Raw genomic sequence first — 109227 nt, forward strand, 5'->3', positions numbered from 1 at the left:
CTTTGTGTGAAGATTTTCTTTCTGATATCTATTTTAAACTTAGTTTACATTAATTTAAACTCATGTCTTCTTGTCCTAATAGCCTGACCTACTTTGAAGTAATATTCTGGGTTTATGTAAATCATTTAATATTTTATATGTCACCACGAGGCACCCCTCAATCATTATTTCTCTAAACTACAGAAATTAATTACTAATCTTTCCTCATAGCTCATCCTCTTGCACTTGGGATCATTTTTTGCTCTTCCCTGCGCCTTTTTAATGCATGCATATCCTTTTTGTAGCTGTATGAGCAGAATTGTACTCCACGTCTGATCTGACCAGTGCTTTATACAGCCTCAGCAGACTTGCGTTCCAGTGTTCTGGCTATACCAGTATTTATTAGTTTTTTTTAATTGCCTTGTAGCATTGTCTAGATATTGAAAATAATGAGCCTATAATTACTCACAAGTCTCTTTTTTAATTGTCTGTGCTAAATCTATTCCACTCATTTTGGGGTTTTTTCATTAGTGCAGACTACACATTCTAAGGCCCTGGGAGCTGCCTGCAGCAATTAAGAGTCTTGGCTCTAGGCCATAGACTTTCAAACTGGAGGGATGCGACGAGGTTATCGGGGACACAAGGACACATGGATTTTGTCCCTCAAATCCCAATATTACCAGTGTACAGTATCAAAGTTTCATTGGCCAATGGGCTCACACCACGTCAGCGCCCCCTAGTGCCTGCGCGCTATATAACTGACGTGAGTGTTAGATTTTGTTCAGTAGTGTAATAGTGATACTATGCTACTGAATAAATTTGAACATAAAAGAACATTTGGAGACTCACGTTTGCCCCAGTGGGTAGAATGGGCCTGTTTGCTAGTACTGTGCTATTTATGTTTTCTGTCTTAAGCAACATGTTATGTTAGCCAAGAAAATAAAATCCTCCATGCAAAAATACCATTTCTTATAAAGAGGGTGTGGTGCATATGGGACATGAATCTCTTAAGGGGGCACAGCAAAAACAGTTTGGGAAACTCTGCCCTAGGCAAAAGTATCAAGTCCATGGCCAGGCTTTTGAGAGAGACTGAGGCACATATTTTGATTATTATGACTTAGGGGTTTACCTAGTGGTTTGTGTTTTTTATTCGTTCATGGGATGTGGGCGTCTCTGGCAAGGCCAGCATTTATTGCCCATCCCTTGTTGCCCTTGAGAAAGTGGTGGTCCCTCTTCTTGAACTGCCGCAGTCCGTGTGGTGAAGGTACTCCCACAGCGCTGTTAGGGAGGGAGCTCCAGGATTTTGACCCAGCGACGATGAAGGAACGGCAATGTACTTCCAAGTCTTCAGGAGTAGAGGATGTAGTGATCGCAAATCACAATTGTGTTCATTAAACTCAGAGGGCAGTGCATGCTGGGGGTTTTCCCCATAAACTGCTTGCACACGGTCACATTGGTCATGTTGGAACTGCAATCTGCTGCCTTGTTGAGGTTTGCTTTGAGCTGACAGAGTGATAGCTCTGGGAAGTGCTTTGAACTCACGTTTCTGTATAGAACATGTTGTCAGAGACATTTCAAATACAGAACATGTGATTCCAGCGACATGGTTAATCCTTTACTTGATTTAAAAAAAATCTTTATTATGCAAACCTGATTTCCAATAGTAAATCCTCAGGGAAACAATAATGGCCACTGCAAGGATTTTCATCAAATATTTGGATAGATTTTGTTGCCCCCTCCTTTGTTTTATTGGTAGAGCTTGTTGATGTTTGATTCTTTGCATTCATATGTCAACAGTAGTTCCTCATTGGTAGTTTTTCTAGCCTTTTTCCTGCTATTAGATCTGTATGTTCCCTCCTTTTGAGTTCTAGTGTGTTGCTGTTTTATAACTATGAAATTTGAGACAATCAGCTGGAAGAAATTTGCATAATGCCGAAAGTATGACATGGGAAGTGTGATGTGACAAACAAAACACATGCTAGATGCTATACATATATATATATAATATGAGAGAAACCAAAATTTCAGCTGGACTGAACGAAAGTACTCCTCCTACACTTTCTTTCCCTTTAAAGGTTTAAGGAACCATTGGCAAGGTAGCTAGTTGAGGTAGCAACAAGATTGGCAATAAAATTCAGAAATCATTAAGGGGGAATGGCTTTGGGTGCGACAGTGATCAGTCTCTGTTCTGGGCCACTCTGTTGTTTATACCGTCCATTAGCCGAATGGAAAAGAGCATTCTTGTGATATAAACTATGCTGTTGACGCAATGCTACGTGAGCAGGTGATGAATATAGAAGGGTTGCTGGGGTTCAAAATGACACACACCAATTAGTCGATGGGTTTAGGAATGGCAGATGGTTTTTAATGTGGATAAATTTACAATTATGTACATTAAACATTGGTAGATGAAAGGGGCTGTCCATTAGCAAAGGTAGGATTTTAGTGCTCAACAATCCATGAGATAAACTCACTGAGCCATCAAGGGAGTTGAAGTTCACTTTTCTGTAAACCGAAATCAAATACGGAAATAGTCACATGACGTTACATGCAGTTTACTTGTCACTCTTTAACTAGAGGTAAATTACAAGTCATAACATAGGAATAGGAGTAGGCCATTTAGCCCCTCGAGTCTGATCTGCCATTCAATTAGATCATGATTCATTTGTACCTAATTCAGCACAGAGCAGTGATTGAAACTTGGACTTTGTGTTTTGTATTGTTTGGTAGCATACTGGACTGTGCATGCACCAGCTGAGCACCATTGCAGTGCAGTCCTTACCGTGTGCTGCGTTATCAGAGTTGTTCTTCGAAAGAGATGTTAAACCGAGGCTTTGTCTGCCTGTTCTGATGCTTCGGACTAAACATTTCATGGCACTATTTGAAGAATAGAAGGTAGTTTTTCTAGTGTCCTGGACAACATTCATCTTTGAATCAACGGCACCAAAAACAGATCAACTGGTCATCCACCACCCAGATGTTTGTGGGATCTTGCTGTGCACAAAATGGCTCCTTGAGTTTGTTTACATAACAACAGTCGCTGCACTTCAAAGTAGATCATTATATATGAAAAGTTTTGAAAGTTCTGATAAACTGCTAGATAAATGCAAGTCTCTTTATTTCTTTGGTTTTTCTTTCTGTAATGATATCAGCAAATAGAGATGGTATTTGCCTGTTCGATTATGATGCCTTAATAGCATGTTTGCATGTATTGATTGCTTGTGCCTGACCAGCAGAGGGCATGTGACCGAGAGAAGCAAGGCAGTTAGTTTAGTTTCAGTTTCGTTCTAGATGCATCACAAGCATCGTGTCTCCTGTAAAAGCTGTATAAAAGAGTTGAACAAGCTTTAGATTAAAAGTCATTCTTTTTCATAAATGTCTCGTCATTGAACCCACAAAGAAATCAATACACTTTCCCAGGTAGTTTCTTGGCTGGGGAAATGCCTGAGGCTGATCTTTACATTCTAACCCAACTCATTCATGACTGGATAGAAGTGTCCACAGCAGCTTCTATGCAAACCAGGTTTATAGATTTTACCTCATCTTTCAAATTAGGCACTTTACAGCTTTCCAGACTCAACATTGAGTTCAACAATGTCAGATCCTAACCTCGGCTCCATTTTTTTGGATGGCAGCTGTTGGTAAAGATTCTGCTATTCCCAGTTATGCCTCCCCTAGACTCGTCTTTTGTTTCTTTACTTGTCCCATTACTATCTCCTTTTGCCTTGCACTATCATCCCTATTGTCATTTAATTTCTACTACCTTCCACCCTATCACAGACCTTCCCTTTTGTTCTTCCCCCCCCCCCCCCTTTCCCTGCCCCTGCACTTGCTTAAAATCTGTTACATCTCTAACTTTTTCCAGTTCTGATGAAAGGTCATCAATCTGAAACGTTAACTCTGTTTCTCTCTCCACAGATGCTGCCTGACCTGCTGAGTATTTCCTGTTTTTATTATAGATTTTATTGTTCACTGTTACACTGCCATGTAGCCTGATGGGAGATCCCATGGAGTTATTGCCAAGTGGAGGATATGGTCAGGAGAGTCTGAGTATTGATGAGACGGAATGGAAATTCAAATCAGAGAAAGTAGGTATTTATAGGAACAATATTCTTTAGCCTGAACATAAGTATATTAATAATTATAAAAGACCATTAGGCCCAAGCCCAACAATTTTTTTTCAAAAGAGGACCTCTGCTAACTTGCATTCTCATCTTATCCCTCAATCTCTCTGTCCAGAAACACATCTTGTTGCCTTTTGAACCAGCTAGACTTAAGTTAAATGCACAATTTCTTCTTTCTTTTCAATTGTCTTCCTTTAAACATTACAATGTCAACCATATTTTGATCCTTTTAAATTATGTATATTATCATTGGGTAAATGATGAACCTGATTGAACTAGAAAGGTCAACATTAAGTTGCAAGGGCTACTGATGAACCACCATGGGATGCAGTTAAGAAAGGCTTGATAGTATATAGCAAGGAAGAGGATCTAATAGTATTGTGAAGAGGAATGGGGCTCATTAAAGGAGGAATCTGAAAGGAAGAATTTTCAGTGAAGACTGTTGAGAAAACAAAAACTAACAGGGCTTCCTGAGGATGCTGTGTGTTAATCTATTAAGGAGCTGAGTCATTAGATGAGAAGGGTCTGATTTCCAGTCTTTGCTGAGTTAATTAATGTTAGCTGGTTCACCTCCTGACTCCCCAAAACCTCCCCACTGACAAGGCACAAGTCTGGAGTGTGATGGAATACTCTCCACTTGCCTGGATGAGTGCAGCTCCAACAACACTCAAGAAGTTCGGCACCATCCAGCAAAAAGCAGTCCACTCAATTGGCATCCCATCCAGCACCTTATACATCCACTCCCTCCACCACCACCGGCGCACCGTGGCTGCAGTGTGTACAATCTACAAGATGCACTGCAGAAACTCGTCAAGGCTTCTTCAACAGCACTTCCCAAACCCGCAACCTCCACCATCTGGAAGGACAAGAACAGCAGGTCCGTGGGAGCACCATTATCTTCAAGTTCCCCTCCAAGTCACACACCATCCCGACTTGGACATATAATGCCATTCGCTGCTGGAACTCCCTACCTAACAGCACTGTGGGAGTACTTTCACCACACAGACTGCAGCGGTTCAAGAAGGTGGCTCACCGCCACCTTCTCCAGGGCAACTAAGGATGGGCAATAAATGCTGGCCTTGTAATTTAAAATACAAAATACAGCAAGATTTCAACACAATCTATAATATATTAAAAATCTGCATGTATTGCCTGTCTACAAAACCTTCCTTCCTTGTTGTCAAGTTTTTTGTCACACCTTTGTGTCATATTTCCCGTTCTAAATTCTTATGCCCACATTTATAATGGAAATTGCCTTTGTAAATGTGTCCCTCTGTAATGACACCCTCCTCCCAATAGTTGTGCTTCAGCACCTCAACCCACTCTACTTCACTTCTTCCCCAATTGACCTAAGGTTTACTATTTAATGGTAAATAATATTATAAAATCAAAATACACAATATAAGGAAAGACTTTAAAGTGGGGATTGAAATAATTCAGCCTGCTATTGTTCTGAATCCTCTAACTCTCTGCTTCACCTGAAGACTACACTTGGGCTGTACTTACTCTGTGCAATGCCATGGGAAATTGACTAATACTTAAAAAGAAGAAAAAGAATCAGTCTACAAGGCGTTAATATTACACGCCAACGAAAATATTTATGATAAGCAGCGGGTCTTTTGGATAAAACTGTCGGGTTTATTAGGAGATCTTCCAGATGAGATGTTGTACGTGGACGATGCAAATCCCACATCCACAGAGTTCAGATCTATTGCCAAATCTGAAGCTGAGCAACCAGAGCTGTGATTTATACTATGAAACATTTTTCACGGTAGAGCCTTTCCTTCATGACAGACAGAGAGTTTTCCAGATCTCACATCTTGTGCGGCCAGTTGTTAATATCTGAATCCTCTCTGCTCTATTGATATATTTCCCTTAAAGCTCAGCAGTGAGAGAGATTAGAATAGTCTATTCCACTATCTGTCAATCCATATATGTTAGTAATTTGAAACAAGCTGTTCCAGCCATCAAGTAATTTTTGACTTTATTGGTTTTATCACAACACTTGCACACCCACTTTTCAGTGGAGGCTCTTCCTGGATGCCACCACATGTCACTTGTGAGGACTGGAACTGTGCTTGTTGCTCCTTCATTTTATTACTGTCAAGGACCCGTACCTTGTATGGCAGGGGATGCGGGCATTGCTTGGTTGGCATTGCATCACATATGCCTGTCCTTTGGACAAACCGCCTCACACATTCAGGTCTCCCCAGGACAGTGCTAAAGGTTTTGCAGCGACTCTGTAGCCTTCAGTTTCTGTCGATCGCTCTTTAACTAGAACAATTCCCCCCCCCCCCAACCAAAGAACTGTCAGCCACCGCACCATTTGTGTGACTGCCCTGTACCCTCACCTTGAGCCAGAAAACACATAAAGCTACCTTGTCACCGATGAGCTGTGGTTTTGACCCATTATTAGCCCATCATATGAAACTGCCCTGCTGAACTGATAACATGGTCTTAGGATAAAATGGCCTTGCAGTCTGTGCTGTTTGCCTACTTCCATGTGATCAACTACAAGAAATTTGCATGTAAAGAAGTGTGAATGGCAAAACTATGCTGATCTATTTCTCATAATTAATAAATAACATCTCGCAATGCTTCAAGTCCAGATTGCATTTAGTGTACTGTGATAGTGTTGTGCATTTTAAAATGATTCTCAAATTGATTTGTGAATAGATCATTGCTTTTTGAAAGTATGATGGGCCGTATTTTGCGACCCCTATGGGTGCGTACGAGGTGTGAACGGCCCGTAGGGGGCGCGCAAGTGCCGGGTTTAGACATGCGAAGCGCATGCGCTGAAACCCGGTACTTGCGATCTGTCAAGAATTCCCAAGAAAAGGGCCTCTGCGGGTGGAGAGTTGCGCTTTTTGCACAACTTCCGCCTGCTGACAGCCTGTCAAATAGTAGGCGTAAGGCCTGCTTTTACCAGCATAAGAGTTTTAAAGAATAGAAAAATAAAATGTTATCACTCATTTATAAATTTAAAATATTCTTCAAAAAGGTATGTTTATTTTTAGCCCCGTAACATTTATACATTTTTGTTAAAAATATTTAATTAAATGGCATTTTAATTCATTTTAAATACGTAATTTAAAAAAATAATTTCATGTGTTGGTGTATTTTTTAAGTGATCCCCATTCATACTTTTAACAGTTCTGTACGTAATTCTTTTATTGGTTGGGCCGGCCCACGTGATCCCAGGGGACACCTACGAACTGCCTGCGCCCCTGGGATACGTGGGGCTCTGCCCGCGCGGACCCAGAGGGGCCCAGGAGCGCAAGCCATCATTCTTTCACCAGGTACTTTCATAGAAATTTTGCAGGTCGAAGGCGTCCACCCGCGGGAAGCCTCCGTTCGCAAATGTTGGCCCATTGTTTCCGTAAATAGTAGCAGTTGTAACACACGCTGTAGTTTAGACTTTACAAATCATGTATGAGGCAGATTTTAAAATATTGTTCTCACCAATTATTCTCCCCTTTCCCTTCTCTCCTGAAGGTGTTGCTTTCTTGCTGGGGTGCTGTTTCTACAGGCAGTAGGCAGCCTTCCAATACACCCCATGGCGATTATTCATTGACAGTCAGCAGACTATTTGACTACAGGGGTATCACAGTTGACTCCAGTTCTGTTCATTCACATGCACGCAGTTCATGTAGGGGGTGTCTGAAATAAAAACAGAAAATACTGAATACACTCAGCAGGTAAGGCAGCATCTGTGGAGAGTGAAACAGAGTTAACGTTTCAGGTCAATGACCTTTCATCAGAACTGGAAGATGTTAGAGATGAGCTGGTACAGAGCCTGGGAAAGGGGGCAGGGGGAGAGAGAACAAAAGGGAAGGTCTGTGATAGGGCGGAGGGCAGGAGCGATTAAATGACAAAAGGGATGGTGGGGCAAGGCAAAAGGAGGTAATAATGAGATGAGTATAGAAACGAAAAATGGGTCCAGATGAGGTGTGAATGGTTACAGCAGAATAGCAGAAGGGGTGGGCGGGGAGTCCAGTAGGGGGGTAACATAGAATCATAGAAATTTACGGCACAGAAGGAGGCCATTCGGCCCATCGTGTCTGTGCTGGCCGAAAAAGAGCTATCCAGCCTGATCTCACTTTCCAGCTCTTGGTCCGTAGCCTTGTAAATTACGACACTTCAAGTGCATATCCAAGTACTTTTTAAATGTAATGAGGGTTTCTGCCTCTACCACCCTTTCAGGCAGTGAGTTCCAGACCCCCACTACACCCTGAGAGAAAAAGTTCTCCTCAACTCCCCTCTAATCCTTCTACCAATTACTTTAAATCTATGCCCCCTGGTTATTGACCTCTCTGCTAAGGGAAATATGTCCTTTCTATCCGCTCTATCTAGGTCCCTCATAATTTTATACACCTCAATTAAGTCTTCACCTCAGTCTCATCTGTTCCTAAGAAAACAAACCCAGCCAATCCAATCTTTCCTCATAGCTAAAATTCTCCAGTCCTGGCAACATCCTCGTAAATCTCCTCTGAACCCTCTCTAGTGCAATCACATCCTTCCTGTAATGTGATGACCAGAACTGCACACAGTACTCTAGCTGTGGCCTAACTAGTGTTTTATACAGTTCAAGCATAACCTCCCTGCTCTTATATTCTATGCCTCAGCTAATAAAGGAAAGTACCCCGTACGCCTTCTTAACCACCTTATCTACCTGTCCCGCTACCTTCAGGGATCTGTGGACATGCACTCCAAGGTTTCTCTGTTTATCTACACTTCTCAGTATCCTAACATTTATTGTGTATTCCCTTACCTTGTTAGCTCCACCAATATGCATTACCTCACACTTCTCCGGATTGAATGCCAGTTGCCACTTTTCTGCCCACCTGACCAGTCTATTGATGTCTTCCTGCAGTCTACAGCTTTCTTCCTCACTATCAACCACACGGCCAATTTTTGTATCATCTGCAAACTTTTTAATCATGCCCCCCACATTGAAGTCTAAATCATTGATATATACCATAAAAAAGTAACATTAGAGTTTGATTTTCTCCTCCAAAGTCCAGAGGCACTGAGACAAATTGTACCACCCATATCACTGCCCTGGAGATCGAACTGTGGACCTTCCATTTCTGTTTGGCTCGGATACCAACTGGATAAACTCGATGAACGTCAGAGGAGTTTCATGTAAATGAGATTTACAGGACAAACTTCATTAGGAAAAAGTTACCCTGAAGGCAATCTTTTACAGGCATATATTTGGAAATCTGTTGGTACCTTTCTAAGTCTCTGTTTCTTTACCTCCCTTAACAGCAAGGCCAATATTGGGAACTCCGTAAGGGGGTGCAAACCCACATTCCTCTGTTTCACGGACCAGGACTTTGAAGCACCAACGTAATGCTGTGTCGGTGGCCTGCCAATTTTAAGTTAAATTATTATATAGCGACAGTGGCTCAGGTGCCCCATTAATGCTGGCCTTCCAACTCCATAATGGCACACTGCCAACTGCTAATGCAGAATTCAGTGCATCATCACAATTGTACGCTGTTTCAAGGACAGCAGAATCTAGTCCACTGAGTCATAGATATTTGTATGCTCTGTTCTTCTGGTCATATATACACTGCAGCACAAATGATTTACTTGCTTTCCTTTTAAATGACAAATCTTGTTCTTTTTAAACATATTTTTCATCTTGTACTTCTGGTGCAATTCCAAAAGCTCACAGTGACAGAGATATATCGACAAACATGCTATTTCTTTACTTATTATATATCATACACATCTGACATATGTATCTGACAAGCACAGATCACCGACAACAAAATACATTGTACAGGAACTTCAAAAATCAAGAATTTGTAAAAGAAAATCTGTTCTATTTCCACAGTCTAACCACAATGTCGCTAAACAACACCACCATCTAGGGGTGAGGAATGAGACATTCAGATGTTTGTTAATGTGCTGGTTTCTGTTATTGTTCGAGAAGAGATTTTGCTTTAACAATGGAAACATTTACATACACCAGAGTAGGTAAACGGTACCACACCAAAGACCAAAGACTTCAATTATAGTTTAGAAACTCCTTCAGAGGGACAGGAACGACGACATTTGTTCTGTGGCGGTCTATTATGAGTAGTTTGCTTGCTATTTGCCCTTGGGCCAAAATTCCACAACCCCAACATACCAATGTAAATATTGGGATGCACCCAGTAAGTGATCTCCAGTGCCGACTCCGTCAACCTTTGGAGGGTCAGGGAGGGGTCCCTTAATAATTTAAATAAAGTAGGTGTATGCCCACACCATTAGGGATGCATCTCAGGCACCCGCCTGCCCGAGGAGGCCGCAAACTGCTGGTTTCGGAGCTCCATACCCCCATCCCACAGAAACACATCCGCCTTTGCCCCATTGTTCTCCTTTATAAGGGAGCTGAAAATTTTGCTTAATATTTTTTTATTTCTTTGGAGGCCCAGGCCTTTATCCGGGCCTGGACCTCTAGGTCGGCCCCATATCCACCATTCAGCAGCCTAGTAGGCTTGCTTCAATTCGGCATACTGGCCCATTGATCTTCGGCCAGTGCCGGGGACGTAGGAACTGCTTGCTTGGGCGTTCCCGTCCTCTGGACATGCCCTCTCCTACACTGCTGACCTTGTTTGAAGCTGGCAGAGGCTCCACCCCTAACAAGGCTCCGTGTAAACTGACAGGCAAAGCTGAGACCTGATGTAGCTAGGCCCTGGCCTCATTTGTGGCTCTGCCACTGGACTCCTGCGAAGTTAGGCAGGAATGCATTGGAAGGGCTGCGGATTTTTGGCCCCACTGCTTCTAAGCAACATTAGGAGGGTACTTATAGTGTAATATATAGTATAAAATTTGCCAATGACCATAAGGAATATGGTTGGTGGACAACTGTAAGGAATTGAAAGCATTTACAGCAACCCAGACAAATTAAAACAATACATTACAACAATGACCACACTTCAAAAAGTAATTAATTGGCTGTGAAGTGCTTTGGGCCGTCCTGAGGTCATGAAAGATGCTGTATAAATGCAAGTTAATTTGTTCGTTCTTTCCTTTTTTTCTCACAAGATAAAATGAGCATCTGTAAATTTGATAGGTCCTGTTTTAAAATGGGCCATTAATCACAGAAACAGAAATCACAGAAACCCCACAGTGCAGATAGAGGCCATTTCGGCCCATCGAGCCTGCACCGACACATATCCCACCCGATCCCCTAACACTAAGGGTCAATTTATCATAGCCAATCATCCTAACCCGCACATCTTTGGACTGTGGGAGGAAACCGGAGCACCCGGAGGAAACCCACGCAAACACGGGGAGAATGTGCAAACTCCACACAGACAGTCACCCGAGGCAAAAACAAAATTGGATTTGGGTGTGATTAACGACCATTCACCTAAAGTTTCCAATCAAGTGAAGCTGTTGCATATAATAATCACATGCTGGGATAGATCTTGAGGGTGTTTGAGTATGTCACCTGGGTTATTTTAAATAGTCTCATTCATTGGTAATGCCATGTTCAGAATGTTGGGCATGCTATCTTCAAACGAGCATTAGAGAAGAGCAGCAAGGATGAGGCGATGATTTAAATCATTAAATTCTAAAGAAAGACTCTTAAATTAAACTAGTTTTCACTGCAGGAAAGAAACTCAAGCGAGGACATGGTCCAGGTATGTAAAACAATTAAAGGCACCTGTAAACAGGTTGTTTAATTTGAACTGTGATCACAGGGTTAGAGAACATGGGCTAGATTTTCAGTTGGTTGCGCCAGCAGTTAGCGCCTTAAGAGAAGTGATTTTCGGGCGCTATGCGTGTAGCGCCTGGGCGCAGCGCAGTTTGCGCCCCGCCCCAAATTAAGTTGCCCGTTAGCGCCGGCGCAAAGTTTAGCGGCCGCCCGGATGCGCGCGCAGAAAATGACGTCACATCCTCGTGCAACGCCCTTTGGCCGCCCCGAATCCAAACTTCAGTCGGACCGCCCCATTGTGCGCCTGGCGTCCAGAGCGTTTGTAAAATGGAACGCAACACACCCTGGGGAGCGCAAATTAAAGGGCACTCGTACAAAAGGCACTCTGCATGTGTTGTGTGGAAGTAAGCTGTGTGTTGTTGTGAACGGACTATTTATGTTTCCGGGCACCAATCATTATTATTATTATTATTATTATTCCTCCTCCTCCTCCTCCTCCTCCTCCTCCTCCTCCTCCTCCTTTCTCCCCAGACTTTGCATTTGAAAAAAATACATGCACCCTTCCCCTTTAAGAGCTCACTGGCACCAGAGTGTCTGCCGTGCGCTGCGCCCGAGCTCGGGTGTTGCGCTCTCCACCGCCAGCTTAGCGCCTAAAGATACTAGTGGAACGCCTCTTTTAGCGCTCCACCAACCTCTTAGGGCGAAGCCACTGAATTTCCGGCAACGGGGCGCTACTTTGGGGCGGGCGATAAGCTTAGCGCCCCAAAACTGTCTATACTGAAAATCTAGCCCTATGAGTATAAAACTAATGATCTCAAATGGGATTAGAATAAATTTTCCCTGCACTGGGTAGTAGATATATGGAATATATGCTGAACAATAACATTATGCTGGGTTGATTATCCTCTTTATAAAAAGGATAAATATGTGTTTCAGAGTGTGTTTGAAGCTTACAAGTATAGCAAGAGATGATCAAATGTCATGTGGAATATAGTGGTTCTTTGCTGCTGAAAATGTCATCTGTGCAAAAGAACTGAGTGAGTGTTGAATAACGTAGGTTGTAATATAGCTTCATTGAAATCCTAGAGTTGCGGGAGATAACCTTAGGGAACATTTTCTTCCTCAGATCATCAAGTAAGTTGGGTGGAGCCCATGTAGCCCTCAGGGCTCCTGTCAATGAGCCAGCAGCCTTCATCAGCCATAGATGCTTCCACACCCTTAATATTTAGCTTGTGAGTGATCACCACCAGTGCATCATGCAGCTTTCCAGATAGCTGTCATGCCACCTTCATACTGTGTCAGTCCTCCAACACCACCCCCCCCTCCCCCCCCCCCCACTCTTTGACCCATCACAGCAAGTAGCTGCTCGGGACAAGAGCTATCCTTTTTACGATAGCAAAATACTGCGGATGCTGGAAATCCGAAATAACAACAGAAAATGCTGAAAAAACTCAGCAGGCCAGGCAACATCCGTGGAGAGAGAAATAGAGTCAACGTTTCGGGTCGAAATCCTTCTACAGAACTGAGAGAAAAGGCAGGAAATGAAACAAAAGGCAGTTTGGGGGCTGGGAAATGGGGGAGGGGATGAAAGAAGAGACATTAAGAGATATTCAAGGTGAGACGAGATGGTAATAGGACAGGTAAAGAAACAGACTGGCTCTAGATGAAGTGTGAAATGCGCTGGCAGAGTGAGAGACAGCTGCCATGTGGGAGAGAGGGAAAAACAAAAGGCACAAACCAAAAGTGTGGATAAAAAATATAAAAATATAATAGGGGCCGAGGTTATGATCTGAAATTGTTGAACTCGATGTTGAGCCCAGAGGGCTGTAAAGTGCCTAATCGGAAGATGAGGTGCTGTTCCTCGAGCTTACGGTGAGCTTCCGTGGAACAATGCAAGAGGCCGAGGACGGTGAGGTCTGAGTGGGAATGGAACGGTGAATTGAAATTACAGGCGACCGGAAGCTCGGGGTCACCCTTATGGACTGAACGGAGGTGTTCCGCAAAGCGGTCACCCAATCTGCGTTTGGTCTCCCCAATGTAGAGGAGACCGCATCGTGAGCAGCGAATACAGTATACTAAATTGCAAGAAGTACTTTTTACACCTGGCTCAAGATACCGCTCCAAAACCCATGCTTGTGGCTGATCTGAGATGCAACCTGAACCGTGGGTCCACTAGCGCCATCATCGAGCAGACCATTGGATTGCTCAAACAAGCTTCCGCTGCCTGGACAGGTCTGGTGGCTCTCTGCAATACGACTCAAAGAGCGTGTCCCAGATTGTTGCCATCTGCTGCATTCTGCACAACTTTGCTCTGCAATGGCGATAACAAATAGAGCCAGGACTGGAAGATGATCTTCTGCCACCTGATGACAGAGAGAACGATGCAGAAACGGGAGTGCACCAGCACAGTCTGCAGCCAGAGTTCTTTGGCAGCAGCTAATTGACCACCCCCTCAGCTAAACTAGTCCTAACCCCGCACCACCGCTCCCAGCAGATGGCCAGACCAACATCGATCCCAGTCCTTTCACCCTGCAATAAAGTACTTCCGACCACAGACCAGCATTGATATGCATGACATCTGACATTGCAAGGTTAGTCACTATGACAGAAACACTTTGCAGGCCAATTAATAATCTCAAACTCTATTACATTTTAATGGCTTACACAAATACCGCAAAACAAAATTATCGCCCAGGCATTAGCTCATAGACCCTTTCTTAAGTGATCTCTTTGCTAATCTACATCTCCGACATGGTGCTCATCCAATGGCTTCAGCTTGGGAGGTAAACAATGCTGGTGCTCAAATGAGGGCCTTTGAGATGCTTGTGGTTGGCGACTTCTGGGACCTTGACCTGGGAGGGCCTAGTTGCAGACTGCAACAACTTGACTGCTGCTGGGGTAGTCTTGCCTGGGGTAGGCTTTCTGGTACCAGGGCAGGCATTAGTTGAGGGGGTGGCGAGGGAGCTGACATGCTGTCAGCCTGAGAGAGGGCAACACGTGCCACTCCCACTGTTCGTGAGCTCTGATTCAGCACTCCCACTAATCTGCATGAGAGCAGACTGCAGGAGATCTGTGACATGGGTTTTGCCCCTTTCTATTCCGTCTCCCAGCCTGTTCCAGGGGGAGATGATGGAGCCGAAGACTGCATGGTGCCAGTATGAGCATCCCTGAGTGTTGCTACTACTGGTTACACAGTCTCCTAGAAAGAGAACCCAGCTGCAGCATCTATAGAGGTGACCACATGCTCCATTGGTAGACTGCAGGGTGTTGATGCTTTGCACCAGAACAAACTGATCTTTCTTTTAAAGGCTGCACCCCTGAAATCTGCATTTGTGACCTCTTGAGCAGAACTCAGGCCTGAGCTCACCCTCTTGCTGCCCTTTCCACTAGCACCTACTTCTGTTCACTTGTGCACTGTGAATTGCCCAGTGCAAACCCCTCTAACTCACTATCTAGCCCGACTTTCTGTGCTGGTGCTTGGCAAGGTAATCACAATTGCCGGTGCATCATCTGGAGGGTTGTACCCTTTCATTTGTGTGGCTGCAGATGCTGAGTCATTGGATGGACCTAGAAAAGGGGACAGGGCCAAGGGTCAGCGTGTCATGCGAAGGGTAAGCAGCAGCAGATGTGCGGCAGCACAATGCAGCACCAGGTTGCTACTTTGTCTGTATGTGTGATTATTTGAGGAAAGAGAAAGGGTAATGGAAATAGTGAAACACCTTGCTGCACTTGGCCTCCAACCTCACCATCCCCAATGCCTTGCGTCTTCCCTGTGCCAACAATGGCCCAGGACTGGCTGCAATACAGGTTCAATGACCTAACCAGAACAGCTAAGGTGAGAATTTTATCTTTATCTGTCATTTTCTCTGAATGAAGCCTTAGCAATTTTTCATTTTTATTTGTCAGATAATGCTCCTGTGAAGTGCCTTGGGATGTTTTGCTACGTTAAAGACACTATAATAGTGCAAATTGTTGTCATTATTATTATTGGCGCCATTGGAGCAAGGGCTTGGATGTTTGCTGGATCTGCCCCTGGTTCTGGTCCTCTCCTTTCTTTTGCCCACCAGCTTGTCCTGCGAGAAGAGTGGGAGTGGGTTAGTGCTTGGCCCTGGAAAGGGTTGCACAGATTGGTGGTGCAGTTTCACACACTGTGCATGCTGAGAAGGAGAAGCAGCAAGTTGTGAGCAGCAGGGCGAGGTGGCTGCGTGCAAGAAAGTGGCTCCGCTGTGGAAGCAGTTCACAGAACAGTGAAATGCATTCCATTTGTAACCGGATAGCTGCAGTGTTACTTGTGCCAGTTCTGAGGGCAGTAGCAGGTGCTGAGTGTGTGAGAGTAAGCAGAAAGAAATGCGGTGCAGTGTCACGTTGTGATTGGAAGAGAAGCACGTGCAGTGGGAGAAGGAAAGATTAGGAGTGCTGAGAGGAAAGTGTGGCATTGCAACAGAAACAACAATAACAACAACCTGCACTTATATAGCATCTTTAACATCCCAAGGTGCTTCACAGGAACGTAATCAGACAGAAAAAATGACAAATGTCAGAGAGACAGACAGATGAAGATAAAATTCTCACCTCGATCCTGGTCAAATCGTTGAACCTTTTCCTACATTGCAGCCAGGCCTGGGCGTGGTGCTGCAGGCATTGTCCAGCTCTGCAGCCTCTCTCCATACTGGATGACTGGGTTGCCTGGGCACCTGCCTGCCATCAGAAAGTAAGAAGACACCCGTGTGGCCCTCACCTGGACCAGCAACACCTCCACGGAACCCTCAGAAATACGGGGAGCCCTGGAAGGCGATGTTCTTCTGAGCGAGTGTTTAAAAATTGCAACTGCCACAAACCACCAGCGCAAATGCAGCTTCCCCTTTAAGGGGCGCAAGCTTTCTCTAAATGAGTGTCAGGCAGGCCCGGGTGTCACGCCCTCCCAAACGGCGAGCTGCCCATCAGCGCGCAAAATGCTCGCCAAGCGAATGCCAAATTAGGCCCAACCACCAGAGAGTATCGAGCCTCTTGCCAACGTCATGGGCAGGTGTCCCAATTGGTCCATCCTGTTCGATATCTGGCGAAAACAAATGATCAACCCCGACAAAAGCTGTAGTTTGAATTTTTGTCTACTGCTTACAATTAATGCCGATCTAGGCACAAAAGCAGTTTTCAGAGACTTTACCAAAACAGGAAAAACATAACATCGTGCCTACAAACTCCTGCCAGAAATTATTTGGGTTTGTAAAAAACGGCGAAAGCCTAATTTGGCAATTATCTGATCGGTATTGGCCAAGGCATCGATTATACGATCCTGTAGTTAAACTGCATGTTCTGTGTTGCTGCAAAAGCAGTTTCTGATCTGCAGAAATGCAGGAAACAGATTGTAACTGTGGCTGAACTGGCAGCGGTCCAGCATTTGAGTTGAGTGTGCGATCACCAGGAGGAGGTAAGCTGGGCTTCAAATCAGCTACAATATCTCTGCAACTGGCGCAAAGTGAATTTTCTAAACCTTAAAATTAAGATTTCAAAAAGTCCTGCAATCAGCTGGGCCCCATTTAAGTTGCTAACATTAAAAATGTTGACATTAGATATTCCAGTGGCAGTCACACATTGGTGAGTAGAATTCTGCGGATGCATTTAAGTGCAGGCGCACAAGACTCTGCTTTCTGTGACTAGACAGCAGTGTGACTCAAACGCCAAGGCAAGATCACCAACGGGGAAGCCTTGTCATGAGCCAGTACAGAATGAAGCAACGCTCAACGTGACACAGCTTCATTGGTCGGCCATACAGTTCAGATGCCAGACAGTAAAGTTCTGAAGCAAATACCGATAAAATGGGAAGCGCTCTTTTCGTGAGCAGTGGAAGCAGTAAAAGACACTGTGACAACGAACCCCAAGACATGTAACATCCCCATTGATGACTGGAGGACATGGCATCAGGTGGAGTTCTACGTGCTGGAGTCTCTTACTTTGAAAACAAATGCCTGTCTAATGTGAGCAAATAGCAAGAATATCACAAAACCAAGCAGTGGCTGTAGAACTCACTGGGGCCTAAAGCCGATAGCGCCCGATAATGAGCGCAAAATGATTGCTGGGTTCACGCACCAGAAGAGAGAGGCCAGTCCTAAATTTGTACTCGGGCCACATTGGGATAAAGCTTGTGGGTGCCAATCTGAGCCGTCCCACAGATAATTCGGGGCGTTGGGGGGGGATAGCAAATGATCGAGGAGCAAGCACCTCCCGCTGCAGTTTTAATGTGGAGGCAGGAGGAGTACACCGAATGATGTCATCAAACCTTGACTTTTGATATTAATGAGGCCCTCGCCTGCCTGCCTGGGATGAGCGGCTCCGGCGCCTCCTGAAAGCCAGGTGTTAAAGTGGCACTGGACAGGTGTGCGGCGTGAATGGGGAGGTAAGTACTCGGGCCTATCTTAACCCCCCGCACGTTCTCACCGGGCACAGTGGGTTAAAATCGGAATTTCCAGTTCAAAGATCATTTATTGGCTGTGGAGTCCTTTGGGATGTCCTGAGGATTTGAAATACGCTATAAAGGTGCAAGGTCTTCTTTCTTAAAACTTAAGACAAAACTGCTTCAGTCATGACTTGTTAGATCCCAATGGCTGATGATATCACTATAATTGCAGATCTTTAGGCAGTGGTAAGAACAGGAAGATTCTGTGCCAGAATGATTTGCATTGTTCTTTGATCCCAGCAGTTTTAACATGTTGAGATTTCACTCATCATTGCTTCCTTTTAGTGTCTATGTCTTAGAAAGAAGCGCATAATGATGTGATTGCAGTTGTGCAGAGTGGATTGGACATATACTGCAGCATGTTACATCAAGGAGACTGTAGTGTTGCAGTGAGATAAAGTGACGGGGGATGAACCTTGGAGTTATCATGCAGTGCAGTGGATTTAAAAGTGCAGTTTCCAGGAGGAAACTCCCAATTCTAAACAAAAAAAAAGCAAACGTCAGTGTCCCTGATGGTGCAGGCTGTGCATCTGCCACAATCTTTATGTAAAGCTAGATTTTTAAGAACTTTAAACTGCATGATTTTCAAAACAGAACAGACGACACTGATATAGTTATCATTGGCAAGGGAGAAAACCTGCAGCGAGGTAGCTGACTTTGTTGACATAGCGACCAATGTCCCGATATTTACTCGAGGACATGGAGAGATGGTGGTGGATGGGGGTGGGGGGTGGAGAGGAGGATTTCCGGACAGGAAACCCGGAAGTAAGGGCTTCCCGGACGTCGTGTAGAATTTAACTGCAGGACGTCTTTTACATTTTTTCAGCAGCTTTCCCACCCGACAGCCAGCCTGATCGACGGGCGAGCTGGCAGTCGGGCGGGAAAGCAACCGAGGAGCGGATGCGAGGTAAGTAGGAGATCACGGGGGTGGGGGAGGGGGAGATCATTGGGGGGTGCGTGTGGTCAGAGATCACGGTGGATGTTGGGGAAGTAGGAGATCGCGGGGTGGGGGGGGGAGATCATTGGAGGGTGCGTGTGGTCGGAGATCACGGTGGATGTTGGGGAAGTAGGAGATCGCGGGGTGGGGGGGGAGATCATTGGAGGGTGCGTGTGGTCGGAGATCACGGTGGATGTTGGGGAAGTAGGAGATCGCGGGGTGGGGGGGGAGATCATTGGAGGGTGCGTGTGGTCGGAGATCACGGTGGATGTTGGGGAAGTAGGAGATTGTGGGGTGGGGGGGGAGATCATTGGAGGGTGCGTGTGGTCAGAGATCACGGTGGATGTTGGGGAAGTAGGAGATTGTGGGGGATGTCAGAAAACACGGGGGAGTGGGGGGAGTTGGAGTTTGCGGGGGTTGGGGGGAGTCGGAGATTGGGGTAGTGGGATTTGGAGATCGGGGTGGGAAAGTCGGCGATCGGGATTGGGGAGTCGGAGATCAGGATTGGGGAGTCAAAGATTGGGATTGGGGAGTTGGAGATCGGGATTGGGGAGTCGGAGATCGGGATTGGGGAGTCGGAGATCGGGATTGGGGAGTCGGAGATCGGGATGGGGAGTCGGAGATCGGGATTGGGGAGTCGGAGATCAGGATTGGGGAGTTGGAGATCGGGATTGGGGAGTCGGAGATCGGGATGGGGGAGTCGGCGATCGGGATTGGGGAGTCAGAGATCAGGATTGGGGTGTCGGAGATCGGGATGGGGGAGTCGGAGATCGCGGGGTGGAGTCGGAGATCGGGATGGGGGAGTCGGCGATCGGGATTGGGGAGTTGGAGATCGGGATTGGGGAGTCGGAGATCGCGGGGTGGAGTCAGAGATCGCGGGGTGGAGTTGGAGACCGGGATGGGGGAGTCGGCGATCGGGATTGGGGAGTCGGAGATCGGGATTGGGGTGTCGGAGATCAGGATTGGGGTGTCGGAGATCGGGATTGGGGAGTCGGAGATCAGGATGGGGGAGTCGGAGATCACGGGGGGGGAGTTGAAGATCGCGGGGTGGAGTCGGTTATTGGGATTGGAGAGTCGGAGATCGCGAGGGTGGCGTCGAAGATCGGGATTGGAGAATCGGAGATAGTGGGGGGGGAGTCAGAGATCGGGATGGGGGAGTTGACGATCGGGGTGGTGGAAGGAGGTCGGCCGATCGCCGGGTGCGTAAAGAGGTAAGCTTGTTGGGCCTGGAGGAAACACTCCTGCTCCTCCCGGCCCACAAGCAGTGCTGTAAATGCACCTTCATCATGGATCCTCCCCTTCTCGCTTCTTTTTAACCTGCCGGTATTCCAGAGCCCCGGGAATCCTGGCCTCCATGGGTTAAAATAAAGATCCTGTTAAAACGGAGGCCGCAATCTCTTTAAAAGCTTTTACTGACCAATCCGCCTTTTGAGAGTGGATTGGTCGCCCACCCCTCGTCCCGCCTCCGTTCACACCAGATGTGGGCGGGGTAGAGTCGGGTTGGGGTCGGGTTTGAGATTTAAAATTTTTTTAATCGGCCACCTGCCCCCAACCCACCCGTCCTTGGGGATCAAAAGTCCCCCCACCCCCCTGATGTGTGCCAACTAGTCAGCAATGAGTATTATCTGTTCAAGATCCCTGAGTGACCAACGGAAGGAGCTCTGCATTTAAAGCATAAAAACTGTCAGTGAAGGTCATGCTGAGTTGATGCTGTGGCTGATTTAATATCTTGCAGCCATATTTAATAAGTATCAAGCTTGCTGGCAGAAGATGTGAGATCCAACATAAAAGCTGCTGCAACATTATTATTTAGGGAGCTTGCGTTTATGTGCATACTTTGTGTTTCGTGGAAATACCATGTTTTCGAGATTAGAAACTCGATAAAATAATTATATGCAGACAGGTGCAAAAGAAAATTAAAAGGCAATTATAATGGAGCAGTTAATAACTACAACTTGGCAACATCAGCCTGGCATTCTAATGCTTGCCAGAAGGAATGCAGTCCTCACTCCATAACAGAAGCTAAAAATAACCAAATATGGAAAACTATTCAGGAATTCAGCTTTCATTCCAAGACGTTGCCTTATCAGAGTCGTGGTATTTGCTCTGTCCTTATTCCTATATAAATGTCCGATATTAATGCTGCTGTTTAAGATGTAAAATCGTTGTGACTAATCAGGTACAATTTCTTCATCTTGCTGTGGGCAGTAATCAGTTATGGAGCGGCAGCGAGTGTCGTATTCATTTCAAAATAGGCTACTGTGGCGGAGCCACTGAATGACTCTGGGCAACGGTATATAATTCCCTTTAACGATGTTCTAACACCAGCCTAAGCCTGTACCATTGTGTTAGACATTACTGTGTTTTGTATATACAGGAAACTTTCGTTTAACCGGAGGTTAAATGTCCGGAAAGCTCTATCTACCGGCAAAATTCAGGAGCCGTTTCCTATAAGTTTTTTTACTTCTCGTTGCTTTTTTTTCCCAGTCAGGCTCTGCAAGGTCTAGCTGAAGCTGTTGCTTAGCTACAGAGACACTTTTAAGCTGCGGCCGACTGTTTTGAAGCTGTTGCTAAGCAACAGGGTTTGTTGATTCACACGGAGCTCAAAAGCTCCGTATGTTTTAACATTAGCGCTGGTTTCTACGGCAGTTTTGATGGTACGGCACCAGCTCGGTCCCGTCAGTGCCGGATACCAGAAAGTTTCCTGTAGTGTTTGTATGTACGGGGCGTGCTCCCTTTAAGAGCGCGGGAAAGCGCGGGCAGACGCGATGACGTCATGTCGCAAGTCATGTGACCGCCCAAGCGCGGGAAAACATGATGACGTCACGACGCAACCCACGGGACTGCCCAGGCAGTCCTCGTGGAACCTCCGTTGAGTAAAGACCTGTTTGATTGCTCTCCTGTATTGATCTCAGCAAGCTGTTTGAATTTGTTTAGTCTTACATTAAAGACCTGTTTGATTGATCTCCTGAGTCGACCTCAGTTATTAGTTAGGAATTCGTCAATTCCTACATTGGTGACCCTGTTTTTTTTGTGAACGTTTTCACAAACGAAGAACACAGCATGGAGGCAAACGCCGTTTCGCTTAAGCTACCGCAGTTCTGGGAGCAGCAAGCGACCTCATGGTTCATTCAGGTTGAGGCCCAGTTCACCCTGAGGAACATCGATGCGGATCAGACCAAATATCTTTATGTGGTCTCCACACTCGACAGCTCTGCCGCCTCACGGATCGTCAGCCTCCTCGAAAACCCTCCAACGGAGCGCAAGTATGAAACCCTCAAAGCGCGGTTGCTGCAAGTTTTCGGACTCACAAAATCAGAGCGCGCCCGACGATTACTCGCTATGACCGGGCTCGGGGACTCCAAGCCTTTGGAGTTGATGAGCCAAATGCTCACACTCCTGGGCTCAGAGCCGGAATACTTCCTATTCAGTGAAATATTCCTCAGCCAACTGCCTGAACAGGTGCAAGCTGCCCTGGCCAGATCCGAAGTTGACGACTGCGCAGCACTCGCTGCAGAGGCGGACAAAATTTTCGCGGTAACTCAACAGTACTGCGCCGCCACGAGGTGCCCATGCCCCACAGACGCTGCCCCAGCTCATCAGCCTGCTGGGCTGTGTTTCTACCACGCGCAGTTCGGCGCGAAGGCGAGACGTTGCCGCCCTCCCTGCAGCTTTCCCCCCCAAAAAACAACAACAACTGCGACCACTGAGGACCGGGTCTAACGGGAGCCCCGCGGCTGTGATGGCAATCGGCAACATGGGCAAGTTGCATTTCATCACCGATACTCTCTCCGGTCGTTGTTTTTTGTGCGACACCGGAGCGCAGTGCAGCATTTTACCCGCGTCTGCCCTCGATGTGCAGACAGGGAATCACGGCCTCACCCTTGAAGCGGCCAATGGTGGAGCGATTTGGACCTTCGGCAGACGGCGAGTGCAGGTGTGCTTCGGGGGCCAACGTTTTCACTGGGAGTTTGTTACGGCCAAGGTTTCTCAACCCATTCTCGGCGCGGATTTCCTGTGCGCCAACAGCCTCCTGGTCGACGTGAAGAACCGGCGGCTGATCAACGCGGCAACTTTTAACTCTATTCCTTGTTACTGCAGTAACACTACGTCGCGCACCGTCGCCTGTGCTTTCCCGACTCCGGATGAGTTCGCTCACCTGTTCAGCGAATTTCCCGACCTGACAAGACCCACGTTCTCCTCCACAGCTACGAAACATGGTGTGGAACACCACATCACCACCAACGGCCCCTGGTCTACGCGTGGGCCCGGCGCCTGGAACCTGGCAAGATGGCAGTCGCAAAGGCGGAGTTCGCGACCATGGAATGGTTAAGGATTATTCGCCGGTCGAATAGTCCCTGGTCTTCACCCCTCCATCTCATCCCGAAGCCTGGTGGCGGATGGCGGCCATGCGGCAACTATCGACGCCTAAACGATGCCACCACTCCTGATCGGTACCCGATTCCCCACATCCAGGATTTCTCTGCCCATTTGGCAGGGAACACTGTCTTCTCAAAAGTCGACCTCGTCCGGGGCTACCACCAGGTCCCGGTTCACCCGCAAGACATCCAGAAGACCGCAGTCATCACCCCATTCGGCCTCTTTGAGTTTTTACGAATGCCGTTTGGGTTAAAGAACGCCGCCCAGGCTTTCCAACGCCTGATGGACTCCGTGCTGCGGGACCTCAAGTTCCTCTTCGTCTACCTGGATGATATTCTAATTGCCAGTCCTACTAAAGAAGAACATATCTGTCACCTACGCACCCTTTTTCGACGCCTCAGCCAACACGGCCTGATTATCAACCCGGCCAAGTGTCAGTTTGGCATGCACCAAATTGATTTCCTGGGGCATCGCATCACCTCAGAGGGAGTGGTTCCTTTGCAAGCGAAGGTAGAGGCGGTGACATCCTTTCCACGCCCGCAAAACATAAAGGCCCTGCAGGAATTCCTAGGCATGGTAAACTTTTACCACCGTTTCGTGCCTAAGGCGGCACTACTCATCCAGCCCCTGTACGAGGCCCTCAAGGGCAAGACTGGCAAGAACCCGGTAGACTGGACGGATGACATGGCCCGAGCATTCGCCGACACCAAAAGCGCCTTAGCCAACACTACCATGCTGGCGCACCCGCTGCCAGGAGCCACCATCGCCCTCACCACCGACGCGTCAGACTACGCAATCGGCGCCGTGCAGGAGCAGTGGGTGAACGGGTCATGGCAGCCGTTGGCATTCTTCAGCCGTCAACTACGGTGGAACGAGAGAGCATATAGCACGTTCGACCGGGAGTTGCTCGCCCTTTTTCTGGCCATCCGCCAGTTTCACTTCCTTCTGGAAGGACGTCCTTTCACCGCCTTTGTGGACCATAAGCCGCTAACCTTTGCCATGACCAAGACCGCCGAACCGTGGTCATCCCGACAGCAACGTCAACTGACCTACATATCCGAATTCACCATGGATATACAGCACGTGGCTGGTGAGGACAACCTGGTGGCAGACTGCCTCTCCCGCGCGACCGTCAATACGGTTCATTTGGGCATCGATTACGCCCTCATGGCAGCGGACCAAGCCTCGGACCCAGAGGTCCAAGCCTACAGAACGACCGTCACTGGCCTCCAGTTGGCCGACGTCAAGTTCCATTCGGCAGGTACCACGCTGTTGTGTGACGTCTCCGTACGGGACCCTCGCCCTCTCGTTCCGGTTGTCTGGCGCCGCAAAGTGTTCAACGCCATACATGGGTTGTCACACCCAGGAATGAAGGCCTCTCAGAAGCTGATGTCAGCGAAATTCGTATGGCATGGCATGCACAAGGATGTCCGTGACTGGGCCAACACCTGCATGGTCTGCCAAAAGGCCAAAGTACAGCGCCACATCAAAGCTCTGCTGGCCACCTTCACAGTTCCGGAGCGACGTTTTGACCATGGCAATGTGGACCTGGTAGGACCACTCCCACCCTCCCATGGTTTTTCACACCTCCTGACCATGGTTGACCGCACCACCAGATGGCCGGAGGCGGTTCTCCTGTCGTCCACTACTTCGGCGGACGTGGCCAGGGCATTCATTTCCACCTGGGTCGCCCGTTTCGGAGTGCCCGCAAATATTTCTTCAGACAGGGGACCGCAGTTTTCCTCCGAACTCTGGAATGCAGTGGCCCAAGGACTCGGTGTCAAATTACACCGCACCACAGCCTACCACCCACAGGCGAATGGTCTCTGTGAACGCTTCCACTGATCACTGAAAGCCGCCCTGAGGGCCAGCCTCCAGGACGCTGGATGGGCAGACAAGCTACCGTGGGTCCTGTTGGGCCTTTGCACGGCCCCCAAAGAAGACCTTCACTCTTCATCAGTGGAGCTGGTGTACGGTCAGCCGCTGCGAGTCCCAGGGGATTTCCTACCAGCATCGACGAAGCCATGGTCCGCGTCTGCCCAGCTTACTAGTCACCAGGAGGCGGCCAGATGTTTCGCCCCGGTGCCCACTTCGCATCACGGGCTGCAGAGTTCGCACGTTCCCACGGAGCTTCACAAGGCTGAATACGTTTTTATTCGCCATGACGCACATAGGGATCCACTCAAGGCCCCTATATTGGTCCCTTCCGTGTGTTGGAGGCAGGGGACAAAACCTTCATGGTAGATGTCGGTGGTAAACTGGAACACATTTCGGTCGACCGCTTAAAGCCAGCACATTTGGACCTCGACCACCCCGTCGAGACAGCACAACTGCCGAGACGAAGTCGGCCACCCATCGTCGTTACGGCAGACCAAGTGCAGCCGCCCACCAGGCTGCCAGCCGCCCTGCAGCCTCCGCCTCGAGAGTACAGGAGTCATTCTGACAGGCTCGTCAGACCCCCTCACTGTTTGACTTTGTCCGTTAAAGCGAATTCTGGGGGGGCGCATGTGGCGGAGCCATTGAATGACTCTGGGCAACTGTATATAATTCCCTTTAACGATGTTCTAACACCAGCCTAAGCCTGTACCATTGTGTTAGACATTACTGTGTTTTGCATATAGTGTTTGTATGTACGGGGCGTGGCCCCTTTAAGAGTGCGGGAAAACGCGGGCAGACGCGATGACGTCACGTCGCAAGTCACGTGACCGCCCAAGCGCGGGAAAATGTGATGACGTCACGACGCAACCCACGGGACTGCCCAGGCAGTCCTCGTGGAACCTCCGTTGAGTAAAGACCTGTTTGATTGCTCTCCTGTATTGATCTCAGCAAGCAGTTTGAATTCGTTTAGTCTTACATTAAAGACCTGTTTGATTGATCTCCTGAGTCGACCTCAGTTAGTAGTTAGGAATTCGTCAATTCCTACACTACGTTACTTTGTATGGTTTTGAGGTTTGGGGAAAATAATGATTATAATTCTTTTAAATTGTGGCAATTGTCAAAAGGTGTTTGTTTCTGTAATACATATTTGTACTATTGAGCTGTAAGATGGCACAGAAGCATGAAAGTTGAAGTCTCCATATTGTAAGATGCCCCGATCTTTTACAGGCTGTCACTGGGAGATACTAAGCAAGATTGCTGAGGTGCTTTTCTGCAGGATGGAATGCAAGTTGTAAGGGGAAGTTAACCTAAACCTCTGTCATGCCATATACTTCCTTGTATCAGCTTAGCATGTTTGGTAGTTGCTCTCATCTCTGAGCCAGAAGATCAAAGATTCAAGCCCACTGTTAAACGTCAGCGCATAATCTTGGCTGACACCTCAGTGCGGTATTGAGGGAGTGCTACATTGTCAGTGCTGCATCTGAGCGACACTTTAAATTAAGGACACATCCGCCTGTTCTGATGGTTCAAGTGGACAATAAAGATCCTGACGTAATAAAACTCACTACGCACTTGGTTCGAGTATAAAGCAAGGCTTTAATCAACTTGTTTCAGAACATGGAGGTCTAGTTGTACTTCACTAGTTCCTGTCTTACAAAATATCCCTGGGCAAGCTGGGCCACGCCCGAGTATTTATACTCCTTGGACAGCGCCACCAGCTGGTCGTCCAGTGTTATTTCATGAGTCGTTTCTTCATGATGATGAGATTTATAACAGATCCCATGACACTATTTAAAAAAGGAGTAGGCAGATCTGCCAGCATCTTGGCCCAACATTATTCTCTCATTCAACACCGCCAAAAACAGGTTGGCTGCTCATTCACTTCATTTTTTATGACATTAAAGGTGCTATATCAATGCGAGTCGTTGTTATTTCTGTTTGTGAGATCTTGCTGCATACAAAGGTGTGACTGTGTTTGCCTGCATAATGACACTCATTGCACTCCAAAGCAATTCGCTTTATTGAGAAATGCTTTTGAGACATTTCTAAGAGACATGAAAAGGTAATATAAAAATGCAAGTCTTTATTTTCTCTTTCTGGTGGCTAATTACGGAGCAGCACTGGCAGAGGCCCGAGAGCTGGTCAGCCAGGATAGGCTGAAGGAAAGAAAAAAATCTGCCGTTATTTAGCATGTCTCGGAGTTCTGACCCCACCACTTTCTGACCTACAGGCAAGAGGTGCTACCAACTGAGCCACGTTGACATTAAAATGCAAAGGGTAAAATGAAGAAGGACAATAATATTAAGAAAATAAACAAGATATACTTTGGAATCATTTCTTTGTTCGGAGCCTTGGCTTAAACTGTCCTCACTCTCTCAGGTTTTCCTTCATAGTATCAAACTATTTTAGCTTGAGATAACTCTCATAATGAGTCAATTGTTCAGATGGATTAACCCCATCAGTTGCCCTTTATCTCACCCAAACTAATACACTGGTGTAAATTTTAACAAAACCGTCTTCCAGTGACAAACATAGAAACATAGAAGATAGGAGCAGGAGTAGGCCATTCGGCCCTTCGAGCCTGCTCCGCCATTCAATGAGATCATGGCTGATCATCCAAATTCAGTACCCTGTCCCTGCCTTTTCCCCATATCCCTTGATCCCTTTAGCCTCAAGAAATATATCCAACTCTTTCTTGAATATATTTAATGAACTGGCCTCCACCGCCCTCTGTGGTAGAGAATTCCACAGGTTCACCACTCTCTGGGTGAAGAAATTCCTCCTCATTTCAGTCCTAAATGGCTTACCCCTTATCCTTAGACTATGACCCCTGGTTCTGGACTCCCCAGCCATCAGAAACATCCTTCCTGCATCTAGTCTGTCCAGGCCTGACAGAATTTTATAGGTTTCGATGAGATCCCCTCTCAATCTTCTAAACTCCAGTGAGTATAAGCCCAATCGACACAATCTCTCCTCATACGTCATTCCTGCCATCCCAGGTATCAGCCTGGTGAATCTTCGCTGCACTCCCTCCATGGCAAGAACGTCCTTCCTCAGGTAAGGCGACCAAAACTGCACACAATACTCAAGGTGCGGCCTCACCAAGGCCCTGTACAGATTGATATAATGGACAGCCCCCAGATTTGAGCCTACACCATCTGGTTGACTAGGCCTCTTGGGAGTCTACTGACCGTATCACTCACTACTGCTGCACCTTAATGGTGTTATTACCAACCCCTCTACCAACAGGATTTCATTTCGTTAAACATAAGAGCATAAGAAATAGGAGCAGGAGTAGGCCATTTGACCCTTCGAGCCTGCTTCGCCATTCAATTAGATCATGGCTGATCTTCTACCTCAACTCCATTCACCGGCCCTATCGCCATATCCCTTGATGCCCTTACTGGTCAGAAATCTATCGACTTCTGTTTTGAATATACCCAACGACTGAGCCTCCACAGCCCTCTGGAGCAGTGAATTCCAAAGATTCACCACCCTCTGTGTGAAGAAATTTCTTCTCATCTCAGTCCTGAATGGCCTACCCTTTATCCTGAGGCTGTGGCCCCTGGTTCTAGACTCCCCAGCCAAGGGAAACATTCTCCCAGCATCCATCCTATCAAGCCCTGTAATAATTTTGTATGCTTCAATGAGATCCCCTCTCATTCTTCTGAATTCAAGCCTAGTTTACTCAACCTGGCATTGTAATAAACTTCAGAAGTTTCACAAGCAGCTACTCCGCAATCCACACAGTCCATAAAACGTGGTGAAGCAGCCATTGCAATACTGTTGCGATGTAGATCAGTTATGTTGGCATTCCTGATTCATTTCAATTAAAAGTAAGAGATGGCATTGAGGCAACAACAACAACTTGTATTTGTTTAGCACCTTTAACGTAGTAAAACGTCCCAAAGGAGTTTCACAGGAGTGTTGTAAGACAAAAAAGTTGATGCCGAGCCACATGAGGAGAAATTAGGGCAGGTGACCAAAAGCTTGGTCAATGAGGTAGGTTTTAAGGAGCGTCTTAAAGGAGGAAAGACAGGTAGCGAGGCGGAGAGGTTTAGGGAGGGAATTCCAGAGCTTCGGGCCTAGGCAACAGAAGGCACAGCAACAGTTTTTCATCTTTTATCATTTTTATTATAAAACTTAACATGGGTTCAGTTTGAGTAAATCAATCGCTGTTGGTAACAGAGTATTTTGAGAGTAGCATGTTTTACCCCTGTAATGTAAACTCCAGATGTGTTACCTATAGGTAAGTCACTGGACATATACCTCTGTAAATGAGTGTTTGTACTGCCTGCAAGGGAAAGTTTACTATATTTGTTGGAGTGGATCTTGTTTGCAGGACAATTGTAAGCTTTTCTACCCATTGGTTGAAATTTCTGACAAACCCGATGTTAGGAACATAGGAACAGGAGGAGGCCATGTAACCCCTCCAGCCTGTTCCACCAATCAATGAGATCACGGCTGATCTGCGCCCTAACTCCATATACCCGGCTTATCTCTTAATACCTTTGGTTAACAAAAATCTATCAATCTCAGATTTAAAATTAACAAATGATTAGAAAGGCTGAAGTGAACTGTTGATGAACTGCAGCTAATGTGTTTTTCAATTTTCTCAATAACAAGAACTTGCATTTATATATAGCACCTTTAACATAGTAAAGCATCCCAAGGCACTTCACAGGAGCATTATCAGACAAAATTTGACACTGAGCCATGTACAGAGATATTAGGACAGGTGAGGTTGGTTTTAAGGAGCGTCTTAAAGGAAGAAAGAGATGCAGAGAGGCAGAGAGGTTTAGGGAGGGTCCTAGTGAAGATACGGGCAAGGTGACTCACAGAGCACCTGTCCCATCTCTTTTTTAAGTAGCGACTGCTCCACTGGACTTGCCATCCTTCCAATAGCGAGCTGCCTATAGGCTGCGTGCTTCATGCTGGCAGCTCATCGCTTTAATTCGAAATTAGTCCAGACCACAAAAAAGGAACGGTCTCCGTGCCGATTCCTTTAGGCGAGTACTGCTCATGCCCCGCCCGTTCGATTTACACTGGAGATACAGATACCCCCCGCTCCCTCATCCTGAGGGAGAACTGGTATCACTTTATTTATTTTACAAGCTCTGATGACAACTTTAGCTATTGGAAGCATCCCAGTGAATAAATGGGCTGTTAGAATGGGCTGAGGAAGTAGTGTGTGTTACTATAAAAACCACTGGAAGTAGAAAATGGTAATATTATTATTTTTGGTTTAAAGCACGTAAAACACTTGATTAACATTTTCATTAACAGATTAATTATTCAGTTCAAAAATGATATAGTTGGTATGGATCATCCTTATTATAATTCATCTTTTATTGACAATTTGTTTTTCACCCCTCCTATTATGAAGAAGAAAAATAAAAGGTATTTCGATGAAGCACCGTTACAGTCTTTTAGCACCAACACACACGGAGAGTGTTGATGACCTGCCAGATTGGACCTAAATAAGGACTGGCTCTCATGATTAATAACAGTTTGACACTCACATTATGTCCTAGCTTGCTGTGCTTCTGCTAAAAGTGGTGGTGGAACGTCCTCACGTACTGTGCTTGTACTAGCTTTAAAACAGCAGGCTCGCTCAAGCATCTTTTCACTGCAGCAAATGGAATATCAGCAGCGTCAGCTTTTCTCGTACATTCCAAAGGATTCAGGTGACAACATGGCAGATACACACTGAACCTCGCCAGCCCTTAGCCAAGAGCGCAAGGTTGGTTGTGTTTCTGTGATAGGGGGGAAACCTCATCAGTTATTCTGTCCTCACTGTTGCCCTGCTCCTTCCCTCCCCAAAATAGAGCATCCTGTCGTAAAGAGGTGTTCAAACTAGCAGGCTGCCCAAGAACTGATTAAGCTGGCTCTTAGCAGCAGCAGACAGCTCAGGGATTCTAGCCCATGACAATCCTGTAGGGAGGCAGTTATAAAAGCCTGGCCTTTTTTTTCTTCTTATTTAAAGCAGCAGACTTGATTTTCAACCAGATCACTTCAGTGTAAACACTCCTGTATCAGAGATACTCACTTGCAGATTGAATATGGAGGAACAAGGAGATATAAATTACAAAATCTCATGGGGGTAATTTTCTAACTTTGTGCTCCTGGTAGAGAGCCTTACTGACCAGGAGCATATATCAGGGATTTAGGCATGTACTGCACTCAATTTTTCAACTGTAAAGTTGGAAAAATTACCCCTATGGTATTGGCTCCCCTGATGGTTTAGTTAGTAAATTCATCATACAAACCAGGAGGGCTATAATTGACCTGAATGCCCCAGTGATAGGGAGGGGAAAAATCAGTAGATTTCCCATTGCTGATCACGATCCAGTGACTCCTGCTGGAGAGTTAGCGGGCAGGATTTTCATTGGGCCGTGGAGGCGAGATTGGAGACGTGTGGGGGGTTAAAATCCCGAAATCGGGGGTCCCGACACCATCCCGCCCCCAACCCGCATCCATGCCAGTTTCAAAGGAGGCGGGTACCTGCCCCGCACTGGGACCCGCCTCCCCAAGGCGGGAAGGGATTAGTGCCAATTAACTGCCTGTTAACGGGTAGTTAACAGGCAGTTTTTAGCCTAATCCCTATTTTTAAGGTTGAAGTGTGGGATTCCCGATGGCTCCAAACCACGCCAAGTTAGAGGAGGCGGACCGTCGGGTTGAAGGGCTTGGAGGGGTCGATATGTCCGGTGTTCAGGTGAGTGATGGGTGCATGAGTGCAAAGGTAAGTGTGTTTGGTGTGTGTAAAGTGTTTAAAGAAGTTTTACATACCTTTACTTACCTTTACAGCCATCCATCCTTCAGGTCTCGGGAGTCCCTTATCTCACCGGCACAGAAAGCAGAATGGCTGCGAGCTGTCAAAAATTGCAGCATTCAGCTTTCTGTTCCAGGGAGATCTCTAAATCATCCTGACAGGAAAGAATTAACTTGGAGTACAGATTGTCAGTGTTTGACAGCTTCAAACAGTTGTGAAACACTGATATTTAATCTGTCAAAAGGTCTTGACAAATGAAATTTCAATCTGTGACGTCATCTGTTGCCGGGTGGCCCTTAATTGGCCTGCTGAGCCCGCTGGGCAAGGTCAATCAAGTCAAAATCGCGTGGGTTGGCTAGAACTCGATGGAGGCGGGACTACAACCCAGAAAGTTGTATTCCCGCCTCCAACCCGACTCCTCAATGAAAATCCAGCCCAGCATGTTTGTACATCAGGCAAGGAGAGGAAGAGTTGAAAAAAGAAAGATTTGCATTTATATAGCACCATTCACGACATCCCAAAGCACTTTACATCCAATGAAGTAATTTTTATTTGAAGTGTAGTCACTGTTGTAATGTGGGAAACGCGGCAGCCAATTTGTCCACAGCAAGCTCCCACAAACAGCAATGTGCTAATGATCAGATAATCTGTTTTAGTGATGTTGGTTGAGGGATAAATATTGGCCTGGACATCAAGGATAACTCCCCTGCGCTTCTTCAAAATAGTGCCCTGGGGTCTTTTACATCCACCTGAGGGAGCAGACAAGACCTCAGTTTAACGTCTCATCTGAAAGATGGCACTAGTTTCAGTGGTGCACTGGCGTGTCAGACTAGAATTTTGTGTTCAAGTGTATGGAGTGGGACTAGAACCCACAACCTTCTGACACAGAGGCACGAGTGCTACCCACTGAGCCACATCTGACGCAGTTGAGGCTACGATGGCCCTCGTGGTTGAATAGTCTGCTAACACTCACCTATGAACAATGGTCACTTAAGCAAGAGCTGTTGGCACTTGTGAAACTGTAACCTCAGGGTCAGTCAGCATCTTCAGAAGCGGGCAGATTTGAGTTTAAACTTATACTAGGATAAACGCACAGCATCAACACTGAGGTACATTGTGACAGCAGTGCAGTGGAACTGATGCCACAGAAGGTTTTTGCAGCAGCCACAAAGTGTGATTTGTTATTGGTGCAGCTGCTGTTTGACTGTTTCTTTCAACTGCCAACGATTTGTGAGAAAACACTTCAGCCTGTATCTGGAATGGGTTCCAAATCCCATACCTATGATAATGTGGTAAAACCACCAATGAACTCCTGTACAAATGCATAACTGTCTTTAAAGCAATGTTACATTTGCTGAGTGTAAACAAGCTTTCTGTAAAAACCCTGAAACAACGCGATGACATCATCACGTTGGTCACGTGGTGCCCCGAGTGGCGGGAAACGTGATGACATCATGACGTCAGAGGTGGGAGGTTCTGAGTTCAGACCTCGTGGAACAAGCTACTGTATAGACCTGTTTGCTGTTGCTCCTGCATGTTTTTGTTTTGTTCACCAGTTTAATTAAATTCGGTTAATTCACTGAACTGACTCGACCTCAGTGATTTAGATAGGAATCCGTTGATTCCTACATTGGTGACCCCGAAGCTTCGCAGACGATTTTCGCGGAGGCAAGCTCGAGAACAAGATGGATGTAAATGCAGCGAGTTTGAAGCTCCCTCAATTTTGGGAACAACAGGCAGCCTCCTGGTTCGTTCAAGCGGAGGCTCAGTTCCAACTGCGAAACATAGTGCTGGATCAGGCCCGTTACCTGTATGTGGTCTCCGCACTGGACAGCTCGACGGCTTCCTGCATTATCAGCCTGCTGGAGACGCCGCCCGTGGAGAACAAGTACGAAACGCTCAAGGCGCGCCTCATGCAAGTATTCGGTCACACTCCCCGGGTTAGGCGATGCTAAGCCTTCCGAGTTGATGAGCCACATGCTCACCCTCCTCGGGTCTGAGCCGCAGTGTTTTATATTTCGTGAACTGTTCCTGAACCAGCTCCCTGAGCAGGTACAAGCAGCCCTGGCCAGGTCGACGGCTATGGACGGTGTGGCGCTCGCGGCCGAAGCCGACACCATTTACGCGGTGATGCAACAGTATTGCGCCACCTCGACGCGCCCCGCCTCCAAGAACCCCGCCTCGGCACCTCCACAGACCGGCCTTTGCTACTACCACGCCCGTTTCGGTCAGAAAGCCAGATGCTGCCGACCCCCGTGTAAATTCGTGCCGCCGGCACCGAGAAAGCAGCAACACCGATTGCGCGACCGGAAGGGAAGCCCCGAGGTCGGTTTCACCTCCACAATGACAGTTGGTGATTCCGGGAATATCAAAGTCGCTCCGACAGGATTGTCCGACCTCCTCTGCGATTGACTTTGATGATTAAAGACACTTCTGGGGGGGTGCATGTGGTAAAACCACCAATGAACTCCTGTACAAATGAATAACTGTCTTTAAAGCAATGTTACAGCACCTATGTCCGTTTGCTGAGTGTAAACAAGCTTTCTGTAAAAACCCTGAAACAACGCGATGACGTCATCACGTTGGCCACGTGGTGCCCCGAGTGGCGGGAAACGTGATGACGTCATGACGTCAGAGGTGGGAGGTTCTGAGTTCAGGCCTCGCGGAACAAGTTACTGTGTAGACCTGTTTGCTGTTGCTCCTGCATGTTTTTGTTTTGTTCACCAGTTTAATTAAATTCGGTTAATTCACTGAACTGACTCGACCTCAGTGATTTAGATAGGAATCCGTTGATTCCTACAATAAAATCATTGTCAAATGAAGTTTCTTCAGAGGAACAGAAAATTAAGATTACATTTTGTACCTGGCCTTTCTACATTAGTCGCTATTTTGCATACTTACTCCAAATAGATCTTTGGACCTTGATAATGCCTTACAGATCAATTAGTTGATCTAATGCAATGTGTCCTTTTACCTTTAACATCCAGTAAAAGAAAATATTCAATATCATTGCAGTTCATATTATTATTTCAGTTGGTAGCACTCTCATCTCTGAGTCAGGAAGTTGTGGGTTCAAGGCCCACTCTTGGATTTTTAATCTAGCCTGATCCTTCCTTGTCAGAGGTGCTGTGCTTTGGACAAGGCCCTGTGACTGGAGATAAGAGATCCTCTCACACTGTTGGAAGAAGAACAGCGAATTGCCCTGGTTATCAGTCCACATTCAAGCAACAACACAATAAAAACATATTAACTGGCCATTCATCTCAATTGTTGCTTGTGGGATCTTGCTGTGCGCAATTGACTGCCACATTTGCCTACCTAACAAGAAATGCCTATATGTCAAAGAAATTCATTGAATAGGAAGTGCTTTGGGATATCCGGCAGACGTGACAGTGCAAGCTCTTTCAAACCAATGCCCTCTTTATTGTAAAAGGTGGATCAATGTTATTCTTGGTCACTAACAGTAGGCCTGTCACAATCATTATATAAAAGGTGCATACTGTAAGAACACGATTTGATTTATTTTCAAAAATTGGGTGCTTTATAAAAAAAATGATTTTGAATGATATGTTGGAAAACCATAACACACTGAGCATCAGCTGAACCAGTTTTATAACACAGCTAATGCAATGTGTGCTATTACCTGTAACACCCAGTAAAATAAATCCTCAATATCATTACAGTTCAAATTAACTGTATAATAGCTCTTCAACTCAAACCATGTGATTTCATTGCAGGAGCCTGCTATCTGTCACACACTCTATGTTGGAAAAATAACCATTTAAAAAATGGAATAAAAGTGCCCTCATAAACTACTGTACACCCATATATTTTAGTATAGAGTTTCTTACATCCATTGATCTGAATGTTTTTTATTTTCTTGTATGTTATAAAAAAGAAAAGAAAGACTTGCATTTATATAGCACCTTTCACGACCACTGGACGTCCCAAAGCGCTTTACAGCCAATGAAGTACTTTTGGAGTGTAGTCACTGTTGTAATGTGGGAAACGCGGCAGCCAATTTGCACACAGCAAGCTCCCACAAACAGCAATGTGATAATGACCAGATAATCTGTTTTTGTTATGTTGATTGAGGGTTGAATATTGGCCAGGACACCGGGGATAACTCCCCTACTCTTCTTCAAAATAGTACCATAGGATCTTTTACGTCCACCTGAGAGAGCAGACGAGGCCTCGGTTTAACATCTCATCCGAAAGACGGCACCTCCGACAGTGCAGCACTCCCTCAGCACTGCACTGGAGTGTCAGCCTAGATCTGTGTGCTCAAGTCCCTGGAGTAGGACTTGAACCCACAACCTTCTGACTCAGAGGTGAGTGTGCTACCCCTTTTTCAAAATATATTATTTATTGAACATTAAAAACATTTACAACATCATGATCATTCCATTGTATCATACAAATCCATTCCGCCATTCTGCACAGCCATTCCTCCATCACATATTAACGTCAAAACCTGAAGTTTAATTTCTCTCCCATAACATATACTAATCTATTGTTGTAACTTCCGTGTGTAATTGAGACACGGACTGCAGAAGTTGGTTATAACAGGTATTTACTGAATGGAGACAAAACTGGAACTACTATACAAAGTTACTACACAGGCTTATATACAGGGGTGGTCACTACTGGTACTGCAGTATACAGGGGCTGCAGAATATAGTTCCTTCTTCAAGGTACATACACTACAATTCCTCCCCTTTTAGCTAAACAGTACATAACATTCGATTAATAATTAAATAACATATTTACAATTACAGTTGCTATATACATTAGCTGAAGTTAATCAATTATAAATTCAGTCTTTGAGGAGGCTTCCTGATTCTGTCCGGATAACACCTCTTTGGGGTATCAGGTTCTTCTGGCAAAGTTGATTCGGGATCAACGTCGTTGTTTGGTTCGTCTGCTTCCAATATCACCGATTCTGAGGTAGATGCAATTGGTACTTCGGTTTCATCACCAGGTGTATCAGATCGTGGTGTGGAGTTGACGTTTTCCAGTGACTCTAGAATCTGGTCAGCATGGTGTCTTACAATGCTCTCTCCAACGTCCACGGTATACATTAGAGGTCCTTGCCGTGTGCAGATCGTTCCTGGCTGCCATTTCTCTGTGCGGTAGTCCCGGGCCAAAACTGGTTGACCTATCTTAAAACTCCTGGTTGGCCTTTCATTCATATTCTGAAACTGCCTGTTCGCCACATCTCTTCTGATGTTTGGCTTAACCAAATTCAAGCGGCATCTTAGTCTTCGATTGAAGAACATCATGGCTGGAGTTTGGTTGGTAACCGCATGTGTCGCATTCCGGTAGGCAAACAAGAAGTTATCCACCTTGTGTTGTAGGGGTATGTCTTCATTACACATTGCCTTGATAGCCTTCTTGAATGTTTGAACGAACCTCTCAGCCAATCCATTGGTGGCTGGATGATATGGGGCGGATGTGTAATGCTTAACACCATTGTTCTTTAAGAACCTCCGGAACTCTTCAGACACAAACTGTGGTCCATTGTCGGAGCAAATCTGTTCAGGCAGCCCATTTCTGGCGAATATGGTTTGTTGGACTGTGATAATTTTTTCTGTGGTGGTTGAGGACATTTTTATTACCTCTGGCCACTTTGAATGTGCATCCACCGCAATTAAAAACATCGAGTCCATAAATGGACCAGCAAAATCAATGTGCACCCTTTGCCATGGAGATGAGGGCCACTCCCATGGATGTAGAGGGGCTTGTGGTGGGGTGTTTTGGACTTTCTGGCATCCTGTACAGCTCTTGGTCATCTCTTCGATTTCTCTATCGATTCCCGGCCACCACACAAACACTCTGGCTAAGTTCTTCATTTTTACCGCTCCCAGATGACCCTCATGAAGCTCATTGAGCACTCTATCCTTCAATTTGGGTGGAATTACTACTCTGGATCCACACATCAAGGTTCCTCGGCACACTGACAGCTGTTCTCTTCTCAGCGAGAATGCTGGCAACAGTGGTTCGCCATGTGCTGGCCATCCCTTCACCGTTAAATCATAGACCCTGGAGAGTGTCGGGTCATTTCGTGTTTCCTTTTCTATGTTTGCATTTGTCACAGGTAGACATTCGACTATGGTCGAGTGGAATATCTCCACAGGATCCACTGCAGGTGCTTCTTCCACCGTCGGCAACGGTAGGCACGACAATCCATCAGCATTCCCATGCTGTTTAGTTCCTTTGTACTCGATGTCATATTGGTGTGCCCCTAGGAAAAGGGACCACCTCTGTAGCCGTTGTGCTGTCATTATTGGGACGCCCTTCTTAGGGTTGAAAATGGAGACAAGAGGTTGATGATCAGTTAGTAGAGTAAATTTCTGCCCGTGCAGGTAGTGATTGAACTTCTTCACCCCCCACACCAGGCTGAGGGCCTCTCTGTCAATCTGGGCGTAGTTACGCTCGGCTGCAGTTAACGAGCGTGACGCAAAAGCTATCGGCCTCTCTGAACCATCAAGGGATTTATGTGACAGTACCGCTCCAACACTGTAGGGAGACGCATCACACGCCAGTCTTATCGGTAGTGATGGGTTGTAGTGAGCCAATACTTCTCTTGAAGTGCTCAGGCCTTTACACTTCTGAAAGGCCCGCTTACATTCATCGCTCCATTTCCATGCTACTCCAGTTTGTAGCAGGGCGTTCAGTGGGTGCAGAATTGTGGACAAATTCATCAAAAACTTATGGTAGTAATTCACCAATCCGAGGAATGACCTCAGTTGCGACACATTTTCAGGCGCTGGAGCCTTAACTACTGCTTCAATTTTGTCAGGGGACTTATGTAACCCCTCTTCATCAATCACGTGGCCACAATACGATATTTGTTGCTTAAAAAACTCGCACTTGGGGCGATTGGCTCGTAGCCCATGTTCTCTTAGTCTAGTGAGCACCTGCTCTAGGTTGGCAAGGTGTTCACTGTCACTTTCACCCGTCACTAGGATGTCGTCCAAGTAACACTGAGTCCCCGGAATCCCTTGCAGGACTTGTTCCATCGCTCTTTGCCATATAGCCGGAGCTGATGCAACTCCGAATACCAGTCGATTATACTGGAAAAGACCTTTGTGAGTGTTTATTGTGAGATATTTCCTAGAGGATTCTTCAACCTCCATCTGCAAATATGCTTGCGCTAGGTCAATTTTTGTAAAACGTTTCCCTCCAGATAGTGAGGCGAAAATATCTTCTATCCTCGGAAGAGGATACTGTACTGTGTGAAGGACTGGGTTCACAGTCACCTTGAAGTCCCCACAGATGCGAACCTTCCTTGGCTCCTCAGACTTATTGTTTAACGTTTTCTTCATGACAGGAACGATGGGTGTCGCCCACTCGTTCCAGTCTACCTTAGTTAACATGCCTGCATTCTCCAGATTCTCCGGCTCTGCCTCGACGGCTGGGCGAATTGCATACGGTACCGGTCTTGCTTTGTAAAACTTGGGAATTGCATTCTCTTCTATTTTTATCGAGGCGGTTACGCCTTTAAGAGTTCCCAGTTCTTGTTGAAATACCTCTTTAGCGTTAGCCAAGATTTTTGACAATCGTCCAGGTGTGACGTCGTCATCCTTTTTACCAGCCACCGTCAGTGCCTGAATGGAGTGCCAGTCTAAACTTACCTTTCTGCTCCATTCACGTCCCAATAACGGTGGTCCACCATCTTGCAGTATGTACAGATACAATTTCTGTATTTCCTTGCCGTTGTATTCGACAGGCACCCTTATTTTCCCTCTGGGGTATACTTTCTGCCCCGTATATGTCTTCAAGACAATGGATGTGTCTTTCAAGGGTATGTGTGAGAATAGCCGCTCGTAGTCTCGTCGATTCATGACGGTCAGGGCTGATCCTGTATCCAATTCCATTTTGACTTGGGACCCTGCTATCGTGAGGGTGACCCAAATGGTTCGGTGATCCTCTTTTGCGATTATGTTGTGTAGTTTGAGACAGCTTAGTCTCTTGTTCGTGCAATGTGTCCCATCTTTCCGCATTGCCTGCATGTTTTGTCCTTGGACCAGCAGTCCTTCTGGTCATGGGTTGTTCTGCCGCAGCGATAACATTTTTCAAATCCCCGTGTCATTTCATGGGTGCCGTATTCCTGTGGCTTTTGCTGTATTTCCGCAGCTCCCCTTGCTGCTGCTTCGTACGATACTGCCACGCTGAAAGCCTTATCTAGCGTCAGCTCTTTCTCTGAGAGTAACCTCTTCTGGGTTCCTTCACTCAGGAGTCCACAGACAAATTTGTCCCGTAGGGTATCTGCCAGTCCTGCTCCGAACTGGCAGTGCTTTGATAGCTTGCGTAGTTCCGTAAGGTAATCAGCATTGCTCTCATCTTTATGCTGATTTCCCTTGTGGAATTTAAATCTTTCTGCTATCAGCAGCGGTGTAGGATTTAGGTGTTCCTGTAGGATATCAACAATTTCGTTAAAACTCTTCGCCATCGGTTTGACTGGAGTAATCAGGTTCCGCAGTAGGCCGTACGTTCTTGCGCCCATTAAGTTTAGTAGTACCGATGCCTTTTTCTCATCGGCTACTTCATTTGCCTTGCAATATACTTCGACTCTTTCCACATACGTGGTCCAGTCTTCTATTGCATTATCGAAGGCAGTGATATTGCCAGTCTTCGGCATCTTGGAAATCTAAGATGGTGCTTCCCACGCTTTGCCTTCTTCCCCGATTGAACAAAATGGCACCTCCCGCGCTTTGCCTTCCCCGCTGGATTAAGATGGCGCCTCCCACGCTTTCTGTCTTTTCCGCTGCTGCTAGCGCTGTTGCTGGCGTTTTTATGCCTTGATGGCGACGCCCTATGGTCTTCGCGCACTTCCCCCTGCGCTGCTGCCAACGCCGCTCTCCGCGGTCCCCGTGGCAAACTGCAGCTCCTCGCGGCTTTCTGCGCTTCTAATTTCTTTTATTTTAATTACTGTTCCCGTCGTCAGAGCAGACCCTATGGGACACTTTCCTCCCTCTTCTCGGGTCTGTACGCTGCCCGGCTTCGTAGCACCGGCCGCGCCCTGTGTGCTCCACCCTCTCTCTCTCTCTCCTCTTCCCGACAACGCTGCTCGGCCCCGTTGAAAAGCCACCCGATCGAGCACTAGCCCGCCGCAGCCCAGGAAGGATCAGTGTACTACCTGCCACCAGCCCGATTAGCTGGAACACCATAGACTGGATAACCAAGCCCAGCACTCGACAGCCTCTCCTGCAAATTTTCAAATTCGATGAATCAGAGGGTGGTTGCCCACGGTCGACGCCCGTTTTTTTGGGGTTTTTTTTGGATTTCTTCCTTCTGGCCTCGACCTCTAACAACTTCACTTCAGGGATGGATCCCCGTGAGGTGGTGCAGAACTGTAGGTAAGTTCGGATCTGTTCGTCGCCAGTGTCACGTCCGTGTGTAATTGAGACACGGACTGCAGAAGTTGGTTATAGCAGGTGTTTACTGAATGGAGACAAAACTGGAACTACTATACAAAGTTACTACACAGGCTTATATACAGGGGTGGTCACTACTGGTACTGCAGTATACAGGGGCTGCAGAATATAGTTCCTTCTTCAAGGTACATACACTACAATTGTACTTTAAAATTGATCAGTAATCATGGCTCCGCATAAGGGAAGTGTGCCTGATAATTACCCCATCATTTAATCTCCGGCAGTTCCCTCCTCTCATGCTCCTTTCCAACTTTTCGGGCAGCTGTTGCTTTCTCCTGCAGCCTCCGGCTCTTTTTCATCTCCTGTTTGAACTTTTCCTGCAGTTTCAACCTCTTCCTTACATTAGGTTTGGGCCGAGGAGCTGCCTCTTCTCTCTCCTTCTGCCCCTCACTAACCTTTCCCTTTCCACACAATGCCACCCCACTTCCATGTCTCTGTCCTCCTCTGACTCCTCACTCTCAAACTCTTCTGTAACCTCCCGTCCCTGCTCCCCATCAGATACATAATCTCCTTTAGAAAGTCTTCCTGCTATCACGCTTTCTCCAACACTGCCACTCCCTTCGGCCTCATCTCCACCGCTGACCCTTGCTCCCCATTTCTTCTCTCTCTGGGACAATGGCGCATCTGCACCTATCTCGCTCCCTTCTGGCGTCTTTGCCTCCTCGCTCCTGTCCTTCTGCCCCTTTAATGCTCCTGCCTCTTGCACCCTCTCCTTGTCTTGACCCTTCCTGCTCCCCGAGATGTCCTGCTCCCCGAGATGTCCGACTCCCCGTCTTTCTTTGGAGTACTTACACTTACCTCACACCCCACTCCCGCCTCCTCCCCCCCCGCGGACACCAGATTAGCTGAGCCGTATTATGGCTCGATTCTGCCCTCGACCCGTGCTGCCCGCCGCTGTCTTTGTCCTTTTTCACCATACTTGGTGTGTTTTCCACCATCTCCATCCGGTTCTCTGCTCCGCAATTTTCTGCCTCTTCCTACGCTCTTTTCTCCTTCCATTCACCAGCTGTGTACTCCGCTTGCTCCACTCCTCCAGCCGCCCCACTCACACCTCCTGCTCCTTCTCCCACCTCCTCATCACTCAAGGGGCTTCCTTCTGCCTAACACTCACAGTGGGTGGGACCTTTGTGACACACCCCACAGCTCTCCACCTTGCAGCTCCGAGCGATGTGTCTAGACTTGCTGCAGTTATAACAGTACAAGTCTGGATAGCTTCTTACAAGATGGTCGTGTCCAAGACAATAATAACAAACCTTCACCTGGTTATCATGCAGTACCCGGAAGTACTGCACTCCTTCCATTGTCTCAAATTTCATGCTATACGGCAATGACTTCACCCACTCTGGGAGCCATACCTTTACATAACGGCTTCCATCTGCTACCTGCATTCCTGAACAGTATCTCCTCTTTATTGCCGAGCAAATTTTAATGTCCCACGACTTCAACTTTCTTATTAGCACATCGTCCTCAATATAAACCGGCATGTTTAAGAATGACACCACCACCTCTTCAGAATATAGCAGAGATACCTCCAAGAACTTATCTCTAACCTTCAAACTCATTGAAAGTCTTTCCACCTTCTCGTGGCTACTGGCCGTCACCTCGTACCCAACATTTGGCTTTGGTCGGCAGGTAAAGCAGCTTCCCTCGCTGCAGTCCTCATGTGCCGCCTGGATAATATCCCAAGCTCATATCTTCTTATCCTCGCACTGAACCACCACCGTGTTTTCTTTTCCAAACCTCCTGGGGTCCCGGCCCAAATCTTTGGGCCTTTTTTTCTCCCTTCCCCCAACATTTTCTCCCTGATTAAATTCATCCTGGGGCCATCTGGCTGCTGTTTAAGGACCAAAAAGGCCCTAAAACCTGAAAAAAAACACCACCAACAACTTTTTACAAACTCACTCCAACTCCCTGCAGTAATCAGTCACCAAGCAGCGCCTGCTCACTCCTAGCCCCTCCCACCTAGAGAGTGCTACCCAGCTGACACTGTTATTGTGAATACTAGTGCAATGCGCAGCTTGGTGTCACCTGGCAGCGAAACCATAGTTACATTTAGTTGTGCAAAATGCTGTTTCATACCCCTGAATTAAGAAGTACAGTGCTGTATACATGGTTTCAGGTTGAGGTGAGGGAATTTTCCCCATGATACCAGGGAACAAATGGCTTCACACACTGTAAGAAGTTTAAAGGAAAATGAAACTGTAGAGTGTAGCATTTTCAGTCTGTGCAGCTATTTTGTGAAAAAAAGTTTAAAAATCCCCTGCTTAAATGCAGTGTTGTGGCTGCCGTGAGCTGCCACTTTGCTGATCTCAGGTGTGCTGTTTTTGGGGAGACTTTCTTCTTAGGCAGTCCCTCGGAACCGAGGATGACTTGCTTCCACACTAAAAATGAGTTCTCAGGTGACCGATGAGTCCAATGCGGGACCTACAGTCTCTGTCACAGGTGGGGCAACGGTGGTTGAAGGGGTGGATGGGTGGGGTGCTTGGGTTGACGTGCACTCCTTGCGTTGCTTGCGCTTGGCTTCTGCTTGCTCCCGGCGAAGAGACTCGAGGTGTTCGACGCCTTCCCGGATGCTTCTCCTCCACTTTGTGCGGTCTTGGGCCAGGGATTCCCAGGTGTCGGTGGGGATGTTGCACTTTTTCAAGGAGGCTTTGAGGGTTGTGGTAAACCACTGCTAACTCTGTACATGTCTGTGTGGTAAACCACTGTTAACTCTGTACAGGTCCGGGCATGTCTCCGCCCCTGGCTCCACCCCTAAGCCCGGGTATAAAGGTGACTCACCACCCTTCCCCCGGGAGCTCTTAGGATGGATCCACTAGCAGAGGCATGCTCCAGTTCTTAGTCAATAAAAGCCTACTTTGTATAAGTTCAACTCGTAGTCTTTGGTGTTGTTGATAGTGCATCAATTTTATTGACTAAATTTTCGACATGGAGCAAATCTTGAAGCCGGAATGTTTAGACCTGGATCCTCAAGCAGCAGATGCAGCCAATAACTTTGAACACTGGCTGAGCTGTTTCGAAGCCTTCCTGGAGGCCTCCAGCACTACCGTCACTACAGATGACGCGAAACGGCTTGTCTTGAACTCACGGGTGAGCCACCGAGTCTACTCGATCATCCGAGACGCCACAACTTACGCGGCCGCCATCGCGACGCTATAGGAACAATACGTGAGGCCTGTTAACGAGGTCTACGCCAGACACCTCCTGGCTACCCGAAAACAGCGCCCCGGGGAATCAGGCGCCGAATATTTACTGGCACTGAGAGTCCTCGGCCGGGCCTGTAATTGCAAAGCGGTGACGGCCAAGGAATGCACGGAAGACCTGATCCGAGACGCCTACGTAGCCGGCATCAGGTCCAACTATACACGGCAGAGGCTGCTGGAACAGAGGGGGCTCGACTTGCAGAAGACGGTGGCCCTCGCTAACTCGTTAGACGTGGCCCTCCAGAACATGGACGCCTACCCCCCTGACCGGATGGCCACGTGGATGTCACGGGAGCAGCCATCTTGGGACCTGGTAAGGCCACAAGCCGCCAGCAGCCCAACTACAGCTGCAATGACCAGAGGCCAGAAATGCTACTTCTGCGGCCAGGCCAAGCACCCCAGACAGCAATGCCCAGCAAAGGACGCGACCTGCTCCAAATGCGGCAAGAAAGGCCACTACGCGAGAGTGTGCAAGGCGAAATCGACCCCCAATTCCAGCAGCGCCGCGTGTGAACCGTGCAGGCCGCCATTTTGGACCCCACCAACCACGTGTGAGCCGTGCGGGCCGCCATTTTGGGCACCACCAGCCGCGGGGGAGCCGCCATCTTGGACACCATTTCGGGACCAGGCCCCCGGCGCGGGCGAATACTACAACGACCCACCGACCTCGACGATGGCCTCCATCACCCTGGACCAATCTAGGCCCCATCAACTAGCCAGGTCCATGATGAACGTAAAGGTAAATGGCCATGCCACAAATTGCCTTTTCGACTGCGGAAGCACGGAGAGCTTCATCCACCCTGACACGGTGCGACGCTACTCCCTATCGGTTATGCCCACACGCCACCAGGTCTTTATGGCCTCAAAGTCCCATACGGCGGACGTCGGCGGCTACTGTGTAGCGACTCTGACAGTGAATGGCGTGGAGTACAGAGATTTTAAATTCCTCGTCCTGCCACAGCTCTGCGCTCCCGTACTGCTAGGATTAGACTTCCGGTGCCATCTGGAGAGCGTCACGATGGCATATGGCGGGCCCCTGCCCCCACTTACAGTCTGCAGCCGGCAGAATTTAAACACGGCGCCGCGCAAAGTATGCAGCCTGTCCACCCTGAAGGTCAAACCCCCGCCGTTGTTCGCTAACCTCGCCAAAGACTGCAAGCCAATTGCTACTAAAAGCAGGTGGTACAGTGCCGGGGATAGGAGCTTTATTAAATCAGAAGTAGAAAGACTCCTGAGGGAAGGGATTATTGAGGGCAGCACCAGCCCATGGCGAGCCCAAGTGGTGGTAGTGAAGACCGGCGAAAAACAGCGCCTGGTTATTGATTACAGCCAGACGATCAATCGATACACGCAATTAGACGCATACCCACTTCCCCGCATATCTGACATGGTCAACCAGATAGCACAATACCGGGTATTCTCAACGATTGATCTGAAGTCGGCATACCACCAGCTCCCCATCAGGCCTGAGGACCGCCAGTACACGGCCTTCAAGGCTGACGGTCGCCTCTACCACTTCCTCCGAGTCCCCTTCAGCGTCAACAACGGGGTCTCGGTCTTCCAAAGGGAGATGGACCGGATGGTTGACCAGAACGCGCTGCAGGCCACCTTCCCCTATCTAGACAACGTCACCATCTGCGGCCATGACTGGCATGACCACGACGCCAACCTAGAAAAATTCCTCCGTACGGCCCAACGGCTGAATCTGACATACAACAGAGAAAAATGTATGTTCCGCACCACACGCCTCGCTATTCTTGGCTGCGTGGTGGAAAACGGAGCCATCGGCCCCGACCCCGACCGAATGCGCCCCCTCCTGGAACTACCCCTCCCCCACTGCCTAAAAGCCCTGAAGAGATGCCTAGGGTTCTTCTCTTACTACGCCCAGTAGGTGCCCAACTATGCGGACAAAGCCCGGCCCCTCATCAAGTCAACCTCCTTCCCCCTGACGGCAGAGGCCCGTGCGGCCTTCACCCTCATAAAAGAGGACATTGCAAAGGCCACAATGCACGCAGTGGATGAGTCCATCCCTTTCCAAGTGGAGAGCGATGCATCCGACTTCGCCCTAGCCGCAACCCTTAACCAGGCGGGGAGACCCGTGGCTTTCTTTTCACGGACCCTCCAGGGCCCCGAAATTCGACACTCCTCAGTCGAGAAGGAGGCCCAGGCGATAGTGGAGGCTGTACGGCACTGGAGGCATTACCTGGCCGGTAAACGTTTCACCCTGCTCACTGACCAACGGTCAGTAGCATTTATGTTTAACAACAGACAAAGGGGGAAAATCAAAAATGATAAGATATTGCGGTGGAGGATCGAGTTATCCACCTACAACTACGATATCTTATACCGGCCCGGGAAACTTAATGAGCCCCCAGACGCCCTATCCCATGGGACATGTGCCAACGCACAAGTCGATAGGCTACGGACCCTCCACAATGATCTCTGCCACCCGGGGGTCACCAGGTTCTTCCATTTTATTAAAGCTCGCAACCTGCCTTACTCCATCGAGGAGGTCAGGACCATGACCAGGAACTGCCAGGTCTGCGCCGAATGCAAACCGCATTTTTATAGGCCAGACAGGGCACACCTGATTAAAGCCACCCGCCCCTTCGAACGTCTCAGCGTCGATTTCAAGGGGCCTCTTCCCTCCTCTGACCGCAACACGTACTTCCTCAATATTATTGACGAGTACTCCCATTTCCCCTTCGCCATCCCCTGCCCGGACATGACCAGCGCCACAGTCATCAGGTGCCTCAACGACCTGTTCGCCATATTTGGCTTCCCCAATTACATCCACAGCGACAGGGGCTCGTCGTTTATGAGCGATGAGCTGCGCCAGTACCTGCTCGAGAAGGGCATAGCCACGAGCAGGACTACCAGCTACAACCCCCGGGGTAACGGACAGGTAGAGAGGGAGAACGCAACGGTGTGGAAGACCGCCATGCTCGCCCTAAAATCCAAGGGCCTCCCAATCTCCCGCTGGCAAGATGTCCTCCCCGATGCGCTCCACTCCATACGATCACTGCTCTGTACTGCCACAAATGCCACCCCTCACGAGAAGATGTTCGTCTTCCCCAGGAAATCCACCTCGGGGACATCACTACCGCCATGGCTGACGTCTCCGGGACCCGTCCTGCTCAGGAAACACGTGAGGAGCCATAAGACGGACCCCCTGGTCGAAAAGGTTCACCTCCACGCCAACCCACAGTACGCCTACGTGGCGTATCCTGACGGGCGGGAGGACACAGTCTCAATTCGAGACCTCGCACCCTCAGGTACCACCTGAAACACCATCGATCACCATCCACTACCTCCACCCACCACCACTGCCCACGACGCACCACCGGGGTGTCTACCATGAACTGACGACATGCCGGTGCCATCCCTACCCCGAGAGAACGACACGCCAGTGCTCCGTCCCACGCGAGAAGCGGCCGCGGGCAAAGAACCGCAGCAACCGGCACCACGAAGATCATTACGGCAGACAAGACCCCCGGAGAGACTTTTGTATACGAACTTTTGAAACACTTCACCCCGCCGGACTCTTTTTTAAACGAGGGGTGAATGTGGTAAACCACTGCTAACTCTGTACATGTCTGTGTGGTAAACCACTGTTAACTCTGTACAGGTCCGGGCATGTCTCCGCCCCTGGCTCCACCCCTAAGCCCGGGTATAAAGGTGACTCACCACCCTTCCCCCGGGAGCTCTTAGGATGGATCCACTAGCAGAGGCATGCTCCAGTTCTTAGTCAATAAAAGCCTACTTCGTATAAGTTCAACTCGTAGTCTTTGGTGTTGTTGATAGTGCATCAAGGGTGTCCTTGAAGCATTTCCTCTGCCCACCTGGGGCTCTCTTGCCGCGTCGGAGCTCCGAGTAGAGCGCTTGTTTTGGGAGCCACGTATCGGACATGCGCACGATGTGACTCGTCCATCGGAGCTGATCGAGCGTGGTCAAAGCTTCGATGCTGGGGATGTTGGCCTGAGCGAGAACACTGACTTTAGTGCGCGACACTGAGTTGAAGTCAGGCACTTCTCTACAGAGGGGAGGGACAGTAAGGTGTTGCTTGGCTGCTCTCTCAGACCTCCTAGGTGTTAGTGCAAGGGCAACATTGGCTTAAGCCCCGGATCATCCACTAGTTCTCTCAACAGTATTAGATGTGCTCCAAGGGAATCCTAAACAAGTTTAACAAAAAGAGGGATACATACTCGCACAGAAGGAAAACATTTAAGATATGCCTAATTAATTACTGTCATTTCAGCACCTTTCAATCAACATAATAAGCCAGCCTGGATTCGAACATCAGGGACTCCCGATTATCTCGGGCTAGCACTAATGGGAAAGGGGAGGAACGAAACACAATGTTTTCTTCTTCACAACTTTCTCTTCTCCTCCTCTCTTTAAGTTGCTGGCATCTAGCTGTGCTCCTTTGGTCACCCTCCATTAGCATAGCCAAGTAGTTTTTACTTTTCTCTGATCTTCAACAATGAGCGTCAGCGACCTATTCAACTGCTTAAAACACCATGGCTGAGCCTGCTCCTGTCCTTGCTCCGATATCCACAAATGCGAACTTCCAGCGGGGATGGTCGGATATTGATCAGGAGCGGAAACCCTATCTGATTTTCCTTCCACAGTCCAGGCATGCGGAGGTCAATTGTAGTGTTTGAACAATTGAGGTAAGCTGAGATAAGCCATCAGCATCGATTGGGGATAACATCTGGAACCCTCCCTGTTCCCTACGGCTCAGCTGTTCAATTCAATTCAATTTTTATTCGCCATATGTAACCAGTACAAGTACAATTACAATGGAATGCTTACTCCCCGTAGGGACGCGTCAGCTATTCATACAGCGCCGCGTTCAGAAAGTCAATACAATGGCTTCCAGTGGCAGTGGGAGCACGATGTCCCTCAGCCGCTCCGTCCTCCTCGTCACCGCGGCCTCCTCCTCACTGTTGCTGGCTCCAAGTGGTGGCTCCCGCTCACGATCCGACCTCTGGCCGCCATGCCCGGCTCCCCTCCTCCCAGTCGGACTGCGAGCTTCCCGCCATGGAGCTGCCAGCCGACGTGCTGCAGCGGGTCGTCGTGGCTGCTGCTGCTGCTCGTTGCGCTGCGCTGCCTCCGCCCGACTCGCCGAACACATCGTCGGGATGTGAATGCTCCGGTCGCCGCGGCCTCCTCCTCACCATCGCCGGCTCCCTGGCCAGCTGAGCCATGGGGGACAAACAAGGCCCGATTTAAGTGCTACACAGTTGTGTAGGTGTTGCTTGGTTGTGCCCACAGCAAAAGTAATAGGGGGTAATTTTGACTTTGTGTGATAGTGTAAAACCTGCGATATCGTTATACATCTCTCCTGATTTTCATTTCCACTGAAGTTAAAATTACCAGCATAGAATCTAACCCAAGGTGTATTGAAGCTTATGGGTTCTGTTCCTCATGTCATACTTGTGCTGTGCTGCAAATAATTCGTTTTCTTTAATCTTTTGAAACTTTCTTTTTTACCCCTATTTGACCACTCCCTCTTGCCGTTTTGTCCCCCATGTTTTCCCGTAGCATTCTGTTGCCAGCGTACAGCCTTTTCCGGCTGTGATGGTGGGATACAGTCCGTACAGTTGACAGCCCTGCAATTACTCTTAATGCCACTCAGTGACTTTGACTGGGGTTAAACCAATTAGGCCAGTTACTTCCTTTCTTTCCTTTCAATTTGGAGTGCTCAGCCGCAGTGAGGTGCTCAATCGTGGCAGATGAGCAAGAAGGACAGGTAGCCCCAGGACTCAGATACAGGACCATCTGGTTAGGAGGTGGGAGTTCTATTATCTGTGACACCATGTCACCTGGGGAATGATTTCTGAAATCTGCTCCATCAATACAGTTTTTAACATGATTATGTTTTCAGGGGAAAAAACCTTTTGGTTTTATTATGTTCTTTTTGTAAGGTAGCCTTCATTTCAATCATTTTCTTTTAATCCTTTGAGAATTGCATGGGATTTTTGCATCAAAATTTCACGAATGCTAATTATGAAATTTTAAATATTTATTACAGATCCTTCAATGGCTGATTAGTAAATGCACCACCTGGTTTCAAACTCAGCCTTACAGGCTAGGAGGGTCCCAGGTTTGATCTTTGGCTTTTGCTGAGCTAGGTGACCTCAGGGGTTGGGAGGCCTGGGGCCCAGACGAACCCGGCAAGGGTTTTATTTAAATAAAATTGTGCAGAGTCCCGCCAGATTACCCAGATTGACTCCAGATTTTTTTTCTCTCTCCCACATGGCAGCCGCCTTTCACTCTGCCAGCGCATTTCACACTTCATCTAGAGCCATTGTCTGTTTCTTTACCTGTCCTATTACCATCTCGTCTCACCTTGAATATCTCTTAATGTCTCTTCTTTCATCCCCTCCCCCATTTCCCAGCCTCCAAACTGCCCTTTAATCTGTTTCATTTCCTGCCTTTTTTTCTCAGTTCTGACGAAGGGTTTCGACCCGAAACGTTGACTCTATTTCTCTCTCCACGGATGTTGCCTGGCCTGCTGAGTTTTTCCAGCGTCTTCTGTTGTTGCCCAGAATGACTACCTGGCCGGCGGGCGGGAGTGAGCTATTGGCGGCAGGAGGCCGCAGCCGGGGACCCATGTGAACGGCAGCTAGTGGGAGAGATAAAGCTTGTGGAACGATTGGGACACAGAGGGTAAGGCTGTCAGCGGGGATTGTGGGGAGGTGGGGGGGAGAGGGGTGAAGAAGACGCTGGGCAGATCAGGAGGGTGGGAAAAGCCTCTGGACACGATCGGGAGGGGGGTAAAGCATGTGGGAGGGATCGGGAGGTGGGAGGAGCCTGTGGGAAAGATCGGGAGGGATAGGGGGAAGGATCTGGCCATGAGCAGGAGGGGTGCACCAAGGGAGGCCCAAGGCTTCCTTGTGAGGCCCAGAGAAGCACAAGGAAACAAAACAAAAAAAACTTTTAAACATACCTTTTGGGCCTATTCTGACAGATTTTGCCTGACAGGAGATCCAGCACTGCCCACCTGCTTAGGCCTCGGCTTTAAATTGCAGAATTAGTGCTGATGACATCATCAGACCCGATCTGCATATTTAAAGTAGGACCCCGCCACCTTCCTGCGGGTGTCACACTCGCCTGCTCAAAAGAGCAGGTTAATAGCGAGACATGGCGGGAAGGCAGCGGGATCAGAGCAGGTAAGTGACTCGCCTTATTTTAACTGCCAGGCGGGGGCAGTTAAAATCGGGGCAATGTTTCAGATCAGAGGCAAACCTTCACAGAGGAGAGCCAGAGGTCTGGGATAAGTGTATTTTTTTGTCTTTTTGAACCCAAAGCAATAAAAGTGCACAGTGGGGCGCGGAACTGCCTTTAGTTGACTAGGTTGAATTGATCTTGAGAACACAAAGGGGTGCTACAAGTGCTGGCCATCCTGACCACAGTACCCACATAAAGAAGTTTCTTCTGAATTCCCTATTTGATTTCTTGGTGACTATCTTATATTGATGGCCTCTAGTTATGCTCCTCCCCACAAGTGGAAACATTCTCTCTCTATCCACTCTATCAAAACCTTTCATAATTTTAAAGACCTCTATTAGGTCACCCCTCAGCCTTTTTTCAAGAGAAAAGAGACCCAGCCTGTTCCTCCTTTTCTGATAGGTATACCCTCGCATTTCTGGTGTCATTCTTGTAAATCTTGAGCACACAATTTAGGCTGACACTTCAGTGCAGTACTGAGGGAGTGTTGCACTATTCAAAGGTGCTGTCTTTCATGTGAGATGTGAAACCTGTCCTCTCAGCTGGATGTAAAAGTTCCCATGGCACTATTTTGAAGAAGAGCAGGGGAGTTATCCCCAATATTTATTCCTCACCCAACATCACTAAAACAGATTATTAGGTCATTATCACATGGCTGTTTGTGGGAGTTTGCTGTGCGCAAATTGGCTGCCGCATTTCCTACATTACAACAGTTATTATATTTCAAAAGTACTCAATTGGCTGTAAAGCGCTTTGGGACACCCTGAGCTCTAAAAAGGTGCTATATAAGTGCAAGTCGTTCTTATGTTTCTTTCTAAGCAGCCACCAGAGTCAAATTCATGAGACATATGACCTCATTACAGTATTCTTTGGCTGCACCCAGTGCTATCATGTATCTAATAGTTTAAAAAAAAAATAAAGCACACACAAACATGCCATATTAACAATTTGAACCATCCTGCTATGGTCATTAGTTACAACATTAGAATGATTAAGTCCTTACACGGAAAGCTGAGTCTGAATCTCCATTCTCAACTAACAATCATACTTGGGCTTCCCTCTAGGTGGCGAGTCGCACCAGATTTGATCAGATTAAAACTGAATTTCACTTTAACATCTGTTTTTCCCACTCTTACCTTCAGGAGACGTTGTTTTACACAATTCAGATATCAAAATATACAATCATGGGATGTAACATCACTAGAGGATTTCCGTACAATAACTGAGCCAAGGTGTAAATTGATCGCCATGCTATGTAGCATTCCTTCTGTGTACCTGGCAACCAATGCATGGCAACCAATGCACTACACCCACAAACATTAAGGGACACAGATATAGGCAAGCCTGGATGTGGCCAAGACATCCATCTGCAACAAGGCTAAGAAGAGTCAACTCGGAAATATAGAGCAGAGCTATTACAGAGAACAGATTGATTAGAATGGATATGTGACAGTCAACAACAACAACTTGTATTTATATAGCGCCATTAACGTAGTAAAATGTCCCAAGGTGCTTCACAGGAGCGTTATAAAACAAAATTTGACACCAAGCCACATAAGGAGGTATTAGGGCAGATGGCCAAAAGCTTGGTCAAAGAGGTAGGTTTTAAGGAGTGTCTCAAAGAAGGAAAGAGAGGTAGAGAGGCGGAGAGATTGAGGGAGGGAATTCCAGAGTTTAGGGCCTTGGCAGCTGAAGGTATGGCCACCAATGTTTAAGTGGTTAAAATCGGGGATGTTCAAGAGGCCAGAATTAGAGAAGCACAGATATCTCGGAGGGTTTTGGGGCTGGAGGAGATTACAGAGATAGGGACGGGCAAGGCCATGGAGGGATATGAAAACAAGGATGTGAATTTTAAAATTGAGGCATTGCTTAACCGGGAGCCAATGTAGATCAGCGAGCACAGGGGTGATGGGTGAATGGGACTTGGTGCGAGTTAGGACACGGGCAGCAGAGTTTTGGATGACCTCAAGTTTACGAAGGCTAGAACGTGGGAGGCAGACCAGGAGTGAGTTGGAATAGTCAAGCCTAGAGGTAACAAAGGCATGGATGAGGGTTTCAGCAGCAGATGAGCTGAGGCAGTGGCAGGAGTCGAGTGATGTCAAACACTTAATTATGCACGAGTACAATAAGTGTGATACATTATTATATATCTTCTAACAATGTATTGTTATCTAGAGTTTCTGGACACAAATCCTTTTGATAGCCCATCAAGTATGATTTCCAGACTGAACTTGCCTATTGTGTCTCGGCTGTCCCAGTGGAGGGTATCACAAATCAAAACATATTGAAAAATCAGTTGTTGATAGCCAAAAAGTTCATTTGCAATAGCCTGGTTTAACTACCTATAGTCCTTATGTAACTCTAGCTTCCACTAGATGACATTACTGCAAAAAACAAGGCTATATTCATTACAGCTTTCTCAGGATCTCGACTTTAAGATCCGCTGATCCCAACCCCTATACATATGGCCAGGGAAATAATAAAACTTGATAATCCACGTGATTATGGGCTTGCAGTTTTCATGTTCTGTTATGATATAAAGTAAACATTGATAGCTTGTGCTTCCAATCCCTTATCTGACCTGCCTACTCACTGTGTCCTCCCTACTCCAGTCTCATAAACTATGAGACTCTTGTCTTTGATCAGAATCTCTCCTACAAGCTAACTTCCTGTCACTCTCAGAGAAAGAAAGAGGGCTAGGTGATATTCGCCCGGAATTTACGGTTGTAATGATGGCAAAACTGTCAGCGTTCGCCATCATTACTCTGTAAAACTGACAGCAACTTCTGGAGTCTGCACATGCGCAGTTAAATGTAGAAATTCAGAAGTTGCTGTCAGTGATACCCTGCTCCTCCATGATTGAGCTGTTGCAGTCCTCACAGATGCAATCAGCACAGAATCAGTGAATTGATGTGAACTTCATCTTTTTACACTCTATTCTCACTGTAAAAACCCTTAAAAAAGTTAAACCTTGTTTAATGAGGTATAACTGATTTTTTAATGGTGTAGTAAGTTATAATTATTGCTGAACAACCTCTCTGGCCCTGAAAAACTAATTTTATATGTGGAGTCTAATTTCCGACATTACATGATAAAAATTCCATGATAAAAGTTCCATGATTTTTGAAATAATTGTTTTTTTTAAAGTTTGTTTATGATATTTCAGCTTCTAACTTAATCCCATGTGTATGTCCCAATCTTTATTGCATTTTCTGTAAAATTATTAAAAAGTGAATGATAAACCTGCTTTTTACTTCCTGGTTTGTTGTCTGTGAGAATTCTTCAATCTGATTGGCTGCTTAGCCTACTTGATGACATCACTGTTGCTGGATGACGGAGATCCCTTATAAGTGACTAAATCTTTGTGGGCAACTTTCTTTGAGGTCAGCGGCGAGCGCCGTCACTTCGCCGCTGACCGCAGAATCAGGGCCATTAGGTCATGCAAGTTTGGACTATCTCAGTCTCCATAAGAATTGTCTTTTAATCCCCGATATATGGAAAGGATAATGCAATATTTGGGAAGTACATTGCGATTTTCGGTACAATGGTGCAGCTGCAGATTGTGCAACAGCGCGCTACATTATGGGTAACTGAAGCCTACTCAGTGCCTAGTGCTCATGGTGTGCCATAATGGAACCTGGAATTGTCCATGGCATTGAGAGCCTGGACATCTGCCTCAAAAACATGCAAATTAGGGCTGGCCTACTATGTGATCTGAGCATTTGAAGACCACTCCAGATGCATAGCATCCATATAAAATTCCTCATGTTGGGTCTTTGTTCTTAAAGTGGACTCATTCTTTTGGACTTGTTGAGCATGGCTGTTGCAAATTTATCCCACCGATTCACTGCGTTTTAGCTCTGATTACTTGTTTTTCCAGAACCAAACTTACTGATAACTTCTTAAAGCTGCACCCCCATTTGCTATCTGTGCTTGTTTCCATGGGGAACTGTCGTCATGTACTGCCTATTTGGAGCAATGGCTATGGCTCTGGGTGCCCTTGTTTATTTGCAGGTTTTGGAGGAGGAGGAGGAGGATCACAGGAACCATGCAAGACAGTTACATTTGCACCTTAGGCGATCAACAAAGAACTTTCTTGATGCCTCCACTTACAGGGCCAGGCAATCATACCTCGAGATTTCTAAAGAACCTGCCTGTGGATATTATGATCCCCAAGGAGGCTGTGACAAACTCTTGGAAACCATTTCTAGAACAGGGATGGCTCTGTCAAGGCAACCACTGCCTCAAATTACTTCACTACTGGGTCCTTAAAAGCAACAGCGGAAAATAACGGTCAAGTCTCCCAACCTGCAGTGCCTGGTTGCAACATACTGATATCATGTTTGGCCTGGCCAATAAATTCATCCATTACCCCATGGAAAAAAGGCAACAAACCCAAAAGAGCCCTACAGTTTAATCATCTGGTTGGAATCTTTAAAGTGTAGAGCATTATCGATGGCATGTGTGTGGCCATAGTGACTCCTATTCCCTTTGCTGCTGCCTTCATGAACAGAAAGGGGTTCCAGAATAATACACATTAATGCCTGATAAACTGGCTTTTGCCAACATTCCTTTATTTTATGCCAACCTGCAATGCCACCATTATTTCAAGGGCCAGGAAAACTGGAATTGATTGACTTTCTGAGTCTATCCACAGCCATGGCTGCATATTCCATTGAAGTACCAAAGGTCAAAGTGAAAAGCAATATAATGAGGTGCACGCTGATCCCAAGGTCTTGGTGGAACAGACCATTGGCATCTAAAAGCAAAGAATTGGGTTCCTGGATTGATAGGAGGAGTGCTGGAGTACAACCTGGCCAAGGTGTCTAAAATTACTGTTGCCTGCTGCCTCATAAAATGCTCAAGAGTTTGCTTGGCAGTCGCATCAAGTAGCTGAATGTTCACCCAACAACCTCATTGTTATTTCATGGTCTTCTTGTGTCTCACTGCTGCAGGTGTTCAAACCTTTCTTAAAGCTGCATCCGAGCTGCCATCTGTGGGTGTTAGTTCAGAGAACTGGAATTACACTCTGCCTAACTAGGACCTATGAGTATCCTGTTGACCATCTTTATCTGCTGGATTTGGAGGAGGAAGAGCAGAATCAGAGTATGCAAGCACTATGGGCCAGCCTAGATATCCAAGATGATTGCAAAACCCTTGAACTGCAAAGGGCCATTGCTATGGTACAGAGAAGATGAGAAACCGCCTCAGTTAGGGACAAAAGATAAACCTGGCCATCAGACACCAGATGCGAGTCTGTAAAAATGTAACATGCAGGTACCTATTGTTTGCACCTTGCCACAGAGCATATGCATTGAGGAGACAACAATACAGAGTGCAATGCAAAAACATGCACTCACCTATACATTTGGAAAGTAGATGAGAAGTTGTTGGAATGCTTTGCATTCTCTCTCTGAAGTTCCAGCATGTTTGCAGCGAAGTGATGTCGTCTCTCAAGATTTTTTGACCACTTTTTTTTCCCCACAGACAGTTGTTGTTTTTAAGGTAGGATGTTAGCAGCAATGTGTAGTCTCACCAGTTTTAAAAAGGGCACCCAGACAAAAGGTGGTTAATATGCTAAATGGAAGTTGGTTTCTCCAGAGATTAAACAATAAGCAATTGGATAACAACAACGACTTGTATTTATATAGCGCCTTTAACATAGTAAAATGTCCCAAGGCGCTACACAGGAGTGTTATAAGACAAAAAATTTGACACCGAGCCACATAAGAAGAAATTAGGGCAGGAAGAGGTAAGTTTTACGGAGTGTCTTAAAGGAGGAAAGAGAGGTAGCGAGGCGGAGAGGTTTAGGCAGGAAATTCCAGAGCTTAGGGCCTAGGCAACAGAAGGCACGGCCACCAATGGTTGAATGATTATAATCAGGGATGCTCAAGAGGGCAGAATTAGAGGAGCGCAAATATCTCAGGGGGGTGTTCTGGGGCTGGAGGAGATTACAGAGATAGGGAAGGGCCATGGAGGGATTTGAAAACAAGGATGAGAATTTTGAAATCGAGGAGTTGCTTAACCAGGAGCCAAAGTAGGCCAGCAAGCACGGGATGATGGGTGATCAGGACTTGGTGTGAGTTAGGACAAGGGCAGCCAAGTTTTGGATGACCTCAAGTTTACGTAGGGTAGAATGTGGGAGGCCAGCCAGGACTGCGTTGGAATAATCAAGTCTAGAGGTAACAAAGGCATGGATGAGGGTTTCAGCAGTGGATGAGCTGAGACAAAGGCGGAGACACGCGATGTTACGGAGGTGGAAATAGGCGGTCTTAGTTATGCTGCGAATATGTGGTCGGAAGCTCATTTCGGGATCAAATATGACACCAAGATTGCGAACAGCGTGTTTCAGCCTCAGACAGATATTAGGGAGAGGGATGGAGTCAGTGCCTAGGGAATGGAATTTGTGGTGGGAACCGAAAACAATGGCTTCGGTCTTCCCCATATTTAATTGGAGAAAATTTTGGCTCATCCAGAACTGGATGTCGGACAAGCAGTCTGACAATTTAGAGACCGTGGAGGGGTCGAGAGAAGTGGTAGTGAGGTAGAGCTGGGTGTCGTCAGCGTATATGTGGAAACTGATGCTGTGTTTTCGGATGATGTCGCCAAGGGGCAACATGTAGATGAGGAATAGGAGGCGGCCAAGGATAGATCCTCGGGGGACACCAGAGGTAACGATGCGGGAGCGGGAAGAGAAGCTGCTTTATTCTATTGTAATGTGAATGTGCAGGGTAATAGTTATAATCAGATTCCTTTAGTTCCCTTGGTAAAACTTATCTTCATGTAACAATATAAAAATAATGCACCTGCTATGCTTAGTGGGTTGCCTTACTTAAATTAAGCAGAATAACTCCTCGGGGGCATTCTGCCTCAGCTGCAGCTTCTGTTGCCAAAGCCAGACTCTTTTTAGGTGTCTGACATTCTGCTTTATTTCCTAACTCTTCGCGGTCAGAAAGAGATCAAAAACCTTCCAACACAATGGCTGTGAAGTGGTTAACAATTGTGGAGACAAAACACCAAATTGCTTATTATTTACAGTTTACAAGGAAACAACATCAAAGCTAGCTCATTTGTGGCTTAACCACCTAAAGTCTTTTAGACTCTTTTAACTTGCAGTAATCCATTATGCTTTTAAAACATAAAAAATAACTTTCTTTTCCAAGTCATTTCTGTGGAACATGGTCAAAAATCCTGAAATTCGCCAAGCAGCTGCATGTTAAATAACTACTTCTTGAAGGGTATCTTAAAGGATGGGCATCGACGATATGTTATCCAACACTGAGCACATGTCATGTGTGTCTTTGTTAATTTGACGTTAATGAAACAGAAGTTCGAGCTCGGTTTAAGGGGCTAAATAATCCATTAAATCACCTTGGATGAATTATACCTCAAAGTGCTTAGAGCGACAAGGGAGGAGATTTGTGAAACATTAGTTATTTTGTGGTTAATCAATGAATACCAGGGAGGTTCCAACAAATGGGAAACAGGCAAATATAGTTTTAAAAAGATGACAGAATCATACCTGGCAACCACAGACCCATTAGCCAGACGTCAATCATCAGAAACAAATTAGAAGAGTGCCTGTATGAAAATAGCTTCTTAAGTGACAAACGTAAGAAGTCACACAACACCAGGTTATAGTCCAACAGTTTTCTTTGAAATCACAAGCTTTCGGAGCGCTGCTCCTTCATCAGGTGAAGTGGAGAGATGCATAGAGACACAACTTATATAGTCAGAGAATAATGCCAGATGATTACAGGTAATCTTTCTAATCTGGCATTATTCTCTGACTATATAAGCTGTGTCTTTATGCATCTCTCCACCTCACCTGACGAAGGAGCAGCGCTCCGAAAGCTTGTGATTTCAAAGAAAACTGTTGGACTATAACCTGGTGTTGTGTGACTTCTTACATTTGTCCACCCCAGTCCAACACCGGCATCTCCACACCAAGTGACAAACAACATGGCTTTAGAAGCGTAGATGTTGCCAGACCAACATTGTAAACTCTTTTGAGGAGGTGACATCCAGGATTAATGGGTATGATGCCATATGATGTGATGCACCTAGACTTCCTAAAGATTAAACACCATATGAGAGACTCCTTCACAAAATAAGGTCAGTGGGTATCCTGGGTAAAATATGAATATGGATTCTCAACTGCCTGCAAGGAAGGAAGCAAAGGGTAGTCATAAAGGGTCCTGGATCACAATGAGGGGAGGTATGGAGCCCATGATAGTCCTTGTGCTGTTCCTAGCATACATAAATGATCTGGAATTGCATCCTCAATTAAAAGTAAATGCACTGGTGGCACCAACCTGATGGGAACTGTGAACTTAGAGAAGGCAGCTGAGATCTTACAAAGAGAGCTCAATAGGATTTGCACCTGGGCAGATTAGTAGCAAATGAAGTTCCGTGGCAAATGGAAGTAAACTTGGGAGGCACTTGTTATTCTGTAGTGTCAATTATATGAAGGTGTGCTATGGGTGGTGGAGCCTCTTATGTGGGAGTGTATATTAGAGATAACTACGATCTGGCACTCCCAGTGAGGATTAGCACTCACAAGAAGCACTTCTTGGGAAACTGTTGGTGCTCAACCTGTAATTTTCCATCCATTAACCTTGGAATAAAAAAACTGGATTATGTGACCGCAATTTCCCAAGAATCACTTCCTGTAAGCACCACTACCTGCTGGGAGTGCTGGATTGCAAAATAGTCTTTATTGGGAAATCACAGACATACTCTCTATGATTTTCTGTTCATTCCATTTAGAAAAGAAGGCTATGGAATGTGCCAAGGATTAGGTGGAGCTTTGCCGTGGAGTTCTAATGCAGCCTCTGAGCTGCCAGTGAAACTGAGAGGTGCTTTGTTTAAATTTAAAACCTATGATCAATAGCCTGAACAATCCATCTCTCTGCTCGCCATTGCACAGGCTTGATAAAAATTGAAGTGCCCCCTCTGCCAACATTTTGCAATCCAGGACACCAGGGACTAATAGGTGCTCCTTGCAACCATCAAATGATGGGAAATATATCAAAGGAAGGAGCGGAAAATAGATGGAGATGTGGCAGAACCTGACCCCAAGCAATTTTTCACCCCCACCTACCCTAGTTCCACTGAAAAATTGGCAGAGCAAGGGTGGGAAATACAAGTCAAAATGTTCTGGTACCTGCTAAGATTCCTGAGAGCGTGTGAATAATTCACGGAGGGAAGAAAACACAGGAATGATGGGTACTAACATGGAGATGTGGGTTGGCCACCTACATTACCTTCTCCAATAGGTTGCATTGACTGGCAGTCCATGATCAACAGGATCATTTGCTCCAGGCGGATTGGAATCTTCAGGTTAGAGTGTGGCAACCCATTGGCGTCTTTCTTGGCCTTAATTTTTCTGATATCTTTGCATCATCACTGAAAGGTATGCTTGGAATTTGTAAGGTGTGTCATGCATGAATATGGGCTGCTTTGTAATTGTTTGAAAAAGGCTAAAGGGCTCCCAATGATTAACATGCACCTAATGTAAGGATGCAGCAGGTTGAGATGCAAGTGTGTGTTGCCATACCATAGCACTGGAAACTTATGCATTCAGCACTTAACTTGACAAATTTCTTCAATGTATTAAATTTCTGTGTCTGAGCTGAGGACCTCCTCACTTCAAAAAGTGCATAGACCTGCTCCACCGCCTCTTTCCCTGCAGCCCGGACACCTGTTTTCTGAGGAAGGTGCCTCTCCAAGCCAAAGATGGCAATCTTCCTTTGCTTCACCTCTTGATACATTACCTCCAGGCCCATCTAAATAAAGACTTACATAGAAACATAGAAGATAGGAGCAGGAGTAGGCCATTTGGCCCTTCGAGCCTGCTCCGCCATTCAATGAGATCATGGCTGATCATTGAAATTCAGTACCCTGTCCCTGCCTTCTCCCCATATCCCTTGATCCCTTTAGCCTTAAGAAATATATCCAACTCTTTCTTGAATATATTTAATGAACTGGCCTCCACCGCCCTCTGTGGCAGAGAATTCCACAGGTTCACCACTCTCTGGGTGAAGAAATTCCTCCTCATTTCAGTCCTAAATGGCTTACCCCTTATCCTTAGACTATGACCCCTGGTTCTGGACTCCCCGGCCATCGGGAACATCCTTCCTGCATCTAGTCTGTCCAGGCCTGACAGAATTTTATAGGTTTCGATGAGATCCCCTCTCAATCTTCTAAACTCCAGTGAGTATAAGCCCAATCGACCCAATCTCTCCTCATACGTCATTCCTGCCATCCCAGGTATCAGCCTGGTGAATCTTCGCTGCACTCCTTCCATGGCAAGAACGTCCTTGCATTTATATAGCGCCTTTCACAACCTCAGGATGTCCCAAAGCCCTTTACAACCAATGAAGTGCTTTTGAAGTGTAGTCACTGTTGTAATGTAGGAAATGCAGCTGCTAATTTGTGCACAGCAAGATCCCACAAACAGCAATGAGATAAATGACCAAATTATCTGCTTTAGGTGTTGATGACGGGATAAATGTTGGTCAGGATACCAGGAAAACTCCCCTGCTCTTCTCCAAATAGAGCTGTGGGATCTTTAACCTCCAACTGAGCAAGCAGATGGGGCCTCGGTTTAACGTCTCATCCGAAAGATGGCTCCTCTGACAGTGCAGCACTCCCTCAGTACTGCACTGAAATGCCAGCCTGGATTATGTGCCCAAGTCTCTGGAGTGAGACTTGAACCCACAATCTGCTGACTTAGTGTGCTACCACTGAGCAATGGCTGACGTTTGTAAAGGAAACAGTCATCCCTCCTCCTTGGGTCTTTGCACTCTTCCCTGCTATCTTTAATATAGCCAGCAAAAAACAATTTGAAATCATTGCACTTATAAAGTAATAGAAGTACAGCTGTCCCTTTAAGGCACAACAGCACAACTTTTCTCTGCTGCTTCACAAAATAAACAAATGTCACGTTCAACAACTTCTTTTGTAGTATCCATTATTTAAATTATATGTACATTTGTCCATTGGCAGACTTGTCAGCAGTTGTTTATTCCCAGTAGCTTCTTTTCTGCTTCCTCTGTTTTTCTCCCAGTTCGAGCCTCTAATTGTGATGATGTATACATCTTTGTGTATTTTCCTCTCTCAATCCATTCTTTCTATTCAATACCCTCCTCAAACCCTCCCCATTTTTCTGCTCTAGGTTCCTGCCTCATCATGTCGTCATTGTCATGCCTCGACTTATTGCTCATTAACCTGTCTGTCATTTTGGCTATTCTTGTGTTTTTCTGCCTCCTGTACTACCTTGCACTCTGTCTCTAACCTTTACTTCTCACTTCTCTCTTGTGACTTCTTCTTCTTTCATTTGCTGTAAAGCTCTCCCCATCTGTGCATCGTAGGATTACCAAATTTAAACAATCAAGTCCCAGTTCTATTTCGTTGAGCGTCAGGGTCATTCCCTGCATTCTCATGCAGCTGCACAGACCTAGAGAGTGCCAAGTATTGTAACCATAACAAGTACAGTGCACCACAGAATGGCATTTGATATTAAGCCACCAACCAACTGCACAAATATAATATAATCCAGTATGAAAAGTGAACCTTTATTTAAATTTGTATTGTAAAGTGTTGCAGACTTGTACGGAATGGTTCAGAATGATTGACTCCTGTTTCAGTTACAGTTCCCTGTACCTGGGACAATCCTTTGGTGCCTTTCCTTTGGCTGACATGTTATCCTATCCTCCCAAATCTTATGACAATAGGCTTTAACTTTTTGCTCTTTCTTTATTTACCTATTACCATAGATACATTTAAGGGGAAGCTAGATAAACACATGAGGGAGAAGGGAATAGAGGGATATGTTGATGGGGTGAGATGAAGAAGAGTGGGAGGGGGCTCGTGTGGAGCATAAACACCGGCATGGACCCGTTGGGCCAAATGGTCTGTTTCTTTGCTGTAAGTACTATGTTATACAATTTGGTAATGATGCTCTTGGTCAGACGGCAAGATAAATAATCATCATTTCATCATTTGAAGCAGTTTTTAATTACAGTACCACAGAACCATAAAAAACTCTGAGTGGGTACAATATAATTTTATTATTTCATCTCAAACTGACTGTACACAGTCACATTAAATACTCATTTAATACCATAAACAAAAATGTCTATATGTAAACACATTGATATGTATAAGGCAACACATTGCACAGGTTATAAATTAAACTAAGTACAAGTTTTTCCTTCATAACCTTTACTCATCCATCAAAACAGGACCTTGAGAAGATTTAACTGTATTGCCATCAACTGCCAGACAACATGATCTTGGGGCCACAGGTGACATGCCACCTTGTTACTCTGGACCTGCTGACATTCTGCTTTATGCTGCTGGACATTTTGACATGTGGCCTCATCAGCCTGAATCTGTAGACATACCTCCTGTCTTCCTGGACCGGTCACCTTGCATTTTCATCATCCTGGATTTGTTGACATGCGCTCTGTCATCTTGGACCTGCAAGAATGCTGCCTCATTATCCATGACCTTTCAACATGCAGCCTTATCATCCTGGGCTTGCCCATGAGCAATCTAATCATCCAGGACCTGTTGACATGTGACCTTATTATTCTGGACCTGCTGACATGTGGTCTAATTATCCAGGATCTGTCAACATTTGGCCTTGTAACCTTGCAGCTGGACATGCCGACATGCTTTCTAATCATCCTGACCCTCCCAACATGCGGCTTCATTATCTTGCAACTGTTGACACGCAGCCATGTCATCCTGTTGACGTAGGACCTCATCATCCTGGACCTGTCAACATGTTGTCTTATCACTGTTAACATGCTGGTTCCTCATCTTGGATCTATCAAGTCTGAGCTGATCATGCTGGACCCATTGACTTTCTTCCTCATCATCCTGCATCTATTGACGTGGCCTTATTATTCAAGATCTGTCAACATGCTGACTCAACATCTTGGACATGCAATATGCTGCCTCATCATCCAAGATCTGCGAACATGCGGCTTCCTCATCCTGGACCTGTCAATACGCTGCTTCCTCACCCTGGACCTGTTGACATTCTGCTTCCTCATCCTGGACCTGTCAATATGCTGATTCCTCATCCTGGATCTGTTGACATAGGACCTCATTGTCCTAGACCTTTGACATGCTCCATCCTGAACCTGAACCTGGACCTGTTAACATTCTGCTTCATTATTCTGGACCTGTCGACTCCTGTCTGATTCTACTCGATCTGTCAACGTACTGCCTTATCATTCTGGACTTGTGGCTAGTGCATAGAAACATAGAAACATAGAAGGTAGGAGCAGGAGTAGGCCATTCGGCCCTTCGAGCCTGCTCCACCATTCAATGAGATCATGGCTGATCATCCAAATTCAGTACCCTGTCCCTGCCTTCTCCCCATATCCCTTGATCCCTTTAGCCTCAAGAAATATATCCAACTCTTTCTTGAATATATTTAATGAATTGACCTCCACCGCCCTCTGTGGCAGAGAATGCCACAGGTTCACCACTCTCTGGTGAAGAAATTCCTCCTCATTTCAGTCCTAAATGGCTTACCCCTTATCCTTAGGCTATGACCCCTGGTTCTGGACTCCCCGGCCATCAGAAACATCCTTTCTGCATCTAGTCTGTCCAGACCTGACAGAATTTTATAGGTTTTGATGAGATCCCCTCTCAATCTTCTAAACTCCAGTGAGTATAAGCCCAATTGACACAATCTCTCCTCGTACATCATTCCTGCCATCCCAGGTATCAGCCTGGTGAATCTTCGCTGCACTCCCTCCATGGCAAGAACATCCTTCCTCAGGTAAGGTGACCAAAACTGCACACAATACTCAAGGTGCGGTCTCACCAAGGCCCTGTACAACTGCAGCAAGACATCCTTGTTCTTGTACTCAAACCCTCTTGCTACGAAGGCCAACATACCATTTGCCTTCTTAACCACCTGCTGCACCTGCATGCTTACCTTCAGCGACTGGTGCACAAGAACACCCAGGTCTCTTTGCACTTCCCCTTCTCCCAATCTATTGCCATTCAAATAATAATCTGCCTTCCTGTTTTTGCCACCAAAGTGGATAACCTCACATTTATCCACATTATAGTGCATTTGCCATGTTTCTGCCCAATCACCCAACCTGTCCAAATCGTACTGGAGTTTCATGACATCCTCCTCACAGCATACCCTCCCACCCAGCTTTGTGTCGTCTGCAAATTTGGAGATATTACATCCAATTCCCTCGTCCAGATCATTAATATATATTGTGAACAGCTGGGGTCCTAGGACCGATCCTTGCGGTACCCCACTAGTCACTGCCTGCCACTCGGAAAACGACCCGTTTATTCCAACTCTTTGCTTTCTGTCCACCAACCAGTTCTCTATCCAATCAATACCTTGCCCCCAATCCCATGTGCCTTAACTTTGTACGCTAATCTCTTATGCGGGACCTTATCGAAAGCCTTCTGAAAGTCCAAATACACCACATCCACTGGTTCTCCCTTATCTATTTTACCAGTTACATCTTCAAAAAATTCCAGTAGATTAGTCAAGCATGATTTACCTTTTGTAAATCCATGTTGACTTTGTCCGATCCTGTCACTGCTTTCCAAGTGCTCTGCTATTACATCTTTTATAATTGACTCTAGCATTTTCCCCACTACCGATGTCAGGCTTACCGGTCTATAATTCCCCGCTTTTTCTCTGCCACCTTTTTGAATAGTGGGGTAACATTAGCTACCCTCCAATCCATGGGTATTGTTCCAGAGCCTATCGAGTTCTGGAAGATGACCAGCAATGCATCTACTATTTCTAGGGCCACTTCCTTAAGTACCCTGGGATGTAGATTATCAGGCCCTGGGGATTTATCGGCCTTCAGTCCCATCAATTTTCCTAACACCATTTCCCTACAAATACTGATTTCTTTCAGTTCCACCCTTTCATCAGCTCCTATGTTCCGCGGTATGTCTGGGAGGTTATTTGTGTCCTCCTTTGTGAAGACAGAACCAAAATATGTATTTAGTTGGTCTGCCATTTCTTTGCTCCCCATTATAAATTCCCCCGATTCTGACTGCAAGGGACCTACGCTTGACTTCACCAATCTTTTTCTCTTTACATATCTATAAAAGCTTTTACAGTCAGTTTTTATGTCGGGGGTCGCGTAACTATTTACGCGTGCCTCATTATCCTGGACCTCCTGACATGCTGCCTCGTCATCCTGGGCCTGGACTTGTTGGCTATCGCCTGGACTTGTCAATATTATTGATAGTGGAACTCTAGGCTTTCCCTTCCAGAACCTAGGCATCAGGAGACTCTACTGGTCTCTGACTGGCAACACCCTTGAACAGCACTGAGAAGGGTGATTACTTGCAGACTACAGTAGCCTTTCCTAGTTATATTGTGCATCCTCATAGACGCTTGTTTTTATATAGGGACAGATCCTTTCTCTGAATCTTTTGGTTTGCTTACATTCTGCTCCTTAGACAAGATGAAATAGCAATTTGTTAGGATGTAGGTGAAGCTATAATGTGACTTCGGACTTTGTACTGTGTATTACCAGAGGAAGATATTTCTGAAATAAAAACAAAAAATGCTGGAGAAACTCAGCAGGTCAGGGCCGATGACCTTTTGTCAGACCTGGAAAAAAGCAGGAAATGGAACAGATTTTTAAGCAAGTGTAGGGGCTGGGAAATGGGGGAGGGGATGAAAGAACAAAAGGGATGGTCTGTGATAGGATAGAAGACAGGAGAGATTAAGAGACACTGAGAGACATTAAGAGATATTCAAGGCAAAAGGAGATGGTAATGGGACAGGTTAAGAAACAAAGGATGGCTCTAGATGAAGTGTAAATTGCGCTGGCAGAATGGAAGACAGCTGCCATGTGGGAGGGAAGAACAGAACAAAAGTGTGGATAAAAAATATATATATGTGATAGGGGCCGAGGTTATGATCTGAAATTGTTGAACTCTATGTTGAGTCCAGAAGGCTGTAAAGTGCCTAATCGAAAGATGAGGTGCTGTTCATCGAGCTTACACTGAGCTTCCGTGGAACAATGCAAGAGGCCGAGGATGGTGAGGTCTGAGTGGGAATGGGGCGGTGAATTAAAGTGACAGGCGACCGGAAGCTCGGGGTCCCCCTTACGGACTGAACGGAGGTGTTCCGCAAAGCGGTCACCCAATCTGCGTTTGTTCTCCCCAGTGTAGAGGAGACCACATCGTGAGCAGCGAATACAGTATACTAAATTGCAAGTAGTACAAGTAAATCGCTGTTTCACCTGGAAGGGGTGTTTGGGGCCCTGGACAGCGGGAAGTGGGGAGGTATAAGGGCATGTGTTGCATCTCCTGCGCTTGCATGGGAAGGTGCCGGGCGAATGGGAAGGGGTTTGGGGGCAATAGAGGAGTGGACTAGGGTGTCGCGGAGGGAGTGGTCCCTATGGAATGCTGAAAGGGGAGGTGAGGGGAAGAAGCGTTTGGTGGTGGGATCACGCTGGAGGTGGCGGAAATGGCGGAGGATGATCCATTGAATGTGGAGGCTGGTGGGGTGAAAGGTGAGGACAAGGGAAACTCTATCGTGGTTCCGGGAGGGAGGGGCGCGGATGAGGGCAGAAGTGTGGGAGATAGAACGGACACAGTTAAGGGCTGTGTCAACCACTGTAGAGGGGAATCCTCGGCTGAGGAAAAAGGAAGACATGTTGGAAGCACTGGTATGGAAGGTGGCATCGTCAGAGCAGATGCGGCGGAGACGGAGAAACTGGGAGAATGGAATAGAGTCCTTACAGGAGGCGGGGTGGGAGGAAGTGTAGTCCAGGTAGCTGTGGGAGTCAGTGGGCTTGTAGTGAATGTTTGTCAATAACTGGTTATTTCTGAACCCTAGTTGCTTTATTATAAACTAATGGGAATGCAGAAAAATCAGGCAGTGAACAGTTACAATATATAATATAAAAATGCTATTGTATTACTGACATCCATATTACAGAATATAATCAGTGAATGACATCATAAATTAACATAATCCCTAAAATCAGTGGATGTGATGTCCAGCTCTCTAATGAGGTAAAAATTACTCTTTTCAATCACTGCCAATTTTTCCACTGAGTGTCACATCTCCACTCTTGATTGTTCATTTCAGGTCTTTAAAATTCCTTGGCATCCCTGGTAATATGCAACATTCTTTATTATTGGGGCCTAGTGGTTGTTGGTATTTTGTTTCAGGATCCAGTTCTTTCTCGATAAGGAACAAAGCAGTCATTATTTGGGGTTTGGTAACAAATTTCCTCACGTCGACTAGATGCAGTAAACACGACTCGTTAATAAAAGTCAAGTGGCTCGTTTCTGATTGCTAAAGTGGTAAATCAGTAGGAGAGCATGTAAAACACCAGCAGATGGCTTAAAGTTACCAATGCAGGTATGTTCCTGTGTGGGAATGTAGACAATTCCATATTTTTGGTAGTTCATATATTCTTTCCCACAGGATGAATCCCTATTTCTAGCTATGGCATTTTTGTTTCTTTCTGAAAAGAATCAGTAACATATATTATTAGAAGAAAGAAAGAACTTGCACATCCTCAGGACATGCCAAAGCACTTCACAGCTAATGAATTACTTTTTGAAGTTCGGTCACTGTTGTTATGTTGACATATATGGCAGCCCAATTGCACGTAGCAAAGTTCCACAAACAACAATGAGATAAATGACCGGTTAATCTGTTTTTGATGTTGTTGGTTGTGGGATAAACATTGGCTATGGCACCAGGAGTACCCCGCTCCCCTCCTACTCATCTTCGAATAGTGCCATGGGATCTTTTACATCCATCTGAGAGGGCAGTTGGAGTCTCAGTTGAACATTTCACCTGTAAGACAACACCTCCAACACTGCAACACTCCCTCAGTACTACACTAAAGTGTCAGCCTAGATGTGGTGCCAAGGTCCTAGAGGGAGGGGTGGGCTTGAACTCACAAACTTCATACTCAGAGGCAAGAGTGTTACCACTAAGTCAAGATGACAAGCAGCACGCTACCAAAAATTATCAAGTATAAAAAAAATTGAATGCTTCGTATTTCCTATATTGTTAAGTCTGTATTTTTCCACATTGTGTCATGTTGAATAACAATTGTGTCTTTACCTGTCTTCTTCTTAGGCAGTCCCTCGGAACCAAGGATGACTTGCCTTCCACATTAAAAATGAGTTCTCAGGTGACTGATGAGTCCAATGCGGGACCTACAGTCTCGGTCACAGGTGGGGCAGACAGTGGTTGAAGGGGCAGGTGGGTGGGGTGCTTGGGTTGACGTGCGCTCCTTGCGCTGCTTGCGCTTGGCTTCCGCTTGCTCCCGGCGAAGAGACTCGAGGTGTTCGGCGCCTTCCTGGATGCTTCTCCTCCACTTTGTGCGGTCTTGGGCCAGGGATTCCCAGGTGTCGGTGGGGATGTTACACTTTTTCAAGGAGGCTTTGAGGGTGTCCTTGAAGCGTTTCCTCTGCCCACCTGGAGCTCTCTTGCCGTGTGTCATCAAAGCTTCGATGCTGGGGATGTTGGCCTGAGCGAGAACACTGACGTTGGTGCGCCTATCCTGCCAATGGATTTGCAGGGTCTATCATCCCTGTACAGACCCGACACCAAGTGGCGGTTCAGCCAATTTAGATTGTTAAAAGCTTATTAAAAGGTAGTTAAAAAACATTTTCCCATGTACTTGCCATTTTACCAGGTTTTCAACGAGGTTCCCGGAGAGCGGCAATCACATTAGGTAAGTATGTCGGGTTCTCAATGACTGTGGATTGCTGTGAACAGGTGAAAGCTGCAAAAGTGGTCTAAAACCTACCATTTCACAGCTGTTCACTTCCCAATCTTAGAAGCTGGAGCATTAAAGATTTGGAACCCAATTTTGAGCTTTATGCACTTTTGAAGTGTTTGGAGTAATCTCTCTATCCACTGTCACCTCCTTGGAACAACCTATCTCAACATTGACAGATTACGTCTGTCATCTTAACCTCATCTGCCATCTATTCCATCAGCATTGGTGTCCTTGAAAAAATCTCACCGTGGTCCACCCATTGGAAAGGAAGAGAACCTCCTTGCATGCATATGGAGGGAGTCATGGGAGAACCTGGGTACAGCCGTGCACCTTTGTGCAGTGCTTGTTAATGTTTGCAGCACCTCAATGCAGAACTGTCAAAATCATTTTGGATATGGCCCCTTTAAGGAAACCGGCTGATGACGCGTCATCAAATGATGTCATCAGACCTGCTTCCTATTAATTGGCCGAGAACCTCGCAGGGCGGGCTTAACAAGCCCTATTTACGTAAAATCTTGTTGGAGGCTGGGATCGAGACAAATGCGGGGTCCCCACACGCCACGGGCGTCGCCCACCACGGACCTGCCGAGGTTGGAAAAACCCAGCCCTGAGTGTCTGTTTACCAGCATTAACATTTTTTAATCTCATCAACCTTACGGGTTTTTATTATAACTTTTTTTCTATGGCAGCTACCGGTGAATGCATACTTGGTGCAATAGTAGCTGCTATAAATACAGCAAAATCGAAGCAAAATTTAGAGATTTTTTTTAAAGTACTATGCCTGTGGGAAAATGTTTGCAGAATGTTATAAAAGAACGCACTTTGATAGCATGCATCTTAAATTTTATGATGAGACACCAACAGGGAGTGCTTTGTGGACTGGGCTGATCTTGCAGGTTTATGACTTTCTGAAATGTTGTGAGCCAAATGAAATGTCCAGGTTGTATTAGGCACAGATACTAGCCTCATTGATTTAGATGATCTTAAATGTGTCTACGTACAAGGTATAATACATGCTATATTACAACAGCGACTGCACTTCAAAAGTACTTAACTGGCTGTAAAGCACTTTGGGACATCCTGAGGTCGTGAAAGGCACTCTCTAAATGCAAGCTTTTCTTTTTTCTTTTTGTAAATATACCGAGAGATTCCATGGGCCCTAAAAATGGACTTTGATAAAAGATTTTGAATCACTAAGTTAATAATTGTGACAGGTAGTATTGTGAGAATTCTTAAAGAAAGAAAGACTGGCATTTATATAGCGCCTTTCACGACCACCGGACATCTCAAAGCACTTTACAGCCAATGAAGTACTTTTGGAGTGTAGTCACTGTTGTAATGTGGGAAACGCGGCAGCCAATTTGCACTCGGCAAGCTCCCACAAACAGCAATGTGATAATGACCAGATAATCTGTTGATTGAGGGATAAATATTGGCCAGGACACCGGAGATGACTCCCCTGCTCTTCTTCAAAATAGTGCCATGGGATCTTTTACGTCCATCTGAGAGAGCAGACAAGGCCTCGGTTTAACGTCTCATCCAAAAGACGGCACCTCCGACAGTGCAGCACTCCCTCAGCACTGCACTGGATTTATGTGCTCAAATCCCTGGAGTGGGACTTTGAACCCACAACCTTCTGACTCAGAGGCAAGTGTGCTACCCACTGAGCCACAGCTGACACTTCCTTCTAGGCACATGTTCATTTTTTTTTTAGAAGTACAGCTTCTGATAGTGTTGCTCATTTGCCTAAATATAAATGCACATTCATGAAACTGGAAATGCTGTTCCTGTGCAGCATAGTGACACCAGCGCTAAAGTTTTTCAGAAAGGACATGGCTCGAATCACATCTTTTACAATGCAGTATATTAAATTATGTCCCCTGGGAGTTGATGGAGAGGATTATCTTAATAAAATTTCAAAATTAAAAAAAATGAAAATGACATAGTATTAACCTGCTTATGATGTCAAATGTACGCACTTACAGTAAAAAATTAATATCGTGTGATCTCTAAAATTGAATATTAATAGAATTGTTTATGATACTGACCTTGCCAACCTATTTTAGCTCAATTGAGAATTCTGCTGATTATTAATCAAGTCCCATTTTAGACCTTGGATGAATTTCAAAATGCATGTTATTTGTGGTGCTGTGTAAACTCATTCGCTGTGTCTATGCTTCAGCAGAATGAGCCATCGTGTTTTGGAACCTGCAGAGCTCATCAGGGAAAGAAGCAAGAACTTGCATTTATATAGTGCCTTAGCACATCCGCGAAAGATCCCAAACCATTTTGCAATGTTTGAAGTGCAGTCAGCAGTATGTCAGCAGCACATTTGTAAAATGTTCCATTAATCGCAAATGGGCAGCACGGTGGCGCCAGGGACCCGGGTTCGAATCCGGCCTCGGGTGACTGTCTGTGTGGAGTTTGCACATTCTCCCCGTGTTTGCGTGGGTTTTCTCCGGGTGCTCCGGTTTCCTCCCACAGTCCAAAGATGTGCTGGTTAGGTTGATTGGCTATGATAAAAAAAAAAAAAATTGACCCTTAGTGTTAGGGGGATTAAATACGTGGGGTTACAGGGATAGGGTGGGATATGTGTTGGTGTAGGGGTTACGGGGATCGGGTGGGATATGTGTCGGTGCAGGCTCGATGGGCCGAAATGGCCTCTATCTGTACTGTGAGGTTTCTGTGATTCTGTGATTCTGTGAATGAAGGAACAGATAATCTAAGAGAAAGTAGTTTATTTTACTTTTTTTGAAAATATTAGAATTTTATGAATAGAATATTTAATTTCTAGTAAAACATGAGACTTATAAATATTGAAAAGTAAAAAAAAAATGCATTTAGTATCAATATCCCTAAATTGTACACGACCAGATAGAAAAAAGTACAGACTTGCAAATGGAAATAGCAAGGATTCCTGTACTGGAAGGAATTTATGTCAAAGGCTACAGGCACCAACTTAGTTCTTAGTAAGACAACCTTACACAAACCTTTGATAAGTTAAATCATCCTGTCAACATTGCTATTGCATTTAAACACCATCTATACTTCCTTCTATTCTATAACAACAGAAAATGCTGGAAAAACTCAGCAGGCCAGGCAACATCCGTGGAGAGAGAAATAGAGTCAACGTTTCGGGCCGAAACCCTTCTACAGAACTGAGAGAAAAGGCAGGAAATGAAACAAAAGGCAGTTTGGGGGCTGGGAAATGGGGGAGGGGATGAAAGAAGAGACATTAAGAGATATTCAGGGTGAGACGAGATTAGGCACTTTACAGCCTTCCGGACTCAATATCGAGTTCAACAACTTCAGATCATAACCTCGGCCCCTATTATATTTTTATATTTTTTATCCACACTTTTGGTTTGTGACTTTTCCTTTTTTTCCTCTCTCTCCCACATGGCAGCTGTCTTTCACTCTGCCAACGCATTTCACACTTCATTTAGAGCCATTGTCTGTTTCTTCACCTGTTCTATTACCATCTCGTCTCACCCTGAATATCTCTTAATGTCTCTTCTTTCATCCCCTCCCCCATTTCCCAGCCCCCAAACTGCCTTTTGTTTCATTTCCTGCCTTTTCTCTCAGTTCTGTAGAAGGGTTTCGACCTGAAACGTTGACACTATTTCTCTCTCCACGGATGTTGCCTGGCCTGCTGAGTTTTTCCAGCATTTTCTGTTGTTATTTCGGATTTCCAGCATCCGCATTATTTTGCTATCATCCTTCTATTATATGTACATCTACCGTAAATGAGGTGTTATTTATCCACAGCTTGTTTTGTCTGTCCCTTATTTACTTTTACTAACAGATGCAGATTGCTTCAAATGACTTGCAATCTCCTCTGATCTGGAGCCACACCTTTTCATGGCTTTCCAGTTTCAGAGCCAGGGAAAGACATTAGGGGAGAATTTCAACACAGCCCGTTAAAATTGGGCGAGTATACTTACCACTCTGAGACGGCTCCACCCAAGCGCACTTTCCACGTGGCAGAAGTTCCTGCTACAGACAGGTGGGAGGAGTTCATGTAAATTGGGTTCCTATGATGCAAGTAGAAACCTGATGTGAATTTAACCCGAAAAAATGTAAGTCCCATTGCCTGGTCAATTTGGTGAAACTTAGCATACCAGACACTCTTTGTGGGCTGTAGTTCACTTGTCTGGAAACTCCAGCACCCCCCACCACCCCCCCCCCACCCACCCCCCCCCTCACCCACCCCCCCCACCCACCCACCCACCCCCCCCCCCACCACCACCACCCCCCCCCCACCACCACCCCCCACCCCCACCCCCACCCCCCGCTGGGAACAGCAGTTAATTCCTCAGGTGGACTGCCTCCACCAGGACCCCTACTGCAGTATCTGAGAACCTGGAGGCTCTCACGGTAGCTGTTTCGGGCGTGTCTGAAGTGTCCAGGGCAGATTCCAGTTTTTAAACTACCAATGTACACCTCCCCTTTAAGAGGTGCAGGCTACCTTTAAATAGCATCATGGACACGTCATTGTCATTGACCCCTATTAGGTGAGCTACCAAGGAACAGGGCAAATAGAGCTGGCAGCCTGCCTATTCAATATTAATAAGGCACAGGGACCAATTTCACTACTAAACATGCTCAGGTGTGGGCTGCGTGTGCAGCACCGATTCGGCACTGTGACAGTGCCAGTCAGTCCCTTTCCTAACCTCTAGATGGCACCTTCACTTGTTTGGATCTTGTTTGTGTTCCCTTCTTTTGTATGAACCAAAAACAGACATTACACAAATAAACTGTAACAAAAAGCCCAATAAACCCCTAAACAAAACTTAACCAATCAAATTAAAATTTGGTTATTTAAACCGACTATGCACTCCAGTCCCCGCGGCGCCCACCGGTCCTTGTTTGTGTTCTGTGTTAATTCTTAATGGCCTGTTAGCTGTTCATGGGTTTCACCTGGTTTTCTTGGTATATTCGTTCTATGGTTGTTTCACTCAGTGCTCAGTCCTCACTAGGGTGAACCAGGGAGTTAGTCTTGACAATGTTCCTTGTCTTGACTAGGTGCTCTGTGTGACTAGCCTTTGCTCTATGGCAGCTTGCCTTCACAAGCTGGCTGCCATAGTTCTCTCGAGCTATGTATCTAAGTCTGTGTTCTAGTTCTCTCGAGCTATGTACCTAAGTTTGTGTCACAGTTCTCTCGAGCTATGTATTTAAGTCTGTGCCATAGTTCTCTCGAGCTATGTATCTAAGTCTGTGTTCTAGTTCTCTCGAGTTATGTACCTAAGTTTGTGTTCTAGTTCTCTCGAGCTATGTATCTAAGTCTGTGTTTTTGTCTCTGGATTTAAGATGTATTTAAGTCTGTTGTTCTGTTAAGTTGCTTGTCTTGGTAAGGTGCTGTTTTGACTAGCGTGTTGCTATGTGGGAGCCGTTGGGATCTTGTCTTGAGCTTTGCATTGATAAGCCGATTACCCTTGGGGTAGCTTGTCTGGAGTTTAGCCTCAGCAAGCCGGTTGCCCCTTGTGGTAGCTTGTCGCAAGCTCAGTATAGACAAGTGGGCTTCCTCATGGAAGCTGTCCTGAGTTCCTATCTTGACTAGCTGTCTTGTAACTTGTCTCTAGTTCTTATGTATGCTTATGTTTCTGTCTCGAGTTCTCTTGTCTCTGGTTCTTATGTATATTGCTGTGTTAATCTAGTTATGTGTGAATCTAGTAAAGTTCAAACAAAGTACTGTATATGTGTCTCTTGTCTGGTTTCTGCACTTGGGTCCAGAACCTACCTCGCCCGGAGAGCACGGCCTCGTATTTATACGGCCCCGTGGCTCCCCAACCCTGACAGGCACCTGAAAATGGGCACAGATGAATTTCTAGCCCTCACTATCTAAACACCTTGTATAATGCCACTTATAAGTGGGGCAGAACCCAGATTATCTACAGTCATCAGGATTTCAGATCGAATTATGTCTTTCAACTGCTGGGATGAAACTTCAGGTTGTGTCTTAGCGTATGCTTCAAAGACAGTCCCATGCATACTTTCAATTAGACTGTGTCTTATGTTAGTCCATACAAAGTCCACTCAGAATAATGTACACGGCACAAAATCGTCCATGTCAGAGCAGGTCAGGGATTCAGGTCAGGATGTAGTGTGTTTTTTGCTTGGCTTCTTTTTGCTGCAGACATGTCAGGCAGGATTTTGATTGGGCCGTGGAGGCGGGATTGGAGGCGTGCAGGGGTTAAAATCCCGAAATCGGGGGTCCCGCACCCAACCCGCCTCCATGCCAGTTTCAAAGGAGGCCGGTGCCCGCCCTGCACTGGGACCCACCTCCCCGAGGTGGGAAGGGGATTAGTGCCAATTAACTGTCTGTTAACAGGTAGTTAACAGGTAGTTTTTAGCCTAATTCCTATTTTTAATGTTGAAGTGTGGGATTCCCGACAGCTTCAAACCACGCCAAGTTAGAGGACGCGGACCGTCGGGATGAAGGGCTTGGAGAGGTCGAGGTGTCCGGTGTTCAGGTGAGCGATGGGTGCATGAGTGCAAAGGTAAGTGTGTTTGGTGTGTGTAAAGTGTTTAAATAAGTTTTACATACCTTTACTTACCTTTACAGCCTTCCTTCCTTCAGGTCTCGGGAGTCCCTCATCTCGCCGGCACAGAAAGCAGAATGGCTGCGAGCTGTCAAAAATTGCAGCATTCAGCTTTCTGTTCCAGGGAGATCTCTAATTCATCCTGAGAGGAAGGAATTAACTTGTAGTACAGATTGTCATGTCGAACGCTGATATTTCATCTGTCAAAAGGTCTTGACAGATGAAATTTCAATCTGTGATGTCACCTGTTGCCGGGTGGCCCTTAATTGGCCTGCTGAGCCTGTTGGGTGGGCTCAACAAGGTTAATCAAGTCTAAATCACGTGGGTTGGCTAGAACTCGATGGAGGCGGGACTACAACCCAGAAAGTTGTAATCCCGCCTCCTACTCGACTTCTCAATGAAAATCCAGCCCGTCATCTCAGGTCAGGTCAAAGACTCTGGTTGGGTCTTGTTTATCAACAACAACAACTTGTATTCATATAGCACCTTTAACATGGTAAAATATCCCAAGGCGCTTCACGGGACCGATCACATAAGGAGATATTAGGGCAGATGAGCTAGGTTTTAAGGAGCGTCTTAAAGGAGGAGAGAGAGGTAGCGAGTCAGAGAGGTTTAGGGAGGGAATTCCAGTGCTTGGGGCCTTGGCAGCTGAAGGCACGGCCGCCAATAGTGGAGCGATTGAAATCGGGATGCTCAAGAGGCCAGAATTAGAGGAGCATAGATATCTTGGAAGGTTGTGGGGCTGCAAGAGATTACAGAGATTGGGAAGGGCGAGGTCATGGAGGGATTTGAAAATAAGGATGAGAATTTTAAATCGATGTGTTGCTGATCCACCAATTTCAACTATGCACTGGGGAGGAAGGATTCTCTCCATATAAAGAATAATCAATTGTACATATAATTGGATCTCATATTATATTGGCACCCTAAAATTACCCCAATATGGGTACATATAGGCCCGTAATTTCCGATAGGAGGCTTCCTGCGTGCGGAGGCCTCCTATCGGAAAAAAATCTACGAACTTACCTGAGGGCTCCCGAGGTCCGGACACTTCCGGTCCTAGGCCTCTCCAAACTCGAAATGCGCAGGGCCCACGTATCCCAGGGGTGCATGCAGTTCACAAGCGTCCCTGGGATCACGTGGGCCAGGCCAGCCAATAGGAGAAGGGAATCTCCCTTCATACTTTTGACAGATAGACCTGTCAAATACAGGAAACTCTCTGGTATCCGGCACCGACGGGACCGGGATGGTGCCGGTTGATTAAAAATTCCAGATGACGGAGAGGGTTATCTACCGAGGCTATTTTTAACAAACAAAAATAAAGGAATGTGGAGTATACAGTAATTGGGTACTCCCGGCAGCGCGGGAGAATCAGACTCCTGCTATTGAGGTGTTCAGACTTCCGACAGCGCCAAGAAGCTGAGTAGTGGCAGTTTGGAGAACTACCCCCACTGACTAACTCAGCCACCGCGGGAGACTCGGACTCGGCAACATTTCCGGTTATTGAGGTGTTGTTTCCGGTATATGAATTTTGCCGGTTAATAGAGAATTCCGGATATTTAGGTACCGTTTAAACGAGAGTTTCCTGTATATGAATGGAGATCACCCCAAAAACACAGTAAAACATTAAATAAATTTTTAAAAAACCATCGCGTTTTTAAAAGAGTTAAAATTACAATAAATTAAATATTAAATATAATTTTTTGCAAAAAATAAAGTTTTTTACGGGGCTAAAAATAAACTTACCTTTAAGTATTTAAAGTATTTAAAAATTATAAAAGAGTGAATTTTTTTTTTTTACTTTTTTCAACTCTTATGCTGGCGTAAGATTTCTAAGGGTTTTCAGCGGGCGGAGGTTCTGCAGAAAGCAGGACTCTCACCCTGCAGAGGCCCTTCTCCAGGGCAGGTGTCCGATCTGTCAAGAGCATTCTTGACAGGTCGGAAATGTCGGTTTTCAGCGCATGCGCTTTGCATGCCTGAAACCGGCATTTCCGATGTCCCTACAGGTGCGTACACAGCGCATACACACCCGTAGGCATCGGAAAATACGGGCCATAATGCGCTATGCTGTAATAAAGGAAAAGCCAAGTACCATCCAATCCCTGGCCTTGGATTGTTTTTCAAATATTTCAGTTTTTATAAAATAAAAGTTGATCTCCCATGGCATTGCACATGAGGAATTAAGACCAAGTGTAGTATTCAGTTGAAGTGGGTTTTGAGGGGATAACTGGATCCTGGTGTGCAGGCATAATTGAGTCGCCATTTTAAAGTCATACATTGTAATGTTATTTTTATATAACACACGTATTTGGTATGTGGGCCATGTGTTTCTTTGAAAGCTCCTTATAAGTATCCGCAGTACCTGTTACTCCTGTAAATGGTGCTCTGATAGGTATTTTTTAATGTTAAAGATATCACACTGTGGACATACAATAGCTGCTATTTTACAATGAGACTATATCAACCTGTGATTGCACATTCTGCTATAAATTGCTCCCATAAATTGCTCAAAACACTTCCTGAATATTTTTGCCAACCAACATTTTTTCCTCAGATATTTCTAATCTCCAAATAAGGGTTTAAACAAAAAAATTTAAAAATAAAAAAAGTACACATTTCATAATAACATGATTAAATGTATCCATTGAATTGTCTTTTGTGTCTTTTAACTTCTAGTACTTTTTGCCCAGTAGCTTTTCTTCAAATAATTTTTTAAAACAAGAGGACAATTTTCAAGAGGACAATTTCCATCTTCACCTGATGCATACACATGTACACTTTTCAGGAAAAGTCCCTGGACAGAAATCAGGAGTGGAATCCTGGCTAACTTGTTTCTCCTAACCTAGCTCAGGGCCAACCACTGTCTCAGATAAGATTAGCTAACTCAGCACAGACCAAGAATCAAAACTGGGAACTTGCTTTCCTATATGGCTTGGTATCACACCACGTGATGCATGGGACATGGGAGGAAATCAGATCTGGGATGAGTAACAATTCCAGGTCAAAATGTCTAGGGATGTGGCTGCGTTCCATCTGTAGGCATGAGGAGAGGATCAATGTGAGTCAAAGAGCCATGAGGTTAACTGTGAAGGAAAATCACCATTTCCTCCCCAATCATACTTTCTTCCTTCAAAGAACAGTCTATATCTTACTCCCCTAACTTTAATGCCCGCAGAAGAGTGGGCCATGATAGTCAACGGTCAGCCTCAGGACTGTCATCAATCTTACTACCTCTGTTTTATGAGTAAAGCCAATTGCTAGCAAACAAAGATGTAATCTAATCAGGAATTAGACAAACACAAGTAAAAACTTGTCCTGTACATCACACGCTGATCAACTATGGTTTTTGAATGCGAGTGGCAACACGGCCCCACATCATGATTACATTTTTAGGTATGTCACACATTTTCTCTCCTTCTACAAACATATGTGCAAACGCACCAAGAAAAGAGTATTGCGATAATGAACTCTTTTCATCTTTTCTTGGTGTGTTCTCAGTCGGTGTATAAAGGAAAATTTTCAATCCTAGTTTGTACTGCAACATTTAACTTACTGTTATTCTCTCTTTACTTCTGCTCTGTTGTTCTTTGATTCAGTGGTCGGGAGCATGAGCTCTGGTTGACTTTTTTCGCCCTCTTTTGCGCAGGGGTGCTGGGGCCAGTTGGAGTGTCGCTGCTGCCGCACCAGGAGAGACCAGCCAATTCAGCACCGACTAGGGATTGAACCTTGAGCCTTCTGTACGCACTTAGTTCCGCACTTGCCAGTGCCTAAGTCAAATGGGCCATTGGGGAAGTACAACAGCACCATTCTTTAAAGATAAGGTACAGCTCCATCCAAACCCAGTGGGGCTGATTTTAACTCTCGGCAGTGACTTCAATGGAAAGGAAAATTGGGTGAAGCGTAAAACAGGCGGCTGCTCCACTACTGCCTCCACCACCGAAAGTGAAAATCAGCCCTCATGTATTTAATGTGTGGAATATAATGTGGAGAAATGTGAAGTTATCCACTTTGGTAGGAAAAATAGAAAAGCAGAGTATTTTTTAAATGCTGAGAGATTGGGAAATGTTGGTGTTCAGAGGGACCTGGGTGTCTTTGTATACAAATCACTGAAAGTTAATATGCAGGTACAGCAAGCAATTAGGAAAGCAAATGGTATGTTGGCCTTTATTACAAGAGGATTTAAGTATAAGAGTAAAGACATCTTACTGCAATTATATAGGGCCCGGGTGAGACCACACATGGAGTTTTGGTCTCCTTACCTAAGGAAGGATATACTTGCCATAGAGGGAGTGCAACGAAGGTTCACCAGACTGGTTCCTGGGATGGCGGGATTGTCCTATGAGGAGAGATTGAGTAGACTAGACCTGTATTCTCTAGAGTTTAGAAGAATGAGAGGTGATCCCATTGAAACATACAAAATTCTTACAGGACTTGACAGGGTAGCTGCAGAGTGGATGTTTCCCTGGCTGGGGAGTCTAGAACCAGGGGCCACCATCTCAGAATAAGGGGTCAGCTATTTAGGACTGAGATGAGGAGAAATTTCTTCACAGAGGGTGGTGAATCTTTGGAATTCTCTACCCACAGGGCTATGGAGGCTCAGTCATTGAGCATATTCAAGATAGAGAGCGATAGATTTTTGAATATTAAGGGATATAGGGATAGTGCAGGAAAGTGGAGATGAGGTAGAAGGTCAGCCATGATCTTATTGAATGATGGAGCAGGCTGGAAGGGCCAAATGGCCTTCTCCTGCTCCTATTTCTTATGTTCTTATGTTTAAATAGAGCCAGATTTGCATGTTCAGGAAATTAGCTAGACAGTGCCAATTCAAATCAATTCACCTTTTGGATTCTTAGACAGCTGATGTTGAGGTCATGCCTTAAAAAGTAGTCCGATCGAGCACTATGAAGGACATTTGAGCAGACTGCTGAATCAGATAGTTAATCTAATGAGAAAATGTTCAGTTCTAACATGTCAAAATACTTCTATAGCTTAGAACAAACAATATGAGACTTCCCATTGTTTTCCATCTCAGCAGTTCTGTTGCGTTATTCACCTGTTTACTTTGCTCATGACTCATTACAATGCAAGACCTTAGCCTGGGTCTGGCAACGACAGGTGACACATTGATGACTGCCAACAACTCCATTGCTTCTTTCAAACAGATTTGAGATCCACCTGCTATAAGTCCAGGAGAATCTGTTCACATTGCTGACAATGGTTGATAGTTTGGCTTGTGGTCAACAGATCATTACTGCTCTGGGCCAGATTCTGTCTTTTTTGGACATCTTCTTGTGCATGACTTCCTCTGCTCCTCCAGCAGCATAACTATATAGCCTGTAACCACTCTTCAGTAATGTGCTCAGACATATTCACATTTTAACAGTTTGCTCATTGTGAAATTCAGCCGTCAGCTGAATTCTATTTGTTCCGAGAAAATTTTTTTTACCATAAAATAGTACTTTGCACATGTTGCTTAGATAGGGCCACCCTTGTTAATGTATTCACGTGCAAAAATAGCATATGAAGGCCTCAGACCATGAGAAAGTTGTGAGGAGAAAAAAACTGTGCAACAAAAGCTGAAGAAAATTTACGCACCTGAAAATAAGTTTGCGCTGTCAGAAATCACATTTTAGTTCTACACAAGGGGTGGCTCACGATCAGAGTTTGTGTTGTAACATAATAATGATATGAGATGTGGCTGCACTTCACAAATGTCAAGTCACTGTGAACAGCTGCCCTCAAATCATCAGTGCCAGTAAGCTAACCTTTTGATCATTTTTTCCTGAATCTCTCCACATTTGTTCTTTATTTTATCCTCCTCTTTATGTTCCCCAATTAAGAAAGCTGGCAAGCAACCTGTTAGGCCTCTAATAGTATCACTTTGCAACTGGTCAGTTAGTAAGCATGCCCCTGTTTTACTTCTAGGGTTGCCATCTATCTGGTTTTGGAGCAGAGTTTTTGAAATGTAAACTAAATACTAAAAGTCAGATTTTTTAATATTAGCGTCTTTTTTTCACTTACATATGTGGAGCATTATGTGGAGGCTTCTCTTCCCGCTCCTGCATCGTTACCTCTGGTGTCCTCCAAGGATCTATCCTTGGCCGCCTCCTATTTCGCATCTACACGTTGCCCCTTGGCGACATCATCCGAAAACACAGCGCCAGTTTCCACATATACGCTGACGACACCCAGCTCTACCTCACTACCACTTCTCTCAACCTCCACGGTCTCTAAATTGTCAGACTGCTTGTCCGACATACAGTTCTGGATGAGCAAAAATGTTCTCCAATTAAATATTGGGAAGACCGAAGCCATTGTTTTCGGTCCCCGCCACAATCTCCGTTCCCTAGCCACTGACTCCATCCCTCTCCCTAACATCTGTCTGAGGCTGAACCACACTGTTCACAACTTTGATGTCATATTTGACCCTGAAATGAGCTTCCGACCCCATATCCGCAGCAAAACAAAGACCGCCTACTTCCACCTCCGTAACATCGCCCGTCTCCGCCCTTGCCTCAGCTCATCTGCTGCTGAAACCCTCATCCATGCCTTTGTTACCTCTAGACTTGACTATGCCAATGCACTCCTGGCTAGCCTCCCACATTCCACCCTACGTAAACTTGAGGTCATCCAAAACTCGGCTGTACGTGTCCTAACTCACACCAAGTCCCGTTCGCCCATCTCCCCTTTGCTCGCTGACCTACACTGGCTCCCGGTTAAGCAGCACCTCGATTTCAAAATTCTCATCCTTGCTTTCAAATCTCTCCATGGCCTCGCCCCTCCCTATCTCTGTAATCTCCTTCAGTCCCACAACCCCTCTAGATATCTGTGCTCCTCTAATTCTGCCCTCTTGAGAATCCCTGATTATAACCACTCAACCATTGGTGGCCGTGCCTTCTGTTGCCTAGGCCCGAAGGTCTGGAATTCCCTGCCTAAGCCGCTCTGCCTCGCTACCACTCTTTCCTCCTTTAAGACGCTCCTTAAAACCTACCTCTTTGACCAAGCTTTTGGTCACCTGCCCTAATTTATCCTTATGTGGCTCGGTGTCAACTTTTTTGTCTTAAAATACTCCTGTGCAGCACCTTGGGACGTTTTACTATGTTAAAGGCGCTGTATAAATACAAGTTGTTGTTGTTTGGAAACTAATGTTAAGGTTTTTCCCTCCCTAGTTACGCAATCCTCTGGGAGAGGCAAAAAAAAAACAAATTTAAAATCTTTTGCCAATTTAGAAAACAAATTCCGGGGAATTCCTCTCTGACCTTTAAGGCAATTAAGCAAGCTTTCAGGAGACTGCAGTAACAGATATCATTAGTCACAGCTAACCCACCTGCCTTCGATAACTCAAGATGTCTTACACTTGCAGAAACTCGCCCCGCTCTCCTTGGAAGACGTAGAAAATCGCTACTCGGCATATGTCTGGCAATCTATTCCAGACGTTGATGACTCTCTGCGAAAAGAAGCCCTCCGTGGGTGTCTATAGCCCTGATTTTAACTCTTCACTGCTTAGCGGAATACAGGCGGAGATGACGAGAGTTAAAATAAGGGCAGCGACTTACCCCATGTAAGACCACTGCCTTCCTGCCGGGTCCCGATATTAACGTACTCTTTTGAGCAGACAAGCAGGACACCTGCAGGAAGACAGTGGGGTCTTGCTTTATATATGCAGATTAGAGCCCAACTACAATTTTGGTCTGAGGCCTGTGAGGGGGAGCAGTGAGGGCTTTCCAGTCAGGCCAAACCTGCCGGGATCTGGATCGTGAGCCAGAAGAGTCCCAGGCAGGTGTTTCTATATCATTTTTTTAGACTTCCTTGTGGGCCAGGTGGAGCAGGAATGCTCCCCCGCCCTCTCAAGGAAGCCTTCGGCCTCCCTTCTAACCAATCGTGGTCTTTCTCAAGCCCCTGTCATGACCAGCGAGCTCCCCCCACCCTAACCCCGATCGGTAGCCTGCTCCCCTCCTGCGATTACGGCCGACCCACCAACACCCCTTCCCTAGCCCCAATCTGCAGCCTGCCCACCTCCGGTTTGCTGGGGACCGTTTCTTCCAGCACAAAGAAACAACACAATCAGTGACTGTTCGAAAAATCACCTAACAGTTAGAGACAAAAAAAAACAGTTATCCCAACACCTGGCATTTGTGCAGGACACATGATTTGGAATGCACTGCCTGAAAGGGTGTTGGAAACCGATTCAATAGTAACTTTCTAAAGAGAATTGGATAAATACTTGAAGGGGAAAATTTTGCAGGGCTTTGTGGAAAGTGCAGGGGAATGGGATTAATTGTATAGCTCTTTAAAAAAGGCACAGGCACGATGGGCCAAATGCCCTTCTTCTGAGCTGTAGCATTCTATGATTCTGTGCCGGATCCCAGCCGCTGAAGTCTTTCACACTGAATGTAGATCAAGGTGTTTTATTGTATCACAGAGTCCAATGGCATGAGACAGCACTGCACAGTCAATTGGGATCAGCCACAAATCCTGAAAATGAAGTGTTCTCACAGATCGCACTGAGGCCTGAGCCAATCCTTTATTCTGAGACTCAAACAGACAGTGCAATGTGTTCAGGAGGTCCCTTGTACCAGTTTCACTCTCCGTGCTTCCAATCTATCACCCAATCTTCTCCTTCACCCAGTCAATCACGTAGCAGGTGGCTATTTTTTCTGCCCAGCATCTGGTGGGCCTGTCAATTTAGCCGGCTGCCGGGCAGAAAACGGAAGAGAAAAATTATAATGAGGACCTCCTCGTCCCCGGCCTTGCCGGGTTCTTCGGCCGCTTTGGGCCTACCCCAATCGCCTCCCAAGAAATATCGGGGCCATTGTTTCTGTACATTTTGCACGCACTTAATGGCACCTCCAAAATGGCATTAAGAAAATTTAATTCTTAAAATGGTGGTGATTACTGAAATTCCAATCCTCCTTGGATATGGGGGTGGTGCCAGAGGACTGGAGGATTGCAAATGTTACACCCCTGATCAAAAAAGGGGAGAGGGATAAACCCAGCAACTACAGGCCAGTCAGCCTAACGTCAGTGGTGGGGAAACTTTTAGAGACAATAATCCGGGACAAAATGAATTGGCTTTTGGAAAAGTATGAGTTAATAAATGAAAGTCAGCACAGATTTGTTAAAGGCAAACCTTGCTTGACTAACTTGATTGAGTTCTTTGATGAGGTAATGGAGAGGGTGGATGAGGGTGGTGTGGTTGATGTTGTGTACATGGACTTTCAAAAGGCGTTTGACAAAGTACCACACAATAGACCTGTTAGCAAAATTAAAGCACATGGGATTAAAGGGACAGGGGCAGCATGGATACAAAATTGATAAGACAGAAAACAGAGAGTAGTGGTGAACAGATGTTTTTCAGACTGGAAGAAAGTATACAGTGGTGTAACCCGGGGTCGTTATTAGGACTACTGTTCTTTTTGATATATATTAATACAGGAAACTCTCTTTTTACCAGCACCTAAATAATCGGAAATCTCTCTTAACCGGCAAAATTCAGGAGTAGGTTCAGGTAAGTTTTACTTCATATTAGTGGCCGTGTAACCAGGGTTCCTGGATCAGTGGCCATGTAACCAGGGTTCCTGCACCTGTTGCCATGCAACAGGGACGCCTGGATCTGTGGCCGTGTAACCGGGGCTCTCCTACCTTAGTAAGTATACTTTTCTGTAATCCGGACTTTTTGATCAACCGGCACTACGCCGGTCCCGTCAGTGCCGGATAAAAAAGAGTTTCCTGTAACCTGGACTTAGGTATACAGGGCATAATTTCAAAGTTTGCAGATATACGAAACTCAGAAATGTAGTAAACAATGAGGAGGATAGTAACAGACTTCAGGAGGACATAGACAGACTGGTGAAATGGGCAGACACACGACAGGGTTAGGATGATTGGCTATGATAAATTGACCCTTAGTGTTAGGGGGATTAAATACGTGGGGTTACAGGGATAGGGTGGGATATGTGTTGGTGTTGGTGTAGGGGTTACGGGGATCGGGTGGGATATGTGTCGGTGCAGGCTCGATGGGCCGAAATGGCCTCTATCTGCACTGTGGGGTTTCTGTGATTCTGTGAGATGGAAGTTAAAGCAGAGAAGTGTGAAGTGATACATTTTGGTAGGAAGAATGAGGAGAGGCAATATGAACTATAAAATTTTAAAGGGGGTGCAGAAGCAGAGCGACCTGGCGGTGTATGCACACAAATCTTTGAAGGTAGCAGAACAAGTTGAGAAGGCTGTTAAAAATGTATATGGGACCCTTGGCTTTATTATTAGAGGAATAGAGTGCTAAAGCAAGGAGGTTATGCTAAACCTTTATAAAACACTGGTTAGGCCTCAGCTGGAGTATTGTATTTAATTCTGTGCCCGCACTTTAAGAAGGATGTCAAGGCCTTAGAGAGGGTGCAAAAGAGATTTACTAGATTGGTACCAGGGATGAGGGACTTCAGTTATGTGGAGAGACTGGAGAAGTTGGGGTTGTTCTCCTTAGAGCAGAGAAGGTTAAGAGCAGATTTGATGGAGGTGTTCAAAATTATGAGGGGTTTTGATAGAGTAAATAAGGAGAAACCATTTCCAGTGGCAGAAGGGTTGGTAATCAAAGGTCACGGATTTAAGATGATTGGCAAAAGAACCAGAGGCAACACGTGGAAACATTTTTTTTCACCAAATGAGCTGTTATGATCTGGAATGCACTGCCTGAAAGGGTGGTGGAAGCAAATTCAAAGTAATATTCAAAAGAGAAGTGGATAAATACTTGAACAGAAAAAATTTACAGGGCAATGGAGAAAGAGCAGGGGAGTGGGGAAAATTGGCTAGCTGTACCAAAGAGCCGGCACAGGCACGATGGGCCGAATGACCTTCTTCTGTGCTGAGCAGTAATTCTAGAAATGTATGCCAAGCAGATTGCTGGCATGAAGTAGCAATATGCTAAAAAAAATTGTGGCAGCAGCATAAGACTTTCAGTTGGCTTCAGGGTTTGATAGAAGTTAATGGGGCAGATCTTGAGTTCTATTGAAGTCAATGGAGATAAAAATCGGGAGAGGTGTAAAACGGGCTGCCGACTCGCTATCACCCATTTTACGCTATCGCACAAAGTCAAGATCTAACCCAATCAGTTTGTACGAGTGTTTGTCTTTAACTGGCAGCTGTACTAAGCTGTATAAATGGCGTTTGCTGAGCTTTTATTGTTGTCTGGTTAGTTAAAGTGTTGCGTTGTTCTCTGATGAACGGTTCACCTTTTTAAGCTAGTGCAGTTAAATCTTCTTGAAATACTTAAGGGCCGATTTTAACCCAGCCCACCCAGTGAGAACAGGGGTGGGGGAGCGGTTAAAATTATGTCTGGGGGCTTCCTGAACATGAGCCAGCCCATGGAACTCACGCTGTTACCTTATAAGAGGACTCCACAAACAGGCCAAGTCCCAGGGCTCCCAGTGACCTAATGTATTATGGGCTGGGTGCAAGCTTTTGGTGGAGCTTCATCCAAAGTCACGAGGTTTAACATGTGACTCCGTTTTAAGAACTATATACGATGCAAATGAGACTCCCACACACCTGTAGCGCACCCTCATTGTGCCCTCTGAAACTGCATGCCACAAGATGCAGCACGCAATAAAACGGACACGCGAGCTTGTCTGCCTGATATTAGGAGCTGCACTTATCACCAGTGAGGCTCGATGTAATAGTTACCTTATGTATCAGAGAGGAATTGAACCCAGAACCTCCTAACTTAGAGGTGAGGGTACTGCCAACTTAGCCGAGCTACTATGCTTTTTCTTTACACCTATCAGTTGTAAAAATAAATTATAAATGTTACCTACAATGACAAAAAATGTTAATGAAACGGAAGATGAAATTGCTGTGGCTGTGAATGATGTACTGCGGCTATTTTTGCGGGCTAGAGGAGTCCGTGTTTCATATTTACTTGGAGTGTGAGAGGTTGCAGCCCCTGTTCCATTTTTTGAAGGGGCTGCTCCTCGATTTTTGGCTGCACTTCAGTCCCACACTCCTGATCTACGGCCACCCGGTGCGGAGAGGAGAGGGCGGGTCGGAAGATCTCCTCGTAGGACTGCTCCTGGGCCTGGCCAAAGTGGCCATTAACAGGTCCAGGCAGCGGGCGGTCGAGGGGATCGTTCGGCCCGATTGCCTGCCTCTCTTCCGCGGCTATGTTCGCGCCCGGGTGGCCCTGGAGAAGGAGCACGCGGTGTCCGCCGGCACGCTCGAAGCCTTCCTGGACCAGTGGGCGCCGCGGGGACTGGAGACTGGAGTGCATCATCACCCCGGCCGGGGTGATTTTAATTTAATTTGATAAGCTTTAAAAAAATTAATCTAGGGTTTTTTTTAAAGCTTTTTTTTTTACAGTCCACTTGTTCGGTCGGGAGTGCGAGAGGCTCCGCTTGGCGATGCAGAGAGCCCTGCAGATGGAGAAGAGTGTCAATCAGAGTCTGCCGGATCTGCACAAACCCTCCACTGGGAGCGCCGACCCTCATCTGTGTGAATTCCTGGAGACCCGCTATCTGGATGAACAAGTGAAGACGACCAAAAAGCCTGTAGAGACTGGGACCCCTGCCTTGTAGGCATGAGGGCTTGTGACTTTGTACAAAGAGCTGAGAATTGAGCTCTATAAATGTGATTTACTGTAAAATGTTCAAATTTTAAAATTAAAAAAAACAATTTAAAAAAAACGATGTCGGACAAGCCATCAGGAATTGCAGCTGTACTCGTGGCTGTGATTGGAATGACTAGTTGAAGTGGGTTGGTTTTGTGATTTGTGTGTTCGTTGGTTGCTGAGGGATTGCTTCTTGTTTAATATATGATTTGCTACAACACGTGAGTTAGCAGGAAACTGATGTTTTCCGTTTTAAAGTTCAGTGCATTCTGAGGTGCCTGTGTATAAGTGAAGAAAATAGTCTAGTTAACATAATTCATGACAGGTGTTATCTGAACTGTGCCACTTATAGTATAAATATTGAGTTATTTCCACCAGAGAAGTCTTCTGAGCCCAGGGATTTGTGAAGGAAACCAAAGAATCCACTCAGAGTTATCAGGTTATTAGATGTACAATTCCATTAAAAAGATATCTGATTCATAGGCCTAGAAATTGGGTTGGTAGCGCCGGCGCTGAGCGCCTAAAGAGACCTAGAATTGGGGCGAAGCCCTATGTTGGGGCGAACGCTATGAGGATAGCGCCGACTCAGAAATTGACTATACATTTAGCGCCTGCGCTAAGTGTTTGCGCGCGCCCGCGAGCGCAAGCAGCTCATGACGTCATTTCAGTGTGCAACGCCTTTTAGGAGTGCCTGAGCGCATATTGGGTGGCGCCCGGAGCCTTAGCGCCCAGCGCTATTAGTGACAGTTCAAGGGAGGGCTAACAGGCCCTTCTCGGAGTAGGGCGGCGCTATTTAAAGGGGACAGCTCTAGTGCAGAATCTTCTGCCACTTGGCCTGCTCATTGCGATCGCTGCTAGAGAGAGTTGGCGAGCTAATGTGGAGCGGAGTTCTGGGAATTTAGCTTTACAGTACTTGGGACCTTCAACCCTGTCCGAAGCACTTGCAGCACTACACCTAAAAGCCTTTTGACCAACTGGCATCGGAATGGGAGCTTGTTTGGAGGGCGACGGCCTCATCGCCCAACACTGTGAAGGGGCAGAGAGACGGCGGGAGAGAGGGCCGGGATTGGCCAGAAGGAGGAGGGGCAATGGAGGTCGGCCAATCCGACGGGATGCTGCGAGGGTCTTTAGGCAGCAGGTGACAAGCCTTGACATGTCGGAGGAGCAGTGTTTGCGAAGGCTCCGAATCTGGAGGGACATTGTTACTGATCTGTGCCACCTGCTTGGTCAGGATCTGCAGCCGCGTGAACGCTGCAGAACCTCTCTGTCCGTGATGGCTACACTGACTGAAGGCCTCCATTTTTATGCCAACGGATCCTTTCAGTCAGCCATTGGGGACAATGCGACTGTCGCTCAGGCTGCAGTCCACTGTTGCATTCGGCAAGTGACAGATGCCCTTTATAGGCGAACGCGTCCATTCATTACCTTCCCTCGGACCCTGCACAAGCAGGCGGAGGAGGAGGAGTATGAGGAGGAGGAGGAGGAGGAGGAGGAAGAGCAGGCGGAGGAGGAGGAGGAGGAAGATGGAAGGGCTGCTGAAAGTGGAAGGTCCATACGTCAGAGGCTCCTCTGGACTCGTCTCGACACCCCTGTGGCAGAATGATGAGAGTCTTACCTCATGTGCACTTTGGATGTTTGAGGGCCTCTGCATGCCAGCATCACTGAAAGTAGTCACATGCACCAAGGAACATTGAAACTTCTGTTTATTGACACAAAAGTCTTTCATTACAGCTAAACAACGTAAAGTGAGCAGAAACCATAACTTCCAAAATAAATGTGACCTGTTCGGCAAAGCAGCAAAACTCAACAAAAATCTGCAACTATAACAGCAGGTGAGGGTGTCCTTGAATTTGGACAAACAACCATCTCAGCACCTCCCTCTACAACTGGCCCCTTGAGGGAGAACGACTTCTCTTTCGCGCCCGGCCCCTTCCCTCCCTGCTGCTCCTACGTAATTGCACCCCAGTGGCGGGCTCAAGGCTGGGGGACGCTTGCCGACTGTCTGGAAGCGCAGAACCCCCTGAGGTACGGCCTGGCCGACCTCTGGGCTTGGAGGGTACGGACACAGGATGCTTGCTTTGAGCATGGCTGGAAGCAGTATGGGCTGCAGGTGGTGGCAGCTGCAATGCAGGCGTCCCAGCGCTGGCATGTGCAATGGTCTCCTGACGAGAGAGGACACCTGCACCATGGTCGGACGACACACTGGCTATCTGAGGGGAACGGCTCGGCTCATCCGCCACAATCGCAGGCTCCACAGATTCCTGGCCTTGTACGGGAGTGGAAGGGCCCGGGGTGATCCTATCTGATGCAGTGAGGGTGGCTGCAGTGAGACATCGCGTTGCGTCAATCTGGCTGTGGAGGAGCCCAGCAAGTGACTGCGTGGCAACAGTGAGGACCTGTGTGCCAGGTGCCAGTGCTTCGGAGAAGGCCTGGACAGTTCTTCCCATGGCTTCGGACAAGGCAGGAGCCGACCGCTCCACTGCCTCGGACAAGCCCTGCACAGACCTTTCCAGGGATTGTCCGAAGCCCTGAACAGTCCTTTCCATTGCCGACTCAAAGCTGTGGACAGTCCTCTCCATTGTTGGGCCGAAGCCCTGGATAGTCCTGTCCATTGTGGCCCTGAAGCCCTGGATAGACCTGTCCATTGTTGCCCCAAAGCCCTGGAGAGTCCTTTCCATTGTTGCGCCAAAGCCCTGCAGAGTCCTCTCCATTGTTGCCCCGAAGTCCAACATACTCCTAGCCAATGAATCTATTGACTCAGGCATCTTCTCCACTGCAGCCATCAGCTCCGTGTGTCTGACCCGGGCCTGTTTGCTCATCTCTGCCAGGCGACGGACCTCATCTGCACTCTGTGCAGCAGTCATGACGACCTGCCTTGCCCTGCGGGGAGACGGTGGCCGAACTTGCCTATCCCCCCTGCGTTGCTCCATGCCGCTTGGTCCGGCAACTGGTTCATCCTCAGAGCCACCCCCCTCCCCTCCAGGGGACTACTATCCCCAGTCTGCAGATGTCTCAGCTCCCCGGATTCTGCAACGGCTGGTCCGGATTCCTCCTGGTCCTCGCCTCCAGTGGCACTGGCACTGGCAGCTTCAGCGCGTTGAGCCCGAGTTGGTGCTGCTTCATCTGAAAGTGGGAGGTGGAAGAGTGGCTTTAGCAAAAGGACAGGTTTGCTGAAAGGCATGCCAGATTGCGGCATGGCTCTGACATGGCTGCACACTGAGGATGCATGCTGGCGGGGGGACCAAGTGGAAGGCAACAGGTGGAAAAGGTGAGAGTCTTACCCTCGCTGTCGGTAATGGGGTCGGCAGATGCAGTGGTCACTGGACCAGACAGACGTCCTCCAAGTATCTGGTGCACTCTCTCCTCCAGATCCGTGAGAGTGACCACTTGTGCAGGTCCGCCACTGGTTCGACGCTGTTCTTTTCTAATCTGCAGCATCTTGGACTGCAGGGGAAAGAAGGGGAGTTTCTGTTACATGAGGCCTTGAGACATCATCGCATGCCCCCCATTGTGCAAGAGCCCTTACATGAGGCCTTGAGACATCATCGCATGCCCCCCATTGTGCAAGAGCCCTTACATGAGGCCTTGAGACATCATCGCATGCCCCCCATGGTGCAACAGCCCTTACATGAGGCCTTGAGACATCATCGCATGCCCCCCATGGTGCAACAGCCCTTACATGAGGCCTTGAGACATCTGTCCATGTGTCTGCCCAGAAAGGGCCATGGGTGCATACTGACAGATGGCCAGTGGCGCATCATTGCAGCAGGGTGCCCGAAGTCAGCTGCAGATGGAGGGAAGCACAAGTTTGGTAAACCATCACTCACCCTAACGATCCGTGTGAGGTCATTGAATTTCTTCCTGCACTGAACAGGGGTCCTGGTCGCCATGCTGCTGGAGTTGACCCTCACAGCAACCTCCCTCCAAGATCGTCGATAAGCCTTCTGATTTGGCCTCTTGCCATTATCCGGGTACAGGACCTGTCGCCGGTGTTCAACTGCAGCCACCAAGTGGTCCAGAGCCTCAGTGCTGAAGCGCTCTGCTCTCTGCCTAACCTTCTCCATAATGAACAACTTTGTACCGCCAGACAAGGGCGAGCGCCGAATCTGAGGCCTACAGGGCGTTGGGTGTTGAAGCTCAGTCTGACTGACCCACCCCTTTAAGAGCCGGCCGGCGCCTGCAGGTCTCGTGCTTTGCCGTAATTGAGTTCACCTGCGCTGCGCCCGTCCGCATCGAAATTGAGTAGCGCCTGACCTTTTGCGCCTTAAGAGCACCGTGCAATGGCTGATTTAGCGCCTCAATCCCCTTTGGGGGCGATGCAACCCAATATCGCACCAGGCGCGGATAACTCTCGTCTGGCTATAAACTTTGCGCATCGCCAGTTCTAACGCCTCAAGTGGGGCTATACCCAATTTCTAGGCCATAATGTTTTAGGGCTGTTGCCTGCAAGCTGAACATATCTTCAACAGAATTGTATATGAGTAAAATGCAGGTAAAACTACTTTATATCTAACGATAGAATTATTTTGTAAAGGTAATCAGATTTCATAAAGACTTGAAATGCCACTTCCCTCATCTTAACTCTCAGCTCTGTCTACCTTAAGTAAAACAACACTACTGTGCTTCTCCAATGCTTAATTGGTAAATGTACTGCTGAGTATGACACAGGATCATGTTAACCAGAAACATAGAAACATAGAAGATAGGAGCAGGAGTAGGCCATTCGGCCCTTCGAGCCTGCTCCGCCATTCAATGAGATCATGGCTGATCATCCAAATTCAGTACCCTGTCCCTGCCTTCTCCCCATATCCCTTGATCCCTTTAGCCTTAAGAAATATATCCAACGCTTTCTTGAATATATTTAATGAACTGGCCTCCACCGCCCTCTGTGGCAGAGAATTCCACAGGTTCTCTGGTTCACTCTCTGGGTGAAGAAATTCCTCCTCATTTCAGTCCTAAATGGCTTACCCCTTATCCTTAGACTATGACCCCTGGTTCTGGACTCCCCGGCCATCGGGAACATCCTTCCTGCATCTAGTCTGTCCAGGCCTGACAGAATTTTATAGGTTTCGATGAGATCCCCTCTCAATCTTCTAAACTCCAGTGAGTATAAGCCCAATCGACACAATCTCTCCTCATACGTCATTCCTGCCATCCCAGGTATCAGCCTGGTGAATCTTCGCTGCACTCCTTCCATGGCAAGAACGTCCTTCCTCAGGTAAGGCGACCAAAACTGCACACAATACTCAAGATGTGGTCTCACCAAGGCCCTGTACAACTGTAGCAAGACATCCTTGTTCCTGTACTCGAACCCTCTTGCTATGAAGGCCAACATACCATTTGCCTTCTTAAGATTCCAAGGTTGATCATTGGACTGTGCTGATCGCAGCAATAAGGATATTACAATTGGTCTCGGTGCTCAGAGCTAAGGAGGTGAAAAATTAGCCAGGGCTCCTGTTTGCTATCCAATGATCCGCTGGAAAGTGCATGCTTACGGATATCGGGTGAAGAAAGGCTCAGATTTGGCTGTGATGTATCTCATTGCCAAAAAGAGAACTCAAATAAAGAATGGCCACTTGGGTGAGCTATCAGAAGGCTGCCAGCATCTGTGGAATCATGTCCTACAAGGTTTAGAGAGGAGAGAAGAAAGAAAATGGGGAAAGAGCCGGGGAGTGGGACTAACTGGATTGCTCTTCGAAAGAGCCGGCGCAGACTCGATGGGCCGAATGGCCTCCTTCTGTGCGGTACTATTCTATGATTCTATGAAATTGCCCTGTAAGCAAAAAATCTTCACTAGACTTTGTGAACCACTTTAATTCATTGTGACATTAGAGCAGTGATGTTATGAAGTCAGGTTCCTAGCAGGGAAATTCACCTGCTAGGAACATATATCGGGAATCAGGGTGTGCATCCCCATGGTTTTCCAGCCATTAATTTTAATGGGAGCAGTCACAAAAATGGGCTCAATAATTAATACACTAGAAGAGTCTCCTATGATATTGCTCACGGTAAGTCAAGGGGTGCATTGTTTATCACTATAGAGCGTACAAAGTTACAACAGAAAACCGCACCTGTACAGTCCTTGGCACTGACCTGTAGGAGATCCTTTCACAGTTGGCTTGATGCTTTTCTTTGTAGTGTGCCTTCACATGGGTTCCATGGGGTTTCTGTGCAGCTATACACACATTACTGTTAGAGGCCAAGGCAGTCACTGAACTATGAAAGATCACACCAGTGCGATCACTGTCATCTCTGAATCCCTGTCCCAATTGTGTCTCCAGGCATCTTGAGGCCAGCTTTTATTGCACCTTGGATTGGGAACCTCCATACTTCCACATCAGTTGGAGCATTCTGAAATTTGCTCCAACTGTGTTTGCCATTAGCAAGCCTGAGGTGTCTCCTGCAGATGCCATAGATATCCCTTGCTGTTTAATGGCAGACTTTCAAAGTAGATGCATAAATGTGTGGCAGACTCTCTGATACTATCTAGACCAAGCTTGTATTTTTCAAATAGGAAGTGACTTATTCACACATTGTTACTCATACAGCATCTTCCGTTTCAAAGTGTCTCTGCGAGGACATAATCAGGAAACACTTCAGTATGGACAGTCTGAATTCTGTACCCCTACCCAGCAGCAGACTATTCTCCAAACCATCAACGCTTCTCCTTTCTCACTCCTCATGACTGATTCGTCCTATATTCCCTCCTCAAACTCACTAACATCCACTGTAAATCTGGCTTGGTGCCTGCTTCCGATCATGTAGGTTAGTCAAAGTGCCTTCAGATTTGTAAGCCTGAGGAAGTGGATTTCTCCTCTAGGTATTGGGACATTTCTACGAAAAAGGAGGATGGCATATAATGAGTACATGGACAATGTTGCGCATATTGCTGCATCTCTAATAGTACAGGCAAGGATTGGCAGTGGAGTGTGTTGAATCCGTGAATCTTAAAGTATGGTGTTTTCCAATAACTAGACGGAGGCTGTAAATTAACAATCAACAGGTGTTTACTGAAGGAGGGTAGTCTAAAGACTAACAGTACAGATGCCTGCTCAAGGCTTATATACAGGTGTGGTCACTGCCAGTACTACAGTATACAGGAGCTGTAAAAGTAGTTCTCTCTTAAAGGTACATACACTACAATTCCTCCCCTTTTAGATTAACAGTACCCATAACATTCAAATAACAGTTAACACTTTAACATGCACATTTAACTGAAATAGTCCATTTATAGATTCAGTCTTTGGGGCAGCTTCCTGATCCTTTCTGGATAGCGCCTTTCCTGAGTGTCTTGTTCTTGGTGCGGAGGCGATTCTGGCCCCCTTTCGTCGGTTAGTTCATCAGTTTCCGCTGCTACTGTTTCTGGGGTAGATGCTACCGGTATGTCGGGTTCATCGCCAGGTATGCAAGACATGGGGTTGACTCGTTCCTGTGACGCTAGGATCTGGTCGACGTGGCGTCTCACAATGTTCTCCCCGACATCCTCTGTGTACATTAGTGGCCCCTGCCGTGTGCATATCGTTCCGGGTTGCCATTTCTCTGTTCGGTAGTCGCGGGCCAAGACTGGTTGTCCTACATTGAAGCTCCTTGTCGGCATCTCATTGATGTGCTGGAATTGCTTATCCTCAACATTTCTTCGCACATTTGGTCTGAGCAAATCCAGACAAGATCTCAACCTTCGGTTAAAGAACATTGTAAGGGGTCGTTTTAACGAGCTTATGGTGTGCTAGATCAGTTTTGATTTCGCACTGCTCGTGAGCGGTTCCGAAGCGCTCCCCCCTCACCGGTTCTAGACACTGGGCTTATTGCCAGACAACCTTGATGTGTGGCCCAACTTGTGACTCGGAAGACAAATGGATCAGGTGAGACAAGATGAGTTTTAAATCAGAAATATCTTTATTTTCAAGGAGAATAAACACAGAGAATGCAAGAATCAATTTAGACAAAAACCATTAGCATGCCTCCCAATGGGAACTAAAATTTAACACACAAGGAATAACTTTGACTATCTTAAAGCATACAACAATTCTTAATCAGCGGTATACAAAAACGGGGGTGGGAAAAGTGCACGGACACATCGAGGGATAAATCACACTCCTGAATTACAAAACCCTTAATGTTACAAACCCTCCCGTCGCTAAAATATACCTCAACTATGTCAGTTAGGTAGAGTTGGGCCTTTATGCTCACCAGAATTTTAAAACCCTCCTGGACCTTGGTACTCCTTGTTACGTCCGGGATCTCCAATCTTCCTAATGGGACCGGCTCCTGGACCCGCTCTCCTGCACAAACTTGGAAGTCCTCCGAACTCCTCGAGCCGTCTACTCTTCCGCACGGTCTTCGAACTCCTGATGGTATCTGGACTTGGACTTCACTGCTTCTGGTGAATCTTGTGGATCTGTCTGAGTCTGGCTGAATCTCTCTCCTGCACAATCTTGAAAATCCTCCGAACTCCTCGAACTGTCTCCTCTCCACTCGGCCTTCGAACTCCTGATGGTCTTGGATCTGGACTGAACTTCTGAATCTGCTCTCCTGCACAATCTTGTGGGTCCTCCTCGCTCTGTCCTTGACCTCGTGTCTGTGTGAATCTGTGATGGATCTGTCTGAATCTCACTGAATGAATGAAGTCTTGCTGTCGATTTTCCCTCAACAGTTATACTGTTTCCTTGTCCTTATCTCGGCGCCAAATCAGGGGTTTTCTTTTGTCAAGGTAATGGGCAGGCTGCTTTGACAAAAGCAAGTACTTTATTTTAATGTCTTGTAAATGAAACTGATGGGACCTGTCCTGTGTCCCTCTGAGTTTGGTACAGATAATGGTTTTTTTTCTGTGCTCAGCGATTTCAGAGATGGGTTTGCGTTTTGCTAGCAATTAGCGCACCTCCAGGTGCAAATACTTTTGTTTACGAGTTCGTTACTGCTGTAACCATATTATCATATCAATAGCAGTAAGTTCTGGAATCTTCTAATCGGTGATGACTCAGGCTGCTGTAAGATACTGCTGGTGTGTCCTTTTGAACTGAGCCATGAGAACTGCCAACTCCATCTTGTGTTCTCACAATGTGGCCATTTCAGGGGTTTTACCAATCTAGACTGGATTTTCTGGATTTTGCGAATCCTACAACATCATGGCCGGGGTCTGGTTGGTAACTGCATGTGTCGCATTTCTGTAGGCTAACAGGAAATTGTCCACCTTATGCTGTAGTGGAATGTCATCATCGCACATGGCCCTTATCGCCTTTTTAAAGGTTTGTACGAACCTCTCAGCCAATCCATTTGTGGCTGGATGATATGGGGCGGATGTATAATGCCTTACCCCATTCCTTTTCATAAATTTCCAAAACTCTTCGGACACAAACTGTGGTCTGTTATCAGAGCAAATCGGCTCTGGCAAGCCGTCCCTGGCAAATATGGTCCGTAGGACTGCAATCATTTTCTCTGTAGTGGTGGAGGACATTTTGATCACCTCAGGCCATTTCAATTGTGCATCCACTGCTATTAAGAACATTGAGTCCATGAATGGACCAGCAAAATCAATATGCACCCGTTGCCATGGAGAGGAGGGCCACTCCCATGGGTGTAGAGGGGCATGTGGTGGTGCATTTTGGATCTTCTGGCATCCTGAGCAGCTCTTTGTTAGGTCCTCGATTTGTTGATCGATCCCCAGCCACCACACATAAGTCCTAGCAAGGCTTTTCATTTTCACCCCTCCCAGATGGCCTTCGTGAAGCTCATTGAGCACTCTCTCCCTTAACTTGGGTGGAATTACCACTCGGGATCCACACATCACTGTCCCCTGGCATACTGACAGCTGTTCTCTTCTGGATGAGAATGCTGGCAACAGTGAGTCGCCATGTGTTCGCCATCCCTTCACCGTCAAATCATATACCCGAGACAGTGTCGGATCATTTCGGGTCTCCTTCTCTATATCCGCGTTAGTTACTGGCAAGCGTTCAATTATCGATGAATAAAATATTTCGATAGGGTCCACTGCTGGTGCTTCCTCTACAGTAGGCAGTGGCAGGCGTGATAGCCCATCAGCGTTTCCATGCTGTTTTGTGCCCTTATACTCTATTTCATATTGGTTCGCCCCCAGAAAAAGGGACCATCTTTGTAGCCGTTGTGCAGTCATCACCGGAACGCCCTTCTTTGGATTAAAGATGGAGACAAGTGGTTGGTGGTCAGTCAGCAAGGTGAACTTCTGCCCATGCAGATAGTGGTTGAATTTTTTTACTCCCCATACTAGGCTGAGGGCCTCCCTGTCAATCTGGGCGTAGTTGCGCTCGGCTGAGGTTAGTGACCGAGACGCAAAGGCTACTGGCCTCTCCAACCCGTCTGGGAATTTGTGCGACAGCACCGCTCCAATACCATAGGGTGATGCATCACACGCCAACCGAATTGGTAGTGCTGGGTTGAAATGGGCCAACACCTCTTTTGATGTGATCAATTCTTTGCACTTCTGGAAAGCTCGTCATTCCACTTCCATGATACCCCCGTTTGCAGTAGGGTGCTCAGTGGGTGTAATACTGTAGACAAATTTGGTAAGAACTTATGCTAGTAGTTCACCAGCCCGAGGAACGACCTCAGTTGTGACACATTTTCCGGTGCTGGAGCCTGACTACTGCCTCAATCTTTTCAGGGGACTTATGTAACCCCTCTTCATCAATAACGTGGCCACAATACGAGATCTGCTTCTGAAAAAACTCGCACTTGTGGCGATTAGCTCGTAGCCCATATTCCTTTAATCTAGTGAGCACCTTCTCCAGGTTGGCGAGGTGATCACTGTCATTTTCGCCCGTGACCAGGATGTCGTCCAAATAACACTGGGTCCCTGGAATTCCTTGCAGGACTTGATCCATTGCCCTTTGCCAAATAGCCGGAGCCGATGCTACCCCGAACACCAGCCGGTTGTATTGGTAGAGACCTTTATGAGTGTTGATCGTGAGGTATTGTTTCGATGCTTCTTCGACCTCCATTTGCAGGTACGCCTGGGCCAGATCTATCTTAGTGAAGCGTTTACCTCCAGATAGCGAGGCGAAAATATTTTCAATCCGTGGAAGCGGATATTGTACCGTGTGAAGGACTGGGTTCACTGTCACCTTAAAATCCCCACCGATGCGAACCTTCTTTGGTTCCCCAGGCGTATTACTCAACGACCTCTTCATTACAGGAATGATGGGCGTAGCCCACTCGCTCCAGCCCACTTTGGACAGTACTCCTGAACATTCCAAACCTTCCAGCTCTGCTTCGACGGCTGGTCGGATCGCATAAGGCACCGATCTGGCCTTAAAAAACTTTGGGCTTGCATTTTCCTCTATTTTAATCGTCGCTGTTATGCCTTTTAGTGTTCCTAGTCCCTCCTGGAACAGTTCTTGTGCGTCAGTTAGCATTTTTGACAGTCGTCCAGGTGTGACGTCGTCATCCATTATGGCCTCAACCTTCAGTGCCTGTATGGAATGCCAATCTAATTGTATCTTCCGGATCCATTCACGTCCTAGTAGTGGTGGTCCTCCATCTGGCAATACATATAGGTCCATTTTGGGTATTTCCTGGCCTTTGTATATCACGTTCACCCTTATTTTTCCTTTGCGGTAGACTTTTTGCCCCGTGTACATCTTCAAGACAATCTCTGTAGCTTTCAAGGGTATATGTGAGAATAGCCGCTTGTAGTCCCTTCGGTTTATGACTGTTAGGACTGATCCTGTGTCCAATTCCATTTTCACTTGGACTCTGTCTATCTTGAGCGTGACCCAGATAGTCTGGTGATCCTCCATTTTGATTACCTTATGTAGTTTCAGACAACCCAGCTCCTTGCTTCCGGAGTCTGTATCACTTTTCTGTTCATCTGAGCTACTGTCCATCACCTTATCTACCTTTTTGTACTTCTCCTGTGGAGATTTCTTGCTGCTGGTTTTCTTCCCTGACCTGCAGACTCTTGCTATGTGTCCTGCTTTTCCACACTGTCTGCACACTTGGTCCTTGAACCAACAATCCTTCTGGTCGTGTGTTGTTCTGCCGCAGCGATAACACTTCCCTGCTCCATATGACATTTCATTGGTGCCATATTCTTGCGGTCTCCGTTGTATCTCTGCAGCGCCCCGTGCAGCTGCTTCGTGTGATACTGCCATGCTGAAAGCCTTGTCCAGCGTAAGATCTTTTTCTGATAGAAGCCGTTTCTGGGTTCCTTCACTTTGAAGCCCACACACAAACTTGTCCCTTAACATATCTGCTAGTCCCATTCCAAACTGGCAGTGTTTCAATAGCTTGCGCAGTTCCGTTAAATACTCAGCATTACTTTCGTCTTTATGCTGGTTCCTTTTGTGGAACTTAAATCTTTCTGCTATCAGCAGCGGTGTGGGGTTTAAGTGGTCCTGTAGGATTTCCACTATGCTTTTGAAATCCTTATCCACTGGCTTCTCTGGGGTTATTAGGTTTTGCAGTAACCCATAAGTTTTTGCACCCATGGAATTCAACAAAACCAGTGCTTTCCTAGCATCTGGCACTTCATTCGCCTTGCAGTACACCTCAATACATTCCACATATGTCGGCCAATCTTCGACTTCATTGTCGAACGCAGTGACACTGTGATATACCTATCAATTCCTCCAATAAAAGGCGAAGAGTTACGAAGGTGACTAAAGGTTTTTATTGACTAAATAACAGAGCCCACTCTCGTGGGTGATCCGATCCAAGCAGGAGGAATACCAGTCAGTCGCTCACCTTTATACCTGGCCTGGTGGGTGGAGCCAAGGCGGAGTCGGTGGTGGTCATCCCAGGTATAGCAGTGTGGCAAGAGGCGACCTCGTACCGTGATACAATAGTGGTCAGTGATACAGTTATAACGAACAGTGGTGAACAGTGCTAACTACTAACAGTGATACGATAGTGAACGTGGTTTACCACATTCACCCCTTGTTTAGAATTAAGTCCGGCGGGGTGAAGTGTACTACCAATTCTGGTAGGTCAGTCTGTCCGGAGGCTTCGTAAGCCTCTCCGATCGCCGCAGCGGTGGTGTTGCCTTATCCGGTGCTGGTGCCTTATCCGGTGTTGATGCTGGTGTTTGCGTGGTCGGCGAGGGCTCGTGGGGTTCCGGCATGCCGTCTACCTGGGCTGGGGTTGGGGGGGGTGGTGGCGGTGTTTCCGGATCGGCTGAGGGTGCGAGGTCTCGTAGGGAGACAGTGTCCTCCCGCCCGTCTGGGTACGCCACGTAGGCGTACTGGGGGTTGGCGTGCAGGAGGTTCACCCTCTCGACCAGGGGGTCCGTTTTATGGGCCCTCACGTGTTTCCGCAGCCAGACCGGCCCCGGGGCGGTCAGCCAGGTTGGTAGAGTGGTTCCCGTAGTCGACTTCCTGGGGAAAACGAACATTCGTTCATGGGGGGTGGTGTTAGTGGCCGTGCAAAGTAATGACCGGATGGAGTGCAGCGCTGTCGGGAGGACTTCTTGCCAGCGGGAGGTTGGGAGGCCCTTAGACTTTAAGGCTAAGAGGACGGCCTTCCATACCGTCGCGTTCTCTCTTTCCACCTGACCGTTACCTCTGGGGTTGTAGCTGGTGGTCCTGCTTGCTGCAATACCTCTCTCTAGGAGGAATTGCCGGAGTTCCTTGCTCATGAAGGAGGAGCCCCGGTCGCTGTGTATATAGTTCGGGAACCCGAACAAGGCGAAGAGGGCATTCAGGCACTTGATGACCGTGCTACTGGTCATGTCGGGGCAGGGGAAGGCAAAGGGGAAACGGGAGTACTCATCAACGATGTTGAGGAAGTACACATTACGGTCAGAGGACGGGAGGGGCCCCTTAAAGTCGATGCTCAGGCGCTCGAAGGGGCGGGTGGCCTTGATCAGGCTTGCTCGGTCCGGCCTATAGAAGTGCGGTTTGCACTCCGCACAGGTCTGGCAGTTCCTGGTCATGGTCCTGACCTCCTCGATGGAGTAGGTCAGGTTGCGGGCCTTAATGAAATGGTAGAGTCTGGTGACTCCGGGGTGGCAGAGCTGGTCGTGGAGGGTCTGAAGCCTATCGATATGCGCGCTGGCGCATGTCATTTGTGAAAGGGCATCAGGGGATTCGTTCAGCTTGCCTGGCCGGTACAAGATCTCATAATCGTAGGTGGAGAGCTCGATTCTCCATCTCAAAATCTTGTCATTCTTGATTTTGCCCTTCAGCTTGTTATTAAACATGAAAGCCACCGAACGCTGGTCGGTGAGGAGGGTAAATCGTTTGCCTGCCAGGTAGTGCCTCCAGCGCCGTACTGCCTCCACGATCGCCTGGGCCTCTTTCTCGACCGACGAATGTCGGATCTCGGGGCCCTGTAGGGTCCTTGAGAAGAAGGCCACTGGCCTCCCCTCCTGGTTTAGGGTGGCGGCTAAGGCGAAGTCGGATGCGTCGCTCTCCACCTGGAAGGGGATGGACTCGTCCACTGCGTGCATCGTGGCCTTGGCTATGTCTCCCTTAATGAGGGAGAAGGCCGCGCACGCCTCCTCCGTGAGGGGGAAGGAAGTGGCTTTCAGGAGGGGTCTGGCTTTGTCCGCGTAATTGGGTACCCATTGGGCATAGTAGGCGAAAAGCCCCAGGGTTCTCCTAAGTGCTTTAGGGCAGTGGGGGAGGGGTAGCTCCATGAGGGGGCGCATTCTTTCTGGGTCGGGGCCGATGAGTCCGTTCTCCACTACGCAGCCGAGGATGGCAAGGCGTGTGGTGTTAAACACGCATTTCTCCTTATTGTAGGTGAGGTTCAGCCGTTGGGCCGTACGGAGGAATTTCTCCAGATTCGCGTCATGTTCCTGCCGGTCGCGGCCGCAGATAGTGACGTTATCTAGGTAGGGGAATGTAGCCTGCAGTTCGTTCTGGTCAACCATCTGGTCCATCTCCCTTTGGAAGACCGAGACCCCATTAGTGACACCGAAGGGGACCCTAAGGAAGTGGTATAGGCGCCCATTCGCCTCGAAGGCGGTATACTGGCGGTCCTCAGGGTGGATAGGGAGTTGGTGGTAGGCCGACTTCAGGTCGATGGTCGAGAATACTTTATACTGTGCAATCTGATTGACCATGTCAGATATGCGGGGGAGGGGGTATGCGTCCAGCTGGGTATATCTGTTTATGGTCTGGCTGTAGTCGATGACCAGGCGGTTTTTATCACCGGTCTTTACGACTACGACCTGGGCACGCCAGGGGCTGCTGCTCCCCTCGATAATGCCCTCTTTCAGGAGGCGCCGCACCTCAGAGCTAATGAAGGCTCTGTCCCCGGCGCTATACCGCCTGCTCTTGGTAGCGACGGGTTTGCAGTCAGGGGTAAGGTTAGCAAACAGAGAGGGTGGCGGGACCTTGAGGGTGGAGAGGCTGCAGGTGTTACGCGGTGGGCGGTTTAACGTTTGCTGGTTGTTGACTGTGAGTGGGGGGAGGGGTCCACCGTATGCTAGGGTTACGCTTTGGAGGTGGGATTGGAAGTCCAGCCCTAGTAGGACGGCAGCGCAGAGATGGGGGAGGACGAGGAGTTTAAAGTTTTTATACTCCGTGCCCTTAACCGACAGGGTCACGACACAGTAGCCGCTGATGTCCGTGGCGTGGGACCTCGATGCCATCGAGATTCGGCTGCGCGTTGGTAGGACAGAGAGGGAGTAGTGGCTCACCGTGTCTGGGTGGATGAAGCTCTCCGTGCTTCCGCTGTCGAACAGGCAGGTCGTGGCGTGGCCGTTCACTTTGATGTCCATCATTGACTTGGACAGATGGTGCGGGCGGGCTTGGTCCAGGGTGACGGAAGCTAGTGTGTAGCTGAGCGAGTCGTTGTCATCTGCGGGCGAGGCGGTCGGGCGTGGTGAGTAAAATGGCGTCTCCCACGAGGTAGGGCAAAATGACGGAGAAGATGGCTGCCCCCGTAGCTCACATGAGGCACTATTGGGGTCGGTTGCCTTAATCAAAGATGGCCGCCCCCATGACTCATGTGTGGGGATGCTGGCCTCAGTTGCCCTAAACAAAGATGGCCGCCCCCATGACTCATGTGTGGGGATGCTGGCCTCAGTTGCCCTAAACGAAGATGGCCGCCCCCATAGTTCGCATGCGGCACTGCTGGCCTCTGAGGATCCGCTCCTGCAGGCCTTGGAGAAGTGGCCTTTCTTCAGGCAGGTTCTGCATGTGGAGTTCTTGGCTGGGCAGCGCGACCTCGGGTGCTTCTCCTGGCCACAAAAAAAACAGCCGGCGGCCCGATCGCGGATGCCCGATGTCGGGGCCGGTGCCGGGGGTGGCGGGGCCGGTCGGGTCCGGGACGCCGACGCAGAGGTAGGTCCCGGGGGCGGCGCTGGGAAGGGTGCTGTGGTAGGGGTCGGGCCCGAGTCCCAGGGTCGCGAGCAGTACCTGGTGAATGCTTCCTGATCTTGGTGGGCCACTTCCAGGGAGATAGCGAGGGCTTCAGCTTTTTCCATGCTGAGGTCTTTAGCTTCCAGCAGTCTTTGCCGTGAGTACTCGGACCGTAGGCCTTTCAGGAATGCGTCGCGGATATTATCTTCAGTATTTTCGGCTGCCGACACCGATTTAAAGTCACAGTTCCTGGCGAGTGCATATAGCGCCTGTGAGAATTCGGCTACTGATTCTCCTGGCTGTTGCGGCCGTGATCTTAGGAGGTGCCTAGCGTACATGTAGTTTACCGGGGTCCGGTACTTCTGTTTCAGCAGGTTGATGGCGGTCTCGTAGGTAGTCATGTCCTCGATGAGAGTGTATACTCTCGGGCTCAGTTGCGCCTGCAGGACACTTAGTTTGGATGCCTGAGGGACGCTGGATTCTCTCAGGTATGATTCGAAGCAGACCAGCCAGTGTTTAAAGTCTGCGGCTGAGTTTGCTGCTCGTGGGTTCAGGTCCAGGTACGGCGGTCTGAGGGCTCGCAGCCAAGCTGGCTGGTGTGGCTGTGCTCCTGGGAGCTGCGCTGGTGGCTCCTCCGCCGGTTGTGACTCGTTGTCGGACATCATTAAATTTAGTCAATAAAATTGATATACCTATCAATTCCTCCAATAAAAGGCGAAGAGTTACGAAGGTGACTAAAGGTTTTTATTGACTAAATAACAGAGCCCACTCTCGTGGGTGATCCGATCCAAGCAGGAGGAATACCAGTCAGTCGCTCACCTTTATACCTGGCCTGGTGGGTGGAGCCAAGGCGGAGTCGGCGGTGGTCATCCCAGGTATAGCAGTGTGGCAAGAGGCGACCTCGTACCGTGATACAATAGTGGTCAGTGATACAGTTATAACGAACAGTGGTGAACAGTGCTAACTACTAACAGTGATACGATAGTGAACGTGGTTTACCACACACTGTCACTCTTCGGCATCCCTGGGTGTGGTTAAACTGTCTAAAATGGCGTCTCCCGCGCGCTCCCTTCTTCTCCGCTGGCTCAAAATGGCGTCTCCCGCGCTTTCCTTTCTTCCCGCGCTCGCCCTTCTTCTCCGTTGCGGCTTCTAAAATGTCGTCTCCCACGCTCTCCCTTCTTCTCCGCGGCTCAAATGGCGTCTCCCGCGCTTCCTTCCTTTCCCCGCGGACGCTGCTCAGCCCTTGAGCCCTGGCTGCGCTCTGCGCGTTCTCCTGTGCGCCTCTCTCGTTGCTGCCGCTCGGTCCTGAACCCCGGCTGTGCTTTACCCTCTCTCTCTTTTTGTTTTCCGTCGACGCCGCTCGGTCTTCAACCCCTGGCTGTGCCCTGTGCGCTTTACCCTCTCTCTTACCCCGTCGACGTTGCTCGGCCTTTTCTGTGCCGTCGGTTGGCTCCAGCCGCCGCTGTCCGGGAAGGGTCTGCGCTGTACCTGTTGCCAGTCTGTTGCTGGATCGTCGTGGCTGGAGAACCAAGTCCAGCTCTCAACAGCCTCCCCTGCGATGTTCACTCTCTGCCGGATGACTGGGCGGTTGCTCGTGGTCGACGCCCGTGCTTCTGGCCTTGATGTGCCAAATAACTGCCCGAATCCGTGAAGTTAAAGCTTAAGACAGAAGCCTTTTATTAAATAAGAATCATGGCAGAGTTAACAGAGTTCATCATCGACCGAGCCCTTGGTAGAACATACCAGAAGAGGGGCGGGGCCAGGGAGGAGCATTAGTGGTTCCCCCGGTGGAACATTCCAGACATTACAAGTACAAGTACAAATATCAGAACACAGTTATTTCATCACATTCACCCCCTGCTATAGATTCAGTCTGTCAGGAGGTCTGATAATCCTCTGGGAACGACGTAACTCTTGCTGAGGCTCCTCCCAGAGTACTAACTCCGGTTCATTCGAATTCCCAGAATCATCAGTATTTTCCACACTGAGGGTTTGTGTCTCTGAAGGTCCAATACCACGATTGAAAACTCTACTCTCAGAGTCGAACTCTTTTCGAGCTCCAGCAGGTGCAAGATCTTTAATAGAGACCGTATCCTCTCGCCCATCCGAATATTGAATATACGCATACTGGGGATTAGCATGGAGGAGTTGTACTTCCTCCACCAGTGGATCAGTCTTGTGGCCTCTCACATGTCTGCGCAACAACACAGGGCCCGTGGTCGTCAACCATGTGGGTAACGATACTCCATTAGTAGCTTTTCTTGGAAAACTAAACATCCTTTCATGAGGGGTGGCATTCGTCGCTGTACACAAAAGAGACCTTATGGAATGCAGCACGTCTGGCAGGACATCCTGCCAGCGAGAGGTCGGCAGGCCTCGTGACTTCAGAGACAGTACGATGGCCTTCCACACTGTCGCATTTTCTTTCTCGACCTGCCCATTACCACGAGGGTTATAGCTGGTAGTTCTACTCGTTGCAATCCCCTTCGATAGCAAAAACTGTCGTAATTCTTCGCTCATAAAGGAAGAACCCCTATCACTATGTATATAGTTAGGCATGCCGAACAAGGAAAACAGTTGGCAGAGGCATTTAATTACAACAGCACTAGTCACATCCGGGCAGGGGATAACAAAAGGGAACCGAGAGTACTCGTCTATAATATTAAGAAAATAGACATTACGGTCGCTCGATGGAAGGGGACCTTTAAAATCGAGACTCAAACGCTCAAATGGTCGAGTTGCTTTAATAAGATGAGCTGGCTCGGACGGCTTATAGAAGCGGGGTTTGCATTCAGCACAAACATGACAGGTTCTGGTCATTGTCCGGACCTCCTCAATAGAGTAGGGTAGATTGTGGGACTTAATGAAGTGGTTCATTCTGGTAACCCCAGGGTGGCAGAGTGCGTCGTGGAGACGTTGAAGCTTATCTGTACCTAGACTAGCACATACTCCTCGTGACAAAGCATCCGATGGC

The 109227-nt window shown here is 47.0% G+C and overlaps 1 long non-coding RNA gene across 1 annotated transcript; it reads left to right on the top strand.

Moving 5' to 3' along the window:
• The first annotated feature begins 19006 nt into the window (after nt 1-19006).
• LOC147122643 (uncharacterized) lies at nt 19007-90049 on the top strand. Its single transcript, XR_015081051.1, has 3 exons — nt 19007-19121; nt 81025-81199; nt 89727-90049. It is a non-coding gene; the product is annotated as an uncharacterized LOC147122643 (long non-coding RNA).
• Nucleotides 90050-109227: the final 19178 nt, after the last annotated feature.

Source organism: Somniosus microcephalus, chromosome 2 (assembly GCF_052327205.1).
Source record: "Somniosus microcephalus isolate GS21.2 chromosome 2, FLI_Smic_1.0, whole genome shotgun sequence".
In the NCBI taxonomy this organism is placed as follows: domain Eukaryota; kingdom Metazoa; phylum Chordata; class Chondrichthyes; order Squaliformes; family Somniosidae; genus Somniosus; species Somniosus microcephalus.